Below are 123,413 nucleotides of genomic sequence, written 5' to 3' on the forward strand. Positions count from 1 at the left end.
GCTAAAAGAAAGAGACTGTGCCTAAGAGGAAGGAGAAAAGTCTGGAAAGGACTTTAGAGAAATATTTATTATATAATTATTTTCATTTCAACTAAAAAGGAAGTTGTGTTTTTTTTTAATAAGCTTCCACAAGAGTCAAACAAGACAAATCTCCACATTGGCCATGTCTGAAAACGTATCTCTTTCTGTATCTTGAGTGCATTATTTCTCTGTCAGGAAGTAGGTAACATGATTCATCAGTCACTGATGTTATTTGTTCTTGGTTCAGGAAGAGGACCATCACATTGAGGTAATGTCATGACTTGCACCGAATTAGATTTAAGTGAGGGAGGGCTGTGCAAGGTCAACAGCCTCACTCTCTCTTTCAGAGCTATTTGGGTCCAGTGCCAAGATACATATCAGGATGACTGGAGATGGCCCTGGATGTTTAAGGCAATTGGGGTTAAGTGTCTTGTTCAGGGTCACACAGCTAGTAAGTGTCTAAGGTGAGATTTGAACTCAGATCCTTCTGACTTCAGGGCCAGTGGTCTTTCCACTGCACCACCTAGTTGCCCAAAGTCACTGATGTAAAAAGAACAGGGCCACCTGCACCCTTCAGGGTTCCATCTGAATATTTCCCTCCAACTGTACCCCCACTCCAGCCACTCCCTATCCCTTTAATTATTATTCAGTGACCAATTATTTGAAAATTATTCCCCACACCCCTCTCATATTCTTTCATTTCTCTCACTCTCGACCTAATGCCATCTTACACAACTGACCCCAACCTATCTTTCTAGGTTCATTGGGTATTATTTTCCCTTCTGCATTCTACAATACAGCCAAACAATCTTTTCATTGTTCCTCAGACTCTATTGCCTATCAACATACATTTTCACTGATTGTATACCATGTCTGAAATACACTCTCTCCTTACTTCTGTTTCTTGAACTCCCTTTCTTCCATTAAGATGCAGTTAAGGAATCTTTTTTATGCACAAAAAAAGTATCTTATCTAAAACCAAAAGTTGTTTGGTTGTTTAGTCCTTTTTCAGTCATGAGTAACTCACTGTGACCCCTTTTGGGGTTTTTTTGGCAAAGACACTTTAGTGGTTTGTCATTTCCTTCTCCAACTAATTTTATAGATGGGAAAACTAAGGCAAACAGGGTTAGATGACTTTCCCAGGGTCACATAGCTAGTAAATATCTGAAGCTGGTTTTGAACTCATGTCTTCCTGACTCCAGGCCTGCATCACCTAGCTGCACCCCAAACAAGCATCATATTCAATGGGGATACACTAGACACTTTTCCAGTAAATACAGGTGTAAAGCAAGGATGCCTACTCTCCCAACTATTATTTGATGTAGTTCTAGAAATGCTAACAATAGCAGTGACAAGAAAAAGAAATCAAAGGCATAAAGAGAGCCAAAAAGAAGATAAAATAATCCCTATTTGTTTTGGTTTGGGGGGGTGGGGCAATTGGGGTTAAGTGACTTGCCCAGGGTCACAGCTAGTAAGTGTCAAGTGTCTGAGGACAGATTTGAATTCAGGTCCTCCTGAATCCAGGGCTGGTGCTTTATCCACTGATCCACTTAGCTTCCCCCTATTTGTTGATGATACATTGGTTTACTTAGAAAAACCTTAGGGAATCAGCAAAGATACTGAGACAATTAAAAGCTTCAGTAAAGTCTCAAACTATAAAAAAATTCTCAAAAATCAAAAACATTTCTATATATAATAATAATAATACAAGAAGAAATAATTCCAAATAAAACTTCAAAATTCATAAAATATCTGGGGATCAAGCTACCCTTAAAGCACACAAAAAACCTGTATAGATTCAATTACAAAGTACTTACTAAGGGAAGATAGGTGGCACAGTGGATAAAGCACCAGCCCTGGATTCAGAAGGACCTGAGTTCAAGTCTGGCCTCAGATACTTGACTCTTACTAGCTGTGTGACCCTGGGCAAGTCACTTAACCCTGATTGCCCTGCAAAAAAATTTTTTAATTAAATTTAAAAACTTTTTAAAAAAATTAAATTCAAAGTACTTACTAAAGAAATAAAAAACAACAAATGGGGAAACTAGGTGGCAAAGTGGATAGAGCACTGCCTCTGGAGTTAGGAGGACCTGAGTTCAGATTCATCAGATTCACCCTCAGACACTTGACACTTACTAGCTGTGTGACCCTGGGCAAGTCAATTAACCCTAATTGCCTTGCCAAAACAAACAAAAAACCCCAAATAACTGAAGGAATATTTGGTGTTCTGGGCTGGGCCACATAAATGTAATAAAAATGACAATAGTGCCAAAGTTTATTTGCATTTTAATGCTATACCGATCAAATTATTAAAGGGATACTTTGAAGAATTTGATTAAATAATAATAAAATTCATTTGGGAAAATAAAAGATCTAAAATATTAAGAGAAATTATGAAGAGAGGTAGGGATAAAGGGAGACTACTGCTTCTAGACCTCAAACTACATTACAAAAATAGCAGTCAAGAAAAATATCTAGATGGGCCTAACATCTAGAAAATTTACCAAGCCCAAATCCTGATGGGGAAATCCTGGAAAAGTCACAATGAGTCCTTTGTTCAGCCCAGCTTGGCATATGGAGACTCCAAAACATCTATGAGCAAAACATAGCTTGGGCACAAACTCAACTATAATTCCTGGAAGAAATGAAGAGTTGTGTTGGGTTTTTTTTTAAAGAGTCTCAAATGTTTTTATAAATTGAATGAGTGCTGGATGGGAAAAAATGAAAAAGAAATAAGAGTTATAGAAGAAATAATTAGATCCAAAGGACCTATTACAATAAATGCTAGTTACCTGAAGAGAGCATTGATGAACTCTGAGTACACATTGAAGCACACTTTGTCACTTTTTTTATGTTTCTTGCTTTTTATTGGCTGTTGTGTTTTTTTAAATAATTGCTATTGTTATATTACTTTTGGTTAAGCATATTATTATTTTATTAATATTATATACCAATAAAGGATTGACCACATGTTTCCCTAACTTCTCACGTTCTCAGGCCACATGGTAGAGGAAGCAGGGAGAGAGCTTCAGCATGCCAATTAGCATCAGTGGGAGAAAAGCCCCAGAAGACCTAGAGACCAGAGAGATCTCCAAGAGCATACCAAGAGAAAGAGCTTGTGGTCTTTTCCAAGAGTTTTTATCATCTTTTGATAAAGGCGGGTCATTATACATTGATCAAAACTAATTGGTCAGCATCATTCAATTTCATTGGTTGACATGACTTGAGGGTGGTCTACATTAAAATGAACTTTACAGATGACATAAGGGAGAAAAATGTAAAAGACCCTCACTGAAGGGTAAAGGCAAAGTACAACATCTAGGTGTGTTTTGACCCCATTAGTCCTTTACTGAGCTAGACAAAAGAGTCTATCTCCATTTCAAGCAATTCAATATGCTATATATGTGTAGTCATGCAAAACATTTCTACATTAGTAAGGTTGTAAAAGAAAACAGACAAGGGACAGCTAGGTGGCACAGTGGATAGAGCACCAGCCCTAGATTCAGGAGGACCTGAGTTCAAATCCCACCTCAGACTCTTGACACTTACTAGCTGTGTGACCCTGGACAAGTCACTTAACCTTCATTGCCCCCAAAAAACAAAAAACAAAAAAAAAAGAAAGAAAGCAGACAAAAAAAAGTTTAGAAAAAAGGAACTAACAAAAAAATTATGCTTCAGTCTGTATTCAGATGCCATCAGTTCTTTCTCTGTAGATGGACTGCACTTTTCATAAGTCCTTCAGAGTTGTCTTGGATCATTGTATTGCTGAAAATAACTAAGTCATTCACAGAAGAACATTTTACAATATTGCTGTTATTTTTTATATAGTACATTTCATTTTGCATCAGCTCATGTAAGTCTTTCCAGGTTTTTCTGAGAGCATCCTGCTCATCATTTCTTTTTTTTTTCAATTAATAAAGTATTTTATTTTTTCCATTACATGTAAAGATAGTTCTCAACTTTTGTTTATACAAGCTTTACAATTTCAGATTTTTCTCCCTCCCTCCCCTCCCTCCCCCCTCCCCTAGACAGCAGGTAATCTGATATAGGTTATATATATATATATATATATATATATATATATATATATATATATATATACACACACACATATAATAACATTAAACATATTTCTGCATTAGTCATGTTATAAGAGAAAAAATCAGAGCAATGATAAAAAACCTCAAAATAGAAAAAAATAACAGCACCAAAAACAAAAGAAATAGTATGGTTCATTCAGCATCTATACTCCGCAGTTCTTTTTTTTTTCCTTGGATTTGGAGATCCTCTTCCATCACAAGTTCCCTGGAACTCTTCTGTGCCATTGCATTGGTGAGAAGAATATAGTCCATCACAGTAGATCAACACTCATTGTTGGTGATACTGTGTACAATGTTCTTCTGGTTCTGCTCATCTCACTCATCATCAGCTCATGCAAGACCCTCCAGGTTTCTCTGAACTCCTCCTGCTCATCATTTCTTATAGCACAATAGTGTTCCATCATAATCTCATCCCATAATTTGTTCGGCCATTCCTCAATTGATGGGCATCTCCCCAATTTCGAATTCAACTTTTAAAAAAAATCTCTTTTAGGATACCAACCTAGTAATGGTATTACTAGGTCAAAGAGTATACATGGTTTTATAGTCCTTTGTCCATAGTTCCAAATCGCTCTACAGAATGGTTGAATCAGTTTACAACTTTACCAAGAATGTATTAATGTCTCATTTTCACCATATCCCCTACAACATTTGTCATTTTCCTCTGCGGTCCTATTATTCAGTCTAGTAGGTATGAAATAATACCCAGAATTGTTTTGACCTGAAACTCTCCAACCGATAGTGAGTTAGAGCATTTTTTCATATGGCTATAGGTGGTTTTGATTATTTCATTTGAAAACTTCATGTCTTTTGATCACCTATCTATTGGAGAATGGCTCTTATTTTAACAAATTTGACTCAGTTCTCTATGATAACACTGCTATTTTAACCAGAGATATCATGGCCTATTCTTGATGAATCTGAATTCTGTATTTCACCAACTATCCCTTTGATAATTTATTCTATGATTTTGCTGATTTCTAAGATGTAAATGCTAACTCTGAAAATTTACCAATTGACTTGTGAAAGCCAATTTGAACTGACTTCAGCACACCCCTGTCCCTATCCCACAAAAGAGGGCAGACACTGGTTTTGACAAATTAAGCAAATGAAAGGAGGAAGAAAGAGGCATAGAAAACTTTAAGAGATTTTCATGTTCCTTTCTCAGAGCAGGACAAATCTAAAAGAAAGATAAACTAAATGGGAAAAAGTAAGCTAAAGAAAGTATTAGAGAATTTAGACATGTCATCTCTCCAGAGAAAACATTTAAGAATATGCATATTTTTCAGCACCATCTGGCACTTTTACAAAAATGGACCATGTGATAGAGTACAAAGAAATTGTGCATTGTTTTTAGTAATACTAGACATCCTTTATAGATCATAATACAATGAAATAACAATATGGGAAACTTTAGTAAAGCATATAGATCTAAATGGAGATGTGATAATGACATCTTAAATAACAAATGACTCAGGTAACAAATAGCAAAAACAATTTTAAATTATGAGAAAGAAAATAACAATGAAATAATGTATCCAAAGCTCTGGGAAGTAGCTAAAGCAACCTTAGATGAGGCAACATTTTCAGAGGAAAAAATTTATCTTGGAAAACATATGTTAATAAAATTGAAAAAAAAATTAATGAACTAAGTATATAACTTTTACAACTAGAAAATTAACAATAAACAAACCTAAAATAAGCACAATAGATGACATCTTGAAAATCAAATAAATAAAATCAAGAATAATAAGAGAGGGGGCAGCTAGATGGCGCAGTGGTAAAGCAGGGGCCCTGGATTCAGGAGTACCTGAGTTCAAATCTGGCTTCAGACACTTGATACTTACTAGCTGTGTGACCCTGGGCAAGTCATTTAACCCTCATTGCCCTGCAAAAAAAAAAGAAGAAGAAGAAGAAGAAGAATAGGAGAAACAAAACTAAAATCTAATTATTTTAGGAGACTAAAAAAAATGAACAAATCTTTAGCTAATTTAATCAAGAAGAAGGGAAAGGAAAATCACATTACCAAGCAATAAAGGGAAAGGAGAAGAGATTATGTATTTATATAATGCTTACTATGTGCCAGGCACTCTTTTAAGCATTTTACAATTATTATCTCATTTGATCCTCACAATAACCTTGGAAGTTAGTGCTCTTATTATCACCATTTTATAGATAAAGAAACTGAGGAAAACAGAGGTTCAGTGACTTGCCTAGGGTCACACAGCTAGTAAGTGTCTGAGGTAGGATATGAACTCCATTCTTCCTGACTCCTGGCCCAGCACTCCATCCATAGCAACATCTAGCTTCCCCCAACAAAGAAGGATAAAGACAAAGCTAAAATCTAGCATTATCTCAATGGAGAAACACTAGTGGCTTTCCCAATAAATACATGAATAAGGCAATTAACCAACCAGCAAGCATTTATTATGGACTTAAAGATTAACTATGTGTCAACCATTGCCTGAAGTGGACTACAAAGAAGAAAGTGAAACAATCTTTGTCTTCATGGAGCTTCTGTGCTTTTTGGTTTTTCTTTCTTTTTTTCTTGTGGGGCAATGAGGGTTAAGTGACTTGCCCAGGGTCACACAGCTAGTATGTGTCAAGTGTCTGAGGCCAGATTTGAAATCAGGTCCTCCTGAATTCAGGGCCGGTGCTTTATCCACTGTGCCATCTAGCTGCCCCCCTGTCATCTTCTTTTTAAATTTTCTACAGTTTGGCTTCTGACCTCAGCATTCAACTGAAAATGTTCTCTCCAAAGTTACCAATGCTCTTTCTCCTTCTTTAAACTTTTATCGACTTGTTTTGGTTTTGCATAACCAACATTTCAAGACCAAGTCCACTTTTGAGAGGTCTCATAACAAAACAGTTAAGTATGATAATAATATTTACTTCACTATCAGTTTAAATGTCTTTACTTTTTTCAATAAAGACTGCTTTGACTGCCTTCTCAAAATTTTGAAATGTTGTTTCATTGTTGTCATTATGTTTAATGTCTCTCAGACCAGAGGAAGGCATCCTCAGATTTCACTGAGGATTTTTAAAAATTCAATTTATTTTCAGATCAACATTCCTACCACTTCCCCCTCTACCTTCTTCTCCATTGAGAAAGGAAGAAAAAATAAAACAAAACCATTACAAACATGCATAGTCAAGCAAAAAAAATTCTCACATTGACCATGTCTAAAAAAATATGCTTCAATCTGCCCTCTGATTTTATCACATGTCTATCTGGAAATGAGTAGCATGTTTCACGACTAGTTCTCTGAACTGTGGTTTGTTTTTCTCCAATTATTTTAAATCTATCTTTATTCGTGTAAACAGTGTTTTGTAATCGTGTTCATAGAGTTCCTGTGTATGTATCTTGGCAGGCAAACTCCTATCTGTTGTTATTTTATTTTATTTTCGGGGGGCAGGGCAATGAGGGTTAAGTACTTGCCCGGAGTCACACAGCTAGTAAGTGATATAGTTGGGTGGGTTTTTGTTGTTTTTGTTGTTGTTGTTTTCGGTTTTTGCGGGGCAATGGGGGCTAAGTGATTTGCCCAGAGTCACACAACTAGTACATGTCAAGTGTCTAAAGACGAATTTGAACTCAGGTCCTCCTGAATCCAGGGCCAGTGCTTTATCCACTGTGCCACCTAGCTGCCCCCATGATGTAGTTATTTTAAATGGCATTTCTCTTTCTAGCTTTTCCTGCTGGATGTTGATGGTAATATACCATGATAATGATTTGTGTAGGTTTGTTTTACATCCTACAACTTTGCTGAAGTTGTTCATTGTTTCTATTAATTTTTTAGTTGACTCTTTTGGGTTCTCTAAGTACACCATCATATCATCTACAAAGGTAATAATTTTGTTTCTTCTTTGCCTATGATTATTCTTTCAATTTTTTCTTGTCTTATTGCTATAGCTAATATTTCTGGTACCCCATGGAATAGTAATGATGATAATGGACATCCTTGCTTTCCCCTTGACCTTAGTGAAAAGCACTCTAGCTTATCCCCATTACAGGTAATGCTGACTCTTGGTTTTTGATAGATTCTATTTATTAAGGAAAGTTCCATTTATTGGTATACTTTCTAGTGTTTAAAACAGGAATGAATATTGTTATCTTGTTGAAAGCTTTTTCTGAATCAATTGACAATCATACAATATTGCTGTTACTGGGTACAATGTCCTTCTGGTTCTGCTCACTTCATTCTGTATCAGTTCTTGTAAATCTTTCCAGGTTTTTCTGAGAGCATCTTGCTCATCATTTCTTATAGCACAATGATATTCCATCACAATAATATACCACGACTTGTTCAGCCATTCCTTAATCAATGGGCATCCAGAATTTCATTCTTGAGAACCTTCTGTCCTTCTTGGGATAACTTTTGCTGTATGAGTTTTTGCATGTTTGCCCTGGGATGGGTCTTAGAATACAGAATCCCTAGAATGTTTATTCTTCCAGGGACCTTAAAGGATAGAATGTCAGATCTAGGAGGAGCCTCAGAACATATGACCTCTGAGTTGAGAAGAGACATCAAAATATAAAATATCAGGATTGGGTTGGGCCTTAGTAGACAGAACTAGAAGACAGTCCAACTTCCTCATCTTGCAGAAGAGAAAACAGGCCCAAAGAAGCAAACTTGACCAAGGTCCATAAGTTTAGCAGAGTAGTAATTGTTGGACTAGAGTCATTCCCTTAGGGCTGGACATGTACTTTGCCTCTTCTGGCAAGACATGTGAACTGGCCCCTTGCTAAAGGTCATGTATGACCAGCGACTCCTGGTTGGTCTCCTGCTCCCTGTGCCTGGGGGGTTGTGTTCTCTCTCATGATCAAGAGAGAACACTCAGCCTTCCTCTGGGGACCTAGCCAATGCCAATAAGTGAAATTCCTCCTTGTATATATTCCTACTGTATAGAATTCTAGATTTAGAGTTAGGAGGGATCTCAGCCATCTCCACCATGGTAGAGCCAAACTCAGATAGAAAGGGGGCTCCCTAAACCATACATCAGGATCCCTGTGAGGGCACATATTAGTTTTTAAATGTAATATTATATGTAATAACTTAAAATGTAATATTATTTCTGTTTTATTGTTTTTAAATTTATTTCATTAAATACTTTTCAAATATGTTTTAATCTGGTTCAGGTATACTTCTGGAATGTTGTGGTTCCACGTGCCCACCTCCCACACAGATGTGTTATTTGACACTTCTGATATAATCCAAACCTATCATTTTATTCTGACAGAGGTGACACCCAAGGAAAGAAACTGACATGCCTAAGAAAATTGACTTCCTCAAGGTCTTGAGCAGCTAGGTAGGTCAGGGGGATAGAATGCTCAGGCCTGGAATCAGGAAGACCCAAATTCAAATTGATCCTCAGACACTAGCTGTAGAACCCTGGGTAAGTCACGTCATCCTGTTTGCCTCAGTTTCCTCATCTATAACATGAGCCAGAGAAGAAAATGGTAAACCACACTAGGATCTTTGCCAAGAAAACCCCAAATGGGGTCACGAAGAAGAACTGGACAGAACTGAAAATTACTAAGTAACAACAAGGCTTCATAAATTGAAAGTAACAAAGTTGGGTTGTTGGTCCAGGGAAGCTCTAAGTAAGCTTTTAAAACATTACACAGGGGGCAGCTAGATGGCACAGTGGATAGAGCACCGGCCCTGGAGTCAGGAGTACCTGAGTTCAAATCCAGCCTCAGACACTTAACACTTACTAGCTGTGTGACCCTGGGCAAGTCACTTAGCCCCAATTGCCTCACTAAAAAAAAAAAAAACATTACACAGATATGATCTGCTATTATTAGTCCGACGACTTATCTCCAAGGCAGGCACAGAACAAAACTGCTACTTGTAACCAGCTTCCTGCCACCTTCCCCAGATCCTCTATCAAGGAAGGAGCTGACTCAGAATTGAGGAGGGAGGATTGGGCCCTTGAATTCCAAACAGTTTATTCTTTCATGTTATCTCCAGCCTTTGGCTTTGAGATGCTTCCGAACATTGTCCATGCCTTTGTTGCTCTCAAATCTAGCTCATCCGACTTCTGAAAGAGGAAATAGCAAAAATCTTCCCCTAGGTCTCTGGAACCACAGATTCCTTTTTTTGTTTGTTTGTTTTTTAGTGAGGCAATTGGGGTTAATTGACTTGCCCAGGGTCACACAGCTAGTAAGTGTTAAGTGTCTGAGGCCGGATTTGAACTCAGGTCCTCCTGACTCCAGGGCCGGTGCTCTATCCACTGCTCCACCTAGCTGCCCCTGGAACCACTGATTCCTAATGAGTTTAAAATGGGGAAAGGGGAATAGTAATAAAACTCACATTTCTATAACAATTTATGTTTCTGTAAAGCATTTTGAAGCATGATTGTATCTGATGCTCATAACCTCCCTGAGGGTTAGATTCTCATGTTATCCCCAGTTACAGATGGGGAAATTGAGGCACAGAGAGGCTCATGGGATTACAAATTTAAAACTGGAGGAGAGTGTAGAGATCAAGGGGTCCAACCCTCTCGTTTTATCCCTTCAGATGAGGAAACTGAAAACAAGATCACATAGCTACTTGAACCTAGGTCTTCCTCACTTCTAGTCCCACACACTTACAACCTTGAAGTTCTATGATTTGAATCATGAATCTCTCTGTTTCTGTTGCTCAGAATTTCTTCTTGAAAAGTTTAGGAGCAGAGAAAAGGACACTTCAAAACTAATTCCTTTTTTAAAAAAAATATACTATTTATTTTTCCCCAATTACATGTTTAACAATTTTTAACATTTTAAAAAAAGTTTTGAGTTCCAAATTCTACCCCTTCCTTCCCTCACCCCCTTCCTGGGACAGTAAGTAATTCTCTATAATTTATAGATGATGCAGAGCTAATTTCTTAATCTTTTCTCTGAGTTGTCTGAGAGATTTAGTGTAGACTTTTCAGCCTTGGTCCTTCCTCAAATTTACATAGATATTTGTTTTTGTGTAATGCCTTATCCAGTAACCATCAAGTTATTCGCACTCTGCAGAGGTAGAATCAGTGGACCAGTGACAATGGGTAGAAGGCATTCTTTGTTAGAGGGCACTAGAGCCAGTTTCTTGGAGTCACACCCAGATGTTATTATTGGGAGCCTTACCTAGCAATATGCCTGGAACTCGATCAATCAGATTTTATCTTTCAGCACTACGTGGGACCAAATGGCTGATTGCGTCTAAAGCTGCTTTAGTCTCCAGCTGATGCCATACAAGACAATAGGGCTCAGAGCTGGAAATCAAGCCAACAGGATTTATTAAATGCCTACTGTGCAGCAAATGAGGCAGCTAGGTGGTGTTATAGTACACAGAGCACTGGATTTGGAATCGGGAAGACTCATCTTCCTGAGTTCAAATCCAGCCTCTGATACTTATTAGTGGTATCCCTGGTCAAGTCACTTAACCCTGTTTGCTTCAGTTTCCTCATTTGTAAGATGAGCTGGAGAAGGAAATAGCAAACCACTCCAGTATCTTTGCCAAGAAAATGCCAAATGGGATCAAGGAGAGTCAGATATGACCGAAACAACTGAGCAACAACAGACAATGCCGTCAATATTGTACTGAGCTGGAGATGCAGAAATAGGCAAAACCAGTCCCTGTCCTCAAAGAGATTCCACTTTAATGGGGGAGACAACATCATTGGAGGTAATTTCAGGGGAAAGGCATTAGCAGCTTAAGGGACATAGAGTCAATCAGCCAATAAGCATTTTATCGAGTGCCCTCTATGTACCAGGCTGTGTGCTGAGTCAGTAGAAGCCATCTAGTCCAACCCCTCATTTGATAAGGAAAATGAGGATAAACATACCCAGCCTTCAGATAACACTTTAAGATTTGCAAATCTCTTTACATGTTATCTCATATGGTCTTTCCGTCAACGTTTGTGAGGTAGATGCTATTATTATTCCCTATTTTACAAATAAGAAAATGAGGCTAAGGTCAAACAATTTGATCATTGTGATGTAGCTAGCAAATACCTTTGGAAGAATTTGAACTCTGGTCTTCCTGACTCCAAATCTAACACTATCTACCATGCCATCCAGCTGCCTTGGTGTGGCTACAATGACTTACCCAAAATCATATAGGTAAGTAATTATGATGTTGAGTCTTTTCAGTCCTATCTGACTCTTCACGACCCCATTTGGGGTTTTTGGGGCAAAGATACTGGAGTGGTTTGCCATCTACTTCTCCAGATCATTTACAGATGACAAAACTGAGGCAAACAGGGTCTAATGATTTTTCCAGGGTCACACAGCTATTAAGTGTCTGAGGCCAAATTTTTTGTTTTGTTTTGTTTTGTTTTTAATCCTACCTAAGATTCTGTTTATTCATCTTTTTATACTTCTCTTGAGTCTTGTATTTGAAGATCAAATTTTCTGTTCAGTTCTGGTCTTTTCTTGAGGAAACCTTGGAAGTCCCCAATTTCATTGAATATCCATCTTTTCCCTTAAAGATAATGATCAGTTTTGCTGGGTAGTTGATTCTTGGCTGTAATCCAAGCTCCTTTACCTTCTGGAAAATCATATTCCAAGCCTTGTGATCCTTTATTGTTGAAGCTGCCAGATCCTGTGTAAGTCTGACCGTGGCTCCATGATATTTAAATTGTTTCTTTCTGGCTGCTTGTAGTATTTTCTCCTTCACCCGATAATTTTGGAATTTGGCTACAATATTCCTTGGAGGTTTCCTTTTGGGGTCTCTTTCAGGAGGTGATCTATGGAGTCTTTCAATGATGATTTTATCTTTTAATTCTACAATATCAGGGCAGTTCTCCTTGATAGGAATATGGTGTCTAGACTCTTTTTTTGATCATGGCTTTCAGGTAGTCCAACAATTCTTAAATTATCTCTCCTGGATCTATTTTCCAGGTAAGTTGTCTTTCCAATGAGGCATTTCACATTTTCTTCTATTTTTTCAGTCTTTTGATTCTGCTTGACAGATTCTTAGTGTCTCATGGTGTCATTAGTTTCCATCTGCCCAATTTTAATTTTTTTATATGTAATATGCTTTTAATGGCATCATATCTAACACATACATTATTTTCTTCAACTTCATTCTTATATTATGCTGTCTTTTAACAAGTTTATAGTCTAGTTTATATTCCAACTTCTTAGAATCAGCCACTTTTCTGACTGCTTTCATGAAATCTTCCTGTACTACAAAATCATGATCAGCACAAATTGCAAACATACCTGCTTCCATGCAAACATTTCTCAGATCTGCTCCATTAAAGTCATCTGAGAGTTTCACAATTGCTTCATAATCTGTTACAGCATGTTTTGTGATAAGACCTGCATGAACCTGCAATATGTCTAATCTTGCTTGTTCATATGGTAAATCAATATATATTTTTCTATCTAATCTTCCTAGATACAACAAAGCAGGATCCAACATGTCTGGTCTGTTTGTAGCCATAATCATTTTTATTCTGTGTAAAATATCAAATCCTTCCACCTGATTCAGTAACTCCATTAGAGTTCTCTGAATTTCTCTATCAGCTGAATTACCCTCAGAAAAATGATGGCCACCAACAGCATCTATATCATCCATGAAAATGATACATGGTTGGTTATCCCTGGCATAATTGAACATTTCTCTGATCAAACGAGCACTTTCACCAACGTACTTGTCTACAATAGAACTGGATACAACCTTTAAAAAATTGTAATCCAGATGGCTAGCAACAGCTCTTGCCAAGTGTTTTTCCTATTCCTGGTGATCCATATAGCAAACAACCTTTTGGAGATGTTATTCCTACATGCTGGATTAACTCAAGGTTTGTAAGGGTTAATTCTATTACCTCTCTTAATTCTCTGATTTGTTCAGAGAGCCCTCCAATCTCAGAATAAGAAACATTCCCAGGGGCCTCATGAGACATGTTGTAAACCAGTGGATCAACTTCTCTCAGCAAGTATCTCATGATAGTGTAGTCATATCCAGAGCAATTCTTGTCCCTGGCTTCCACTTACTTTTGTCGAGCTGACACCGACAACCCACAACATATCTTGGTCCATTGGTTGCTTTAACAATGAAATTTTCTTCTGTTAATTGTTTTAGCACTTCACAATCTGGCCAACACTTCACAAAGCCTTCAGATAATTTTCAGACTTTTCATACTGCTTGGTAAGCTCTTTCAACTGTTCTCTTAACTCTTTGAGGCATCCATTGTGCTCCAGCAGCTTCTTACAGTAGTCCTGAAGAGCTTTATCTCTCGGGTCTGCCATGATGAAAAGATACCTTTCATAGGGGATGCTGAGAATGTCCATGGCCGCCAGGGTCGGGGTAGAAGGGTGGGGACCCCAATTTTAATTTTTAAGGCATTATTTTCCTCAGTAAGCTTTTGTGCCTCCTTTTCATTTGGCCAATTGAATTTTGGGGGGGTGGGGCAATGAGGGTTACATGACTTGCCCAGGGTCACACAGCTAGTGTCAAGTGTCTGAGGCTGGATTTGAACTCAGGTCTTCCTGAATCCAAGGCTGGTGCTTTATTTACTACACCACCAACTGCCCCTGCCAATTGTATTTTTCAAGGAATTTTGTTTTCTTCAGTCAATTTTTGTGTTTCTTTTTTCAATTTAACTCTCATTTCTTTTCCCATGTTTTCTTCTACCTCTCTCATTTGATTTTTTTCCATAAAAGTATTTTATTATTTTCCAGTTACATGTAGAGATAGTTTGCAACATTTGTTTTTATAAGATTTCTAGTTTCAATTTTTTCTCCCTCCCTCCCCAAGACAGCAAGCAATCCGATATAGGTTATATATGTACAATCACAGCATTAGTCATGCTGTGCAAGAAGAATCAGAGCAAAAAGGAAAAACCTCAAAAAAGAAAAACAAAACAAAAAATAGAGACAGTATGGTTCGATTTGCATCTATATTCCATAGTTCTTTTATTTCTGGATTGGAGAGCATTTTCCATCATGAATCCTTTGGAACTATCTTGGACCATTGTATTACTGAGAAGAGTCAAGTCTATCACAGTTGATCAACACACAATGTTGTTGATACTGTGTACAATGTTCTCCTGGTTCTGCTCATCTCACTCAGCATCAGTTCATGTAAGTCCTTCCAGGTTTCTCTGAAATCTGCCTCTCATTTGATTTTTTTTTTGCAGGGCAATGAGGGTTAAGTGACTTGCCCAGGGTCACACAGCTAGTTAAGTGTCAAGTGTCTGAGGCTGGATTTGAACTCAGGTCCTCCTGAATTCAAGGCCAGTGCTTTATCCACTGCACCACCTAGCTGCCCCCTCATTTGATTTTTAAAGGCCTTTTTGAGCTCTTCCAAGAAGACTTTTTGGTCTTGACACCAGATTATTTTCCCACTTGAGGCTTAACATGTGGACATTTTGACAGTATTGTCCTCATCTGAGTTTGTGTTTTGGTCTTCCCTTCCACCATAGAAGCTATCTATGGTAAGGGTCCTTTTTTGTTTCTTACTCATATTGTAGCCTATTTTTAAAATTAGAAAGTTGAGGTCTGCTTCTGGGGAACAGGGGATACTGTTGCAAGCTTCTTGTGCTGAGGGATAGGGATTTGGAGAGCATTTTCTATAATGAGTCCTTTGGAACTATCTTGGACCATTGTATTGCTGAGAAGAGTCAAGTCTATCACAGTTGATCAACAGACAATGTTGTTGATACTGTGTACAATATTCTCCTGGTTCTGCTCATCTCACTCATCATCAGTTCATGCACGTCCTTCCAGGTTTCTCTGGAATCCTCCTGCTCATTGTTTCTTACAGCACAATAGTATTCCATTACATTCATATGCCACAGCTTGTTCAGCCATTCCCCAGTTGATGGGCAACTCCTCAATTTCCAATTCCTTGCCACCACAAAAAGAGCAGCTATAAATATTTTTGTACATGTGGGTCCTTTTCCCTTTTTTATGATGTCTTTGGGGAAAAGACCTAATAGTGGTATTTATGGGTCAAAGGGTATGCAAAGCTTTATAGCCCTTTGGGCATAGTTCCAAACTGCTCTCCAGAATAGTTGGATTAGTTCACAGCTCCACCAACAATGCATTAGTGTTCCAATTTTTCCACAGCTTCTCCAACATTTATTATTTTCCTTTTTTGTCATATTGGCCAATCTGATAGGTGTCAGGTGGTACCTCAGAGTTGTTTTAATTTGCATTTCTCTAATCAATAGTGATTTAGAGCATTTTTTCATAAAGCAATAGATAGCTTTCATTTCTTCATCAGAAAACTGCCTGTTGGGGCAGCTAGATGGCGCAGTGGATAAAGCACCAGCCCTGGATTCAGGAGTACCTGAGTTCAGATCCGGCCTCAGACACTTGACACTTACTAGCTGTGTGACCCTGGGCAAGTCACTTAACCCTCATTGCCCCACAAAAAAACCAAAACAAAACAAAACAAAAAAACCAAAAAAAAAAAAAAAAAGAAAGAAAACTGCCTGTTCATATCCTTTGACCATTTCTCAATTGGGGAATGACTTGGGTTCTTATAAATTTGATTTAGTTCTTGATATATTTTAGAAATTAGGCCATTATCAGAAGTACTGGCTATAAAAATTGTTTCCCAATTTTCTGTCTTCCTTCTAATTTTGGATGCATTGTTTCTGTTTGTACAAAAACTTTTTAATTTAATGTAATCAAAATCATCCATTTTGCATTTCATAATATTCTCTATCTCTTGTTTGGTCATAAACTGTTCTCCTTTCCAAAGATCTGAGAGGTAAACTATTCCTTCCTCTCTTAATTTACCTATGGTATCACCTTTTATGTCTAAATCATGTACCCATTTTGACCTTATTTTAGTATAAGGTGTAAGATGTTGGTCTATGCCTAATTTCTGTCATACTCTCTTCCAGTTTTCAAAGCTTTTGTCAAATACTGAGTTCCTATACCAGAAGCTGGAGTCTTTAGGTTTATCAAACAGTTACATTACTAAAGTCATTTACTACTGTGTCCCCTGTGCCTAACCTATTCCTTTGATCCTCCACTCTATATCTTAGCCAGTACCAGATAGTTTTGATGACTGCTGCTTTATAGTAAAGTTTCAGATTTGGTACAGCTGGCCCACCTTCCTGTGCATTTTTTTTTCATTATTTCCCTTGATATTCATGACCTTTTTTTCCAGATGAATTTTGTTATTATTTTTTCTAGCTTTATAAAATAATTTTTAGGTAGTCTGATTGGTATGGCACTGAATAAGTAAATTAATTTAGGCAGAATTATCATTTTTATTATATTAGCTCGCCCTATCCAAGAGCAATTGATATTTTTCCAATTATTTAGATCTGATTTGATTTGCGTGAAGTGTTTTGTAATTGTGTTTATAGCCAATGATGTTTTAATACCTAAATCCAATAGCCTTTTCTCAATTCTCATCTTTCCTGATCTCTCTGCAGCCTTTTTCTCTTGTCAACCACAATCTTTTCCTTGATACTCTACTCTCTAAATTGTCATGACACTGTCCCTCCTGGGTCTCCTATCTCAATCCCCTTGATAGATTTTCATCCAGGTTAGGCTCAATAAGTGATAAACATATCTCCCTCCACTGTCCCCTCACCTCTCCATGGCTCTGTTCTTGGGTCTTCTTCTCTTCTCCTTCTATACTATTTCACTTGGTGAATTCATCATCTCCCATGGATTCAATTATCCCCTCAATATATCACCGGGTGGTAGGTACCATTGTGGCACCATTTTACAGTTGAATAAACTGAGGCAGACTGAGGTTAAGTGACTTGGCCAGGGTCACACAGCTAGTAAGTATGAGGCTGGATTTTGGACTCTTATTGAATCATAGGATCCTGGATCTAGGCAGGCAGCTAGGTAGCACAGTGGATAGAGCACTAGGCCTGGAGTCAGGAAGACCTGAGTTCAAATTTGGCCTCAGACACTCACTAGCTGTGTGACCCTGGGTAAGTCACTTAACCTCAGTGGGCTTCAGGTTCCCCATCTATAAAATGAGCTAGAGGGGGCAACTAGGTGGTGCAGTGGATAAAGCACTGGCCCTGGATTCAGGAGGACCTGAGTTCAAATCTGGCCTCAGACACTTGACACTTGGTAGCTTTGTGACCCTGGGCAAGTCACTTAACCCTCACTGCCTCACCAAAAAAAACCCCAAAAAAACAAAAAGACAAAATGAGCTGGAGAAGGAAATGGCAAACCACTCCTGTATCTTTGCTAAGAAAACCCCAAATGGGGTCACGGGGAGTTAGACACAACCAAAATGACTGAACAACAAGGGCTTAGATAGTGGTTGGCATCTGTCATGAGAGTAGCTACCAGCTTTCACCTGGGGTTTGGCTTCATTAATCTTTGACACCCAAGAGATAGATGGCCCAGGTACCCCTTTGAAGTTACATGCACCCAGGCCAGAGGGCTATAAGTCAGTGATGGGCTTTATGAATTGGGAAGAGGTGGGGGGGGGGGAGTTTCTCCCTTTCTGCTCAAGGTGTGATGGCTTCCACAAAGAAGTAGGTCTTCTCTGCTTACTTACCCAGGTCCCCAAGGTTCCACCTCACCATGAAGGTCTCAGTTTACCACATCACTCTGGAAGATATATACCATATTTGACTTTTAGGCAGGTCTGGGTTTCCAAAAAGTGGGCTAATGGAAATGCTTTCTTATTCTACCCAGAGGTGAATAATCTTCTCATCATTTCAACCGAATATTGTCTTTTCTTTCCTCTAAAAGTGTGGTAGAGTAAATAGGGCCTGGAGTCAGGAGTAGGTTCAAACTCTGCCTCTAGGCAAGTCACATACATTTTTTTTTAGCTTCAGTTTCCTTATCTATAAAATGGGGAGAACAGCATCTGTCTCATAGAGTAGTGAGAATCAAATAAGAAAAGGCACTTTGCAAATGCTTTGCAAATCATGTAAAGCACTTGGCAAATGTTAGTTTATATAGCTCATCTCTAAGTGCCTCAGTTTCCTAATCTGTTAAACAAGAATGATATCTGACTAAATGATATCAATGATATCTGACTAAAGCTTCCTCCAGCCCTAAATCATGATTCTGGGATCTGCTAAGTTCTCAATGGGATGAGATCTTTGTTGGTGAAGGAAGTTACCACGTGGGAAGTTCCCACATTGATGAACTTACAGGAGTCTTTTGTATAGTCAGGTTAACAAGTTCAAAGCAAGCAAAGCAGAGAAGGAGGTGGCTGTGGAGTTCCAGGGAGCGCTGAATAGTAGAACAATTGCTATTAGCTCAGTTTTACAAAAGAGGAAACTGAGGCTCAGAGAAATGAAGAGACTCAACCTGGATCACACAACTGGCAATACTAAGATTTTTTTTTGTGGGGCAATGAGGATTAAGTGACTTGCCCGGGGTCACACATCTACCAAGTGTCAAGTGTCTGGGGCCAGATTTGAACTCAGGTCCTCCTGAATCCACGGCCGGTGCTTTATCTACTGCCCCACCTAGCTGCCCCAAATTATTAACAATTTTCCTTTGGGACCATCTTTCTTTTTTTTTTGTGAGGCAGGTGGGGTTAAGTGACTTGCCCAGAGTCACACAGCTAGTAACTGTCAAGCATCTGAGGCCAGATTTGAACTCAGGTACTCCTGACTCCAGGGCCAGTGCTCTACCTAGCTGCCCCCAATACTAAGATTTGAACCTAGGTCTGCTGGCTCCAATCCCGGTGTTCTTTTCTCCTCTACCATTCGACCCCTCATGTGCCAAAAACAATGATTTCTATGATGGCATTCATCACGAACATTGGGATAGCTGGGTGGCACAAGGAATAGAGCATTGGGCCTAGAGTCAGGAAAACCTGAGTTCAAATCCAGCCTCATACACTTCCTAGCTGTGTGACCCTGGGCAAGCCACTTCACCCTGTTTGCTTCAGTTTCCTCAACTGTAAAATGTGAATAAAAACCCCTGTGGTAGCCACCCCCCAGGGTTATTGGGAAGATCAGATAGGCATGTTTTCCCAGTGACTTGTTGAGGATACAAATCAGAAAGTAAGAAAGTCTCTGCTGGCCGAAGAAAGAGAGTATGGAGGTGAGGGAGAATGTTGGCCATGCAAGAGTCTTTTGGTCTGGGGCAGTCCTTGGACCGGCCTTTTCCAGACAGCAGTGATGGGACTGGATAGAAGTTCTCAGAGCAGGAGGTAGAAGGGGGAGGAGGATTGAGATGAAGGTGCAAGGTTCAAAGGATTGCAGGGTTGGGGAGCAGGGCTTCTGGAGGTCTGGTTGGGGGTGGGGCAATGGAAAGGGCCAGGACCCTGGACAAGTCTCATGTCAAGGGAGGTAAGCAGGCCTGGAGATGAGGGAGACACTACTGCTGACAAAATTAAAATGCTTTATTCTGAAGGTCTTTCAGTTCAAAGATGTGCCCCAAGGCCAAGTGATTCACTTATTTCCTTATTTTTGTAAATCCCCATTCCATTTTTTCTCTAGGCCACACAATTTGGCCTCCCCACAAGAGCCCCTGAAAGGGCTAAGGGACGGTCTCAGGCCACGTTTTAGTTTCCCTCCAGAGCTCCAGTGTCCTTGGACATTCTGCCCCTTCCCCTTGGGCTTAGCCATTCTCTTAGCACGCACTGCAGAAGAGGACACCATGGAGCCAAGGAAGGCACCGGTCTGGCTTGCTGGCCTTATCGGCCTGTCCTTGGTTACATTTTCAGGGCTTTGACGTCCCAGCTCGGCTGGATTCCCAGGCAGGCCCGCAAAGGCCCAAGGCCAGCTTTGGGGCCCCTGCGGGAAGCGAGCGGGGGAGGCCCCAGGCCACAGCCCTGGCCTTCCATGCATTATCAGACCCTGTATTTTTCACAAGGAGTTCTGTAGCCAATCAAAGATCCCAGGGATTGTTCCCAGGCTTGAACACAATGAAAGAGGGGCCCCTCTGAGTCACAGTGGCCATGTTGAATTGTATCCTTCTGAATCCCCAAGCTCCCTAATTCCTCCCACTGTGGCAGGCAGCAGTAGGGCTGCTGCTGCCGCCGCCACTGCCCCAACCTAGCGCTTTAGCTCCATCTTGGCCACTGTGGTCCTATGAACCTCGTCAGGTCCGTCTGCAAGCCGAAGTGCTCTCGCCCAGGAAAAAAACTGGGCCAGGGGAGAATCGTTGTTGAGTCCTGCAGCTCCAAAGGCCTGAAACACAAAGGGAGGGTCCCCTCCAATAAAGCATCTGACAGAGCTCCCCAAGGGGCTCACTGCCATCCAACCTGGGGCTGTCGGGACCTGCCAACATCCTCGTGTGACACAGGAGCAAACTGAGGCCTACACACAGGGGCCAAACGGGGTCAGCAACGGGCAGAGCAGCAGCTGGACCTGAGGTCCTTTGCCTGAAGCCCAGGACACCAAAGACAGTGTCTCTGGTGAATCCCAGTGATAAAAGTCTGGGATGGAGACTGGGAGGGGCCCCAACAGCTTTGTCATTATCTGGTACTTCCTTCACTGAGCAGCCCCGCAGGATAAAATGTCCCCAAGGAAAACGCTCTTTCCCAGGCTGGGGCTGGGAGTGGGGAGCCTTAGATTTGGGAAAGAATTCTACCGTTCACCAGCCTGGACACGTGTGAAGGGGATACGTGCTCTTGGGTAGGAAGCCTTTTAGCTCTCAGTCTGTGACCTAGAATTATGCCCCAATGATCTGGGGCACAGCGAAGGGGAAAGAATCAAAGACTTCCCTTCCCTTGTGCTTTTAAAGCCTGACTATCACAGGTCTAGGCCCATGAGCCAGTCCTCTACGTGCCACACTCACCTGGATAGCGCGGTCAATCACGCGCTGGGCCATGGTCGGAGCCACCATTTTGATCATGGCAATGTCTAACGCGGCTGCCTGGACAAGGCAAGGAAAACCAAGGATGGAGCGGTGAGTGCCCAGGAGGCAGAATCCTGGAAACCACAGCAGCTGAGCTAGAAAGATCAGACTGACTCAGGGAGAGGCGGGATCGGCCTTTCAGTAGCTCCCTCACACCACGGTGCCCAGAATGGAGCACAGTGCCACAGCTGAGGCGTGACAAGGCAGAGGACAGTGGGGCTCTCATTTCTCTTCTGGTCCTAGAAGCTGGGCCCCTTGGAAGGCAGCCTCATATTGAGCTTGTGATCCACTGAAACCCCCAGAGCTTTTTTGGAACTACTGCTAACTAACCACGCCTCACCATTCTTATATGGGTGGACTTGATTCTTTTGTGCCCAAGTATATGACTGTATTTGTATCCCCATTAAATTCTATCTTGGATTCAGTCCAAAGCCCTGGCCCATCAGAATCACTCCATTAGATTAGATATTGACTTCTACATGAGCTGATTTTGTTTTTTTTTTGCAGGGCAATTGGGGTTAAGTGACTTGCCCAGGGTCACACCGCTAGTAAGTGTCAAGTGTCTGAGGCCGGATTTGAACTCAGGTCCTCCTGAATCCAGGGCTGGTGCTTTATCCTCTGTGCCACCTAGCCGCCCCTTAGATATTAACTTTTAGAGAAGAAACCCACCTGTCCTTTCCCAGAGACCCCACTCTGGTCTAAAGGAACCTGCTCTTGGCAATGTAAACTGCATCTTGTCCCCACAGTCTGGAGGCACGCACCTTGTTTCCTGCTACATCCATGAGATGGGCAGCCTTCAGCACGAGGAGTCTAGCCTGATCAATATCAGCCCGGGACCGGGCAATGTCAGCCAAAATTGTGCCCTGCTCTGCCAGAGGCTTCCCAAATGCCACTCGAGACTTCACCTGTGACACAGGGACCCAAGGCCTTGATGAATGTTCATCCAGGGACATATTCTAACCTCTCATGGACCAAGGGAGATGGCAAGACTGGAGATGGGGCATGCACTGAGCAAGCAGGGCAGGGACACCAAAAGAGGGAGGCACACTAGGCCCACAAGCAGGAGAGCCACGCCCGTTTTCAATTCTGCCATGGATGCTGGCCTAAGGCACTCTGGGAGGGGCCGGTGACTTATGGGGCACAGCACTGTCCCCCGCTTTTGGCCCTGCCACCTGAAGGCAAGAACACAGCAGCGGTCTCCTAACACACAGGCGGCCAAACTAGGTTGGGAACAGAGAAGAGCAATGTGTCTGCTCACACTGAGGGGAGGGAGAGCCTTGGCCCCACCTCCACATTAGCTCAGCTCTTTTTAAAAATGATGCTGAGAGGGGAAGTAGGGAAGAGCTCAGGGGCCTGGGTCTGAGCTTGGATGGGAGCAGAGTGACACCAAACATGCTCTGTATGGGGGGGGGGGGAGGGGGGAAGTGGTGTGCGTGTGTGTGCGTGTGTGTGCGCGCGCGCGCGTGTGTGTGTGTGTGTGTGTGTGTGTGTGTGTGTGTGTGTGTGTGTGAGAGATGTACAACCTACTAATGCCCAATGCCGCACTCAGAGGCCCGACCTCCAGGCTGATTGGTCAGTCGAGGCTGTCACTCGAGTGGCAGCTTCATCCTAAAAAAACCGTTTAGAGATCCTGGGAGCTGTGAAGAAAGGCCTCATGGGCCTGTGGAAGGAACCCTGGACCAGAAACATGGCATCCTCAATAGATTCAGAGCTAGAAGGGACCGCGGAGGCCCCCATTTCACAGAGGAGGGGCCTGAGGCCCAAGTGTGCCCTGCTCAAGGGCACAGAAGAGTAAGTGGCAGACCCAGGATTTCATTCATTCCAGCCCTCTGATGCCAAGCCGGAATCCTTTTTATCAGCCCCCTCAGCCTCCTTGCCAGACACTGGCACTGCTGCTGGGTAGTTATATAACCCTGGGCAAGCTCCTTCCTGATCTGGGCTCTGGTTTCTTCAGCTGGCGGAGGGGTGGACAGGCCTCCATGCCCGCCCAAGTCCCTTCCAGCTCTGACAGTCTAGAATCCTCTCTTGTTCTGTGTTCTGAGCACGGGGAGGGGGTGTGGGGGCTGGGAACACAAAAACGTGCACCTGGTCGGGGGGTACACAGAGTTAGGGAGTTAGGGATTTCCTGTATGTTGGGAAAAACTTGAGCAGTTGGGTCAATCTGAGCTAGTCATGGTGAAGATCCGGAAACGACATGGGGAGGTGGTGGTAGAGACATGAGTGGCACCGGTGACACCCGCAGATGAATCCTTCCACCCTTCCCTGTACGGGCTCACTGGTAAGAGGCTCACTGGGTCTCCGGAGCTGGCTTCCTCTGAGAGAGTGATGCCAATGATCTGAACTCTTGTTCCTGGCAAGGGGGCTCACCCAACAGCTCACCCTTCAGCTTCAGGCTTCCAGCTGGCACCAGAGGGATTCCTAGTCCTGGGCTCCAGGCCCAGCAGGGGTAGGAGGAAATCAGGGAGGGCTGCACAGCCCAGGCACTGGGAGCAGGAGCAGCATGGGCTTGTTGGGGCGGGGGGGGGGGGGTCAAGGGGCTAATCTGGCTGCGGCTCCAGGAATAAGGTGGGGGAGCCCCTGGCCCCCTCGGCCTCATCAGAGCCAGGGCCTGTCCTGTGGGGCACAAAGGAAAGGGAAGGAGGCACAGTCTCTCTGTCCCAGGTGTCCAGCTGAGGCCTGGTATCCAACGTGGGGCCAAGCCCCAGACATCTCTCTGGTGCCTCCTCCGCTGATTCTCAAGGAATCCGTGGAGCAGAAGGGGTTCCACTCACCCGCTCCTTCATCAGAGTCAGCGTCCTCTCTGAGTACCCAATCAGCCGCATGCAGTGGTGGATCCTCCCGGGGCCCAGCCTGCCCTGGGCGATTTCAAAGCCTCGGCCTGGACCCAGCACCATGTGATCCTTGGGCACCTGCACATTCTCAAACAGGACCTCCCCATGACCGCCTGCAGAGACAGAAAGGGAACCTAACAGGCCCACAGCTTCTTAGACGAAGGTGATGGGGGACAGGGATCATTCTAGCTGGTTTTATGGCCTTTCTAATTTCTTTCGCTGCTTTGGCCACCTCGTGGGGATGGTTAATTCTGCTTTTACTGAAGCCGAAAACTAAGAGAACAACTAAAGGGGGCGGGCAGATGTCTCCAAGTAAAAACCCAGTAACTCAAGATCAGAGAATCAATTAGACCAAAGGACTCTGGTGCCTTTTATCCCTAAGACCTTCATTTTACAAATGAGGAAAGTGAGGCCTAGAGAGGTGAACTGACCACAATTACCCAGGTAGTAAGTGACCAGGTGGATTCAAATGGTCACTTTGCTGAAGCATCTGGACCGCAAAGCAGGGTCAACCCACGAAGGCAATAAAAGTATGACATCTTTAGCTAAGAAAAACAGCATCACATGACAAGCCCCAATACAGCATCCAACCCACTAAGGCAAGGTTCTCCACACTGAGATTTGGAGGCAATGGGTGGTACCCCACAGCCTTCCTCGAGCCCATGGAAGCTCCTCTCTGCACCAGACACTTCTCTTGTGGGGAAAGTATGTGGTGGAGAAGAGGAGGAGCCCAGAAGTGACCCTGGGAAATCTTCCTGAGATTAGACTGAGTGGTGGGGGTCTGCATGTGTGAATTCTATACATAAGTGCACAGTGGTGAAGGAGAAGAATGATAATGATGGCGATGGTACTAGTGATAATAATAATGGTGAAGATGATGGTAATAATGATAACAACAACAATAATGGTGATGATACTAATGATAACAATGTCTAAAAATCTAGTATTCAGTCACATACAAATCTTTGTGACCCTATTTGGGGTTTTCTTGGAAAAGATCCTGGAGTGGTTTATCATTTCCTTCTCCAGATCATTTTACAGATGAGGAAACGGAGGTAAATAGAGGTGAAGTGACTTGCCCAGGGTCACACAGCTAGCAAGTGTCTGAGGTTGGATTTGAACTCAGGAAAAAAATCATAGTGCTCTGTGCACTATGCCGCCACCTAGTGGCCAGAATGAAACCACCACCACCACCACCACCACCACCACCACCACCACCACAACAACAACACTTGAGGGCTCGTAAAGTGGCATCTGTGTATCCCCATATCTGATCCTCACAACAACTGCCATCCTTCTCCCCTTGTCGCAGCTGAGGTCTCAGGGATGAGGGCCCCCCCCCTATCCTGGGTCACAGAGCTCCAAGTGTTAGTCAGGACTGTGCTACTGAGCAAAGCAGCCCTGGGGAGATCCCAGGCGAGAGCCCCGCATGAAGGGCCAAAGCCGGTGTCTGTGGCTGAGACCCCAGGGAGGTGCCCATGCTTTCACCTGGAGGATCTTCCAGCCCATAGAGGCTCAGTGGTCTGATGACTTTGATCCCCGGGGTATCCATGGGAACCAAGAGCACAGACTGTTGCTGGTGGCGAGGGGCGTGTGGGTCTGTTTTTCCCATAAACACACAGAGCTGGCAACGGGGATCCAGGATTCCTGCCAGGAAAAGAGAGAGAGAGAAGCCGACCGACTGACGCCAAGCCCATCAGGCCTTGCTGCAGCCTCGTTCCTACAGGAACGAGCTAAGAATGAGGGAGCAGATGGAGCCCGTGCAGACTCGCCCATCATCAGAAGCAGGCTCGGCTTCCTCTCTGTCCCCGTGAGGAATGAATCCCGAGTCATACAAGTGTTTTACCCAGAATGTCACGGGGGGCTCCGACAGTCACCACGGCAGGGAGGGCCCAAGGGGCAGAGCCGGCTGAGCTGTGATGGGGAGGGCTGGGGGGCATGATGCCCAAGAGCAGATGTGAGAGGGAAAATGAGTGGCAGGGGTGGCTGGACTTTCTGGTCTTCAGGTGAGAGAAGGTCATGTGCAAGTCCAGTGAATCTCATTACTATCCTAGGGAAATGGCACCTGCCTTCAGCTTGCCGAGAGCTGGTCATCCTTTTGTTCTGTAGCTCAAGCGCCCCTTCGGTGACTGGAAGGAGACAGTGCCCTGGTGTTCCCTGCAAGGGTCAGACTGAGCCCAAGGCTCGGGGAGGGATGAGGGGCCTGCTACAAAGACAGTCGCACCGGCACACTTTGAGAAGGGCTGTGAAGCCAGGTACCTGATATCCACCACTTGTGACCGTTTAGGATGTAGACCCCCTGCTCCTCTCTAATCGAAGACTCAATGTTGGTGGCATCCGATGAAGCAACCTAAAGAAGAGCGGGTTTGGGCTCGGATCTGCCCCAGAGGAGGTAAGATCCAGGCCAGAAATGGTGCCTGGAATGGGGGGGCAGGGGAGGCGCCCACCCCAGGCTCTACCTGGGGCTCCGTCATGGCAAAGCATGAGCGGATCTTGCCCTCCAGCAAAGGAAGCAGCCAGCGGGTCTTCTGCTCTTCAGTCCCATACCTCACCAGCAGCTCCATGTTCCCCGTGTCGGGGGCAGAGCAGTTAAAGATCTGCAAAGAGGGAAAGGACACGCACCACACTTCTACCTGCTACTCACAGCATCACAGAGCGATGTTTTCTGCCCCTTTGGCCTAGAAGATAGGGACAAGAGACCAGTGGAAAGCAAGCCTCTGCCGGGCCCAACTCTGCTCCTTGTCTCCACCATCTCTCTCTCTCATTAGCCCCACCTGTGCCCCGATCCAGCCATGCCAGACACTGTGCTCTGGCCAGTGGGAGCATCCTGCTTTCCACCCAGCACTAGGCACCGGGGTTAAAGGGAAGAATCCCTACTCTTATGGGCTTATATTCTAAAAGCCAATCATCAGGACTCATCAAGATGGAGCCGTGTAGGCAGCCGAGTCTGATAGAAAGCCCTGGGACACAGGTGCCAGGTCCTCCTCAGACACAGGCTGGCCCTGCCCCCTGGACCAGATGCCCAACCTCTCGGTGTCCCCGGCCATCGCCAAGACAACAAGTGGTTGGTTCTCTACATCAGTGCAAGCACCCATCTGGACCAATTTAAGGACAAAGCTTCTGTGTTGTATGAAAGGAGAGAAGGTTAGCACTCCCCTTGATAAGGATGGAAGAGGTCCTAGTGGCCTTTACAACACATGGACGGTTAAGACAAACCTTCTGTCTCTCAGGCTACTGAAGAGGAAGAAGCACAGAGGCTCTATTGTTTTGGGGCAGGATCCCCTCAGATCCTCTGACTGGGGGCGGGGGTGGCGAGTCATCTCCACCTGCCTTTCAGATATCAGGGCCTGTGTGTCCGGTAGACATCAAACTCACCATGTCCAAGACAGAATTCATTCTCTTCCCACTAACTGCCCTCTCCTTCCCAACACCATCCCCCCCAGGCCCTCAGGCTTCTAACCCAGGGTCATCCGGACGCCTCCCTATCTCTCACCCCTACATCCAAGCCGTTGCCAAGGCTCGTCCTTATCACTTCTGCAACATCTCCTATTGTGCCCCCTCCTCTCCTCTGACACTCCCTCCACCCTGGTGTAGGCCCCTTATTCTTCACTCCTGGACCATGGCAGCAGCTGCTGGTGGGTCTGCCAGCCCGAAGTATCTTCCCAGCCCAGTCCATCGTTCATTCAGTCACTAAAGGGATTCTGCTAAAGCACAAGTCTGACCATGTCACTCCCCTGCTCAGTAAACCTCAGTGGCTCCCTACTGCCTCAGGATCAAATACAAAATGCTCTGCACAGTCTTCAAAGCCTCCGTGACCTGCCCCCTCCCACCTTTCCTGTCTTCCTACATCTTAATCCCCCATTTACTCTCTGATCCAACAATACTGGCCCCTGGCCTGGTCCAAACAAGGCCCTCCATCTCTGGGTTCCGGCATTTTCTCTGACTGTCCCCCAAGCCTGGAATGGTCTCGCTGCTCCCTGCTACTGGCTTCCCTGGCCTCCTCATCTCCAGGAAGCCTTCCCCAAGCCTCTTACTGCCAGTGCTTTTTTTTGGTGGGCAATTGGGGTTAAGTGACTTGCCCAGGGTCACACAGCTAGTAAGTGTCAAGTGTCTGAGGCCAGATTTGAACTCAGGTCCTCCTGAATCCAGGGTCGGTGCTCTATCCACTGTGCCACCTAGCTGCCACGCCCCGTCCTCCCCCCCCCCCCCCGCTTTCCCGGGGACTGGCTTTTGCCTCTTTTTGTATCCCCTGAGCTTACTACAGTGCCTGGTACCTAGCAGGAGCTTAACAAATGTTTATGGATCGATTGATTGATTGCAGACTGAGAGTAGGTACCTCTGGGGCATATAGGGACTTGCCCATGAGCTCACACAAATGGGCGTATTCCAGGTTGGTCAGGCCTGCGCCGTACTTCTTCTCAGGGTCAGTCTCGACTGGCAAGAAGAGGTTCCACAGCCCTTCAGACTTGGCTTTTTCCTGCCCAGAAATGGCACAAGGGAACAACGATGATCAACTCAGCCCAGATCCATGAAAGCCCCAACTCAAAGGCCCAGGAAGGAAAAGAGGGCAGAGGCCAACTGCAACCACTACCCATGCCATCGCACTGGCCACCTAATGCTAGCCCTCCAGTCGGTGTCCCCAAAAAAGCAAAAGCAGAATCTGATGATTGAGGTGCTCCCAGCAGGACCCAAGACTGGCCCCAGATCTTGGGAAAGAGAAGGCGGCCTTTATCCAACTCACACCCAGGCGCTCCTTCCCAATGAGATCCTCCCTTTGACGCATGGGCTGCCCCGGGGCTGCCCCTCAGAGTGTGGACCACGGCTGATGCTTTGACAATACCCAGTGGGAGTGGAGATCTGGGCCAGCCAGCAGAAGTGGGCAGGGTGGCACGTAAGGGGTTGGAGAGAGAGGGGCAGATGGCAAGTTTTTAGTGCTAGTGACAGGAGAACTTGCCCTATTTTACGTTTGCCAGGGCACTGACCAAAGGCACCTTCGGAGGGAACAACAAATAAAAACGCTGGACCATTGTCCACTTGGAAGATTCCAAAGCCCTGTACAAACTAAGGCAGGGCCTGCCTTTCTTTCCTGTTTGTTAAGTCTAGCACGGGGCGTGGTGCTTTACAGAGTAAACACTAGCAAATGCTTTTTCTTCATTCGACCCACCAAAAATCCTCCTCTCATATCTTAATGTGGCTTGAAGTTTTCTCTGTGTGTGTGTGTGTGTGTGTGTGTGTGTGTGTGTGTGTGTATGTGTGTGTGTGTGTCCCAGCTGAGGCCCTTCAGAGAGACACCCCGCCCCGTGCCAGCCACAGCACTTCATCCCCCAGGCTGGAGCAGGGCTGCGACCTGTGCTGGTGGAAGGAGGACAATGGACAAACAAGCAACTTTATCTTGCTACCCACAGTCCAGGCTACTGCAACAGGATTAGTAAGGCAAAAAGCCGGGGCCTTGGGCTTCTGTCTCTCAAGTATCTGATGAGAGAGAGAGATAGAAACAGAGACAGACAAATAGAAAAGAGAGGAAGAACAAAAGGGAGGAAGGGAGAGAGGGGAAAGCAAGCGGGAAGGAAAAAGACAGAGAAGGAGAGAAAAAGAGGAGAGAGGGAGAAAGATGGAAGAAAGGAGGGGGATGGGAGGAGGGAGAGCCAGAGACAGAGAAGAGAGAAAAAGAGGATGGAGAAACAGAGAGAAAGAGGGAAGAAAGGAGGCAGATGGGAAGAGGGAGAGCAAGAGGGAAGGAGAGACAGAGAGGCAAAAAGAGATAGAGGAGGAGAGAAAAAAGAGGGAAGGAGAGAGAGAAAAAGAAGAGAGAGAGAGCCAGAGACAAAGATTCAAGTTAAGTTCAACGTCTCTAACACCACTTGGAGACCACTTCTGTTGGTGTTTAACATTAGGCACAGCCAAAAGTTCAGAAGTGCCAGAGACACTGAACATGTGGGCTCAGTGGAAAGTTAGGATGTTCATGCTGGAAAACAATCTGAAATTATGCCAGAAATTTTTTTTAAATGACTAACATGACCCCACGATTCAGCTACTTGGAGTATACCCACTGAGGAGATTAAAGAGGGAGTGAAAAGTCCCACAGACCCTGAACTTTTACTGGGGCATTTTTTTTGTGGTCGCCACATAGATGCACAGGGACTGGGGATGGCCAGGCCAGCCGGGGCACATGAGGTATGGAGCAGTACTCCACCATAGGGAAGGATGTGCCAAGAATTCAGAGAAGTACAAGAAAACTCCTATACACAGATGCAGTCAAGTGAACAGGACTGGGGCAACAAGAGACACAAGAACTAGAACAAAGTTGAGAGCAAGATCACAAGAGTGAACCCTAGGTAATTAGAGTGAGCACAGAAGAGAAGTTAGTTTTAACTACTTTAATGTTCTGAGGGATGGCTCCCTAGGAAGGGGTTGGGGAGGATTATATTTGTAAACTAAAATGACAGAAAAGCAAAAGATAATAATAATTCAATTTTCTTAAACACAATGGCAATGGTTTTACTATTTATTTTTCTTTTCTTTTTTTGCCAGGCAATGAGGGTTAAGTGACTTGCCCAGGGTCACACAGCTAGTAGGTGTCAAATGTCTGAGGCCAAATTTGAACTCAGGTCCTCCTGAATCCAGGGCCGGTGCTTTATCCACTGCGCCACCTAGCTGCCTTGGTTTTACTATTTATTAATTAAGACCCACTTACCTTGAGCTCTTCAATTTGTGGAGGTGGCGTCCATCTGGCCTCTGACATCTGGTAATTTCTCAGTTCTTGCTCAATGGGATACACGTGGGTTTCCATGAATCTCTCCAGCCTGTGATGGAGATCCCTGACTGGTTCTGAGAGGGCCTCTGGAGAGATAATTAGGACCCCTTTGGAGGTGGCAGCCTGAGATGCCTTGGAAAATGTGGCCCAACTTCTTGCTCCACTTGGGATGAGCAGCGGCCTCCGATGGGCCCAATGACAGTAGGACCTCGTCGACAGTCTTGTAGTCGGTATCCTTTTGAAAATCCGAAACCCTTCCTTGACGGCAAAGTCCCACGCCAGGTTAGACATGAATTCAGCCAATTTCCCACTTTGTTCTGCAGTGGCTGAGCTCGACTGACCTAACCAAAATCAAGACAAGAAGGGTTAGAGACCCAAAACCATCGTCACACTCTGACAACACATCCCATTGACTCCAATGGGATCAGGAAGGTGATCACTGCATTCTTGAATTATTTTCTAATCCAGGGTCTCTTTCCCTCTCTTCTCCAGTTGGTCATTACTATTTGGGGTCTTCTTGGTAGAGATACTGGAGTGATTTGGGGCAGCTAGGTGGTGTAGTGGATTGAGAATTGGCCTTGGAGTCATGAGGACTCAAGTTCAAATCTCACCTCAGACACTTAATAGCTGTATGACCCTGGGCAAGTTACTTAAGCCCAATTGCCTTAAACATCTGGGGCCATCTCTAGTAATCCTGATACTATCTTGCCACTGGACCCAGATGGCTCTGGAGGAGAGAGTCAGGCTGGTGACCTTGCACAGCCCCATTCCCTGCAAGCCATGACATCATCCAGAAGTCACGGTCCTCTTCGATAACAAAGGACAAACAATAACTGGAGTGGTTTGCCATTTCCTTCTCCAGCTCATTTTATAGATGAGAAAACTGAGGCAGAGAGAGGGGTAAGTGACTTGCCCAGGGTCCCACAGCTAGTAAGTGCCTGAGGCCAGATTTGAACTCATTCTGACTCCAGGCCCCCCACGCGGTGCACTATGGCGCCACCTAGCGGCACCTTGTCAGTTTCTCCGTTAAGGATCCTAAAGAGACCTTGTTTCCCTTACTAAGTCTGTTTCAGCAAATGTATCTTCTCAGAGCTTAACACTCTTCCAAGTTCCTATCATTGTCAGCGGCGAATTCCTCAGAGCTCACATCACTTTGTACAATTCCCAGGATGCAGTAATATTAGTTTGTGCCGCTCTCTGTGAGTCGTGAGCCAAATCCTGCAGCCCCTCAGCAGGAAGCCTCACTGTCTGATAACCGTTTAAACCTTCCTGCACTTCCTGGATTCGTTTCCTTCCTAGATCATTACCAGGATGCACTTGACACCTCTAAGGAAAAGATATGCTTGAATTCTGTTTTATTAGGAGCAATTTTCCCCTTCTTGGAGTGGGCAGGAAGGAGCCTCTTAATGTTGTTCTCTATAATTAGACCCCTCCCCTCTTCAGAGCTCTCAGTCTCTTGTTTTTTAATAAGTCACTCGCTCTGGCTCACCGCTCCTACTTCCATCAGTTCTGATCCCGGCGCGGCCAAAGCTGGGACTGCAGAAGGGTCTGATGGATTACTATGGCAGCTGCTGTCTTAGAGGGGAAAAGGGGCACCTGTACTTCAGACCTCACAGCTCTGCAAAGAGGTAAAGCTTGATGTCACCTAAGACCACCCAGCAACGTCGGATGAGTGGGATCTGCAGCTGAGTCTGGGGTCTAAGGGGCCAGGTGTGCACATGTGCACACACACACACACATACACACACACTTGTCTGTGCAGACATGGTGTCTGGTGGCCAACAACACTAGCATAAAGCGAGGTCTAGAGAGCCTAGTAAACAGGCTGAATGACTTCCTGTTAGGCAAGACTTGGGACAAGTCAGTGGAATTTGCCCTTGCAGAGGTTCCAGGATGAACACTGGCTACTCTGTTGGGCTCTTTTATCGGGCAAAGATCAAAGAGCCTCGGAATGGCAAAAGGCTGTTTAACAATAGTTAGGAAGAAGGCATCCTGGGTCTGGAGCGGGTCGGGACTTCACAGCCTGTCTAGTCCAACCCCCTCCTTTAAAAGGAGGCTCAGGGAGGCTGTGATTGATCGCAGTAATAATGACAAAGTGATAGAATCAGAGCATCCCTGGCCAGAGGTCTAAGTCGTCCAATCATGGGAGTCTAGAGAGGCTGGATGAGAGGATGACGGATCACAGCTCAGCTCTAGAGCTGGAAGGGACCCTAAACACCTACTCCAATCTCCTCATTCAAGGGAGGAGGACCCTGAGGCCACAGGGGCACATTAGAAGGGCACTGGAACAGAACACAGTATCCTAGGGGTACATCTGACTGTTTCCCTCCCTCCTCTTGAGGGGTTCAACAGCCATTTTGTTGAATTATAAGCCTAATATTTTACATTGACTATAGAGAATCAAGAAAAAAGGGAAATGATATTTCCATGAATAGGAAGGACCTAGTTTTTGGCGAATCTTCGCCGTCACCGATGAGCCACAAAACCTCTCTGAGCATCAGTTTCTTCAATAGTGAGACTAAGACCTGTGTGGCCTCCTTCACCCAGTTATTGGGAAAGAGTGAGGCAAATGAGGGCAAAGCAGCACAGGCTCCAAAGTGCCCGACCTCGAAAACTCTGAGTCATCACCACCCAGAAAGGAAGTGGGCATTCCCAGGAACTTTTTACTGCTGTGGATTCTATTCCTCTGGTGGGCTTATTCCTTTCCATGTTTGCCTCCCACTCAGAACGTTCTGGCAAAAGCCTCCCTGCCCTGACTGTTCGCACTGGTCCGTCCCCAAACGACGCTAACAAGCTCAGGCTTCTGTTTGCCTGATGCCCAAGAAGGCCCAAGGGCCTTTACCGAATTGTGTCTACCTGTGGACCTGCCCAATAATAAGCCGTGATCCCTCCTCACCTTCTGAGAGGAGACAAGACCCGGTCTCCATCTCTCCTTCCTCCCATAGCCCAGTCCAATCCTGACGCTTGCCATTTCTCCTCCCCCGTGCCCTCCCAGCCCCTTGAAGCCAGGCCCCCTCCCCAGCTTGTCTGCTGGTACTACAGCAGAGCCAGGATCCTCTCCTGCTCCCCCACCCACTCCTTCTGTAGCCCCTCCCCGCCCCCCAGCAGCCCTGGGCCTGCCACCAGCTCCTCCCTTGGCTTCACAGATACCTTGGTCCTCCTCCTGCCTTTCCTTTTGTCCCCATGAGCTTCTCATACTATTCCCAGGCCCTTAAGGTGGGAGTCCCAATGTCCTGGGCCATTTTCTCTTCTCTCTCTCTCTGTTCTCTCCTTTGGCCATGTTCCTCCCAAGACTTCACCTGTCACCCCTCTGAAGATGATGGTTGTTTTGAGGCTTGGACACCCATCTCCAACCGTCTTGAGAACACCTCCAGCTGACTTTCCCATCGGTATCCCAGACTCAGCATTTCCAAGCCTGAGTTTCTTTTCTTTTCCTCTGAACCTCCTCCTTCTACACTGAAAATGGCCCCCACCCCCCAGGGTTGTTTCAACGACTGGATGAAACAACATGTGTAAGTACTCTGCAAACACCATAACCCTATCAGCTAAATGTTAGTATTGTCCTCAGTTTACACATGAGGAAACCGAGGCTGGGATTAATTGACTGGCCCAGGATCAAAGCACAGGATTTTTTGTCCACTGATACTGCACAAAAATACATACATACATGCATGTGAACATGCCAGAGGGATGAATACAAACACAGACACATGTGCACTGACCAATGTGGGCAAGAACGCTAATGCTTAGAGGAAGGAAAGTGGTTAATCAGGGATGGAATCCCAGCAAATTTCCTTTTCCCATTAGGCTAAAGCGGAGGCAATGAACTCTCAGCAAACACTTCCTTCCCTCCCCACACCTCCTTAGGAGGCCCTAGCTTGTTTGTAGAGCTCAGGCTGGGAAAGGCACAGGAATTCTCTCAGAAAGCATCGCCCAGCCTGTGTTTCCCCAGGCCGCCCGGGGCTCCGGTATGGGCACAGGGCCTGTCCCTGGATGGTCTGGTCAGTCTGCAGGGCAGAGGGACTTCTCTAAGATCACCTCCTGTGTTCCTGTTGTACACCCTTAAGGCAGCTCAGTAGCTCTGTGACCCCGTTACCTCTGGTTTTGTTTTTGTTTTTTGGTGAGGCAATTGGGGTTAAGTGACTTGCCCAGGGTCACACAGCTAGTAAGTGTCAAGTGTCTGAGGCCAGATTTGAACTCAGGTCCTCCTGAATCCAGGGCCGGTGCTCTATCCACTGCACCACCTAGCTGCTCCCGACCCCCTTACCTCTGAGTGAACGTTTGTACACCCCCTGCAGGATGGCAGCCACTCGGAAGAAGGAGAAGGCCATGTAGAAGTTCCAGTTGTCAGCTTCAGGGATCTCCATGTGACGGCAATACATTCTGAAATACTCTTCGGCAGTAGGAATTCCTAGCTGGGTAATATCCAAATCACTCAGACCTAAGAAACAAGAAAAACTGTCATTTGTGACTCCACAGCCAATGAGATTCCCATGAGCCATCATGGAATAATGGAGAGAAGTCGGGCGGGCCTCGGCTCATATCCAACCCGCATTATCTTGGTCAAGTCTCTGAACCTCTCTCTGCCTCAGTTTCCTCAGCTGTAGAATGAGAGGCTTGGACTCGATGGTACCCAAGGTCTTTTCCGGATCTAAATCTAGCATCCCATCACCCCATGATTCTCTGAATTGGCTCGATCACCAAAAACCTGCTTTGAAGTTCTGGAAAGTCACTCAGGAACTATTACTCCGGGGGCAGCTAGGGGGCACTGCAGTGGATAAAGCACCAGCCCTGGATTCAGGAGGACCTGAGTTCAAATCCAGCCTCAGACACTTAACACTTACTAGCTGTGTGACCCTGGGCAAGTCACTTAACCCCTATTGCCTCACTAAAAAAACAAACAAACCAAATGAATCAATTGTCAATCAATTAGTATCTATTAAGTGGTTACCACATGCCATGCACTGTGCTAAGTGTTAAAGGTTGTGTTTTCTTAAAATTAAGCTAAAACTGTGTTTTATAAATAATTTCTATTGCACCAGTTTTGGCAGTAAGCATATTATTATTTTATTAATATAATATATCAGCAAAGGATTGACCATGTGTCTCCCTAACTTCTCATGGTCTCAGGCCATGCTGTCCTAAGAGGGAGGGCTAAGCCAAGAACGTGTGCCGAGAGAGAGAGAGAGAGAGAGAGAGAGAGAGAGAGAGAGAGAGAGAGCAAGCGAGCGAGTAAGCTCAGGCCTCTTCCGATTTTTATCCTTTTTTGATAGAGGCGGGTCATTATACATTGATAAAAGCTAACTGGTTGGTATCATTCAACTCTATTGACTCGAGGGTGGTCTGCATTAAAATGAACTCTGGGAAGACATCAGGGAAAGACCTTCACTCAAGTTCCTTAAGATAAAGTCCATTATCTGGGTGTGATTTGATCCCATCAGTCCTTCACTGAGCTGGACAAAAGAATCTCTATTTCTTTTGTTCCCTTGGGTTTATCCCAGGTAAAATCTGACCTTTCTGGAGTTGGGGGGACAAAGGACTGAGGAACTGATCTCTGTGTCCCCCCCTAAAAATCCATTATTAATGATTATTTTCTCACAACATATGGAAGCAGAAGTGAAACAATCCATGTCCACCAAGAGCTTAGACAGAAATGAAAATTTTCACTATCTTCCCCCAGGACTATCAGCGGCTGAAAACGGACCTGGATTTTTTGATGCTATTTTGCAGATTCCACATTTGCCCAGCAAATGCCACCTTCTTCCCTCCCAGCTGTGTTAAGATGCCTTCCTGTAGCCCTTACGGCCATTCCCCACCATTTCCCAACCAGAAACAGATGAATCTCAATGAGGCACCTTCCTTCCCACAGTTGTTTGGAGGGGAGGGGAGGTGCTCTGATCCCCTTCCACAGCAGCTCATACCTTTGATGATAGGAAAATCAGATGGCAAATAGTGAGCCAGGCAGCTGTAGGCAACATCTGAGAGAGGATCTCCTAAGGTGGACAGCTCCCAGTCAAGGATGGCGAGGACCTCAGCCTTTTCTGGATTAAAGATCAGGTTGTCTAGCCTAAAGAAGTAACAGAAATAGCGAAGAAACAACCTTGTGCAAATGCAGCACAAATATGGCAAATATGCATGAGGCACCGGCTATGCACAGAGCCAATATCCAAAGGCCTATCCTGTCCTGGACATTTCTGATAAGCTATAAGGATTCTCAGAAATCATGGGATGCTACAGAGCTCCAGAATTTTAGAGCCCAGAGGGGCCAGCTCTAAATTATTTGGATTATTTAAATTATTTACAAATTACTTAGTTCAACTACTTCATTTTACAGATGGGGAAGTGAAGGTGCGGAGAGGGATGGCTTGTCCTGGACCTACCTAGTGAATGGTAAGGTCATGTTCTCCCAGCCTGAGAGCTACAAGGGACCATCACCATGACCATCATTAAGCCCAAGCCCTAGTTCAGCACCAGCTGCTGTGATGACCAGTCCAGTGCTTTCTCCACTAAATTTTGTTTAGAAACTGCTACTAGAAGACAGCCCGGTACCACGAGAAAAGCACTGGCTCTAGAGTCCAGCCTCCATCCTGCTACCCGAGTGACCTTGGGTAGGTCATTGGATCTCCTTGGGCCTCAGTTTCCTCATTTGTAAGAGGAAGGAGGTGGCCTTGGTGACCCCTGAAGTCCCTTCCAGGTCAAGGACTATGATCTTATGGCCTATGAAATGGCTACGTCGCTCTAGGAAAGGAAATGACTGGGAAAGGCTGGCAGTTTCCAAGGAAGTTTTGAGTTTAATAACATGTATTGGTCCTCTGTGTTACTGAATGACAGATGAAGCTTATCCAGCCCAGCAGGTATGAGAAAACAAAGGCCAAGGTCATGCATTTCCTGCTCAATAGCCTGGTGAAGTAGGTTTCAAACGCACTGTAATGATGGTCTCTTAGTCAAGAGGCTTTGAGGCAAAGGGCAAAAGGACAAAGAGGAGGGATCCAACCCCAGACCCCCGCCCAGGAGGACCAGACAAACCAAGCCCAGGCTTGTCTTTCCAGCCAGCGCTAACAGAGAACATTGTTAGACACCCAAGCACAGAGGCCTCAACGCTGCAGCAGAGGACAATGGTGCCCATGTGCCCACCGGAGCCAAAGAAGCCCAAAGCCTTGACTTCTCCAAGAAAGCTGGGCCTATGACACTTGGAACAAATCATTTCAGGAGGCCATGAGCCAAAGCCCTCACAATAAAGATGGAGGGAAGGCATTTCACTTGTTAAAGAAGGGACGAGAAGACTGACTTCAAATGCCCGCAAATTCTATCCTCGAAATACTATTCTTGGGGGAGCTAGGTGGCGCAGCGGATAGAGTACTGGCCCTGGATTCAGGAGGACCTGAGTTCAAATCTGGCACTTAACACTTACTAGCTGTGTGACCCTGGGCAAGTCACTTAACCCCAATTGCCTCACCAAAAAATTTTTTTAATTAAAAAAAAAACTATTCTTAAAAAATAAAACTCACACAATACAATGCTTTTTCTCAGTTCTTTAGGACAGAGAAGGGTTAAAATCATTAAAGAGATCCCAATTTGGCCACGATACAGCTCACGCTGTATCTAAGAGGCTTCCTAAGTGCTTGCCTGAAGTGGAAAAACATTACAAACCAATCAAAGGTGCAATTAGTTGATTCTAAAGCAAGACAGGATCAAGCCAGAAGCATGGGTGAGATGTCAGGCCCTCCTGGCTCTGCCACAGCCTTGATCACACATCAAAGGCCTGAGCAGGTCACTTGGGTTCTATTTCACTGGTCTCAATAATGCAAAATGAGGGCCTTTCGGTCAAGGAGTTTGGAGGTCCACTTCTCCTTCCTGTTTGGAGAGACTGGCAAGGGGGGCGCACCTGATCCCATGAAGACAAACACTTTCTAACTACAAACTGGATCCAAGCCAGGGGTGAAAGCTGCCCAAGGGCACACCCATGGCTTTCTGCTAATCAGGAGGCTTCCCCACTGTCAATTCTCTTTCTGCCTTGTCAACAGTTTCTACCTGAAATCTCCATGCACCACTGTGGTCTTCTGTGCCTTGGGCAGGTGCTGGGGGAGCCACTCGATGAGCCGCTCCATGGCTGGGATCGTGCCAGTCTCAGTGGTTCGGTACTGTTTGGTCCAGGTTTGAACCTGGCGTTGAATATAGTCCCCTAGAACAGAAGTTTAGAATACAGGTGAGCTACACCAAAGACTTCAAAACTAATCCCTGAAGGGGCTTGTAAATCCTATTGGAGATTGATCAGATGGACAGAAATAAAGTTTTTCATCGGAGCTATAAAGGTCAGCCCTGCCCAAGACCCTGCCCTGGGAGGAAAAGGGTCCTGGAGGATGGAACGATCATCTGGTGAAGAAGCCAAGCCCTAAATAACACCAACATCTTCCATTTACACACTTGCTTTGTACCTTTTCAAAGAACTTTCACATATTTTGTCTCTCTCAATTCTCATGATATTCCTAGAATCATTAATGATAAAATTCTAGGTCTGCGAGGCCAACTACTCCCCTTGTTTTACCTTATTGAGGAGGAAAATGACTGTGAGGCCTTCTAAGGATGGGGACGCCCCTAGGGCCTTCCCAATCAGGCCAGAAAACATTGTTTTGCTGTCCAGTGGAGGAACCAAATATATAAAATAGGACTGATGATCAAGATGTGTCCTTGACACTGCCTTTCGCTCCCTCTTCTATTCTTTGTGAACAAAGGGGGTGAGGTCTTCAAGCAGTTTGCACGATCATTTGTTTCAGGGGCTGTGGAGGGTATTCTTTTTTTTTTTAAGGATTTTTTTTTTTGCAGGGCAATGAGGTTTAAGTGACTTGCCCAGGGTCACACAGCTAGTAAGTGTCAATTGTCTGAGGCCAGATTTGAACTCAGGTCTGGTGCTTTTATCCACTGTGCCACCTAGCTGCGCCCCTGTTGTGGGTATTCTTAGTGATTGTATTCTAGAACTACTGAGATGCCACCTCTGAAATTCTGTAATTATGTGAGCTCCGTGGAGAGCCATGAAACAGATGAAATGTTTGCTGAGCTGAGCACTGGTCTGGGGCTGTTCTCAAGAGCTGGGAGAACAACTGTGGTCTCTGGGAGCTCTCCAATGTACCAGTCAAGCTCTGTGGAGTGCTCTCTTACCTGGGGGACCAGACTGGCCTCTGCCTCTATGCCTGACCTTCCGCCTCTTCTGTCACAAATGCCGCCCTCCTGACTATGACAACAGTCACTGGGGCCCACTGTCCAGCTCTACCCCTGCCCAGCCCACACCTTAATTAACAACAACCCCAGCCCTCTCCCCAGACCCATGACTACCCAGACTGATTCATGCTTCTGTCCACCACCCACCTCCACCATAGTCCTCAGAGGCAGGTTCCTAGGCCGGAGCCCTGACATAATTAGACAAAATTTCTCAGAAAGAATTAAGGATTCCCAATTCAATTTGTTTGTTACAAATGAAATATCAGTCAACTTTTTTATGTTCATCAATTTAAAAACTGCCTCTAGGAATGAATGGCTGTGAGTCAGTAGAAATCTTTTCTCTGTACTCCTATTATAGGGTATGTTTGATGCTCAGACTTCACTGGGGCTTCTGAAACCATCAAGGTGAATGGCTTCAGGGCATTCAGCTACTATCACTCACAAGACACTGAATCCCACAGCTAAATAATAACATCTTCCATTTACATACTTGTTTTGTACTTTTTCAAAGCCTTTTCACATATTTTATCTCATTTAATTCTCATTATATTCCTAGAATCATTAAATGACAAAATCGTGGAGCCGGGAAGTCAACCACTCCAGCCCTGTGACTGGTACCTTATTGATGAAGAAAATGAGGGCAAGAAAGGGGAAGTGATTTGCCCAAGGTCACATAGCCAGCCAGTGGCCATGTTAGCCATGGGCTGTTGAACTTCTGAGAAGAAGGCAGGGTAGACAGCATGATCTATATTTAGCATGTGAGCCATAGCTAAGTAGTTTTTCCCAGGTCCAACAGTAAGTAGATTGATTCCTTGGCTTGTGTTTTTCTTATGATCTCCCACACTAATGCAATAAAAACAAGAAGGAGCCTCAGCTCTACCCTACAAGGACTGAGCTCACTGGGTTCAGGGGCTTTTGGGGAGCATATCCACAGGGAGCACTTGCCTTCACCCTTAGCTCTGGCCTAGGTCTCCAATGATGTGAATGAAGCATCCCCAGTTTCTGTCCAAACGCTCAAAGTAACAAAGCACATCAGATACAGGGCAGCCTGGGTTTCCCTCATGAAGGGTTTGCAGTAGATTGAACCATACTATTTCTCCTTTTTTTGTTTTTCTTTTTTGAGGTTTTTCCCTTTTGTTCTAAGTCTTCTTTCACAGCATGACTAATGCAGAAATAGGTTTAATGTGATTGTACATATATAACCTGTATCAGACTGCTTGCTGTCTTGGGGAGAGGGGACAAAAGGGAGGGAGAAAAAAGGTGGAACTTGAAATCTTATAAAAACAAACGTTGAAAATTATCTCTACATGTAACTAGAAAATAATAAAATACTTTTATGATTCTAAAAAAAGGGTTTGCAGTAGCCCATTCATCTCCTCTTAGCAGTGGGTGCTGCCTGTGCCCAGGGACCTGAAACAATGGACCAAATTGGAAAGTATTTTCCCACATTAGAAGCAGCAGGAAGTAATTGCTAGGGTTTGCGTCAGGAAGACCTGAGATCAAAGCCCACCCCCCATACTTGCTTACTGTGTGCACCTGCACAAATCCTTTAACTGTCCTGGGTCTCAGGCAATTTCCATTAGATCAGAGGGAACCGTCCTGTAGACAAAATCAAAGACCCTTCCCCCTACCCTTCTTTGGCCTTCACTGTTGAGGACATAAAAGAACAATAAGGATGAAGGGGAAAGGGATGGAATGTGGGTGTCTATGAAGAGAATAAGGAGAGATAAAAGCAGTCCAGGGTGAAGGCCTCAACCTGAGAAGGGCAACAGCCAAACACAGCTATAAAGGTCAGCCCTGCCCAAGACCCTACCCTGGGAGGGAAAGGGTCCTGGAGGATGGAACGATCATCTGGTGAAGAGGTCTGGCTTGGAAACCTCCAGTGACAGAGAGCTCACTACCTCCTAGGCAGTCTCACCCACTTTGGGACCCTGCCCTGACATCAAGTCAAAAGCTGCCTCTAGGTACTCAGACCCAGGGCTTCCAGTTCTTTCTTCTAAAGAGGTCCTCACCTCTTTTAGAGGATGGTCCTTTAAATACCTGAAGAAGAGATGACTACCTTTTCTTCCCTAAATCTTCTCTCCTTCAGCTAAACTAGTCTTCGTCAGGTCCCCGGTGGCTCATTGCGTGGCCCTGCACCAACCTCATCGTTGTCATCACTGTCATCACCATCTTCTGGACACACTCTACATTGTCACTGCGGCCCCTGATATGGCGCCCAGAGCTGGACCCACTATCCCAGAGGCGTCTGACTAGGGCAAGGACAGACATCTTTCCCGCAGGACAATGTTCTTTTCTTAATGCAAACCAAGACAACCTCAGCTTCTCAGTACTAGGAGGCTCCTTTAAAATAGAACTGAGAGGGGCAGCTAGGTGGCCCAGTGGATAGAGCACCGGCCCTGGATTCAGGAGGACCTGAGTTCAAATCTGGCCTCAGACACTTAACACTAGCTGTGTGACCCTGGGCAAGTCACTTAACCTCACACACACACAAAAAAATAGGACTGAGAAGCAAAATGTGGTCCCTCCACTAACACAGAAACTTTTGCTAGCGACAGCACTGACAGAGGGGCTCTAACTTCTTCCTTACCGTGCTTCCCATAGTCTTCCAGACCCGCTGCCTTGATGTCCACACTGTGAAGCTGACCCAGCACTCGGTTCATGGCAGTGTAGATGGCCTTCCTCTGGCTGGGCTCCATGCCAGGAAGCGAGGCTTCCTTGTAGATCTGCCCCAGGCAGTACTCCATCAAGTAGAATGGTGTGCCAATGATGCTGCGGGCACACGGACACCACGATTCTGGGTCAGCTGACCATTCTCACTTTCTCATGTTAACAAATGACTTCAGTGTTAAGAAAGGGGGTCAGGGGCAGCTAGGTAGCGCAGTGGATAGAGCACCGGCCCTGGAGTCAGGAGTACCTGAGTTCAAATCTGGCCTCAGACACTTAACACTTACTAGCTGTGTGACCCTGGGCAAGTCACTTAACCCCAATTGCCTCACTTTAAAAAAAAAAGAAAAGAAAAAAGAAAGGGGGTCAGACCCATACAGCTGACTGCTTTTGTCCCTCCACTGGACACAAGAATACAGTGACAGAAGCTTTTCCTCAAACCTACCCTTTTTCCACATGAAGAAACCACCAGAATGGGTCCCAAAGATGATGTTTTGTGGTATGAATTACACTCCTCTTCCCCGGCACCCTCATGACAGACCCCCAAGCTGTCAGTGGACCTGCTCACCACCTAGCATGCTCAGGGTGTCCTCAAGGGAGCCTTTAACATGGTCCAGTCAATTAGTAGAATGAGTCATGTGGAAAATTGGTTCAGAAATTGCCATAAAAATGACTAAACTTAAGAAAAGACAATGGCACGCTCTGGCTGTTTTCTGCTCATCGAAAACAAAAGGTTTTCCTCCTGTCTTATTATGCGATTCAAACATTTTTGAGTTTCTGGGAAGGGACTGCACGGCCTCCATCCGTTCCTCCTTCTCATCTAAGCTTTCCTTATCCTTAATTCAGCAAACTGTGTGTCCAGGCCATCCCGCAGCCCTGATCTGTCCTGGAAGCCTTGCTCTGAGTGGGACAATCCCCAAATTACCTTGGATCTTCACACAGGTCAAGGACTTTGGGGACAGGAACTCCAGCATCCTGGAGGGCTTTCATTATCCTAGAGGCACAAAAGAGGCAGGATGACTGGCCAGCCAGACTGGGAGCCCAGAACAGACGTTCTTACAATTTGTTGTAAACTTAGCTACCCTTCCACCCAACCACCCAACCACCTGCCTGTCCACAAAAAGGACCATCATATAAACCTGCAGAGTAAGAATAAAGTCATCTGGGGGCGGCTAGGTGGTGCAGTGGATAAAGCACCGGCCCTGGATTCAGGAGTACCCGAGTTCAAACCCGGCCTCAGACACTTGACACTTACTAGCTGTGTGACCCTGGGCAAGTCACTTAACCCCCATTGCCCCGCAAAAAAAAAAAAAAAAAGAATAAAGTCATCTAAAAAAACAAAAACAAAACCCAAAAAAGAAACAAAAAAAAGAATAAAGTCAGTTCTGAATCCTTTAATGTGTGCTGTCCATCTTAACATGGTAGAAGCAAAAACATCAACAACGAACCAACAACTGATGTGTGTGCTCGGTGCCCACTTCTGAGTACACGTGTGGCTCTGCCGCTGGGTTTCCTCGAGTGCTGTTCATCTCTCTGTGCCTCTTTCTCTTTCTCTGTCTCTCCCTTTTTCTCACTCTCTCCTCTTTCTCACTCTTGTTCCTCTCTTTCTCATACTTTCTCCCTCTTTCCTCTCTTTCTCTCTCTCCTCTCTTTCTCACTCTCTCTTTGTCTGTCTTTCTTTCCCTCTCTCTTCCCCTTCTCCTCCCTATCTATATGTATCACACACATGCACACACATCATACTCAATAATAAAATGGATCTGTGATCTCCCAGATGTGAGTATTCCCTCCAATCCAGCCGGGTCTGCTCATCCTGGGTGATTCTTGCCTGGCTTATCCCCTAAATTTACCACAGCTTCATTTCACATTTGGGGGTCTTTCCTGGGTTCTCCTAACATCCTGAGGATACCAGAGGAGCACATAGGCTATCTCACTATGTAGATAGTCTATCTTCTCTTCTGATTATATATAAATATATATATTTATATCCATATCTACATCTACATCTACACCTTCACCTATACCTATACCTACACCTACACCTACATCTATGAAAACATTATTTTTCTTCCTAATTCCTTATTTGTAAGGTGGGGCATTACCACTGGGGCAGCTAGGTGGCACAGTGGATACAGGGCTGGGCCTGGAGTCAGGAAGATCTGAGTTCAAATCTGGCCTCAGACGCTTACTAGTTGTGTGACCTTGGGCAAGTCAGTCAACTCTGTTTGCCTTAGTTCCTCATCTGTCAAATGAGTTGGAGAAGGAAATGGCAAACCACTCTACTATCTTTTGCTAAGAAAACCCCAAATGAGGTCATGAAGACTCGTATACAACCAAAATGACTAAAAAAAAAATGCAGTGCAACCTGATTGGGGTGTGTGTGTGTGTGTGTGTGTGTGTGTGTGTGTGTGTGTGTGTGTGTATGTATAGGTACATATGTAGGTATATATGTCTATATATATATATATGTCTACAGACATACAAATACATGGACTTATCCTCTGTGTCCTACTCTGATGATGCTCCATCATAGCAAAGAGCTCACTATCCCTGTGAGTTCAAAGGGCACACCAGGGGAGCCCACACTTAGGCAGGTTTGGGGTATAGAGCCTGTACAGATGACCTTTACAGCTGGTATCCAAGGTACAGAATCAACAGGCTTGGGCAGGCTGACTGCAGACACATAAATGCAGATGGATGGATTACACCAATATAATAAAAATTAAAATGCTTCCTAAATTTACATTAAAATTTAGTACTAGACCAATCAAAATATCAAAGGGCACTTTATAGATCTAGAATTTTTTTTAAAGTTATTTATTTAGAGAAAGAAAAGGTCTAGATTCTCAAGAGGAATAATTTTTATAAAATAAGAAAGAGGGATTAGCCAGTCAACAGCATCCATTAAACACCATCTGCCAGGCACTGTGCAAAGCTCTAGAGAGACAAAGAAAGGCAAAAACCCAGTCCCTGGACATGGAGAGCTCCCCTCCTAATGTGGGAGGCAACAGGCAAATAACCAGATTCCTACACGATCTACCAGATGAAAACGGAAGGAAATCTCAGAGGGAAGGCCCAGTGACTGGGAGGGCTATGAGCAAGGAGACAGTGACTAGAGTGATCAGGTGAATGGACCCTCCCCGGTAATAAGACCAGTGGGATCAGCATGAGTGATAGGGCTTGGAGGGAGAAAATGAGAACCTCCAAGGAAGTCAAAAGCAAGAGAAAAATCCATCAGTACCAAACTTTTGTAGGAACAAAGAAATGGAAACAAAGAGAGTGTCCATCAATTAGGGGAAAATGAAAAACAAAACAAAACAAAACACAGTGATTTGAATGTAAGGTGATATTAATGCACAGCAAGAAATAACAAATATGATAAGTGGGGCAGCTAGGTGGCGAAGTGGGTAGAGCACCGGCCCTGGATTCAGGAGAACCTGAGTTCAAATCTGGCCTCAGATACTTGACACTTACTAGCCATGTGACCCTAGGCAAGTCATTTAACCCTCATTGCCCTGCCCAAAAAGAGAGAGAGAGAGAGAGAGAGAGAGAGAAAGCCAAGAATGAGGGTGAAAGAGCTGTTCTCACAATGGTACTTCTTGCTCTAGGTATCCTTCCTACTTAACGGAAGAAGACAAGGCCCTGCCAGAGAAGGTGGGGGTAGAGGAAGGCTCCTGGATGCACAGGTACCATCTTGGAGACATTCCCAGCCACGATGCTCCCTCCCTGAGAGACCCAGGAGAAGGCCCTACCCTCTCTCTCTTTCCCTAAATGTTTTCTTCTCCTCATTTCTCACTGGCTGCACTCATGCCAGGCTTCTCTGAAGTTCCCACCATGCCCCTCTGCAGGAGTCTGCAAGCCTATCCCCTCCTTTTCAGCTTTCTTCTCGGTGTCCTCTTCCCAAATAGACTGGAAGCTCATTGAAGTCAGGGATTGACTTTCTTTTTGTTTCTGTATCTCCAGTGCTTAGCACATGCTTGGTACATAGGACATGCTTGATAAATGTTTGTGGACTATTTGGAGGAGACGACAGTATTCTGACTGTCCGAGGTGGGTTGAAGTAAAGGATGGCAGGAATTAAATAGGAGGTAAACAGATGATCACGAACAGTATGTACGTAATGGGACACTTTCTCCTCCTACCTCTGCTGGAGATGTCCAGCAGTCCACAGATGTCTGTGTCCTCAGACTAATGCTAACAGATGAGACAGAACAGATGAGATGCATAATAATAGTAATGGTACCTCAAGTCACTGGAAATATCTCTAACAGGTACCCTATTATTCTGTTCAGTTTCTTTTCTTTTCTTTTCTTTTCTTTCTTTTTTTTGAAGGTTAAGTGACTTTCCCAGGGTCACACAGCTAGTAAGTGTCAAGTGTCTGAGGCCGGATTTGAACTCAGGTTCTCCTGAATCCAGGGCCGGTGCTTTATCCCCTGTGCCATCTAGCTGCCCCTATTCTGTTCAGTTTCGGAAGCATTTCTAGGATTCTGACTGGTCAGCTGGTGCCCCATTCAACAGGGTTGCTCCTTCCTCTGTGAGCTGACAGAGGGAAGGGTGAGTTACCCCAAGGAGGTACCTGAATTCCCTCTCCACGGCATGGGCAGAGGGAAGAAGTTTTCCCGGTGGCTTCTTCCTCAGGACCAAGTGGTGACTGGCCAACCTGATGGAGTAGGTCGGATTGGACTGCCCGTGGCTGAACTGTAGAACTTCCACAGGCCCTGAAACCATGAAAGACAAAGGCTTAAGTCCAAAAGGCCATTATGGAAGAGACAAGCATCCTTTCTTTCCAATTTTGCCCCAGAAGAGACCATTTTCCTTAGAAGGCATTTCTAAGTCACACACTAGAATGTGGCCCCCAATTAGACTTGGGTAGGTAACAGAAGTGGGGTGTGGTGTCCACCCAGACCCCCTGAGATGGAGCCTCTCCAAGTGTAGAGGCTAGAAGCTGTTTCTGGGAAACGGAAGGACGTGGACATTCTGTGTTGGCCAACCACGTGGCTGGAAGCAACCAGAACTGTTGGTGTGTGGAAAGCCACCTGACTCAGGCTTTTGCTGCATTGGCATCTGAGGAAAGAGATGACTCCTTCATTCACACTTGGGTTTAAGGGGGAAGGGCTTTAGAGCTCCTTCCCCTCCCCACAATGTGCCTCAGTCTTTGGCCTTTCCTCGGTGCTTTTCCATTCCAGGTGTAGGAAGTGGAGTCTCTGATCTCGGCCAGGTGGTTGAGCAATGGATATCTGGGAGTCCAAGAAGCCAGGCCAGGTGCTGCAGCCAGTCCCGCAGAAGCTGGCAGAAAATCGGGGCTTTGGATATGATGTTGGTGGGATTAATGATAACCTGAGGAACTGGGCTAAACAGTGAGCCTGATTCTTCTCCTTCCTTGCTCCCCATCAGACCCAGAGGTTGGGGGAGGGGGGTTGTGGCCCAGCAGTGATTGGGCAAATGTTGAATGAATCTTTGAAGAAAAAAATCCCTTTATAAGAGCTATTATGATGATAGGTGGTTAAATGGAACCGCTTGGTTCCCTAAAATGGGAGGGACAAAGCCAGTGACAGAGAAGAAGAGACCCCAGCCTCCCAGCCTCTTCCTGGTACATAGGGGAATCAAGTGTAAGAGGACTGGCTCTGAGAGACCAGGTCCAGAGTCAAAATGGGTTAGTGACCAGAGCCATAACTAGAAAATCAGGCATCTGGGGCAGCAGCATGAAAGATGCCCCCAAATCACCTTTTAATAGAAACTGAAGGAGACAGACAATGGGTGGCAGAACACAATGGCCCTGGGGTGAGTGTGACAGAGATCCAGGATCCAGTCTCTCTGGACAAGAGTCCCTGGACACTGAGGCTCAAAGGACCTAGTTGGGTAGCAGTTTCTCTGTTGGAGACAGGGTGCAGAGAGGACACCATCTGGTGGCTTCTGATTTTCACAATTCTTGCTAACTAGGTGCTAAAGTCATTTGCTCAGGCAGTTTTCAGACAAAGAAATCAAAGCTCTCGATAGTCATGTGAAAAAATGCTCTAAATCACTATTGATTAAAGAAATGCAAATTAAAACAACTCTGAGGTACTACCTCACACCTATGAGAGTGGCTGATATGACAAATGATAAATGCTGGAGGGGATGTAGGAAAACTGGGACACTAATGCATTTGTTGGTGGAGTTGTGAACTGATCCAACCATTCTGAAGAGCAATCTGGAACTATGGCCAAATAGCAATAAAACTGTGCATACCCTTTGATCCAGTAAAACTACTCCTAGTTCTGTTTCCCAAAGAGATCAAAAAAATGGAAAAGGACCTATTTGTACAAAAATATTTATAGCAGCTCTTTTTGTGATGGCTAAGAATTGGAAACCAAAGTAATGCCCATCAATTGGAGAATGGCTAAACAAGCTATGGCATATGATAGTGATGGAATACTATTGTGCTATAAGAAATGACAAGCAGGATAATTTCAGAAAGGCCTGGACTTATACAAACTGATGTATAGTGCAGTGAGCAGAACCGAGAGAACATTGTGCACAGTGACAGCAATATTGTTTGATGAAGAACTGTGAATGACTTAACTATTCTCAGCAATAAAATGATCTAAAACAATCCCAAAGGACTAATGATAAAACATACTGTCCACCTCCAAAGAAAGAACTGACATTGTTTGAACACAGACTGAAGCATGCTATTTTTCATTTTATTTCTGCCTTTCATTTTTTAATTCTAATCTTCTTGTACAAAATGACTAATATGGTAATGTTTTCCATGCACAATTGCACATGTATAAAGCTATATCAGGGAGGGGAAAGGGAAGGAAAGAAAAGAGGGATAGAATATGAAACTCAAAACTTTAAAAAAATATTTTTAAAAATTGTTTCAACATGTAATTGGGGAAAAATAAAATGTTTTAAAAAATAAAGAATGGGTTGGCCAAAAGAAAAAAAAATACAGAAAATAAATTCAGGTGCTGCTTCTTGCTGAAGAACTACAAGTATTATCAATTCTTTCCAAGTTTCAGTACCCTGGATAAATCTGCAGTTGCCCCACCCTAGTTATGGCCATGGTGAAGGGCAATGGATTGGCACTTCCATGATTTCTTTTTTTTTTTTCCTGAGGCAATGGGGGTTAAGTGACTTGCCCAGGGTCACACAGCTAGTAAGTGTCAAATGTCTGAGGCCGGATTTGAACTCAGGTACTCTTGACTCTAGGGCCAGTGCTCTATCCACTGCGCCACCTAGCTGCCCCACTCCATGATTTCTTTGATGGGTATTATGTTACATCTCTCCTTGCAGCCCTTTTCCAAAGAAGGCAAGCTCATAGTTCTAGATGAAAGTGTTTTTTACTACATAACCTACCAAACTACTTCTGATGATTAAGGGAGAGCTGAAAGGGGCAATTAAATGACTTTGCTAGTACAGAAAATGCCATTTCCCCAGTGAGTTACCCCAATGACATTCTCATGCAGATATCTTGGTCCTAACTGGCTTACATACTCCAGAACTAGCCTTTCCAGACTGAAATCTGGACATTGGACAGAAAGGCAGAAAATTACACAAAAGTCCAGTAGTAAAGACACATAAAAAATGACTTTGCAAGGAACAAAGTGGGAAGGAGGGTGATACACATGTTTCTTTACCAATGGTCCTCAAAACTTCTTCAGATTTTTATATTCTTCTAGAAAAGGAAAATGAAAACTGAAAAGGAAGGTCCTTAGAATGCATCAAGAACTCTCTATAATTTGTAATCCTTCAAGGTTCAATTCTCCTTCACAAAACAGACCATTATTCTCTACATTAAAAATTCTTCACAATTTCCATTGAAAATAATTTCAGACAATATAAAATACTTAGATGTCTAACTGCTAAGACGTACCTATAAACTATGTGAACACAATTACAAAACATTTTCACACAAATAAAAACAGAGCTAAGCAACTGGGGAAATATTAATTATTCATGGATGGGTTGAACTTAATATAATTTAAAAGACAACACTGCCTAGATTCATTTACTAATTCAATGCCAAATCAATCAAACCATCAAATAATTATTTTGAGCTAGAAAAAGTAATAACAAAATTAATCTGGAGGAAAAAAGTCAGGAATATCAAGGGAATCGATGGGAAAAAAGCGAAGGAAGGCAGTCTAACAGTACCAGATATCAAACTATTCTGTAAAGTGATAATCATCAAAAGAAACTGGTATTAAAAAATAGAATGGCTGATTAGTGGAATAGATTATACACACAATATATAGAAACAAATGAGCACAGTAACTTAGTGCTTGATAAACTCAAAGATCCCATCTACTGGTATAAGAATTCATTGTTTGATAAAAACTCCTGGGAAAACTGGAAAAGCAATCTGGAATAAACCAGGCATAGACCAACATCTCACAACATATACCAAGATAAGCTCAAAATGGGTACATAAACAAATTAAGGGAGCATAGAAAAAAATTACCTGTCAGATCTATGGCTAAGGGAAGAGTTCATGAATAAATAAAAGATAGAGATGATCATGAGACATAAAATAAATAATTTTGATTACATTAAATTTAAAAGGTTTTGCATAAACAAAAGCAATGCAGCCAAAATTAGAAGGAAAGTAATAAACTGGGAGAAAAAAATTTATAGCAAAGCTCTCTGATAAAGGTTTTATTTATCAAATATAGAGGGAAGTGAGAAAAATTTGTAAAAGAACCATTCCCCAATTGATAAATAGTCAAAGGATATGAACAGGCAGTTTTCAGAAGAAGAAATCAAAGAAATCAAAATCAAAATAGTCAAATGAAATTGATTAGAGAAATACAAATTAAAATAACTCTGAAGTACCACCTCACACCCATCAGATTGTCTAACATAACAGAAAAGGAAAATGACAAATGTTGAAGGGCTATGAAAAAATAAGAACAATGACACACTGCTGGTGGAATTTTGAACTGATCCAACCATTCTGGAGAAAACTGGGCAAAGGGCTATAAAACTACACATATCCTTTGACCAAGACACCACTATTAGGTCTGTATCCCAAAGAGATTTTTAAAAAAGAAAAGGCCAGAGAGAGAAGTGATGAACTCTGGGTACAAACTGAAGTACAATTTTCTCACTTTATGTTTTTCATGATTTTACACGTATAATCGATGTCATATTGCTCTGCTTTTCAGTGGATGAGGGAGGGGTGGGAGGAAGGGAGAGAATTTGGAACTCAAAATTTAAAAAGAAAAGAATGCTAGAAAATAATAAATTTTAATGATAAAAAGGACCCATATGTACAAAAATATTTATAGCATCTCTTTCTGCGATGTTAAAGAATTGGAAATTTAAAGGACTCCTATCAATTAGGGAATGGCTGGATAAGTTGTGGTATATGATTACAATGGAATACTATTGTGCTATAAGAAATAACAAGCAGGATGGCTTCAAAAAAACCTGAGAAGACATATGAATTGATACAAAGTGAAGTGAACAGAACCAGGAGAACACTGTACATAGTAACAGCAATGTTGTAATGATGATCAACTGGAGGTAGAGCCAAGATGGCAGAGAAAAGGCAGGATGTTGCCCAAGCTTTTCCAAATTCACCTACAAAAAAATTTAAATGCCTCAAAATTAATTCTGGACCAGCAGAACCAACAAAAGGATGGTGTAAAACAATTTTCCAGCCTAAGACAACTTAGAAAGTTCACAGAAACAATCTGTTACAGGGGGATGAGAGTGGAGTACAGTCTAGTGCAGGGCATACCTCAGGAAGATAGCAGCAGGCCTTGGGGGCAAATGAATCAGCAGCAGTGGCTTTGGGAGCTCTTAGCCCATAGACAGTAAGAGGGTCAGACAACCAGTCAGAAGGAAGTTACAGGGGTCCCTTCACTGGCACTGAGTGCAGGACGCTGTTACTTTGACCATACATGCATCTGAGTCACAGTCCTGGGTCACAGTCCCAGGGTAAGAAGGAGCACTAGCACACAAGAGCTTGCAGCCACAGGGAAGCAGGGACCCTGGTCATAGTTCCAGGGTAGAAAAAAAGTACCTGTAGTTGTTCACAGACCAGAATACAAGCCAGGAGAGCAGTAACCGCACCTCTCCTTTGATCAGATCACCTTTGAAAAGCTGAAAACTTACAAGTCCACAGAATTAGCTCTGAAAACAACAGAACAAAAAACCTAAATCTTGGAGATAGTGCCCCTTCCACCCCTGGAGCAGAGACCAACATTAACACAAAGTTAAAAGTCAAGAAATAGGCTGGAAAAGAAGCAAACAACAACAACAACAAAAGAACCTGACCATAGGAAGTTATTAGGAAAGATCAAAACACAAACTCGGAAGAGGGCAATAATGTCAAAATGTCTACAAGCAAAGCCTCAAAGAAAATTGTGAATTGAAGTCAGGCCCAAAAAGAATTCCTGAAAGAACACCGAAAAAATCAGGGCAGCTAGATGGTGCAATGGATAAAGCACTGGCCCTGGATTCAGGAGGACCTGAGTTCAAATCTGGCCTCAGACACTTGACACTTACTAGCTGTGTGACCCTGGGCAAGTCACTTAACCCCAATTGCCTTACTTAAAAAAAAAAAAAAGAACAATGGGTCAGGGCAGCTAGGTGGCACAGTGGATAGAGCACCAGCCCTGGATTCAGGAGGACCTGAGTTCAAATCCGGCCTCAGACACTTGACACTTACTAGCTGTGTGACCCCGGGCAAGTCACTTAACCCCAATTGCCTCACTGAAAAAAGAAAGAACAATGGGTCTTCAAACATGACACCAGACTGGAGCATACCTGCTGCTTGGCTTCCCAGGAGGTTTCTGAGGTATTTCTCCAGGGAATCTCTGGGAATTTCCATTGTCTTTCTCACAGAGCGAGTGTTTGGAATAATCTTCCTCAAAGGAAAGCCCAGAAAGGTTTCTAGCTCCTTTAAGGCATTTTCTGCATCATTAACCTGGTTAAAAAAAAAAAAAGATTTTAGCCTTTCCCCACCTTCAGCCCTGATCCCAGCCATCCATCCCGTAGGTGCCAGATGACAGTTTTTTGGAAGGTGAAAGGCACAAACAGTCAACTGAGGCAAAGGCTGAAAAGACTTGCCATTTCCATCAAGCCTTGAATCATCATGCACATTCTGCCCAGGAAGGACTGCTGCCTTGTGCTAAGAGGTCACCATGGAGATTGTTCCTCATTTCTGTTTGGAGCATCCCCTGCTGTGGCGGTTAGATGACAGAGCTAGGACTAAGGGGTTTCATCTCAGCATTTCAGAGCAAAAAGGGCAGGGTGAGGGCCATCTGGGACAACCCACACCAGACAAGGGACTGTGTCCAACAGTAAGCCAACAGGGAATGAGCCAGCCTCTGTGTGAAGACCTCCACTGAAGGGGACCCACGATGCAGGCTGGGACAGCCAAATCCCTGTCTCAAAGGTGATGTTGTTAAGAAGTGTTAAGGAGGGGGCAGCTAGGTGGTGCAGTGAATAAAGCACCAGTCCTGGATTCAGGAGGACCTGAGTTCAAATCCGGCCTCAGATACTTGACACTAGCTGTGTGACCCTAGGCAAGTCACTTAACCCTCATTGCCCCACAAAAGAAAAAAAAAAGTGTTAAGGAACCTCAAGACTAAATTAGGCTCTTGGTGATTTCTCCTCCTCATTCCTTATTCTGCCCTCTGATGAGTCGGCAGTGTGATGTGCGACTCCCATCTGGGGTCCAGCTAAACACATCTGATTCTTCTTCATGAAGGACTAGAGATACAAGAGTTACCACACCCCCCTGAGTTCTCTCTCCCCCAGAATAAGCATCCCAAGTGCCTTCAAACAAGCCTCATGAGTCATGGCCTCAAGGCCTTTCCAGATTCTAGGCCCTGTAGCTGCTCAATGTCTGTCCTAGAACATGGTGCCCAGAACTTCACACGGTGTACCCCAAAGTGGTCTGAGCAGGGCAGAGGACAGTGGGAGGCCTCAATGGCATTCTCCTTTGTGACTGCATATCACACTGCCCACCCACTAACCACCAGAATTTGTCCTGCTTTCCTGTGCCTCTCCTGCCAGTCCTTGAGAAACCCGAATGTGAGATTTGACAGTCCCCCCTATTATGATATTCTTTTTTTCCTTTTTTTTTTTTTGCGGGGGCAATGAGGGTTAAGTGACTTGCCCAAGGTCACACAGCTCGTAAGTCTCAAGTGTCTGAGACTGGATTTGAACTCAGGTCCTCCTGAATCCAGGGCCGGTGCTCTACCCACTGTTCCACCTAGCTGCCCCCCCTCCGATATTCTCAAAGTGCTCTCCAAGGGGGAATGGGATTTGGAGCCGGCAAGACTAGAGTTCAAATCCTACCTCAGACACACCTGTTTGCTGTTGTAACCCTAAGCGCCTCAGTTTATAAAATGGGGGTAATACTAATTACCTCACAAGGTTGTTGTACAGCTCAAATGAGATATTTCTATAGCACTCAGCATATAGATAAGCCTGGCATACAGTAGGTGATTCATAAATGCTTGTTTCCTTCTCTTCTCCCTTTCCCTAGTAGCCTCTGAGCAGTTCAGTTAACCTCTCATGCTCTGTGGTATAGGGATAACAACAGCACTTACCTTACAGGGTGGTTGTGGGGATCCAGTGAGATAACACACCCAAAGTGCTTTGCAAACCTTTCAAAGCTCCATGAATGCTAGGACGTCTCCCCAGCACCTGCAAGCAGTGGGTGTTTAATAAATGCTCACTGGCTGGTCGAATCTATACCTTTATAGTGTGAATGCCAAGCTGGGCAGCTGCTTTTAAATTATGTCCAAGGTCATCGAGAAAGATGGCTTCGGTGGGCTCCACCTGCAGCCGCTGCAGGCACATCTTATAAATGCGAGGGTCTGGCTTGCACATACCTTCCAGGCAGGATTCGACAACCTAAAGGGGGCAGGGAAGACACAGATAAACTTGCAGAAAACCAGCCTTGGGACTTTCCCATGGGAAAGTGAGCATGTTTGCTGAAATGGAGACCGTAACAGTGGGACACGGCCGGTGTGCGTTAGAACAAGCACACCCCTTTTTGCACAACGTGACAAGGCCAAATTAGGCTGAAGGACTTGGGAATACTCTAGGCTACAATCCTGCGAAGCCTCCGGAGCTGAGCAGTGTTTCTTCCTAGCTAACAGCTTTCAACAGCACCTGCTATTAGGAGAAGTTAGCAGAAAGAAGATGCCAGACCGCCCAGGGGCCCACTTTTGTCTCAGGAGGCCCTCAGTGTTCCTGTTCCACTGTGTTGCTTGCTAAGTGCTCCTAGAATTGTAGGATTATGGTAGCAAGGAGGACACCTGGGGCCCAGGGGTACAGCCTGGGAGACAAGGTTAGAAACCTTAATTATGATTTCCCCCGAAATGGTGGGGGAGGAATAACAAGCCTCTTAACTCTCCCTCTCCGCCCACCGCAGAGAGGAGCAATGACTTCCCCTGAAATGCCTGCCGGGAGTTGGGTTTGTCTGAATGTGGCAAAATGAAGTGGCTCCATCGCCCTGTAAGTCCCCAAGTCATGAGCTCAGATCCCTGAGCCCACACAAGTTCTAACAAAGTTGGGTTTAGGTTTTGTGGTACAAGACAAAATACTTCCTGATGAATTCACAACCAAATGATTGGCAGGAGGTTCTAAAAGGGTCTTATCCTAAGGCAGTACCAGTTTTGGTGTTGGGTTTTTTAATGGAACCGTGGTGACAAACAGTAGTGTCCCCCTAATATCTCCAAAATAAAATACAAAGGCCTTTGCTCAGCCTCTAAGTCTGGACCAGACCTCTCTTCCCTTTCCAGCGTCATTCTTCCTCTGGTATGCATTCTAGGGTTCAGCCACACTGACCTACCTACGACTTCTCGCACTCACCTCCATGTTGGCATAGGCCTGCAGTGTACTCCTTCCTCACTGCTGCCCCTTGGAAGCCCGGCTTTCCTGACAAATTCAAACACTGGCTTCTACCTGAAGCCCTTCCCAGCTGTCCTACCCCCACCAATGCTAGTGCCCTCTCGCCCCAAGCTCTCTGCTATCACTATCCGTGGATCCTGTACAGTCTAACAGTATGAAATATACAGCGGGTGCGATGAATGCATGTTAACCACGTGGCAAGGCCGTTTCACTTTTGTCTGTGTAAGTCCATCACCCGGCATGGTACCTGGCACATAGCAGGCATTCAGCAGACGCTTCTCAAGTAATTGAGGGAGCCTGAAACCCTGAATCCCCCATCCTGAGAGGGAAATGCACTGGCCCATGCACCACCACCCATTCAGATGTGATGAGACCCACAGCTGCAAGCAGGGCTCCAGATGAAACAAGATACGGCCTTGATCTCAGTGTTTCTCAGTATAATCTTCTGGTGTCTGATATCTGGGAACCCAATATGTGATTTCTGTGGTATAGGAGCCTCCAGATGAGGAACCTCCCTTTGCCCAGGCAACTCTGCTCCTGCTCTGCACCCTAAAGCCTCAGGGGACTCCCCACTGAGAACAATGACTCACCCAGGGTCACACAGGGGGTATGGGTAAAAAGTGGGACCTGAGGCTGGCTCTCTAACCACTCTCCTATACTGCCTCTAGGAAGACACAGAAAGCTTAATTACTTTATAAACTAAATATATCCCCTTAGATGAGAAGTAGAACAGTGAAGGGAATGCGGGAAGGATTTTTTGTTCTGAGATTTAATTCATCCCTTCCCCATGCCCTTCCTATCGTCATCTAGGTTCTGATACAGACTTGAGAATTCAAGTGTGGACAGAAACTTTGGTAAACATTGCTCCATTTATCATGGCCCTGGGAAACTGAGCTTCTTCTGGTCCTTGTGGGGAGGGAGGGAAGGAGGGAGGGAGAGAATACAAGGAGCATCTACTAAAAAAAATTGGCCTTCTGCGGCTACAGGAACCCCTAAAATCAAAACTTTGTGGCTGCCCTAGGATACAAAAAACTCCCCGGATGAGTTGTTGAATGACCCCAGTGCAGGTTCTAAGGCTGAGACTAGCCTTTGCAGATGGAATTGGAGTCAGGAAGTCATGAGTTCAAACTTGGCCTCGGATGCTTATTAGCTGTGTGACCCCTAATTCACTGAACATGTTTGCCTAAGTTTTCATCTATGAAATGAGAATGATAATGGCAGCTACCTCCCAGGGCTGTTGTGGGGCCTAAGCGAGATCATCTTTGTAAAGCACTTTGTAAAGCCTTAAAGCCTTCTTTGAATGGTAGATATTATTAGTAGTATAACATTGTTGTTACTGTACAGTGCCACGCTGGAAGGGCACCACAACTGAACTAGCCTCAAGGCGCAGTCCATTAGGTGACCAGGTGCTCACCTCTCTCCGTAACCATCTCAGACTCTGAAGGAGCCACATAAGGGAGAGCAGCCCCTTGTCGATATCACCTCTACCAAGTGCTAAGACCCCTTGTCTGGAATCTCCACTTGCCTGGTAGCCCTCTGGCCCAGGACGCCCTGCAAAAACCTTAAACTCAACAGCTACAACACTGAACCCATGATCTTTCTCCTTAAACCCTCCCCCCCCCACCCGTTCCCTATAGATGGCAGCGCCAACCTTCCTGGTGCCTCAGGCTCCCAACCCAGGAGCCATCCTGGGCTTCTCACTCTCTCTCACCCCACCCCACCCCCATCCAAGCACTTGCCAAGGCCTGTCGACTCCACCTTTGCAGCACGTCCCAAATCTGCCCCCTGCCTCAACTGGGACCTGCCCCCACCCTGGTGCAGACCCTCATCACCTTGCTGCACGATCACAGTAGCTGTTGGTGGGTCTGCCTGGCTTTGGTCTCTCCCTCTTACCCTATCCATCCAATCCTACTCGAACCCATCCTCCAATATGACTGCCAAAATAATCTTAAAGCACAGGTCTGACTATGCTTCTCCCCTATTATCTCCCTATTACCTCTAGGCTAGAACACAAACTGCCCAGCTTGGCATTCGAAGCCCTTCGTTGTCCAGCTCCAGCCACCCTTCCCAGAGAGATCCCACCACAGCACTGCCCTTGGGGCACCCACCATTTTGGATGGACCGGTCTATTTGCTACTCCTGGGCCTGCATCACGATTGCTTCCTTTGTGCCTGGAAGGTGGAATCCTTAGCTTCCCTAAGGCTCAGCTCAGGGGTCAACTCCTAACAGAAGCCTGTTCAAAGAGCCCAGGTTGGGGGCAGCTAGATGGCACAGTGGTTAAAGCGCTAGCCCTGGATTCAAGAGTACCTGAATTCAAATCCGGCCTCAGACACTTGAAACTTACTAGCTGTGTGACCCTGGGCAAGTCAGTTAGCCCCCATTGCCCCGCCAAAAAAAAAAAAAACCCAAAAAACAAAGTGCCCAGCTTGCTCCTGCTTTCAGCATGTAAACTTCCTGTCTTCCATCTCTATTGGCCATCTATCATCACTGGTACCTCTTCTCCCCTCCCCTCCCCCACTTAGGCTCCTGTTCCCTCCACACTGCTCAAGGATAGACACATAGGAGAAGCCTTTCCCTGCCCCTTGCAGGCCTCCCCAATTTACTTAGGATTCATGCAGCAGATATTGTAGCTCGTCTCCCTTGAGAGGATGCTAGCTCCCTGAAGACAGCAGCACCTGGCCCAAGGAGTGAGTGCTCACAGGAGGCTGATTGGCTGGAAATGAACTGATCTCTTCAGGATGCTTAGCCTGCAATACCCAGAGAAGGGGCTCACAGATACCTGTGCAAATGAATTCTATTCCTGGCCCATTTTTCCAAAGATTATTCCAGAAAGAATAATCTGGTAACGAAGATGGACACTCATATGGACAGCATTGTAACACTGGGCCTGAGCACTCTAGAGAGTAGTATCACAAATGGCAGAGAATAGGGTTGGCCTTATGAAAGAGACCGGGGGCACCTAGGTGGTTCAGTGGATTCAGGAGGACCTGAGTTCAAATCTGGCCTCAGACACTTGACACAGTGACCCTGGGCAAGTCACTTAACCCCAATTGCCTCACCAAAAAAAAAAAAGAAAGAAAGAGACCGGGACCCTGGTTCTTATGGGAGATGGGGACTGACGTGACCGGGCTCCTGCATGAGGTGGGGGCTAATGGGACACAGGCTCCTGAGGAAGGGTGATGATCCAAAGGCCAGAGTAGAAGCACTCATGACAGTGAGTTTCCAGAGCTGAGGCCTCTCCAGCCACTCCCTGAGGCCAATGTTCAGTTCCCAAACCCTCTAGCGTCTGACCTTGGGAAGAGTACAATGTCTTTGTGAAGGCTCCCCCTTGGCCCTGCAGCTCCATTAGGAATCACGGACTCCATGCAAGGCTGGCCAGAAGGCACACAGCTTCTCAGTTACGGCTCCCCAGGGAAGGGGGCGGGGGCACCTTCCACACTATTTTTGATCCCTGAAGTCTTACCACATCAAACTGTTTCCGGTCCAGGGGCAAGAAGCTCTCCCCATTGGGGAGATAGAAGTTATTACTAAGAACTGCAGTCTTCAGGCCTTCTGCCCGGATTCGATTTATTGCTTCTGTCATCACTGAAAACTGCTGCGCGACTTGTCTACTGGTCAGCAGAGAAAAAAACGAGTCGACCGGCACCGGAGACTTTATCTAAGAATTAGAGAGGGGGAAAAAAGACCCAGCAATCAGCAGCAGCAGACCACGACAACAAAAAATCTCCCCATTCCGAAAAAGGCCCTCTTGGCTCCTGACCGCTATTACCTGGCGGCCTCGGCCCAGGCCAATTAGAGCTCACCAAGGGAACCGTCCCACTTAGGCCTTTGCCTGAATTTTGCAGCACAGTAACTGTAAACCCCTAGTCATTCTGAGTGGCTGGGAACGAGGGATTCACTTTGACCAAATGGGCTGGGCCTTATTTTCCTCATACAGACACGACCAGGTTTCAAAGACAACACAGCAGATTCCAGTGCAGATTTCAGCTCTGCTGTGTGGCCCTGGGCCTAGTGCCCTGGGGGACTCTTTAAGGCCCTAAATTTAGAGAGGGTGAGGACTGAATGGGGGAGGGGGGGGGCCTTCCCAACTGAGTGTTCCTCACTTTCATAAAATCATGGGTCTCATCCGAAACAAAAAATGCACTCAATTCAAAAACTATGAGGCGAACAGCTACAGTTTAATTTTTCTGCTGTTTCAGAAAATTCATCAGGAGGTGGGAGAGAGCTCTAGGGCCTCCTTCCTGATTATCATCATGGCCCAGCTGCAGGTGGAGGAGTGCGGGAGCCTGGGCTAAGTCTGGGCTGGCACAATCTGGAAGGAGCTTTATTTTTAAAACCCCTGCTGTCAGCAGCTTTCCTTTGCGCATCTCTCCTTTGCATAAAAATCGTGTGAGGGATATAGGAAAGAAGAATCTGCTGGCCGGGCTCTCCTGTTGTTTGAATTCTGGATAGATGGGAAATTCATGGCATCTGAGCAGAAAGGAACACTGCATGCAGGCTCTGATGTTAGGAGGGAAGGGGCTCCTGGGCAGTGGGGGAAAAGCGGACTGACTGTGGCTCTGGGAGGCGGAGGAGACCCTAGTACGAATCTTGTCTCTCACATGTACTAGCTATGTGACCTGGGGCAAGTCAAGCACTCTCCCAAGCTGAAGTATCTTCATCTGTAAAATGGGATTAAAAAGGGTTCTTAATAAGGTTCTTATGATATGTGTAGGGATATAGGGAGAGAGAGAGGGAGGGAGGGAGGGAGAGGGAGAGAGAGAGAAAGGTGATATATAGATATATAGACATATAGATGCCTGTCCAATACTGATACTATTTATTGATTAATTAATTAATTTTTTTAAAGTTTTCAAAATTTGTTTATATAAGATTTCCAATTTCAAATTTTTCTCCCTCCCTCCCCTCCCTCCCCTCTCCCCTAGACAGCAGGTAATCTGATATAGGTTAGATAGATAGATAGATAGATAGATAGATAGATAGATAGATAGATAGATAGATAGATAGATAGATAGATAAATACTATTTATAAGCATATAGTTACACCTATCTCTACTTCTCTGATGTTGACACTATACTGTCCAACTCTTAGCAACGTTTGCAGGGACTACATGTGTATCCACTCTTAGAAGCTGGAGCACACAGAGCATTGTTGGTATAGTGCTATTCCCTTCTGTGTTGACACGTTACCTGCCTAGACCAAGGGAAGAGGCAGGAGACAGAGCCAAAGGAGTCCAAAATGGAGCCCTTTCTACAAGAGTCCTGGGACAGCCAAAGGGCCTGCTCGTACACACTTGGATGCCATCACCGGTTCTCCTCCCAGAAGCCTCAGCTCTGGTAGCCTTTCGCACCCGTGCCATGCCCTGTGCCTATGAGCGTCCCCAGGTGCCATCCCGGGCCCTCTTCTCCCTCCCTCTTTCTCAGTCATCTCATCAGCTCCCATGGGTTTAAGGACCACCTCTGTGCAGATGGCTCCCAAAGCTTCTTATCCCCAGCTCCACACACATTCAAGCTGGATGTCCCAGCACCTACAATGGAGCCTCTCCAGAAATGAACTCATTATCTTGGCCCCTCAGCTCGCTCCCTCCTGTGCCTAAGGCAGCAGCAACCCCCAGCCTCCCAGGCTGGGCCCCTCACCCTCCCTCACCTCGAGCCTCCCATCTGCCTCCTTGTCTCTCTCTATCTCCACAATCTGCCTCTCTCATCTGGTCCTTTCTCTCCCCTCCAACAGCTCACACTTGAGCTTCCTGAAACAGCCTCTGACTCAGCCTCCCTGCCTCAAGTCTCTCCCCTCCCCAGCCCATCCTCTGGGCCGCTGCCAGGCACACAGCTGACCTTGCGGCTGCCTGACTCTATCCACTCTAGGATCAAACAGCAACTCCTGTTTAGCTTTGAAAATCCTTTGCGTCTTAGCCGCAACCCATCTTTCCAGCCTCACTGGGTACTTACTCCCCTCCTGCCATCTTTGATCCAGCCAAACGGATCACCCATGACAGCCTCTCTCGTCTCCAGGTCTTTGCACTAGCCACCCCTCATGCCTTGGAGGGAGTGCCCTCCCTCCCCAGCCTTGGAGTCCCTCTCTTCAAGATGCAAGATGCAGTACAAACACCACCTTCGGCAAAAAGTGTATCCACATCCCTAACTTTAGGGTCCAAAGACCTTGGGTGTGACTATTCTGTGTGTGTGTGTGTGTGTGTATACAGAAAGAGAGGGAAAAAAGAGAGGGAGGGAGAGGAGAGAGACGAGGGAAAAGGAGAGCAAGAAAAAGAGGATGGGGCAGCTAGGTGGTGCAGTGGATAGAGCACTGGCCCTGGAGTCAGGAGGACCTGAGTTCAAATCCGGCCTCAGACACTTAACACTTACTAGCTGTGTGACCCTGGGCAAGTCACTTAACCCCCATTGACTCACCCTCCCCCCCAAAAAAAGAGAGGATAGGAAAGGAGGGAGAGAAAGAAGAGGGAGAGACAGACAGAGAGAGGCAGAGAGACAGAGAGGGAGGGAGGGAATAAAGAAGGGAGGGAAGGCTTCACTTTATCTTCCATTGTACTTATATGTGCTTGGGCCCATCAGACTGTTAGCTCACTGTGAGGATGGATTGTTCTGTTCTTTGAACTCATATCCCTGCTGCCTTAACAACTTCGTGTTGGCTGACTCGTTGATTTTAGCACATCTTGGTTAAACTGGCCATACAGATAGGCCACTGGCTGAAGGCCAACAACTGCTAATAGATCATTAGTAAAGAATAGTTATTTTGATTTGCTTTTCTGTGAAAGGTGACAGGCTCACGTGATTAAAGATGTCCTTTAGTTGAATCCCTCATTTTCCAGGCAAGCGCAGTCCAGAGAGGGAGTGACTTGCCCAAAGTCACACAAGTAGCAAAAGGCAAAGCCAGGATTTCTGGCCTCTCTCTGTCTCTGTCCCTCCCTCCTCTGACTTTAAATCCAGCACAACACAAAACGGGGCAACAGGCAATCTCCTGAAACGAGGTTTTTGGTAGATCCTAGGTTTTAGAGCTGGCAGAGACCTCAGAGACCACCTGGTCCAGTAGACGATGCAGTTGGAGGCACAGGTGGTTAGAGCGCTGGGCCTGCAGTCAGGAAGACCCAAGTTCAAATCCAGCTTCCAACATTTTCCAGACCTGTGACCCTGGGCAAGTCACTTCACCTGTTTGCCTCAGTTGCTTTAACTGAAAAAAATGGGGATAATGATAGCACCTACCTCCCAAGGTTGTTGCAGGGATCAAATGAGGTAATGTTTATAACAGTGCCTGCCACATAATAGATACCATATAAATGTTTATTCCCTCTTCCTTTTTCAAAATGTGGTCCGGGGGCTGTTAGAGAGACATCTGAGACTCTTTCAGGGGGTCCATGAAGTCAAAACTATTTTCATAATAATATTAAAATGTAATAATAATACTGACTGTGTTTTAATTTCAAATAAGTAAATATTGATAGATATAACTCTCATAAACTCGCTCTTTGGGTGGGTGAGTGGGGTCTTCAATCATTTTTAAGAGTATAAAGGGATCCTGAGACCATAAAGTCTGAGAACCACTGATGTAGCCTGATATCCTCAAGTTAGAGATGAGGAAACAGGCCCAGAAAAGGTTAAGTTGTCACACTGGGAGTTAAAAACTTCAGAATTTGAACCCAGGTCCCCTAATTCCAAGTCTAACCCTCTCCCAGACTACATTGTTTGCAGAGTTGGGTTTAACCCAGCACAGTGAGTGATCGAGCTCAGTGGCCACCTAAGAAAACAAGTGACATAGGAGAAATCTGCTCCTTTCACTCACCATCTCAGAGCACTGCATGCCAAACGCCTGTAGAAATTCCTCCACCATCATCTCTCCTCTCATGAATTTCAGCCAGGGCCCCTTGTCCCCACCAGCGACTAGGGCCTTGATGATTGTTCCAGAAGGGATGCGATTCTGTACCTCCCACTCTAAAGAAAGGGAAAGAGCCTCATTGGGCAAACGTGGCCCACAAATGCCAGGGACGCCCAGTTCTCTTGTTCCACCTGATGCAGCAGCAGAGCAGCCGTGCCCATGAATCCCAGGGAGGCCTGGGCCAAAGCCCATTCCTGGTCCCATTCCTGCCTGCTACCTGCTTCCTGTGGGTGTGGAGGGAGATGGCACAGGGACCGTCATAGAGACAATCAGGGACAAGGCTGCTAAGTTCTGCTACATCAAAAACACTGGTGACACCTTCTAGAAGTGAGGAGGCTGCAGACATGGACAGGGACCAGCCTAGAGGCCTCTCTTCTAGAAAGTCAGTGGTCAAGTCCTAAGAAGGCCCCAAGGTGGGCAGCTAGGTGGCGTAGTGGATAAAGCACCGGCCCTGGATTCAGGAGGACCTGAGTTCAAATCTGACCTCAGACACTTGACACTTACTAGCTGTGTGACCCTGGGCAAGTCACTTAACCCTCACTGCCCGGGGAGGGGGGGTGAAGAACAGAACATTCCCCTGGGCCCTCTTACACACTCCCTTTAGCCTCCATCCCAAGGAGGCTACAGGAAAAAGACTGACTAAAACCTCCTCATTTATTGGATAAGTAAAGAGAAGCCCAGGCAGGAAAAGGGTCTAAGGTTTGGACATGGCAGGTGACAGAATCCCCAGACCCTGCTCTCTCTTTCCACTGTACTCCACTGACCACCACCACTGTCCCAAGAGAATAGGTTTGGCAGCTGCCTTCCAATGTCCAGAACACCCCCTGTGTCCCCAGGGTCCTGGAAAGAAACGTAGCCTCGAAGAGCTCACCTGCAGCCACTGTGGAGGGAGAAGGAATGAGAACCCCACCCATGTCAAAAATCACGGCTTTGTAGGGGCCTCCTTCAGAGTGTTTCCAGCGCAGCAGTTGCTGGGCCCAGGTCTGGGCTGGCTTCAGTCGGACAGTCCTCCAGGCCCACAGGATGGGAGGGTATCGGAAGAGCCAGACGAAGCCCATGATGAGACTAGAACTGTTCGAGAGGGAGAAGGGAGAGGAGCAGAGCTCATCACCAGTGGCTGCCGTATTTGTGAGGAAATGCAGGCCGCATGCAGGGCCTTCTCCCAGCGTCTCAGACCCTCCTCCCAAGTCCCAAGTGGGCAGAGGGTCATCCATCTGGAGCTAACGGTGCTCTCCCTCCTGGTCCCCAACCCCAGGCTTTCTTCAAGATTCAGCTGGAATCCCATCTTCTGCCCTTCCCAGCTGCTCATGTCTTGTTTTTTTTGTTTTGTTTTGTTTTGTTTTTTGCAGACAATGGGGGTTAAGTGATTTGCCCAGGGTCACACAGCTAGTGTCAATGTTCTGAGGCCGGATTTGAACTCAGGTACTCCTGAATCCAGGACCGGTGCTTTAACCACTGTGCTATCTAGCTGCCCCTTGCTCATGTCTTATATGTATCCTCTGTGAACCCCATTAGAATGGAAGGCCCGTGGGGTGGCTAGGTAGTGCAATGGATAAATCACCAGCTCTGAATTCAGGAGGACCTGAATTCAAATCTGGCCTCAGACACTTGATACTTACTAGCTGTGTGACCCTGGGCAAGTCACTTAACTCTCGTTGCCCAGCCCAAAAACAAAAACAAAAAAACCAAAACTGCTACTCAGAATGGAAGGACCATAAGGGCAGGAACTGTTCTTTCCTCTCTTTCCATACCCAGACCTGACAGCACCTTGCACAGGCTTAATAAATATTTGTGGACTGACTTAACTGACTCAGTGTGGAATCACCACAGGTCTGTGCCTCAGTTTACTTCTTGTGAAATGGGGATAACAAGAGCTCTTACCTGTTTGGTTTACTTTATATAGAGTTTCTGTTCCATCTATATTCTCCCAGTAGAATGCAACCTTTTTGAGGGCAGGCGCTGGCTCATTTTTGTCTTGAAATACAGAAGAGATAGAAAGGGAGGATGAATGAAGAGCAATGTATTATTGGACCAATCAATAAAAATTGATAATCATAGCTAATATCATATGATATATAATATATAACCATTACTGTACAATAGCTGACATTTATATAGCGCCTACTATGTGCCAAGCACTGGACTAAGTGCTAGGGGTGCAGAAACAGCTCTTATATTCTATCCCAGGTGGGGCAGCTAGATGGCACAGTGGTAAAGCACTGGCCCTGAATTCAGGAGTACCTGAGTTCAAATCCAGCCTCAGACACTTGACACTTACTAGCTGTGTGACCCTGGGCAAGTCACTTAACCCTCATTGCCCTGCAAAAAACAAAAAAACAAACAAACAAAAACAAAACAACAACAACAAAACTAAAATTAAAAAAAATGAATCTATATTCTATCCCAGGTGACATAACCATGTAAGTATGTACAACACCCATTCCACCTGTCCCCATGCCTTGCATGCGCTCACCCTGTTCTTTATTCTCACCCTGCACCCCTTAGTTCTTTCCTAGTCCATCTTCCCCCATCCTAGCTATACTTTCTCCCTTCCTAATCTTGACCCCTTGGAATGAACCAGGCCAACTGGACATCATCCCCTTCTCTTGAGTTCCTTGACCCCTTATTGAAGGGGTGGTCTTGTCCTGCCAAGTCTCAGCCTGGCATCCACACTAGCTCCTACTCATATGCTACCAAAGGAAATTGGAGAAAATCCTGACACCATCTTGATGGAGTCTGCTTCAAATTAATGTTCCAAAAAAAAAAAAAAAAGAATGTTCCATAATCTCACCTGGACCCTCACTCCATCAACACTCCCTCACCAATTCATTATCCCGCTCACCGTGGCAACTTTTCAAAACCTGCTCATCCCTTCTCCAGCCTCCCCTGGCTCCTCTTCCTCGTCCCCTCTCTATTGAGAACTTTCCCTCTCAATGGAAAAGACCATCCACAGAGAGCCCCTGCTGCTCTCCTCCACCTCCTCATCCCATGTCCTTCAGACACCCCCCCACTGTCTCCTCCTTCACTCCTGTCTCTCAGGAAGCTGGGTCCTTCTGGTGGCCCGGACAAGCCCCCCTGCCTGCACAAGCAATCCCGCTCCATCTTCTCCAGGAGGCTGCCCCCTATTATCCCCACTCACTCACTAATCTTTGGTCTCTCCCTGTCTCCTGGTCACTTCTCCCCCGCTTACAGACATACCCGTGTCTCTTCTATCCTCAAAAACACTTCCTTGGCCTACCCATCCCTGCCAGCTATCATCATATATCTCTCTGCCTTTTGGCATCTTAGGCCCTGGAGAAAACTGCCTATAACTAGTGCTTCCCTCTCTCTCTTCTCTTCAAAATCTCTGCAGACAGGCTTCCGACCTCATCACCCAAGGGAAATCGCTCTTTTCAATCTCTTAATGGCCTTTTCTGGAGCCTCATTCTTCTTGACCTCTCTTCAGCCTTTGACACTCTCTCCTGGTTTCTCTCCCACTTCCCTGACCACCCCTTCTCCACCACCTTTACTAGCTCTTCATCAAAGTTACATCCCTCACCATGGATGTCAGAAGAGCGTCCATCCTAGACCCTCTTCTCTTCTCCCTCTATATTATCTTGGTTGATGACCTCATCCGCTCCCATATTTAATGCATGTGACTCTGACATCTATTTATCCAGCCCTAACCTCTCTCTTAACTTCCAGACTCGATTCTCCAACTGCCTATTGGACATCTTGAACCAAATGTCCCAGACACCTTAAAACTAGACATGTCTAAAACTGAACTTACTATCTTTTCCCAAAATCCCTCTCCTCTTCCCAACTTCCCTGTTACTGTCAAGGGTCAACCAAACTGGTAACCCAGGTGTCACTCTCTCACCCCCATATCCCACATGTTGCCAAATCCTGTTCATTTTGCCTTTCTTAACATTTTCCATATACCCCTGACTCCTCTCTGACACTGCCATTACCCTGGCACATGCCCTCATCACCCCCTTCCACAGGGACTATTACAATAGCTGCTGGTTGATTTCCTCACCTCAAGCCTCTCCCCACTAATGTTCATCTTCCACTGTGCTGACCACATCAGCCCTTTCCTCAGTAAATTCCAGTGGCTCCCTATTACCTCTGGGATCAAAAGAAGGAAAATCCTGCTTGGTGTTCAAAGGTCTTCATAACCTGCCCTCTAGTCTCCTTACACCTAAGTGACCCCAGTATCCTCTGGCCATCCAATATGGTGGCTGGTGAGTGATGAGAAGGGGACATCCACAAGGGAAAATGACAAGATGTGGCAAAGGCCTGGACGTGCAGGGTGAGGGTGAGCAGTCGAGGATGGCTCTGAGCCTGGGTGGCTGGAAGGAAGCTGTTATCCTTGATAGTATCAGCAAAATGGGGCAGCTAGGTGGCACAGTGGATAGAGCACTGGCCCTGGATTCAGGAGGACCTGAGTTCAAATCCGGCCTCAGACACTTGACACTTACTAGCTGTGTGACCCTGGGCAAGTCACTTCACCCCAATTGCCTCATCAAAAAAAAAAAAAAAAGAATGGGTTTGAGGGGAGAGATAGAGAACTGTTTGGGGCACAAGGAGTTTGAGAGGCCTGTGAAACACCCAGCTCAGAGGGCAGCGATTAATGAAGGTTTGTTGACTATGTCAAGGTTGGATCCATTAAGGGTGGGCTGCACTGGACTGACTTATTTTTATACACGAAGGGAACTCTCTCCACCCAACACAGCCTATAATTCCTTCCCATTTTAGTGAGGGAGAATAAAAAAATAAAGGCAATCCCACTCATTATCCCTGTTTGACAGAAAAGGAAACTGAGGCTAGGAGAAGGGATATGTCTGGTGTCACATAAGGACTGATCTGCCTCTCTATCTCTGGCTAGGCTGGGTCCCAGGCGGTCCATACCTAGTCTCCCAGGTTAGTAGAACCACCAGGACCTTGCCTAGCCTTCAAAAACTTAGAATTACCCTGTGCCCAGATGTGGTGACACAGGAAGACTCTGCTATCCTGGCTTATCTTATTGGACAGACATTTCAACAAGACACTGGTAGAGTTCCTCTTGCACAAAACATGTCATGGCATTCGATGCTCAGTGGGATGGGAAGGTAGGAGTACCTGACCCTGGCTCCGGCACCAATCTGCCGTGGGAACTCAGGCAGGTCATTGCTCTCTGAGTCACAGATCCACCAACTGCAAAATGAGATGGTGACTCAGTGGCTCCAAGGTCTAGCTCGGATGTTCTATATTTATACCCTGGGCTTGTCAAGGCAGATATCAAGAAGTTGTGGGCCAAGTCCTGGACTGGGGAGCAGTAAGAGCTGACTCCCCTTTGAGAGCACCTGAGGTACCTAAGGCAGCCCACTGAGTCCAGCTCTCCTTATTCTACAGAGGAAGAAACTGAGTCAGAGAGAAATTAAGTGACTTGCCCAAGGTCACACAGCTAGGAGATATGTGAGGCAGGATTGGAACTACCCCAAAGCTGACACTTGCAAGCTGTTTGACCCACGTCCCTGACACTCTCTGGGCCTTAGCAGAGTTTCCAGCCCATAGGAGGCACTTCACGTTTATTGACTGACCAACTGACTGGCTTTATGGCCCCAGGCTAGTGATTGGACTCCCAGGGCCTCATTTTCTCAGCAGTCAGATGGGCAGAATCACCTCCTGGAAATGTCAAAGGAGATTGAAAGGATGTCGAGCGCTTCGCAAACATTTCCATCAGCAGAACATCCTGGGGACAATTCTCCTGCCGTTCTTGGTATATGCCAGGGCACACAGTAGGCACTTAATAAGTGCCTGCTGCCTTGACTTGACTTAGGCACCTCCTCCCCTCCAGGCCACATGGGGAGAATAATCTTGTTGGAAAACTAGGACACTGAGGCTTGGAACACTAGGGTCTGAGGCAGGATTTGAACCCAAGCCCAAGGCGCTTGGAGACCTCCAGGGTCAGGGCTCTAAGGCCCATAAGGTACAACTTCCTCATTTTAAGGATGAGGAAACTGAGGACCAGGAAGGAGACAGTGGAGCTTAGGGTCACATGGGAAGCAAGGGGCTGAAGCAAGATTTGAATGCAAGTCCTCTGACTCAGAAGTCAGTGTTCTTTCTACGGTGCCATCCTCTCACCTCACAGAGAGGGAAACTGAGATCTAGAAAACAGGAGGCTAAAAACAGTGCTCGGAGCTCCCGGGCCCACTTGGCCCCGCCCCAAGTCCGGCTGTGGGCCCGCCCCTTTTGCCCCGGTCCCGCCCCTGCTCTGCACTGGCCACGCCTCTCTAGTGCTCTAGCCCCGCCCCTGCCAGTCGCGTCCCCCAACGCCTCTAACGACTGCCGCATGACCCCCCCCCCCCCCAGCCCCCATCTCCAAGCTCGCGAGAGAGAGGGAGGGGGGAAGAGGGAGACTCTCAGGAGTTGGGGACAGAGGAGGGAGGGAGGAAGGAGTGTAGGATAGAGCAGAGCGTGCTCACCTTTTCCGAGCGTTCTGCTCATGTGACCGCCCCTCCCCTCCCTCCGCCCCGCCTCCGATCCAGGCCCCGCCCCGCTCACGTCACGTGTTCCTCGTCACGCCAGTGACAAGCGGACGGCGGCCGGGAGGCGGAAGTGGCGGGCGTTCTCGGCTGTTCGCTTCCCGTCGGGCTTCTAAGGTGAAGCGAGTGCCCGGGGAAGCGCGGGGCCGTCAGTGGCAGCAGCGGCAGCTGGAGCCCCGGCAGCCCGCCAGCCAGCCCGCCCGCCCGCCCGTGCGGCGGTGGCGGCGGCCTCCCTGGGCCAGTCCGGCGGCGTGCGTCTCTGCCCTTCCCCAACCGTCCGGGAAGGGGCCCGCATCGTCGCCCCCGGCCCGGCCCATCCCGTCCCCGCCTGGGCCCGTCGGGGCCCGCGCCGGGCTGCGCCTGCCCGCCCTATGAGTGTGTCACTGGTTGTGATCCGACTGGAGCTCGCGGACCACTCGCCCCTGCCCGCCGGCTTCGGCTTCAGCGCGGCCGCCGGTGGGTGTCCCCGGCCCGGCCCGGGGGCGGCTCGGTGGGGCTGGGGGGTGGGGCTGCCGGTCTGATGGAGATGGGGGAGGGGAAGGGCTGCCGGAGGGGGCCCCTGTCGTTCTGACGGGGATGGGGGGGGGGGTGCTGATCTAAGCGGGGCCCTGTCGGTCTGAGGGGGCGGTCCTGACCAGGGGAGGGCTGGGGGAGGCGTGAGTGGGGCGCGCGGCGAGGACCCCGACCCCCCCCCTTCCCCTGCTCAGGTCCTGGGTCTGGCCTCGCCTTCCTTCCCCTCCCCCGGCTCTCGCCCACCCTCGGTCCCGGTTAGCGCGTCCTCCAGGCTCCTCCCACAAACATCTGAGGGCCTTCTCCTCCTCCCCGCTCCCTCTCCCAGAGAGGCCTGGGGCTGCCTGGAGGGTTAGACCCCCTCCCTCCTCCGGGGCTCAGCCGCCGCGGCCCCCGCGCCCCCCGGGATCTGCGCCGACGACGCCCCCGCCGCCGACTCCTCGGCTTATGGGGAGGAAGGCTCTGGAACGGTAGGGAGCTCATTGTGGCCGAGGCGTGCGAGGCAGGGGACCGGCCGCTGGTCTAGGGATTGCCGCGGTCGGGCAAGGCAGCCCCTGCCCTCCGGGAGCGCGCAGTCTAACGGAGGAGACAGCGTGCCAGGCAGCCCAGGCAGCGAGCTACATACGGGCAGTGGCAATGACGGGCAGGGCAGGGCAGGCGCTGGGCATTGGACATTCCCTTGGCGATCTCATGTCGAGTCAAGACAGATTTCCTAGGGGAGGGTAAGGTGATCTGGGTACTTATATTCCTGGGTGACATTGTGCTGCCAAGCCCCAGAACATCCTAGAACCTCCTGAATGAGACCCGTCATCTCAGCAGTTCGGCGGAGAAAAACTGAGGGGGGGTGAAGGATGCTCGCTCTCTTACCTGACTACCCCTAGGTGGGCAGCCTACAGTGCTTCTTGATCGGTTTATGTACCTTGGACAGACTTTGCACACATATATTGAGTTAAGTCCAAATTTTAGCAGGAAAGGAGCAAGATGGAATGCATTTGGGAAATGCCATGGTGGTTCTACTGAACCCAAATTTTCCCCTGAAACAAAGACACATATTTCTAATACCAATCTTGTGCTGGCATTATGGCCAAGAATTATGAATGATATGGTCTCTGAAGGTTGAAAAATGAACATTACTAAGAGGGAAGGGGAGAGAGCTTGTAGTATTTGTGAGCAGATTGCCACACTCAACAAAGAAGGGATTAGGAAGAAGAACTGGAGTAATTTTTAAAAAGAAGGGTTATACGGATGGATAGTGCATGCTCCACAGGTATTTTTGAGATGTCAGGAGAACTCAAGGAAGGCCTCCAGCACATTGGGAGACCTCTTGCACCATACTTAGAGAAGGCTATGAATAGGAGTTACACTGTGCTTCTAGGCATGGGCATGTTGTAATTACCATCATTGAAGGAACTACCCATATCGTGGAGATCATCAGCCATTTCTAGTGTTATACAGTTCAGTGTCTCCATTTCTATACCAAGGCAGTGTAAAATAGCAGGAGGAACTTTGGCTAGGAGTCAGCAGCCTTAGGCTCTGGTTCAGTTCTTTGATTTCCCAGCTGAATGGCATGTGGGTAAGATACTTAATCTCTCTGAGCCTCAGTTTCTTCGTGTAAAATAAGATTGTGCTACATGATATCTAAGGTCTCTTCCAACTCTTTAATTCTGTAATTGAGAATGGTAAAACATCTTTTACAGGATTATTTTGAGGGATCAAATGAGCTAATGTATATGAAAGTGCTTTGAAAACTAACCACATATTATTTTAGGACAGAATTTTTTTTACAGTGCTTTATATCACAAATTCAAACCTTGGCCTTAGTAATTAAAAAAACTTTTAACAATTATTATCAGCTGACAGATGTTTACTTAGGGCTCAGCATAACCTCCTTTAGGACTCTTTTTTTATGGCTGTTTTCTTCTAGAAGTTCATGTTATTAAAACAGACCTACAAATGTTTATAGGTAATTAAATTCTCATCCCTTCCTCTTCTCCCTCTCCCTCTTTGTCCCAGGCTGGTAAAGAAAGTGAAAAGGTGATTTGCTGACTTCTCTAATAATATAGAAGCTGCACAGTAACTGTGCTATTCCTCAGATCTGCTTGTTTTTTTATTGGCGTGAGGAGGAGTTTGTTTTGCCATCTGGACAGTCACTATGAGATGCTAATTAGTTGTTTTACTTAGTTAGGGAAATGTCTGATGAAGAAATCAAAGAAAAGACACTAGCTTCAGCTAAGGCCCATTTAGAAGGAAAGGCACCAGTGGAGAAGGCAGCAATCATACATCAACATCTCGGCCGGCGAGAAATGACAGATATGATCATTGAAACCATAAAATCTAACCCAGGTAAGATTTTCAAATTAGATTGTTTTGTGCATCTGGCTGATTTTTTATATGTGTTCAGTAAGCCTATTATTTCAGTCTCTTATAAACTTTTACCATAATTTCCCGTGTGTAATATGACATGAGGTAGGTAAATCCTAATTTAATCTTACTTATCCAAGTACTTTTTAAATGAATCCTAACAAATTAGGTTTGCCTTTATTGAAAGTAGTAGAGGAACTACCTCGTAGCTGAATGACAAATTACTAGTCAGCCCAAATAAATCTCTCGTCCATTCCCGTTGTTTTGCTGACCTGCTCCATTCATAGGATCAGTACTGAAACTCAAGTGGCCAAAACTGATAGGTCTACTTTTCAAACGTATTAGCCTTGAAGCATATATGTATGAAATACCTGTAAACCAGCATACCCTGAAAAGTGTAAAGTCCTTAGAAGTTAAAAAGATTTCATTTTTTAACAGGCAAATAGAAATTACAGTTGGAAGTTAGGATTCATTTCTAGAATACATATATTTGATTATTTGGGGAGTTCAAATTGTAGTATATTGAATTTTCTCTGCTAGATATGATCGTTGAAACCCTAAAATCTAACTAAGGCATGTTTCCCAAAAGGCTGAAAAATCTTTTAGGAAGACATATGTGATTGGCCTCATATGAAATTGGAATCCTTGAGCATAATTAGCCTCCTAATGCAGTGTATAACCTTATAAAGTTGATCAAAACTTCTGATTTTTGAAAGATGAGATGAAAGCTACAATGGAAGAAAGAAAGTCTTCAGAGGCATCATCCTCTCCTGAGAAAAGTAGAACTGGAGATCACAGCAAAGAAATTGCTCCAGATTCTCCCTCTAAGCAACTTCCAGACCAGATTTCATTCTTCAGTGGAAACCCATCAGTTGAAATAGTTCATGGCATAATGCACCTGTACAAAACAAAGTAAGGGAAGATTTCTTCCTTCTGAATTGGATGAGTGAGAGTGTGTAGCAGGTGTTCTTTTCTTCCCCTTGAGGCAGGCTTGGCTGATGTGGGGGGCTGATGTGGGGCTGGTGGCCCTGGTGACCAGAGATGGGACTTCAGGGTGATGACACTTCCTTAGTGCTGCCTCTGGGATGATTCTTTGATTTATGCCACGAGGCTTGGTTGCATGGATAGACCAGCTGTTTTTCTTTCTTAACAGAGTTGCCAGTAGTAGTATTAATCTGCCCATAAAGTAACAGTGGGGGTAGATACTTTGAAAGGGAGATGTTTGGGAAGAGTATTATTAACATCAATAATAGAATTCCACAGAGAATCCCTAATGTCATTTGAAGCAGTTTCAGCTTCTTCCCTCATCAGACTTTTTGCCAGAGCTGCTCCAACAAGTTAATTAACTGATAAATATTTCATATACTTTTCCAACTCCCTCTTCTGGTGGAGTTGTAACTCATGAGCAGTGACGTGAAGTGACCCAAAGACAGGTTGCTTGAGAAAAAAGGGATAGATAGGTAAGGTATTTAGAGCATCCACAAAGTGGATTATCAGCTCTTAATAACTAACAGTTGGGGCCAGCTAGGTGGTGCCGTGGATAGAGCACCAGCCCTGGAGTCAGGAGGACCTGAGTTCAAATCCAATCTCAGACACTTGACACTAGCTGTGTGACCCTGGGCAAGTCACTTAACCCTAGTTGCCCCACCAAATAAATAAATAACAGTTGGCTCTGTGTTAAATAAAACCTCCTGGCTAAATAGCCTATTGAATGACATCTTGATGTTCTGGTGCCAGTCAGGACCCTAGTGAGAGAAGCATGAAACTCAGCCAACTCTTCAGTCATAACTGTTTTGGTAAATAGTTTTGAGAAATTGATTCATGGCAGCTAAAGTGAATTTGTGCCATTTCACAGGTTAACTAAAATGTGAGATGGTTTGTTCTCTCCTGCATTTGTTGTAAGTGGGGTAATAGTTTCTATGATCTTCAAAACTGCAAAGGCATTAGATGCATATTCCCATGGTTTTGAATCTCTTCTCACATTCAAAGCTCTGCTTTCATCCTTCTCCTCCTCTTCCCCTCACTCCACAGCTGGGCTTCTGGATGAATCAGTGGTAGATGATTTTTTTTTTTTAAGTTATGACTATTTGCCCAGTACAAATATATAACTTGTCTTTCAACTAAAGAGGTTAAAATATTCTTGTGGGCAAATGATATGAAAACTGTAAAACTTTACTTGTTAAACTGTGCAAATAATTTGATCATTTATAATGATCAAATAAAATGATTATTTACCCTTTAGGTGTGTGTGTTCTCAATAAAGTAATCAATTAGTGAGACATCCCTTTTTTCCCATCTGTTATCTTGACCTTAAAATAGCATTGTGTCATTAGCATTGTCCAGACTCACCATGGCTCCTCTATTCAAGACAGTTTCGTTGTTGTCTCTTTAGTAAGATGACCTCTTTAAAAGAAGACGTGCGTCGCAGTGCTATGCTGTGTGTCCTCACGGTCCCAGCTACTATGACCAGCCATGACCTCATGAAGTTTGTGGCTCCTTTTAATGAAGTTATTGAGCACATGAAAATAATCAGAGACTCTACTCCAAACCAGTATATGGTGCTGATAAAGTTCAGCGCACAGGTATGAGTTAAGATATTCAAGACCTCTTTGTTGCACAAACTGTATTTGGAACTGTGTGACTCTTGGTTCTAGAAGTATGGGATCAGAAACTTTTCACATAAATATTTAAAATACCTATTTTTCTGGCTATAACCTAGGATGTTGTAGTGAACTGTACTCCATTTACATGGTCAATAATGTGAACACTATTGCAATGACTAATTTGTTTTTACCATGTGGTGACTTATCGTCTAGTAATTTTCATTTGGTAATAATTTCATTAGAACAGGAATCTCTAATCTTTTTTATCGCCACACTTCTTTGCCTTCCCTAAAAAAGTGCAGTGATGCACATCATTTTAAAATTAGTTGGTTTTTGTTGTTGTTGTTTTTTTTAGTGAGGCAGTTGGGGTTAAGTGACTTGCCCAGGGTCACACAGCTAGTAAGTGTTAAGTGTCTGAGGCTGGATTTGAACTCAGGTATTCCTGACTCCAGGGCCGGTGCTCTATCCACTGCGCCACCTAGCCGCCCCTTAAAATTAGTTTTAAAATGTGAGAGATTAGGTGTTATGATACCTCTTGAGATTACTAAACTGTTAGAAAATTCAGGTTAGGAATCACTACTATAGGTAAATACTGAGAAGCTTGATAAAATGATGGCTCATTTCCACCCCCCTTAAAAGGCTGATGCTATTAGGCGAAATAAAAAGCTCCAAAACTTCAGTTCACTGCTAACAGTATATCACATTATTAGTTTGAAGAGAGAACTTATAAAAATAGATAAAACTCCAGATAATTTGAAAATTATAATACCCTTAATTTTTCTTTGATGTTTTTCTTTTGCCTGTCATTTTGTTTAAAATAGGCCAAAGCGGGTGCAGCTAGGTGGCTCAGTGGATAGAGCACCGGCCCTTGAGTCAGGAGGACTTGAGTTCAAATCCAGATTCAGACACTTGACACTTACTAGCTGTGTGACCTTGGGCAAGTCACTTAACCCTCATTGCCCAACCAAAAATTTTTTTAAAAGATTTTAAATAGGCCAAAGAGTTTGAAATGCAGTTTCGTCACAATGACTCCTTCACCTAGCCAGTAAAAATTCTCCCTAGATTTGCCCTAATTAAATGGAGTCCAGACCAGCTGGATGGCAAAAGGTGTGTCCTCAGTGCTTAGCCTTGGGTGAGGGCATAAATGCCACCACTGGTATGCAGGCTTACCACCACCCTCCTTCCTCTCTAAAGGAATGCAAGATTGATAACAATGGCTACAAGGGAGCAACTTAGAGAGGAAAAGGCTGTATTTTCTACATGCTCTGCAACAATGGTGTCAAATTGAAATAGAAACAGATCTTTGCTGGTCACACACATATTGACTTAGAAAACCATAAATTGACTTTATGTTGTATTTTTATTCATTTTATTAAATATTTCCCAGTTACGGTTTAACCAGTGCAGGCTGAAATTCAAATCTGACACCTCTGTTCTTACAACACCCGAAAGAGGAAGCATCACTGTGAGGCATGTGAGTGTACACATCCTTAGCATCCTGTCCACATTAGACATCCTTCACAAGTGAAAAATTCAAAAAACATGGTCTCAGCTATCAGGGCCTGAAAGTTTAGAAGCTGCAAAGCTGAGAGTCCAAGAGTACTTACACCAACCGTTTTCACTCCATATCCGAAGCCCTTTAAAAATGTGGGGGGGAGGGTTGGAACAGAATATAGTATGCTTCAGCTGAAGTAAAAATCAGCGGGGAAGGGGGCAGCTAGATGGCACAGTGGATAAAGCATCAGCCCTGGAGTCAGGAGGACCTTAGTTCAAATTTGGCCTCAGACACTTGACACTTAATAGCTGTGTGACCCTGGGCAAGTCACTTAATGCTCATTGCCCCACCAAAAAAAAAATTTAGTGGGGAACTTTGCAAATGGAGCACATGGTGTCCTAAAAACTTGTTAGCAGCTGCTGTGCACTTTCTAGGAGTGGGATGGAGATGTGGGGAAAGGAAAGCTACTGTTTATAGAAGATTTAGCTCAAACTCTTTTTATATCTTAATGACTGTGGCTTCAGCAATCACAATGGCCACTTTTAACTATCAAGTTATTTGACCTGGGGCCAACAGCACAGAAAGCCAATTCTTTGCTCTTCAGTTAATAAGAGCAGTGTTGGGCAAATGGAGAAAAGGTGTGAATGGGCTCAAAACCCATCATGTCTTGTCTTCAAAATTACTAAAATCACCAAGCTTATTCTCTTGTTAAATTAATCTAGTCATTTTGCTATCATTTTTGCAAACTTTTCCATGTAATTTATACATGAAAATGATTATTGCTCCACCATGACTGTGCTTTGATAATGGATTTATTATTATATAGCAGTCCATCTATCTAGTCCTCCTGCAACAAAGTACTGATATTTGTTGGCTAAGTTTAGAGACGAAATCCAAGGTCAGGGAAAATTGTGAAGCTTAATATGGTCCATGTGGAGATTATTTCATGACCTTGATATCATTAGTTTTGTTTTTTCACCAACTGATATCATCTGACATTGCTAAAATGAGCATTATACATTGCTCTAACCCCCAGTTTGTGTAATAGGCCTTTTGTAGAAAAAAGTGTCAGCAATCCTGTTCTGAGCACCTGGTAACCCACTAACAACACAAAGGTCAAGATTGTCTCATTTGTAGGATTCCTTAAAAAGTAGCATAGATGGACTTTTATTTCCTTCCTCGGGCCCCCTTTTCAATTCTTAATTTTTTTTCCTTTAATCTTTATAGCTGGTTGCTGCTCTGTACCTTTTCCAACCTCATGTGAAATTTTGTTTTCCTTGGCTTTATTCTGTAGGCCATGTGGACAGGTGTGTTTACTAACATTTGCCATGACCTTTGGGGAAGCGAGTTTATAGGTGAAGAACTTAGGAATTCATCAGAGCATGTGAAGGGAATTCTAAATTTGTTCACATTGTTGACAGAGGAAACTGTACAATAAGGCAGAATTTGGCAGCTTTTTTCCGCCTCAGAATGCTTAGAGCTCTCTTGAAGGCCTTTCTATTGGGAAGTGTATAGTAGGTCAACCTGGGCCTGCTGCACTCTAGACCAAAAGGAGTTTCTTGGTAGTGTTCCCCAATCTAAACAACATCATATATCCTGGTGACGGAGTCATGTTACAGAAAGCTTCCCATTGCTAACTCAGGAGTGATAAGCTGTAGGGTTATTAGTAAGAGATCCATTGAGAGGACAACTGTCTAAAAGATGTCCAAGATTTATGAACAGTCTCCTTTGGGGTGGAAAAGTTTTTTAAAAGGGCATAATGTTTCTGGTTGTTGAATTAAGCAGAGAAATACTCATCTTGATTATTTCCTTATTTCATGGAAAGTTTTTTACACTTTTCCTCAGATGAGGAATTCTACACCTGAATGGTGTTGAAAGACATGAGAAGGAATGATGTGAGGGGCATTTTTTGCCTTGTCCCAGCAGCAGTTTGTGCCAATTTGGCCAAGTGTGGTGGTTCAGAGAAACTGGCATGTGTCTGGGTACCTAGCCTGCTGGCCCTAGTTTCTCCAGACAAGAATTATTTATCTTAATGTGCCTCTTTATGACTATACATTCCAAGAAAAAGGTGTGACTTAGTAAATGAAGTGTTTTCTCCTATGTAGTATTAGTGTAATAGAAAATTTTGCTATTAACATCTTGCAGCATTGGTGATTAAAAAGTACTTTGCCGGGGGCAGCTAGGTGATGCAGTGGATAAAGCACCGGCCCCGGATTCAGGAGTACCTGAGTTCAAATCTGGCCTCAGACACTTGACACTTACTAGCTGTGTGACCCTGGGCAAGTCACTTAACCCCCATTGCCCTGCAAAAAAAAAAGTACTTTGCCCATGGAGCCACTTTTTTCTGGGGAGGAACACCACCACCTTAAAATGTAAAGCTGGTAGTTGACAATTCTCCATCAGAAGCATGACTCACTTGATTACATTTAATAAACACCAATCAAGATATTAAAGTTGAATCTCCATCCTTCTTGGGGTATCAAAAGCACTCTGAAAACTTTCTGGTGCTGTAAGATAAAGGAGTCCTGAGAGTTTTGGGATGAAGAGCATTTCTTTGTTTCCCAAAGATCTTGGGAATCTTTCTCTGAGTCTCTGTAGGTTCTCTGTAGTGATAAATTTTGTGATGTTCCTTTTTTCTACTAAGTGCTATAACAAAACAGATTATATAAATTGGTAGAGCTGATGCAGACCTACTTCTCGTCTTTAGGTTTGTACCTCTGTCCAGATTTTGCTGACCCTACAGTATGGAAGGTGATGAGACATCTAAATGAGTTCAGCTCTCCCAAATGCTTCTAAAAGGCGAATTTTTTTAGCCGAGTCATCTATTCTCTTGTCTCCTAAGACCAGAGCAAAAGGCAATGTCTTATCTACACGAATTTATTCCATATTGCCATTTTATAGATGTGTATTTAGGAAAGAAGACAGATTCTTAATCATTGAGGAAGCTTTACTTTTCGGGAGCCAAAAGATCTGTGACTTATTTTACAAGTAGTCTAAACTTGGGGCCCTTTAAGCATCATATTTAATATTGGGCACTCAGTTCTTGAAAGCCTCATGATGAGATCTTTATGTGTCAGCATTTTGAGGGATATATTTTGCTTACTCAAAAGAAGGTGAATTTTTTCTTTATTTTGTTCTACTTGCACTGATGCCTTTTTTCTCTGACATGACTGTTAACATTGGGGGGGGGGAGGGCAATGAGGGTTAAGTGACTTGCCCAGGGTCACACAGCTAGAAAGTGTCAAGTGTCTGAGGCCAGATTTGAACGCAGGTCCTCCTGAATCCAGGGCCGGTGCTTTATCCACTGCGCCACCTAGCTGCGCCCCCAACATTTTTAATAGAGCTCATTTTCAGCATCCATTAGTTCTGATTTGGCTCCAGGTTTTGCAAAAAGAAACTTACTTTTCAGCTTCAATGAAAATGTTGACAGGGAAGGGGCAGCTAGGTGGCGCAGTGGATAAAGCACTGGCTCTGGTTTCCGGAGTACCTGAGTTCAAATCCCGCCTCAGACACTTGACACTTAACTAGCTATGTGACCCTGGGCAAGTCACTTAACCCCCATTACCTCACTTAAAAAGAAAAAAGAAAAGAAAATGTTGACAGGGGCTCAGGGTAAGGGGGAATTGACTTGTCAGTTGAATATTAAAAACCAAATAGCTTTCAGTTTTCTGCACTTAAATTCTTCTGCCACTTCAAAAAAAAAATAACTGTGGGCCAGAGAACATTGTGGATAGATGGGATATCGACCTGAGAAGGTATGGATGTGCCTCTAGATTGTTTTTAGTGGGTTGATTTTTCTAAATAAAAGTATTGAAAATGTCTCCTTGGAGGTTCATGTACCTTGAATGAAGAAGAAATGTCGCTTCCTCTGAGTAATCTATTTCTTTCTTCCCTTCCTTACATTCATAGGCTGATGCAGATAGTTTTTATATGGCATGCAATGGTCGACAATTTAATTCAATAGAAGAAGATGTTTGCCAGTTGGTGTATGTAGAGAGGGCTGAAGTGGTGAAATCGGAAGATGTAAGTTTGAAGGATTTTCCTGTTTTAAGATTACTAGAAATGCTCATGAGAAACATCAGGATGTGATGAAAAGAACATTTGTGACACTTGGGTCTGAAAACTTGGATACCAGTTGTCATGATACATAAAATGGGGCTAATACATTAACATGGGTATTGTAAGGAAAGAAATTATATCAATATTAAATTGTTCTAAATAAAAGTTTATAATAGTAAAATAGTTTGGTCCACAAAAAAAAATCAGCTATAACAAAGAATAATTATGTTAAGTCACTCTCAGTATTGATCAAGTGAAGCTCTGACAGTTGAATTTGGAGTGGTTTTGGAATCAGCTCTGAATCCTCTTTTGTGAAAAAATAATGAGTTTTGGGATGCCCAGAGGCCTGTTCCCTCGAGGGGATAACATTAAGATTGATTGGATTGACTTTGCTGATTAACTCACTTAAAGTTAACTTAATTAAAACCATACCTACCTGAAAACCTGGCCCTCAGAGGGTGTGTTCTCTGAACTCTGACCTCAGCACATTCTGCTCATGGACTACCCTCAAGTCCAATAAACCAGTAGATTTGAGATGCTAGCCAATTAGCTTGAAGCAGTGTGTAAGGGCTACCTCTCCTCTGGAGGACTGGACCACAGGAAGCTTCTGCTCACACAGGCACAGACACTTCCTCTTGGTCTGAGACTCGGAGGAGGTGGTGCCTTGCTCTCAGGATTGTACGTAAAGCTTCTGAACTTTCTGAGCCATGTGCTCTCTCTCTTTACCAATATTTAATATACTTTAATAAATGCTTAGTGACCCCCAACTGGGGCTAAAGCCTCTAATTTATAAGTAGCAATGTATTAGAAACCCCAGCTAATTTTCCCTAAACTTGGGACAGAAATAAGGTGGCCACATATAATTTTAAATGCCACAGTTTCCATATCTACATTCCTAGTATTTTACAGTTTGGAAAAAGCGTCTTTAATCTCCCTGAACCGCTTGCCATCTGGCAAAGTTCTTGGCCTCAGTTGATTGTCACTTGAGTATTTGTCAGCTTAGTTGCATTATGTTTTAGATTTACGTTATTCCAGAGTTATTCCTCTTGCATTAGGCTTGATTGAAGTAAAATCATTTAAACTTCTATATTGAGAATAAATTCTGGACCTCACATTTGAAAAGTTGCCCTCTGAGCAAAACAGACTTACTAGCTAGCCAGCTGTGAAAAAATTGAATATTGAATTTTGAGGGACTTTCCAAAATGCTTGAAATGTAAAGTGATTTTCATCATGTACTATATTTGTTAGAAGTCTACGTAGTCGGGGCAGCTAGATGGCACAGTGGATAGAGCACCGGCCCTGGAGTCAGGAGTACCTGAGTTCAAATCCGGCCTCAGACACTTAACACTTACTAGTCATGTGACCCTGGGCAAGTCACTTAACCCCAAATGCCTCACTTAAAAAAAAAAAAGAATTAAAAAAAAAAAAGTCTACGTAGTTGATGATTTTGTCGGATTGTTACCAGTTAAATAATAGATAAGATTATTCCTAGGGCTAATCAAGCTTGCTAACTATTACTGTAGCATAGGGATTGTTGGGGAAATGAATGTGTAGTTTTAAAAGGTCAGTTTGCCTATGAACTTGCATCTGATGATGCAACTTTTGATGGCTGCTTTTTCTAAATAAATCAAGGTGTTGAATATTTTGTTGTTTTTCCCAGACCTATGTCTTCATAGACTTTAAAGTTGGAAGGCTGGTAAGCTTTTGACCAGAGAAGCTCTTGTAATGAATTTAAACTTCTTAGTTAGTAGCAGTGTGTTCATTCTACTTGGATAGTTTACGAACTCCTAACTTGTTGAAATGAAAGGTAGTGGTTACATTTATATCCAGGGTGCCAGCCTCCCAGTGATGGACCTTACAGAGCTCCCCAAATGCACAGTGTGCTTGGAGAGGATGGATGAGTCTGTGAATGGGATACTTACCACGTTGTGCAACCATAGTTTTCATAGCCAATGTCTACAACGCTGGGATGATACTACGTAAGTATGGTGACTTTAAAAAAAAATTTAAGCTCTAAATATATGATAAGCCTCTTTGGAATAAAGATCTTGTTCTTCTGTTCAGTTTCACAAATCGAGGGTAGTACTAAGCAGATTTCATTGTCTTCTTCCCTTCTGTCACCATTCCTGAGAATGATCAGCATTCTTGGATCAGACTCTGTTTAAGCAGCATCGAGTTTGGCTTCTTTGTCCCTAGGCAGAATCTGTTCAGTGTACCATGAGTTATTCTTTTCTCTCATTCACCAGAACTTGAAACAAAATTTGAAGCTCTCATTTACATGATCCATGCCCTGGCCGAGTCTCATTCCAGAATCATGCTTGCCATCTAATACTGTTGGCTTGTTATTCCAGATTTGTCATCAATGAAGCAGCAGCTGCCTGGTTGTCATTTTAGTCTGTTGTGAATGCCGGTATCACTGGCCAGAAGGCATGGTCATTACAAAGCAAGAGACATATTTAAGGTTTCTGACTTGTGATGCCTCGGGAAACTTTGGACCTGGGATTGTCCTGAAGGACAGTCTAGCGACTGGCCAGTCACCTGTGCAAACTACCAAGGAGCCTATTATCATAATAGAGCAGCCTGACTATACTTTATACTCGGGGCCTTCTGTATCATGGTCAGAGTTCTGGGGCAACATCAGCTAGGCAGTGTCACTGAGGATTTAGAACTAGTAAGGATTATCTAGTCTTAATCCCATTTTTTTACAGAGACAAGTAATTTAAAGACCGCTAGGGGGCACCCTAGTGTACAGAGCACCAGGCCCAGAGTTGTGAAGATTTGATGAGTCCATATGCTGCCTCAAACATTTACTAGCTTGGTGATCCTGTAAAAGTCAGTTAACCTGTGCTTGCCTCAGTTTCCTAATCTGTAAAATGGGGAAAATAATAGCATCTCCCTCCCAGATTTGTTCTGAGGAAAAAAGGAGTTTTTTGTAACTCACTCTGCTGAGCAGTAGGGACACAAAAGCAAGCCTGCCCTCAACGAATTTACTTTCCAATGGAGGAAAACAACACGGAGGAAGGGGGAAGAAGATAAGGAGGAGGGCAGGTTCAGAGAGAGCATTGAGGCTTCCTTTTTGCCAGTAACCTATAAAAGATTGTGGATCCTCAGTAGAAGAAATAGAAAATATACAATCCCCTTACCTGTGTTAAATATGTAACATGCTTCCTGGTTATGACCATTTCATAATAGTTTTATTTATCCTCTTCCATAACAGAATAAACAGAAGGCTTTGTTTTGGATTCTTTTTCTTTTTTTTTTTTTTTTTTTGTGAGGCAATTGGGGTTAAGTGACTTGCCCAGGGTCACACAGCTAGTAAATTCTTTTTCTTCTTAACTTAGTGATATCATCCATAGGCTTGTATAATTCAGGTAGTTCTGACATTTTCACCATAAATTCACTTTGCGTTGCTGTGAAGCTTAAATGACAAAATGTTTGTAGCCAAGAGTTTACATGAAAATTTTAGTTCTTAAAAAACATTTAGATTTTTGGTTGACCCTTCAAAAAAGTTGCAATTCTCAGATATTAATGATCGAAAACTACATTGAAAGCTGGCTCTGTCTTTTTTATGTACACATACCATGAACTGTAACTAAGTCCACCATATAGATCTTTTATCCTTGTACAATACTTACCAGGTATTTATAATGGGACAAACATAACCTACTTAATGATTTTCACCTAGGTGGGGGAAGGGAAAGACAAATATTAGTTAAGTGCCTATTCTGTGCCAGCCTTTGTGCTAAATTCTTTACAAAAATCTCATTAGCTCCTCACTAAAACCCTTGGAAGTAGGTTCTTTTATCTCCATTATGTAGTTGAAGAAACTGAGGCAAATAGATGTTAAGTCACCTGCCCCAGATCACACAGTCAATAAGTGTCTGAGGCTAGGTTGGTCTCAAGAACTCTTCTTAACCCCTAGACCGCTGGTCTGTCCGCTGTTCTACCTCGCTGCCTCAGACTATCTCTGTACAGTGGCATGCCTTATGGATATCAGACACACATTTATTGGGGGGGCTGTTATTTGGTAAAAGCTATAACAGGATGTTTCAGCTAACTAAGGATAACCTTGGAAGTGGAGATTAAATCTGATTTTATAGCTTTGGCTTTCACATCATCTTGATTTCCAAAATTATGCTTCCTCTTCCCTTTGCAGAGAGTCATCCCTTGTAACTAAAAATTTTTTATAAACAGTCCTGCAAAACATAAGCACATAGTCCTCCACCTCTGCTAAAAAGAACAGGAAGTATAACCCTGGGAAAAGGTTGGATATAAAATTGTAGGCCCTGCAATGATCCGCACGCATGCAGTATAAGGGTCAGCATAGGTATGTTTGGAGAAGTTTATTAGGTTGGTCACCAGATAGTGATTTTTTTTTCGCCCCAGCTACGCATGAAGTAATATCTGGTAAGTCACCAAGAAGCTGCAGTCTATGTTATTGGAGGGGGATTCCCACCTGGGTGAAATCGCAGATCTTTTGAGGTCTTGAAGTAAAGGTTGTAGGAAGGAGATGGCTAATAATACCCAGAGAATTAGTAACCTCACATATTAAACAAATTTGATAAGTTATCTTAGGTCCCTAATTCTGACTTGTAGACTCCTGACTCTTGGTCTTGAATTCTAGACAGAAAAACAGAAAGGAGTATATAGTATGATATAGATATCTCCCTCATTACTTTTCCCATTGTCCTTTCCCTTTTTATCTTTTTATTCATAAAGTGATCGTATCAAGAAAATGACATGTTGGAGGGGATAGAGGAAAAAATGGGGGGGGGTGTTGTGGGAAAATTGAGACACTAATACACAAATTGGTGGAGTTGTGAACTGATTCAATCATTATGTGGAGCAACTTGGAACTATGCTCCAAAGGCTATAAAACCATGTATACTTTTTGACCTAGCAATACTAGGCTTGTGTCCCAAAAGAGATAAACAAAAAGGAAAAGGACCTATTTGTACAAAAATATTTATAGCAGCTCTTTTCTGGTGGCCAAAAATTGAAAATTATGGGGATGCTCATCAATTGGGAAATAGTTGAACATAAAACTATGATGGAATTGATGGAATACTATTGTGCTATAAGAAATGATCAGTAGGATCCTCTTAGAAAAACCTGAAAAGACTTTTATGAACTGATGCAAAGTAAAATGAGTAGAACCAGGAGAACACTGTACACAGTAACAGCAATATTGTAAGATGATCAGCCATGAATGACTTAACTATTCTCAGTAATACAGTGATAGAAGACAACTCTCAAGGACTTATGATTAAAAATGCTATTGATCGGGGCAGCTAGGTGGCGCAGTGGACAAAGCACCGGCCTTGGATTCAGGAGTACCTGAGTTCAAATCCGGCCTCAGACACTTGACTTACTAGCTGTGTGACCCTGGGCAAGTCACTTAACCCCCATTGCCCAGCAAAAAAAAAAAAAAAATGCTATTGATCCCCAGAGAAAGAACTGATGGATACAGATCAAAGCATGCCTTTTTAAACTTTTAAACTTTTTCTTGTTTGTTTATTTTTTTGATCTATGTTTTGTTTTACAACATGACTAATATGGAAATATGTTTTGTATTATTACATATACATAACCTATATTAAATTGCTTGCCTTCTTAATGGGGGGGTGAGAAGGGAGGGAGAGAATTTGGAATTCAAAATTTTAAAAAGAAAAGGAAGAGAGGTTATCAGCAATGTGCTCTCTCTGATCATAGTCAGTTTTTACTCTAGAAAAAGGTCTTTAACAAGTCTCTAATCTGAAATGTGTTTCTTTATCTTCCTCTGTCTTCTGGTGATCACTTGGCTAGGTGTCCTGTTTGCAGATACTGTCAAACGCCAGAACCTGTAGAAGAAAATAAATGTTTTGAGTGTGGAGTTCAGGAAGTAAGTAATGGGCTTTAAAGGAGTGATGAACTCATCTTGACTGAGCTGGGAGTGTTCTCTTCTGGGTGCAATTAAATTCCTGTTTTGATCCTCTGGAGATCCACATTAAAGTCTTTTTTAGGGATCAGACAGGAAGTATAACTGCACATCTCATTTTTAATCTGCCTCTAATATTCTCCTGTGACTTGATGCTTTTATCTGTTCTGTTTTTAATCAATAAGTACTTAATTCAATCCTGAAACTTCACTCTTGCTATTAGTGCACTCAAAAAAACAAGATGGGAAGTGATTTGCCATTAAAACTTAGTTCGTGGGTCTCAAAATGCATTTGTTCATAACTCCTGAAGGTACAAACCAAAGTATCCCTCTATCTCAGACACTGGATCTGCCTCAGTGTACCAGTTTTCCCAGTCACATCGCCTAATGGTTGACTTGCTGATTTGTTGACAGAACCTCTGGATTTGTTTGATATGCGGCCATATAGGATGTGGGCGTTATGTAAGTCGGCATGCTTACAAGCACTTTGAAGAAACGCAGCACACATATGCAATGCAACTAACCAATCACCGAGTCTGGGATTATGCTGGAGGTATGAGCATACTGCTGTCACTTATATTATCAATCTGCCTACACATTTTATTAGGAGCAGGCATCTTCTCAACTCTTCGGTTTCCCTTTATTGCTAACAGTAAATATTTGTCATATTTCCTTCTAGAAGAGTTTTCTTTTTGTGATTTAAAAGCTTATAGAGGCCTATTTCTGTTGAAGAAAACTATTTTGATTCTTTTTTTCCTCTAGATAATTATGTTCATCGATTGGTCGCGAGTAAAACAGATGGAAAGATAGTACAATATGAGTGTGAGGGTGATACTTGTCAAGAAGAGAAAATCGATGCCTTACAGTTAGAGGTAAAGTATTATAGTTCTTGAATCAGGGCTTATTTTTGTTGTTTAGTACTTGAAACACTATTTGTTTGGACTTGAAATTTGGCTCTTTTACTTAGAATTTTATCAGCCATCGACCTTACAAATATCTCCACCTGAGCAAAATTTGTGTTGTTGTTTTTTTAATGGCTGATAAAGTGCTTGTAATGTGTTCTAAAACTATACATAGAATACTATACAAATGTGCACTATTGGGGGTGTTTTTCCCCCAAAGAGAAATTTATTACCATTAGGTAAAGGTAAAAACTAATCATAGTATTTTCTTGGTTCAAAAGCAATTGAAGAAATATTCTCCATGTTGTGGAAAATACTTCTGTGGATCCATGATTCCATCAGAATGTGTCTGTCCACTCCGTACCCCTGGCAAGCCCTCTACACCCTTTCATCCTTCACAGCTCTTGTTTGTGGTATCCTCTAGTCCTCCCTGCTTCTGGTGCTTTGAATGCTAGTATGTTGTGGTAGAACCTGGAGAGTAGAGGAGTTTCCACCTTCTTCCTGCTCTGACTCCTCACCAGGGTGTGGAAGTCACACTGACTTCCTGAATTTTGGCCATCCTGGTGCAACTCGGGCTATGAGAACTCCAAGTATGGATCTATTGACATGCTATATCTTCATGTCAGTGGATGAGACTCACCTTTACTTTGGTTACAAAGTAACATTTTGGGGGTTTTTGCAATAGCAATTGGAGGGAGACCATTTGTTAAGTTTTATAGGTTGCTGTCTGTGTCAGTGGGGAGAATAACTTCCCATATCAAATGATAGGTCCTAAAATTATCAGTGTCCCTCACATGATACCCAGGTGTTAACCCTCAATTCACATCCCACCACCTCTAAATGGCTATAGATCAGTAATCTACTTTACATGACTTCTCATGTGAAAAGCACTTGATTTTATGCTCTAGCCTACTTTAATTTCACAGGCATTTATTAAGAACCTACTTAGTATGCGCTAGGTGCTGGATACAGTGGTAACCGTGCAGTCGTCCCTGTCCTCAGAGACTCTATTGGAGGTACCATTTATCCACAGAGAAGTTGCTATAAAATAGAGGAAACCACTAAGAGGGGGGAGGAATCAAGAAAAGCTGTGTGTGAGAAGTGTCACTTGCTTGGAATCTTGAAGGGAGCTAAGGATTCCAAGAGGAGGGCGAGCATTAGGTATGGGAACAGCTTGTACAAAGGTGTGGAGATGGAAAGTGGAATGTTGTGGACAGAGAATAGCAGATAGGCCAGTGTGGTTGGAACATAGCATGGGTGAGGGAATGTTGTGTAATCAGCCTGCAAAGATAAGTTTGAGCCAAGTTGTGAAGGGCTTCAAAGGCCAGAGAGGACTTTGCATTGTATCCTAGAGGCAATGAGGAACTGCGAAAGCTTCTTAACCTATGGAGTGATGTCGTCAGCCTTATGCTTTAGGAATATCAATGGGGCGATGGTGTTGGAGATAGCTTGGAGAGGGGAGAGCTGGGGGGAGGGAGACCAGTTGGGAGCTGACTATGGTAGTCTGAGCACAAGAGATGATGATGGCCTGCAGAAGAGTGGCATCTGTGTCAGTCAGCAAATCAGCACACATTTATTAAGCACCTCATGTGTGCCTGATGAAGTTCTAAGCACTGGGGAAACAAAAAAAGCAGAAACATGGTCCCTGCCCCCCAGGAGCTCATACTCCATTGGAAGACACAGCATGTAAGTGACATTGTGCACGCAGTATCGATTCAGAAGAGATGAAAGGTAGCCTGAGAAGGAAGGTCTTAGCAGCCAGGGAGACTAGGAAAGGCCTCTTGCAAAAGGTGGGATTTAAGCTTTAGTCTTGAAGGAAGCCCCAGAAACTGAAAGGCAGAAGGGAGAGGGCAGAGTGTCCCAGGCATGGGGGTGCCGGGTTGGGAGATGGGTTGACATGCTGCAGGAACAGCAGATAGATCAGGGTGGCTGCTTCATGGAGTAGGTGGAAGAAGACTGGAAAGGTAGCAAGAGGCTCTATTGTGCCCTGAGGAGACTTTATATCTGATCTTGGAAGTGATAAGATGAGTTGGGGGAGGGGGGGCGGTGTTATGATCAGCCCAGGAACAGTAACTGTGTCTGTTAAGGGGAGGATAGGTAGGAAAGGGGGGAGAGTTGAGGCAGGCTGACCAATCAAAGCCATGTTGGGCATGTTGGCACACACCTGAGCAACAATGGCTACAACAGTTGTTATTTGAAAAAACAACTACAAAGAATCTTTAAAAATTACAAAAACCAAGGTTGCCCCAAAAGAAGAGAAAAGGAAGACACCTTTTTTAGAAGTAGAGATCCACAAGTGCATACCATTATGTAAAATGGCACATATTTTCAGCTTGTTGTCCGGTTTTATTAAATTATTTCCTGTTTTTTTTAAATCTTATTTCACAAGGAATAGGACCCGTCCTAGAAGGGGGACCTGTCCTACGCAGTGTAAAAACAAAATACATCAATAAATTACATTTTTTTTTTTAAACTTCACAATTGGGATGCACCTTATCTTTCTGTTTGTTTTGGGGGGGTTTGTGTTTTGGTTTTTTTGCAGGACAGTGAATGTTAAGTGACTTGCCCAAGGTCACACAGCTGGTAAGTATCAAGTGTCTGAGCTCACATTTGAATTCAGGTCCTTCTGAATCCAGGGCCAGTGCTTTATCCACTGCGCCACCTAGCTGTCCCCAAGGGATGCACCTTATCTTTCTAGAGTTATTATGCTGACTCTGATCCCGCTAAACTGGCCTTGTCATTTCCTCATCCTTGACAATTCATGTCCTGTCTCTGTACCTTTGCACTGGTTGTGCTCTAAACTTAGAATCCACTCCCTCCTTATTTCAACCTCTCAAAATCCCTACTTATCTTAAAATCTCAATTTAAGAACCCTATTATACATAAAGCCTTTCCTTTAAAACCCTCCACACACACCCCTTGTCAATTCCCTCCTACCCCTAATTAGACTGAGTGTAAGAAAATCAGACCCCAAAATGCTTGGGATTTTATACGACTTGAGGTATTGAGGAAAAAAGCCAGAAAAGAATTAATGTAATCAGCTGTTTTTCTCATAATAATAATCACTAACACATAGACTAGCTTCCAAATGTCATTAGTTTGGTAGGGAGGGAAGTGGGATTGCTGGAGTGGAAACTCCTTCTAATGGAGCTCAGCATTTCATTTATATCTCATAAAGAGAGATGTCTTTAAAAGAGGAGACTGAAAACTTGTCATTTGCCCATTGAGGTCACATAGTAATTGTGTGTCACCAACAGGGCTTCGAACCTAATAACAAAGCTGACGGTCATACCACTGCCATGCTGCCTTTTACCACTTTTACATTATGACTGTAAATGTATGTTGATGGCCTATGAGATATGGCTGACATAAGTAATACATGCCAAAAATAGAAATATACACACACGTGTATGGATGTATATTTATGCCATTAAGAAAAATATGGTGGGGGCAGCTAGGTGACTCAGTGGATAGAGCACCGGCCCTGGAGTCAGGAGTACCTGAGTTCAAATCCGGCCTCAGATGCTTAACACTTACTAGCTATGTGACCCTGGGCAAGTCACTTAACCCCAATTGCCTCACCAAAAAGAAAGAAAAATATGGTGTCATGTCCAGCTTACTTAAAAGAGCAGACTCTCAACCAAGATAAAATATCATAACTTTTATTCTTAGGTTTCTGTATAATTATTTTTGGCTCAGCTTTTTCAATAGGTTTCAGCAACTTGCCAACAATTGTTTCATTTCTGTTATTTATTCTTTCTCGTTCTAGTACTCTTATTTACTAACAAGCCAACTAGAATCTCAGCGAATCTACTGGGAAAACAAGATAGTCCGGATAGAAAAAGATACCGCTGAGGAAGTGAGTCTCCTTTTTGGTAACTGGGGAAATACTATTTCAGTCTCCAACACTGTGGGGGTGAGGGGGTGAGGGGTGGAAGGGAAAATCTGGGAGGAGGTTTAATTCTCAAATCCTTTCCTTCCCATTATGCTACCTGAAGAAAAAAGATGTTTTTCTCGTTAGGTGGAAATATTTAAGCCACATCTTAATTTTGAAGATTTAACCTTTTTTAATCTTAATCAAGTTCTCTAGTACTGTGCATAGGCCTTTTTTTTCTTTTTAAGAGTATGAGGACTTGTCATTTGAATCAGTCAGATGATTCAGCAACTTAGAAGTAGCTGATGCACAAACTGAACATGATTCCTGGGAACATACAATGGTGCTGTGTATGCACCATTGTAATTTGAAGGAAGCAAGGTTTGACAGGCATATGGTGTGTGCACCACATACCAAGAAATGGTCAAAATTGAGACATAAAGGGTAATACCATAAGCAGATTAGGGGAGCATGGAATAGTGTGCCTATCAGATATATGGAGAAGGGAACATCATCAAGAGACAGAGCATTATGAAATGTGAAATGGATAATTTTGATGGTTTTCTATTAAAAAGTTTTTGCACAAACAAAACCGATGCAACCAAGATTAGAAGGAAAGCAGGAAAACTGAGGAGAAATTTACAGCAAGTATTTCTGATAAAAGGCCTCGTTTTTCAGATACATAAAGAACTGAGTCAAATTTATAATACAAGTCATTCCCCAATTGATAAATGGTCAAAGGATATGAACAGTCAGTTTTCAGATAAAGAAATCAAAGCTATCTATAGTCTTATGGAAAAATCTTCTAAATAACTATTGATTAGAGAAATGCAAATTAAAACAACTCTAAGGTACCACCTCACACCTGTCAGATTGGCTAATATGACAGAAAAAGAAAATGGTCAGAGGGGATATGGGAAAACTATAACACTAATGCACTGTTGGTAGAGTTGTGAACTGATCCAACCATTTTGGAGAGCTATCTGAAACTATGCCCAAAGTGCTATAAAACTACATACCCTTTGATCCAGCAATACCATTACTAGATCTCTATCCCAAAGAGATCCAAAAAGGGAGGGGAGGGGACCTATTTATATACAAATATTTATAGCAACTTTTTTTTGTGGTGGGAAAGATTTTGAAATTGAGGGGATGCCCATCAATTGGGGAGTGGCTAATCAAGTTGTGGTATATGATTTTGATGAAACACCATTGTGCTATAAGAAATGACAATCAGGATGGTTTCAGAAAAACCTGGTAAGACTTATATGAATTGATGTAGAGTGAAGTGAGCAGAACCAGGAGAACACTGCATTTTTTTCCAAAAAATAAATTCACCACGTGTCTTACTGGTGCAGACACTATTTCCCTGTGGGTTGCAGTTCAGTAAACATTTATTAGGCACCTGCTGTTTGTGAGGCACTCTGAAAGAAGGGTGAAAGGAGGTGATCAGGTTCCAGGAAAGTGTTTAGTATAGTGATTCTTATGATGTCCACATTCTTCATAAAGTGGACTGGGTGACATATTATTTTAAAGTGAATTAAAATAATTGTCATTACAGAATTTTGTGACCTTGCTTGTGATAAGTGGATTCACCCTGAATATTGCAAAACTGGAACTGGGAATCACTTTTCAGTTGGGTTAGGCCTTCCCCAGACCTCAGGATCCAAGGCACAGTCTCTCTCTGGGCTAGTTCCCAGTTGTCATGTGATCTTTGGATTATCTGCTATTTAACCTGTGAAAAAGGAAGAACCAGATCTGTTGAGCTCCTGATAGATTCAAGCTCAAATTATACTGCCATAGTCACATCTTTAATAAGAGGTAAAACACCCAAGATATTAATCTTCTCAGCAAGAGAAACGTTTAATGCTAAGGACTTATAACTTGTAAAATATTTCATATTCTTTGGGAATTGTGTTAGATGGGAAAGGGTGTTCTCTTCAAGGGCCTTTGGTTGTTGGTATTCCCTCTTCTAGTTGCTAGTGTTTTCTCTCACTTCAGGTGACCTTATATTATACTTGTTTGTGTATCTTCACTATAATTCATCACTGAGCCCATACCTGAAGCCTCTCTGGCTTGGTAAAACTAGGCAGAGCTTGTGTTCATCTGAAATGGTGTGGGAAGAGCCCAGGATCAACCCCTTCTCCATACTAAGTAAGGCATTAAAGTACCACTTTAATGGTCATACTTTCCTTACCCTTTCAATAGTCCCTAAAAATTAGCTGATTCCGTTCCAACTGCCATGGAAAATGGCAGACCCAAAGATTAACCTACTACTTAGTGACTAAGGAGAGAAGATGTATAACGGAGACTACTCTACAACCTTGGTTACAGTTTTTGTGGTGACAGACACTGGTGTTGCAACCTAGGACGCTTTATGCAAACAACTTACAAAGGTCATCTCATGGTATTGTACCCTTTAGGGTTCTTTTAGATTACTTGCTTCATAGCAATGATGCAACAAATAAAGGAGCCAATATGGACAAAAATTTTTAAATGAGATCTTCTTACCACAGGGCCCTATTAGAAAACTTTGGCTTTCAGGTACTTTCTAGTAAAAGTACCTGACTGGAGAAAGCCAAATTTAACTGAATTTAAATTCAATTCAATTAATACAATAGCAACAATGTCATAAAAACAAAACAACTTTGAAAGTCATGAGAACTCTCATCAGCACAAGCAGCAACCACAATTCCAGCCAATTTACGATGAGATATCATTCTGACATAAGTGCTTTTCATTGTAGCATTCTTTTTTTTTTTTACTGAAACTTTTTACCTTGTATAGTTGTCACACTGTAGTAATAAGAGACCATAGTAATATTGACATGTTCAGGAGAAAATATCCATAGGTTGGCTGCTACAGGTCTCCTCACTAAATCTGTCTCCATCTTAATGTCCCTTTTGGACTCCAAACATGGATCTCTTAAAGGACGTCTCATTGTGGAGACCTCAAGCTCAGCATGTCCACAACCAAGCTCATTATCTTCCCGTTAAATCTTCTCCTCTTTCTAACTTTATTATTTCTGTCTGTAGCATCTTCATTTACTCCTAATCTTCCTTGTTCATAGTTATCTATGACTCTTCTCTCATAACTAGTCAGTGTAACCACGGGCTGCACAATGCACTGGGAATACAGAGACAACAGTCCCTGTTCTCAAGGAGCTTTCATTCTCATTGGAGAGACACGTAAATAACTAGATACATAGAAGATATATGCATAGTACATGGAAGATGCCTGGGAAACAGGATTTTAGATGTCCGAGGGGCAGTTGGAGATGTACGTGTGACTAGCTCAGGAGAAAGACTATAGCCAGATATAGAGATCTGAGAATCATTTGCGTAAAAGTGATCATTGAGCATTGATGAAATCAATGAGCAAAGGAAGAGATAAGAAAAGATGATATCTAATGTGAGAGGAGAAAGCAGGGAGAAGAGGAAGTCTTAGAGAATGGCCTCAATATTTTTGGTATCACAGGAGGTCAGGTCTCCTCAGCTGAGAGGGTAGAGAGGGGAAGGCTCATATAAGACTTGAGGAGAGAAGACAACGTTTGGAACAGCTAGCTTTGGTGGGTGGGATAGCAAATTGATTAGGGAAGTCTGAAAGGATTGCTTCGCTATAGTTTTGCGGCTCTTTTCAGTAGTACAAAGAAGCAAAGGGGGAAGATAGTGGGAGCAATCCAAATTTGGGATTTGGCAAGGTGTGGTTGGTGATAGGCCAAGAGGGTGAAGTCTCAAGGGTTACCCTGCAATGTCTCCTGCATTTGCCTCATCCTCTCTTCTTGCCCTCGTTGGCATGGGCATTTTTCTTCAAAAGTTTACGTAAAATTGTATTTTCTCATTGTTTTTCTTGAAGCAATTTCCGAGGAGCATGGGGCGGGGGGATACATTGGATTGTTGAGAAGCATTTGATAACAATAAGTTAAACCCTAAAGAGATCAAAGAAAGAGGAAATGGTCCTATATACAAAAAAACTTAACAGCTCTTTTTGTCCTGACGAAGAACTGGAAACAGGATGCCCATCATCTGTGGAATGGTTGAATGAAATGGAATGCACAAGAAAAGATGAAAGTTGATTTTAGAGAAACCTGGCAACAACTTAAGTGAATTGATGCAAAGTGAAGGGAGCAAAACCAGGAGAACCATTTATACCCTAACATCAAAAGTATAAAAATGAACGGTTTTGAAAAAACTTAAGAATTCTGATCATAGTGCTCAACCATGAGTCCAGACAACCAATGATGAAGAATGCTGTCTGCCTTCTGGCAGAGGGGTGACAGATTAATATGTAAAATGAGATGTGGTTTTTGACATGGCAATTGTAGATGGGAATTTGTATTGCAATACTTAATTGTTACAAAGGGTTTTGATTTTGGTTTTGTTTCGGAAAGTGGTAAATGGAACAGAAAAAAAATGCTTGGCCATTGGAAAAAATGTAAAACAGGTGAAGATATTGACCATCTCTTTTGTAATTTAGTTGTTCAAAGTCTAGAAGCTGCCACCGAAAGTAATAACTGTTAATGGCAAGTGTACAGGACTTTGTCCTGCCTGAAGTGTAGATATGCTATCTGCTTGTGCTTTCAGATTAACAACATGAAGACTAAATTTAAAGAAACCATTGAGAAATGTGATACTCTGGAGCATAGACTCAATGATCTCCTAAAAGAAAAGCAATCTGTGGAAAGAAAGTATGTATTGGGGTCTGTATTCTCTAGGGGATTTTTAAATAAAGCCCTCAAGTAATGGAATAATTTCTATAACTGTTACAGGAACATTCTAAATAGTATGAAGTCCTGTTAATGCTTAGAAGAATGTTTCCATCATCAGTCTTTCATGGCCCAGCATATTCTTTCCCCCTTTATACAGTCTTTTGGACTTCATGTTGGGTGAAAAATGGGGTATTTATCTTTAATGGTCAGAATAATTTAAAGGCTGTTATGAAGTGTGGTTCCCTCATCTCTTAATATCATGATGATGAAGATGTGTTAACATAGCCTTCCTTATTTGCCTCCAGGAGCAATTTTTCTGTTTCTATAGTTAGCTATTAAGAACATATGGAGGGGGGGCAGCTAGGTGGCGCAGTGGATAGAGCACTGGCCCTGGAGTCAGGAGTACCTGAGTTCAAATCCGGCTTCAGACACTTAATACTTACTAGCTGTGTGACCCTGGGCAAGTCACTTAACCCCAATTGCCTCACTAAAAAAAAAAAAAAAGAACATATGGGGGGGGCAGCTAGGTGGTGCAGTGGATAAAGCACTGGCCTTGGATTCAGGAGGACCTGAGTTCAAATCCAGTCTCAGACACTTGACAGTTACTAGCTGTGTGTGACCCTGGGCAAGTCACTTAACCCTCATTGCCCCACCAAAAAAAAAAAAAGAACATATGAATAACTAGATGGAGTCACCCTGGTATATGTAGTAAAGAGGGCTCTTCCAGACCAGAGATACCATATACTTTTTTTTTTTGGTTTGTTTTTTTGTGTGTGTGTGAAACAATGGGCATTAAGTGACTTGCCCAGGGTCACACAGCTAGTAAGTGTCAAGAGTCTGAGGCCAGATTTGAACTCAGGTACTCCTGAGTCCAGGGCCGGTGCTCTACCACTGCACCACCCTGCTGCCCCCGATACCATATACTTTTATGGAAGAAAGCGGGGGGGGGGGAGGTGATCATGCTAAGCAAAAGGTTAACCAGCTAGAGGTCAGAACCTATCCTGTTGGAGCAGCTAAGAAACAGTATGTCCTATTGCAAGTATTTAGGAAGAAAGGCACAAGTGTTACTGAGTTAAAATCATTTCCCTGGATTTTGTGGGTGCCCTCCTGAGGCAGTTTGTTTCTTCTGTGCCCTAAGAATGAAAGGCAGGTTCATAGGCTACTTAGTCTTGAAATTAATTTTATGAGCATAATCTTCCTACCTGTGCAGTATATCCATTGAGGTCAGAGCATCTGACTTTCCCAGAAGGCTATGTTTCCTCACAGCTTCCTTTCCAACACTGCATCTTTCAAGCACCCACCCAACTGCTGACAGACAGAACTATTGGAAAGGATTAGTCGTTGTTGCTGAGCTATGACATGCTCTTGAATTTTCAGATTCAGATACTTTTTTTTTAATGTTCGAAATAATCCCTGTGTTACTGTTATACTTTAAATGTATTAACTAAAGAGAGTACTGCTCAGAAATTCTTGTTCCTAATGGTAGTAAAATGTCCCACCTCACTGAGGTGGGCAGGGGCTCACCTGCTAAAGAGACCCTGGAGCCTTGGCTCTTCATTGCTCTGAAAAATAGAGAGGGTAATATGTCAGCCAGTGGAAAATGTGCTTTTGTGTTGCTTTGTTTTTTGAAAGGTGTACGCAACTGAACACAAAACTAGCCAAACTCTCCACTGAGCTCAAAGAAGAGCAAGAAATGAATAAATGTTTGCGAGCCAATCAAGTTCTCCTGCAAAACAAGCTTAAGGAAGAGGAGAAAGTTCTGAAGGAAACTTGTGATCAGAAGGACATGCAGATCACAGAGATTCAGGAGCAGCTGCGTGATGTCATGTTCTACCTAGAAGCCCAGCAGAAAATTAATCACCTGCCAGCCGAGACCCGGCAAGAAATCCAGGAGGGACAGATCAACATTGCCATGGCATCCGCGGCAAGCTCCCCTTCAGTTGGAGGTACAGGGAAGCTGCCCTCCAGGAAGGGCCGAGGCAAGAGGGGCAAGTGAGCCTCTTCTAAGCAAGCATTTGTGGCTAAGACAGTAGCCCCTGTCACCAGGAGGTTATCAGGGGCTGCCAGCTCAATGTGAGGTTGGTTATGGAATAAGTAAGTACACCAAGTGAGGATCAACACAAAATTGTTTGGATCGTTTTTTTTCCTAGTGTGTTGTTTAATGAGTTATAGGGGTTTATGACCAGGACAGCTAATGGGAATTGGCAGTATTTAAAAGGGTTTTTCTTTTAACTGTTACATTTAGCTAACCTCTGACATGTTTTAATTACCATTTTGCCTTCCAAATTTACCCAAAACTAACTATATTTTTCAGCTGTACTTGAGTTGGCATAATTCACACTTAAGTCCTGAGGTCAATTTTTTTAGAAAAAGTTTGAAACCTCAGAGGAGATTTCCTAGGCACACGAGCACCAAAGGACCCTTGGAGCAGTAGCAGCTGCAAAGGTCAAGAAAACAGGCACATTTAAGGCTAGAAAAAGCATTCGGTCATTCCAGAAACATCTGTCAGAAGGCCCATCAATGATGAGGGGGATGGGAAGGTCATCCTCTTTAAGGACATTTGTGAACCAGCCATAGATGCGTATTACTATGGCATCTACTCCAGTTCCAGGCATAGCCTGGAAAAAACCAATCAAACACAATTAGGCAGAACACTCACTATGCATGTGACAACAGTATTTCCACTTTGTTTTGGGTTCACCTAATTTTATTATGACTGAAGTCTGAAGGTTTGGTGATTATTGCCCAGAGTCTTACTGACAGCCCCCCCCACACACACACACACCCCTTCCCTTCCCCCAACAAGTGCTCTTGCTCCAGCAGATTGGACATTGAGCCAAATAAACTGACCAAGCAAATGAAACAGCCAAGTTAGACGTTTACATTAGGTGGGGGTATATGGTGTACCTGTCCTGCCAGCTGTGCTTTCTGCTGAGGTCAGTGCTGATTAAATATTCATATAGTTTACATTCCATGTTGAGCTAGAGGCTAAAATAAACTTTGGAAGGAAAAAAAAATCTCCAAAGACTAAATTGTAGCTCAGTTACAGAATAGGGAATTTGACATAGCCTTTTCAAATGGTCATTTCTTTTGACCCCCATTGGTGGATCAGCTACTTAATCTAGAACCTCAAACCAAAGCATAACTTGCGGATAAGCAGAACAGAATTAAAGTGAGAAGAGTCTTGGCTGTTGGCCTTTAGCCTTGAGTAAAATGAGCAGAGTAAATTATACAGCAAATACTGTTAGGTCCTGGATTTTTTAATGCAACAGTTAATCAGTTTGTCTCCAAATTATCACATTTCAGAATTATTTTTTGATGGTGATTGGGCTACTCCAAAATCTCATCTAAAGCTTGTTAGTGCACCGGCGCCATCTTTCCCCTTTGTTCTTCTGACTTGCTGCTGCAGCATCTCTGAGGAACTTTCTCATGTAAATGTTCTTAGATATTCTCGGTCCTTTCCTAGTATAGACCTACTAGACAGGTTGACTTGGCCTTAGGTACAGATCTATTGTAAAACCTTAGTGGGCGTGTAAAAGAGTCAGATTCTCTCTCCTATAGAAATTCTATTTTATTTAAAATATATTTTTACACTAGCTAGAATCCTGCTTTTTGGCCAAGAGATTGTGTTGCATGTTTGACCTTTCAGAAGCTGGAATAGTGACCTAATGACAAGAATTAGAATTAGTTTAGAAGTGTGCAGTATCTTTTCTACAGGCTCCCCACACCATAAAATAAGAAAATAACCAGGTAGAAAAGCAGTGATTTTTTGGAAGGAGTAGAACTAAGTAATAATATGAAAGGCTATACCAGAGAAATAAACAAAAGGTAAAGGTAATAATTGGAGGGAAAGATGTTTTATCAAGGTAGATATCATAAAGTCTTAACTAGACAAAGTATATTTTTAAAAATTGTTTGTTTTGAAATTCATGTATTTTTAATTTAACTGAGTTTCACAAGGGGGTGGGACTCGGGAGGGAGTTTGAGGGAGGGAAGCTGCTACTGCATTTTCCAAGATGGAAATGGGCCACTTACCATCCCCACACTACCTTGGATGGGGAAATTGCATTAAAATTGCTCAACTTTGGAATGACTCTTGTCTGGGTGTGATTTTTATGTCTTGAACTGAAAACCGATTAGGGACAGGTCATTCATTTGTTAATATTCTGGAGAGTTTTGGTGGCCTGGATTCAGGAGCAACCATCAGCCCCCGATTCCTGAACTTAGGATAGGGAAGCAGAGAGGTGACTTCTCTATACCCTTAGTTATTCTGTTACTTAGACAGCAAATACTCTGGCTGAAAGACAGTTACTCTTGGGACAGGACGCTCCCCTCTTTGTTGCCAAAGAGCTCATTCACTGACAGATATACAGTATGTTGGGCCCTTGGAGGAGCCTTTCCCTTGCAGAGCACCCTGGGTCATCTGCAAGACACCTAGTACATCCAGTCCAACAAACTTTTATTAAGCACCTGCTGTTCGTTGGGGCTGCAGTCACAAGGACCATAAAACAGGAGCATGCATTCTAGTGGGGGGGATATATCCTGTAAGCTGCTAAATAAATACATGATAGTTTGAGGAGAAAGAAGCAAGAGCTAACAGCCAAGCATATTAGAAAAGGCTTCCCAGAGCATGTGAACCCTACCATCACCACAGCGATCGCCTCCTTCACTGGGGAGTTCCAGACACACTAGGAGACACAAGTCAAAGGTGGTTGGACCTGTCAGTCCCCAGAGGTATTTTTGCATAGGCTGCAAAAGTATGTGCTGCAAGTGTCATCAGAGAGGATCCAGTCACTGCCTAACACAATGGGGCCTTCTCAGTCTTCACTGTCCCTGCTCACTGGGGTCCAGTGAGTCGTGTGTTATGGACCCAGGCAGGATAAGGTTGTGATGATCTGAAAGTGTGGTATTGTGTCATGGATAATTCGAACTTATTTCTGGTCTCAGACATTTGTGAACCTGTGCCCCTGTTTAAGGCACTTAAGCTTTGGTGTTAACAATGTGCATAGTACTCTGCCCCAGAGTTGTGAGGTTCAAATGGGAACATGTATGAAAGATGCTATGCAAACCTTAAGAGGCGTTATAAATGCCATCCATTATGATGATTATTATGATTACATTGTTCTTTCGGTCCTGGAGTAGCCCCTATCCCCAACCTTCTCAATTTTGAAAGAAATATTTCCAAAAAATAATATTTGTATAGAGGTCCTGGCTTGTAATGTTTACTAGGCTCCAACTCTATGTATGCTCAAAGTTATTAATTTCAGTGATTCAGCAAACACTATTTGCAGAATATTGTAATGGATGAGGATTTAGACCCTATGACAGATACTGGAAATGATCTACTCTAAACCCCCATTTCACAGATGAGGAAACGGGTCTAGAAGATTTGAGTGATTGGCCCAGGTAAAGATTTGGAAATAACCAATAAGCAATGATTAAATGCCTCCTACATTCCAGGAACTAGGGTTAAGCACTAGATGTGCAAAGATCAAAATGAAACAGGAGAAGGGTATTTATTGTCTGTCCCCTTTTAGAGGATGTGTGTGTGCACGTGCGTGTGTGTGTTTACAGAAAAGCTTCTATGCAATAAAATTATTTGAGAATGGACAACTAGAACCAGTATCCCTTCTCCCCCAAAGATACATACCTGTTGGAATCACCATTGAGAGAGTGGAGTGAGGTATTTGGAAGGGATCCTAGCTTCTGTTTCCCCATCTTTAAGCTCAGAGTCCTTGGTCTTTGGGGAGAGGACGGCTTGGAGACCAGGACCAGAAGGAATCATGGTCTGCGGTACCAGAGCAAGGTAGGAGACTCAAGACTCAAGCTCATCTGATATCTAGTGGAGAACCAGCTTGTTTCCAATAACAGGAGTCCTCGGACCTCAAGTGTTAGGACCAGATAGGGAAAGGGACCATACCCGTGATTCCATTGATATTAGGAAGCCTGAGGGCAAGTACCACATCTTACCTGGTGTGGAGGCCAATTATCCATTGACTGCCATGCTCTCCAGGGTGCATAAAGCATAAAAAGATGGCAACTGTGTGAAGGTTGATTTGGAGAAGGGACAGAATGGAGGTGATCAAAGAGTCCTTGACGAGGAGTCCAGAAATCCTGCCTCAGGCACTGAGCTGTATAGCCAAGTCACTTAACCCCTATCTGCCAAATAGAGATAAAAGTAGCACCTGTCTCACTGTGCGTAGTGAGAACCAAAGAAGGCCTATAAAGTGCTTGGCAAACTTTAGTGCTATGTAAATGCTAGTCATTGTGGTCCAGTCAGTTTTCAGTTGTATCCAACTCCTCTTGACCCCATTTGGGGTTTTCTTGGCAAAGATGTGGAAATGGTTTGCCATTTCTTTCTCCAGCTCATTTTACAGGTGAGGAAACTGAGGCAAACAGGGTGAAGTGATTTGCCCCAGGGATCACCAAGCTTTTAAGTGTCTAAGGCTGAATTTGAACTCTGGAAGATGAGTCTTCCAATAACATTTGTATTAAAATATTGATACCAGATTATCAATATTCTGTTATCAAACTAAATATCTTATTTGGTGCTCTTATATTTTGTACATTTAGGTGTTTGATGTACTTACTTTTTTCATGCATTTAAAAACATTATCCTGAGAATTACCTGCCTGCCAAAGGGGTTCATGACTCAAAAAGGTTAAAAAAAAAACAAGCAACCTGGGAGGCAGCTCTGTGGCACAGTGGATAAACTACCAGCCCAGGATTCAGGGGAACCTGAGTTCAAATCTGGCTTAAATCATTTAAATATAGAAATACAGTTACAAAACAAGTTTAGTTGGTTGTAATGATGTTCAATGTTAAGTTTTTAATAACTTCTAAAAAAGAAGCTAGAAGAGGGGAATGGGGAAAAGAACAAGCATTTATTTTGTTGTTGAGTCATTTCAGCCATGTCTGACTCTTTATGATCCCATTTGGGGTTTTCTTTTTCTTTTTTTTTTTTAGTGAGGCAATTGGGGTTAAGTGACTTGCCCAGGGTCACACAGCTAGTAAGTGTTAAGTGTCTGAGGCCGGATTTGAACTCAGGTACTCCTGACTCCAGGGCCACTGCTCTATCCACTGCACCATCTAGCTGCCCCAGGGGTTTTCTTGACAAAGATACTGGAATGGCTTGCCATTTCCTTCTCCAGCTTATTTAACAGATGAGGAAACTGAGGCAGACAGGGTTCAGTCTGTGGCCATATTTGAACTTATGAAGAAGAGTCTGACTAGACCCGGCACTCTATCCACTGTACCATCTAGCTGCCCAAAGCATTAAGCACCTATCAAGTGCCGTGCAACATGCTAAACATCTGTGTAGGTGATTAACATGGGTTTCCTACCACGTCATTGAGAATAGGGAGGAAGAGAAGGGATGTGAGAAATGTTGGTCAGAGCAGTCCTGTTTTACATCACGTTGACTTTGTGATCTGTCAAGCCTAAATGTTGAACTGGTTAGTGTAAAATTTTTCCCAGGGCCTCCCTCCAAAAGTTTTTATGGTCTTTGAAGACAAAATGTATCATTTGCTAATACAGATTGCAGCTCAGTGTTAGGCAGAATCAGGAGCAAGACTTCTACACTAACTTGTTTTAATTACAAAAGTCAGCCTGCTCCTAATGGTAGCTGACATTTAGATACATGGCATTAAAATCGCCAAATGCTTTGCAGCACAGTGCCTGAGCATGTGTAGCAAGCCCTTAATGTTTATTCTCTACTCCCGTGCCCCCCAAAGGACTAAACTGTGCATACCCTTTGACCTAGCCTATACTCCAAAGAAATAATAATAATAATAGTATTTATATAGCACTTTGAAGGTTTGCAAAGCATTATCTTATCCTCACAATAGCTCTGGGAAGTTGGTGTTTGTCCTTTGTTTTGAAGAGGATCAGTGACATTACAGGGTGAGGTCTTGACTCACACTGAATTGGATTTAAGTAAGGCAGAGTTGTAGAGTCTTCAGCCTCACTCTCATTGAGGGAGGTCCAGTAGTGAGACAAAAGTCAAGATGACTGGCAGCAGCCCGGAATGCAGTGGATAACCATGGCATCTTCATGTCTGACCAGGCTCTGAGTGCTCCATAGCACCTGCTTCGGCCACCTTGGTGGCTCTTGGAACAAATCGTTCTTATCCACCCATTCCACCAGGGGAAGTCTTCATATGCTTGGGACAGACATCCTCCTAACTCACTGTCAAGGAGGCAGTTAGGTGGCGCAATGAATAAAGCACTGGCCCTGGATTCAGGAGTACCTGAGTTCAAATCTGGCCTCAGACACTTGACACTTACTAGCTGTGTGACCCTGGGCAAGTCACTTAACCCCCATTGCCCCACAAAAAAAAAAAAAAAAGATGCGGACCCTATATACAGCTAACTCACTGTCGAGTTTGAGGTCTGACAGTTAACCTCAACCTGGTTTAGCCCATCTGCCATAATGGTTTTACCAGGTGTGACCACTGCGCATGCCACAGCTTCTTGGAGCCACAGGGGAGAGTTGGGTAAAGGTGGTCACCAAGGTGGATAAGCAGCCCTGAGAAGGGCTCGACAAGCCCTCACAGCAGAGGTGTTAGTCCTCCTGAACACCCCACATACCCCTTTACTATCCTCATTTTTACAGATACAGAAACTGAGACCAGTTAGTGACTTGCCCAGGAACATATAGCTAGTAATTGACTTAGGCTGGATTTGAACTCAGGTTTCCTAACTCTGGGTATAACCTGCCATATAGTCTACCTCTCAAAGAAAGGAAAAGGATCCATAGGTACAAAAATATAGCACCTCTTCTTTGTGGCAAGGAACTGGAAAATTAAAGGGGTCCCATCATTTGAGAATTGTCTGAACAAGGTATGGCATCTGAATGTGATGGAATTCTGTGGTGCTCTAAGAAAATGAAGAAAGACATGGTTTCAGAACACCCGGAAAGCCCTATGGGAAACGAGCAGAAGCAGGAACAGAACAATGTAAATAAGAACAATATTACAAAGAACTTTGAAAGACTTTAGAAATCTGGATAAACACAATGGTTCCAGAGGACCCAGGATGAAACATGCTGCCCACCTAGGAAGAACTGCGAGACAAAAATATGACGGATGAGAGACATTTGAAGAGACAGGAAATACGGACATAGGCTTTGCTTGACTGGGCATATTCGTTACAGAGGTTTGGTGCTTGTTTTTTATTTATTTATTTTTTTTAAAGTGAGGCAATTGGGGTTAAGTGACTTGCCCAGGGTCACACAGCTAGTAAGTGTTAAGTGTCTGAGGCCGGATTTGAACTCAGGTACTCCTGACTCCAGGGCCGCTGCTCTATCCACTGCGCTGTCTAGCTGCCCCATGGTGCTTGTTTTTAATGGGAGGCAGAGAAAGAAAAAATGCTTTTTTTTTTTTAAATTAATAAAGTATTTTTTTTCCCGTTACATGTAAAGATAGTTCTCAACCTTTGTTTATACAAGCTTTACAATTTCAGATTTTTCTCCCTCCCTCCCTTCCCTCCCCCCTCCCCTAGACAGCAGGTAATCTGATATAGGATATATATATATATATATACACACACACACACACATAATAACATTAATCCTATTTCTGCATTAGTCATGGAAAAAATGCTTCTTAATTGGAAAAATATCAAATTGTTAAAGTGCTTATATATATATATATATATACACAAAACCCTTATGATGTAAATATTACAGGCATTATCCCCTTTTTCTATTTTTGGTCTGCCTCTGGATTTTTTTTTTTTATTGTGGAAACTAGTTGGCAACCAGAATTTAGTTCCATCTTCGAGAGTTGCATGAGGCCCAGGGTCAGAAAACCAAAATGTGTCAAAGGCAAAGTCTTCTTGACCCTAAGGCCTAGCCCTCCTTCCACTATTTTGTTGTTGTCGGGTCTTTTCAGCCGTGTCCGAGTCTCCGTGACCCCATTTGAGGTTTTCTTGGCAAAGATACTGAAGTAGTTTGCCATTTCCTTCTCCAGCCTTTCCACTATACAACTCTAAGAAAACAAGAGGCTGAGAGAGGGCTAAATCATTTGCACATGATCTCATAACTAGGAAATGTCAGAGGCAGGATTTGAACCTGTTTTTCATGCTGAAACTTCACTCCAGCCCTGGGATTCCCATACTGGAAGTACCCTCTCCCTCTGATTGGATAGCGCCTCCCAGAGCTTCAGTTTTAGGAGAACACCCAGGCCTAGCCACGTCTCATTCCTCTTCAGGCTGTATTCCTCTGACTTCAGACTTGCAAGTCCCCACCTAGTACCTTTATCTCCTTTCTCCACCAGTTTTTCAGCTTCCTTTCATGTGTTATCTTTCTCCATTAGAATGTAAGCTCCTTGGGAGCAAGGACTATCTAATTGTACTTGTATTTCCATTCCCGTTAGCATAGTGCTTGACAGAGTAGTAAGTGCTTAATAAATAATAGTTGACTGACATCACCATATGCAGTGTGTCTCTTTTTTTTTCCACAGTCAACTATAATGATACATACTTGGGTATTATCCCCTGGCTATAAATTATCTCATTTTAGGACCCTATTTTGAGCCATCACTGCTTCTAGACAGATGTTGTCCTAAGGGAGGATTTAGTGGGGGAAAAAAAAAAAACAGAGAGAGAGAGAGACAGCAAATCCTTCAGGACCGCCTGGATTATTTGGGGGTGTTTTTTGGTTTTGTTTTTTGCAGGGCAATGAGGGTTAAGTGACTTGCCCAGGGTCACACAGCTAGTAAGTGTGTCAAGTGTCTAAAGCCAGATTTGAAATGGAGTCCTCCTGAATCCAAGGCCGGTACTTTATCCACTGTGCCACCTAGCTGCCCCTGCCTGGATTATTTTTATAGAGCATTCATGAAGTGTTTACTAAGTGCCAGATATACAAATACAAGTAAGCACCCTCCCCTAATACCTTACATTCTTTTGTTTTGTTTTGTTTTGTTTTAGGGGGGCAATGAGGGTTAAGTGACTTGCCCAGGGTCACACAGCTAGTAAGTGTCAAGTGTCTGAAGCCAGATTTGAACTCGGGTCCTCCTGAATCCAGGGCCGGTGTTTTATCTATTGTGCCACCTAGCTGCCCCTGCCTGGATTATTTTTATAGAGCATTCATGAAGGGTTTACTAAGTGCCAGATATACAAATACAAGTAAGCACCCTCCCCAATACCTTACATTCTAATAGGGAAAGATAATGTGAAGGGGAGCAGGAGTTGTAAGGTGGAGGCAGCAGGGAGTAAAGGTGAAAGGCTAACATGGAAATGGTAGCATGGTGGACCTCAGAAGGGAAAAGACAAGGTGAAAGCTTCCTAGTAACAACACAGTGAATTGTCTGAGTACCAGAGGAAGGAGACTGGAACACAGGCTATCCACGCATGTTTGGGAAGGTACACAAAGTGAAACAGGTTTGAGATGATGAATCTAGGCATGGTCTTTGAACTAGGAGCAAAACAATACTAGGCAGCATGCAGGACAAGGAACCAAACTAAAATCCCATCTCTTACAGGAAGCCTTCCCCAGTGCCTCACCATTCTCATGCCTTCCCTCCTAATTTATTTTCTGTTTACCCCATCTATAGCTTGCTTTGTATATATTTGTTTGTGTGTTGTTTTCTGTTAGAAGCCACTTGAGGCTGTTAAGTGGTGCAGTGGATAAAGCACCAGCCCTGGATTCAGGAGGACTTGAGTTCAAATCCGACCTCAGACACTTAACACTTACTAGCTGTGTGGCCCTGGGCAAGTCACTTAACCCTCACTGCCCTGCAAAAAAGAAAACATGTGACCTCTCTTTTGGGCAGCTAGGTGGTGCAGTTGATTCAGGAGAACTTGAGTTCAAATTCGGTCTCAGACATTTGACCCTAGCTGTGTGACTCTGGGCAAGTCACTTAACCCTCATTGCCTTGCCCAAAAGAAGCCACTTGAGAGCAGGGACTGTCTTTTGCCCCTTTTTGTACCTGCAGTGAGTCAATAAACATTAAGTATCTACTATGTGTCAGGCACTCTACTAAACACTGGGTATAATATAAAAAAGGGGGGGGGCAAAGGCCCTACCTTTATGGAGCTCACAGTCTAATGGGGGAGACAACATGCTAATGAATATATACAAGCTCCGGACAGGATAAATAGGCAGTAATTAATAGTGGGAAGACCCTGGAATTAAGAGGGGCTGGAAGATTCCTATAGAAAGTGGGATTTTACTTGAGACGTAAGAGAAAAGCTAGCAAGGTCCCTAAAGTGGAGGGGGGAGAGCATTCCAGGCACGGGGGAACAGCCAAATATTTACTGATTGATTGGAAGAGGGGTGAAGAAGTGTGCTGGAGAGGCTGGACTCTAGATGGACAGAGTGTACCACAGAAGAAGCGTACCCCTGCTCTAGTCCCAGTTGCACCTTAACCTTGAACAAGGTTAAAGCTTCATCTCTAGAGATGCTTCCAACCTCTGGGATTGTAGGATTCTCAGTTGCCTCACACAGCTCACCTCTTTCTTCCTTACAACACAAAAGGCCTACTGACAAAAGCTTCCTCTAAGGGACCCCTGGAAAGTTTGTAGTACACTTGTTTCAAAATGTCCAGCTCTTCATGACCCCGTTTGGGGTTTTCTTGGCAGAGATAGTGGAGTGGTTTGCCACTTCCTTCTCCAGCTCATTTGACAGATGAGGAAACTGAGGCAAACAGGGTAATGACTTGCCCAGGGTCACAGTATCTGAGGCTGGATTTGAACTGAGCAAGACAAGTCTTCCTGACTTCAGGCCTGGCATTCTATCCGCCAAACCACCTCGCTGCCCCTAGGTTTTTAGTTTGCCCCATTAAGAGGATGAAGAGCATCCAACAACTTGAGAAACCTCCTGTGAATATCAATTTACAGCGTTTCCATACCACTTACCGTTAAGAGACTCCAGTTCTCACTAAAGGGAATGAACAACTGTTTTCTGGGCCAGAGGGATGGATGCCATGAAATAACCTCATTAAAAAAAATATTAATACTAATAATTGGCACTTCTAAGAAGGAAATGAAGATGTAACCATACTGGCACATTCCCAAGGGGGAAAAAAGTTAGTTTTAGATATTTCCAATTGTAACTTTTTGCATCCAGATGGTTGGAAAGCATTTTCCATGAATATTCTTTTGCTAGAGATCGGAACCATGTTCCCAACCGTTCAAACAGGCTAACCACAGTAACTTGGAACTTGAGAGTCTTTAAAAACTCTTTGTCTTATAATAACCAAAAGACCACATGAGAACCTTCTGAGACACCTCATTTGCCCCTAAAACAAGAAAGAGAATCTCTCAGGCTACAGACCTACACTTAATAAAAAAAAAGTCACATTTATTTCCATCCTTCAGAAAGTCAGCACTAACTGGCTTCTGTCCCAACCTGGCTATCTGAGGGATGCACATGATTCTGCAGCCGAATAATCTTCCTTCACTCTTTCCCCCTTCCCTTAAATCCCTTCCTTCCCTACCCCCAGCTTCAGCCCAGCACATTCACCTTTAATTATGTGGGAACATGCTGTGGCTTGGGGCCACTGCCAGCAGTCTCTCCAACTGGACTGTGGAGGGCACTGTGCTGTATGGGCTGGACTCTATAAAGATATACAGAGTGTACCACAGAGCTCCTGCCAACCCTGCACTTTTCTCCTTGGCTGGGCTCCTGGATTTTCAGGCAATCAGTCAGCAATAGTAACTGCAAAAAGCATTTTGGCTTTTCTTTCTTTCTCTTCGCAATGTTCCTCTTCCCAACGGCTGCTTGGGTCCTATAACAGTTGTAAACAAGAATGAATCACTGCCTTACCATAACAAAACAACCCCAAAGACGGATCATATCCAACCCCCACCCCCTTTATATCTGCTCTTTCCACTGTATCTGCTCTTTCCACAGTATCTTCCTTTTATGGCTCCCAAGAGAAAGCTGCTTTTTTGGGTGAACTCTTAAAAACTCATCTTCTTTTCACCTTCTGATATGACAATCCTTGAGGATTTTTTTTTCTCCCACGTGGGAATAGAGGTTACTGATTCTAAATATATTCTCTAAAGCCCTACTATTATTGTTCAGTTATTGGTAGACTAGTGGAACTGGGAGATCCCAGGCCCCAGCTGTTTAATCTTAATGAAGCAATGGGGTGAAACTGATGACTTTTGGTCTCGGTTGTATTCGGGCAGAGCTGAGGAACTGCTGCTGTTTTTGCCTGAACCAAACAATAATGGCAATACTAACAAACTGGCACTGTATAGTATTTTAAAGTTTGCAAAGCACTTTGAAAACATTATTTGATTTTTTTGTTATTACCCTCATTATTATTTGATTTGATTCTGGTATAAAGACATTTAGTAAGACTGAAGGTCAGAAGGGGGTAAAATAAAGATATTGCAATGTGAAAGTGAAGTAGCTCCAGATGGAAAGGAAGCACCGCTAACCTCAGAAAGGGTCTGAAGCTTAGATCGCTCAGCTGCATATGAATGGGCCAACAGAGACAATGAACCTGTTCCTAGGGCACAGACTGCTTTTTTGTCCCCAGCTACTCGTCTGCCAGAGACCCCCAGGAGGAAATAGGGAATTGTAACCAGCTGATCACCATAAGTAAAAATAGACTCCCTCCCTGCGGAAATTTGCTCAGAACCAAGAATTGTTGACCAGACCTCTCCAGCTTTCTACTTGGAGGTGACTAACCTCAGAACAAAGGGAATCAGAGAGAATCAGTCCAGCCCAACTGGGGAACTACTCATTGATGCCTCATCCAACAGTGAACTTCTTGAGAATTCTCTAGAGAAAGGTTTTCAGGGCCCAGTGCAGGTTGGGGGAGTGAGCTTGGAGTGGGTGCTACAATAGATTTTTTTTTTTTTTGCGGGACAATGAGGGTTAAGTGACTTGCCCAGGGTCACACAGCTAGTAAGTGTCAAGTGTCTCAGGCTGGATTTGAACTCAAGTCCTCCTGAATCCAGGGCCAATTCCTTATCCACTGCGCCATCTAGCTGCCTCCTACAATAGATTTATACCTTGGGTAAAGATTCACCTATAGGAAAATCTATTAGAATCTGTTTAACACCCAGCTACTGCTGCCCTTATGCAGCACTAAGATTTGCAAATTGTTTTACAAATATTTTATTTTATCCTCACAAGAACCTTGGAAGATAAGTGCTATTTTACAGGTGAGGAAACTAAAGCCAACTGGGTCAAATGATTTGACTTGGCCAGCATCATAACAGCTAAGTGTTTTAACTTGCCTCTGGGTCCAACACTCTATCCATTGTTCTTACTGCTTCAAACTAGCTGTAGGATCCTAGGCAAGCTGTTTAACCTCGATCTGCCTCTATTTGCTCATGTGTAAAATAGGAATAATAATAACCACAGGGTTCTTGTGAAGATCAAATGAGAGAATACATATAATATAAATACAGCACTTTTATTACCTCAGTAATCTTCATAACGAAATTACAGGGGTTCATGAAACCCAAATTAAAAAGCTCAATTTGGGGTAATTTTAACTTCTTTTTAAAATTTATTTTATGGTTAGATTTATCTAGTTCTGAGAGGGAGAGGAGGTCCCCCACAAATATAGTTTTGCTGTCTATTTCATCCTGTAACACAATTTCTTCTCTAAAAATCTGGATGCTGTACCATGTGGTGCATATATGTTTGGTATTGATATTACTGCATTGTGTATGATACCTTTTAGAAAGATGTAGTTTCCTTCCTTATCTCTTTTAATTGGGTCAATTTTTGCTTTTGTTTTGTCTGAGTTAAAGGATGGCTACCCCTGCTTTTTTTTTTTTTTACTACAGCCGAAGCATAATATTCTCCAGTCTTTTACCTTTGCTCTGTGTATATCTCTCTGCTTCAAATGTGTTTCTTGTAAACAACATATTGTAGGATTCTGGTTTTTAATCCACTCTTCTATCTACTCCCATTTTATGAGAGAGTTCATCCCATTCACATTCAGTTATGATTACTAACCGTGTATTTCCTTGCATCCTATTTTTCCCCTTGTTTGTACTTTTCTCTTTCCTTCTCCCATGTCCCTTCTCAGCAGTGGTTTGTTTCTGGCCACCACCTCTCTCAGTCTACCCTCCCTTCTATCAGCCCCACCTCCCTTTTGCTCTTTCCCCTTTCACCTCCTAGTTTTGCCCTCCCTTCTATCAGCACCTCCTCCTTTTTGCCCTTTTCCCCTTTCCCCTCCTAGTTTTACCCTCCCTTCTGTTAGCACCCCACCCTTTTCTTTCCCCTTTCCCTTTTTACTTCCCTATAGGGTAAGATAAAATTCTATGCCCAACTGAGTGTGTATGTTATTCTCTCTTTGAACCAAATCACATGAGAGTAAGGTCTAAACAATGCTCACCCCTCCCTTTTTTCCCTCTATTGTAATAGGTCTTTTGTGCCTCTTCATGTGATGTGATTTACCCCATTCTGCCTTTTCTTTCCTGTTCTCCCAGCATAATCCTTTTTGTTACCCCTTAAGGTTTTTTAAAATATCATTGCATCATAATCAACTTATACCTACACCTTCTTTCTACTCCTCCTATCAGGGCAGCTGTGTGGCGCAGTAGATAGAGCATCAGCCCTGGACTCAGGAGGACCTGAGTTCAAATTTGGCCTCAGACATTTGACACTTACTAGCTGTGTGACCCTGGGCAAGTCACTTAACCCCAATTGCCTCACAGAAAGAAAAAAAAAGTTACAAGTATCTTCTTCCTCTGTAAGGATGTAAAAATTTTAACCTTATCGAATAATATGGTTTTTTTCCCCTGTCTTACCTTTTCATGCATCTCTTGAGTCTTGCATTTGTAGATTGAATTTTCTGTTCAGTTCTGGGCTTTTCATTAGGAACATTTTAAAGTCCCCTATTTCATTGAATTCTCATCTTTTCCCCTGAAAGATTGTGCTTAATTTTTTTGGGTAGTACATTCTTGGTTGTAATCCCAGTTCCTTTGCTCTCCAGAATATCATATTCCAAACCCTTCGATCCTTTATTATTGAAACTGCCAGGTCCTGTGTAATTCTGATTTTTGTTCCTTGATATTTAAATTGTTTCTTTCTATCTGCTTGCAATATTTTCTCCTTTACTTGATAATTCTGGGATTTGGCCACAATATTCCTTGGAGTTTCCCATTTGGGGTCTCTTTAAGGTGGTGATTGGTGGATTCTTTCAATGACAATTTTTTTCCTCTGTTTCTAAGACATTGGGGCAGTGCTCCTTAATAATGTCATGAAATGGGGCAGCTAGGTGGCTCAGTGGATAGAGCACTGGCCCTGGATTCAGGAGGACCTGAGTTCAAATCCAGCCTCAGACACTTGACACTTACTAGCTGTGTGACCCTGGGCAAGTCACTTAACCCCCATTGCCCTGCAAAAAAATATATATATATATAATGTCATGAAATATACTGTTTAAGACCTTCTTTTGATCATGGTTCTCTGGTAGTCCAATTATTCTTAGGTTGTTCCTCCTGGATCTATTTTCCAGGTTTGTTGTTAGGGTCATTTTCTTTTCAAAAAAATTTATTTATTTTAATCAGGCAAGATCCTCCTAACCCTCCCACACCAACATTCCCATCTTGAATTCTCACTGAGAACTCCATAACTCCATAAAATTTTTGCTAGCTGTCACCACACAAGATATTTGCTGAAAGGCCAATGTAATTAGGTTTTATAAGACCCCACTAAATTATACTAAGTCTTATTACTAATAGGTTTAAGAAAAAAATTTTATCTACTGGAACAAATAACTCTGTAAAATCTGCAGAAATAATGTGGAAGGCCCCATTCATTCTAGGTCCTATTAGCAACTGACACTCAGTTAAAGACACCAAAATGTTGATTCAGGGAGGCATTCCTTTGAGTCTGAGTAGGCCAAGCTGGACAATTTGTGGACAGTGGTCTAGGACAGACCCCTTTAACACAGAATTTCCAAGTGAAAACACTTCCTTCTCAGAAGCAGATGACTTCATGTAGTATACAACAAAGCCCAAGACAATGGATCAAGAAGCTTATTGTTAAAATGGACATTGAGACGTATTCCTATTCCCTGTTCCTTTGTTTGTTTGTTTCTGCTTGTAGTTATATTTATTGTCCATTGTTTGTTAGAATACCCTAACCTTGATGGAATAGTACCTGGATGTCAGATTGAAAACACAACTGGATGTTTAAATTCAGGTCTTTTATGTGAATTCCTTGTGAAATTGGGAACATTTTAGGTCTCCATAAGAACCTATTTTTGAAGTCTGCCTTCCCCACCTTGAGTGTGGATAATTTTGCCAAAAAGAACTGTTTAAATCAGTAGCTCTAGAATTGGTGCAGGTGCGGTTGAGTTTTGGAAATAATTATGAACCTCCAAACTTGTTAAAGGGTTTTGTTTAGACTGCTTTTAATATATTTTTAAACTCCTTGTCAAATTTATTATGGTCTGTGCAAATAACTGTCTTGCAGTACTATGAATCTTCAATTGGCCCAGTGATTTTTTTTTCCATTTTTTAATCCAGGGCCAAAGGGAGAATTATAGAAAGTGGATTTTTTCAGAGAACATATCTGACTATTTCATTGTGTATCATATCTACTATTGTTATAAATATATACTGAGTCTCTTTCAGTACCTCCCTTCCCCCAACCTCTTTACTGTTGGACTTTTAATGGTTCTAGGAACTTGCCCACTTTTCTTTATTCTATCTAATAAGATGCATAGGAGAAGTATCATAAATGCTGACAAAGAAAATACTGTTTTCTTTGGTCTGGCACAAATGGCAATGCTAAAGGCCTTTGTATAATCTAAGCATCCTTTTGGGATACAAATGGACCTCTTGGTGTCTGCAGGCCCTACTTGAGCTTACCAAGAAAACCCCAAAGTGGGTAACAGAATCAGACACAACTAAAAAACAACTGAACCATAACAACAAAGTACCCATGCCTAACTACAGATGACTGAGGGAGGAGTTAAAGATATGATCAAATCAACCCTCAAATACTTCCTTTACCCCACTTTCTCCCTCCCCCCACCCCCGACCTGGGTACAATATGGCTGTTCCAATGCCCAGTTCACCAGAAGGGAAGAAAGTGCAGCAGAAAAAGCAACAGAGAGCCAAAAATAATCTTTCTGAGATCTCTGAAGGAGGAAAAAAGACCTAGCTATATTACCCAAACTCGAGGTCATGTAGCTCAGGAGGAAAGACTCTAGGAGTCATCTGTAAAATTATGAGACATTCATGTCTATCACCTTACTGAAAGGCAGGGTGATTTATCCACCCTTGAACAGATAAATAAACTGCAGCATGGAGGTACTCACTTATTGGTGAGGGGCTAGCAAAAAAAGGACCCAGAAAATTCTCTCAACTGGCAGAGACTTTTTACATTCTCACCTTTCTATGTTTCTAAGGCAACATAACTTGAAGAGCTTAGCTTGAGAAAACAATATGTAATGCCAAGTATCTCATAAAACACCACATTGCAGGAAACCTTCTTTTTCTGTTTGTTTCATTCATTAAAATGCTTTCTCAATGTCTTTTGTTTCCATCTATACCCTTCTCTTTCCCCTCTCCTTAGGAATCCATCCCATCTAACAAAGAATTTCCTTCTGAATCATTATGGTTGAATATCAAGGCTTTATCAGCACCCCTTCACTTTGGAAGCTGTTTGTCTACATCTGTCCTTCCCTTACTATCGTTTGGCATCTCTCCAAGGCCTACTAAGCAAAGTTTCATCCCTGAAAACCTGGAACTAGTAGCTGGTTAGTTATTAAAACCAACACTGTCTTTTTATTGGACACTTTCCTTGGGACTCTACTGAGATTTACAAGGACTTTTCTTGCTTCTGCAACCAACAAAAGCTCCCACAATGAGGGAGTTAAAGACTGTTATCTTCCCTAAAAAAGATGGTCCTCCTGCTACAGTTGGCAGTGAGACTCTTGCCCTAATAATGATACATTAGCAACTGACCTCCAGCCTGAATATTTCTTTTTTCCTCCTTCAGAGATCTCAGAAAGATTATTTTTGGCTCTCTGTTGCTTTTTCTGTTGCACTTTCTTCCCTTCTGGTAAACTGGGCATTGGAACAGCCATATTGTACCCAGGTCAGGGGTGGGGGGAGGGAGAAAGTGGGGTAAAGGAAGTATTTGAGGGTTGATTTGATCATATCTTTAACTCCTCCCTCAGTCATCTGTAGTTAGGCATGGGTACTTTGTTGTTATGGTTCAGTCGTTTTTTAGTTGTGTCTGATTCTGTTACCCACTTTGGGGTTTTCTTGGCAAAGATACTGGAGTGGTTTGCCATTTCCTTCTCCAGCTCGTTTTATAGCTGAGAAACTGAAACAAAGAGGGTGAAGTGACTTGCCTAGGGTCACACAGCTAGTACGTGTCTGAGGCTGGATTTGAACTCAGTTCTTCTTGACTTCAGGCCCAGGGATCTAGCCAATGTACCACCTACTTGCCCTCATGGGATACTTTAGAATGGGGCAAGTGAGGGAAGTAGAAACATTCTTTAAATGCCTGATCTCAAGCAGAGGTTCTTAACCTTTCTTGTGTCATGTACCCCTTCAACAGTCTGATAAAAACCTATGGATCCCTTTTTAGAATAATGTTTTTAAATATATAAAATAAAATGCATAGTATTAAAAAAGAATATTGAAATACAGTTCTCAAAATTAAAAAAAAAAAAAGGAACCCCATCCGGTTAATCCCTGATCTAATGGGATCAAGGCATCACATGACCCAAAGTGGTCATCTAGTACAGTTCCCTCATTTTACAGATGAAGACAATGAGCCTCATGGAGGTTAAAGGTTGTTGCTGCAGCTCAATCAGTTATTGAGGGACAGGAGGAGGTTTTCAATCCCTTCACCCTGACTCCAGAGTCTATGTTCTTTCTTCCATCTCTTTCCACCGTCCCAGGGGCTTGTGCTCCAAGTTCAACAAACAGTAATTGGAGAGGCTAAGCAATAGTGCTCAGTTACCCAGAACCCACAACCAATCTTGGCTAGTCACTAAATGCTCCTATTTCCCAAAACACACACACACACACACACACACACACACAGGGAAACTCAGCTTTTATGGTTCCAAAATACTTCTCAGGAATATTAGTTAACATTCTGTCTTCTGCCTTATTCCTCTGTTCAACCCTTTATTTTCCTGACAATCAGGAAAGGGTGAGAAAGCTTAATTCTCCCTATTGAAGGAGCTTCCTTCTGGCCCAGCAGAAAATCACATCCCACAGTCCAGCAGTTGCACAGGAAAGGCAGAAGATAATCCTAAATTACACTTGCCACATCAAGGTGGACTGCATCGGAATTAGAACCACTGGGTATTTATTGGTTCAGCTGCATTTTGGCTGACTCTTTTGTTTGCATGTGTTCTTTGGGAGTTCAGGGAAGACAGAGGAGCAGACTGTCTCCCCTAGAAATTCAGCCCAGAATGTGGCGTGATGTGGATCTGTTTACTTTCTTTCTTTTTTTTTTTTTTTAGTGAGGCAATTGGGGTTAAGTGACTTGCCCAGGGTCACACAGCTAGTAAGTGTTAAGTGTCTGAGGCTGGATTTGAACTCAGGTACTCCTGACTCCAGGGCCGGTGCTCTATCCACTGCGCCATCTAACTGCCCCATCTGTTTACTTTCTGAAGGTCATCCCACCCTGGTAGAGGGTTGAGGCCTTATGTGGGTCACTCCTTAGATCACAGAGAAAAACCTTTTTGTCTATGACAACACGACAGTAAATGTCTTCCTCCTTTGGCTTTATGGCCAACTCAGTATTCTGAAGGTAATAATTTAATATTTTGCTATATCAGCTCAATCACTCTCCTCTCTCCTGCTCTCCAGACTTTGGATGCTACACAGCTCATTAGCTCCTCCACCAGGGACATAAAAAAGGGCCAGAGGAAAGGAAAATCATATCAGCTGATTTATTAGCTGTTTGGCCAGAAATTTGAGGGTCCAGTCAGTCAGGGAGTTTGACATCACTGGGCTTCCACTGTGAGTAAAACACTGGAGAGACAATGGAATAGGTTGAAACCCTTAACAACAATGGAATTGTTATACAAATAGGCAGTTTTCATTGATACTTATTAACCCTCACTCAAAAGTCATTAAAGCTTGAACATGAGCCAAACAGAGGAAGAGAGTAGGGTGAATGGTTTTCCCTTTATTATCAGGGAGTCCATTATTTTCAACTTCTCTATCCTGAAAACTTGTTAAGTGACATTTGGTCTAGAGAAGATGAATAACCTTCAAAACAAAACAAAACAATGAGCCCTTTATGAGGCCTTTGACAATATTTCATAATAAAATTCAATGTGTTCTGATAACTGAAAGAGTATTCTATAAAGATGAAGTGTGTAGATTTTGAAAAGTGTCCAAAGCAAATTAGATAGGGTGCACCAGCAGGCCCAGAGGCTCGAGATTCATTCTAAATGGTCCAATGATGGAAAAGTGGAGGATTCCTCATCTGAAACCAGTCATTCTAAGGAGGCCCTGGGGGGTTAGAAATGTTCTCAACTGTTTAATTTCACGAAAAGGTGCTATACAAAGTTGCTATAAAGGAAATTAAATGGAATCTCTTCCTTAATTCAGTTAGATTGGAAGGTTAGAAACAAAATGCAGGGTAGAAATGTTAAATATTAATAAATGATAATAACTAGCATTTTATATGGGGCAGTTAGGTAGCATAGTGGATAGAGTGCCTGGCCTGGAGTCAGGAAGACCAGAGTTCAAATCCAGCCTCAGACAATTACTAGGTGTGTGACCCTGGACAAGTCACTTAACCCTGTTTGCCTCAGTTACTCATTTGTAAAATGAACTGGAGAAAGAAATGGCAAATCACTCCAGTATCTTTGCCAAGAAAATCCCCAAGGGGATCACAGAGAATTGAACATGACTGAAATGACTCCACAAAAACAACAAAAGCATTTATATAGTACTTTAAGCTTTACAAAAAGCCTTAGAAATGTTCTATCCTCACAACAACTATGGGACATAGGCATTATTATTTCCATTTTCCAAATGAACTGAGGTTAAGTTACTTTTCCAGGGTCCCACAGTGAAGAAGATCTGATGCCAAATTTGAATTCAGGCCTTCCTGACTCCCATGCCTGTGGGTCTATCTACTGTGCAGCCAAGCTGCCTAATGCATTCATTTAAAAATATATTTATTGGGGCAGCTAGGTGGCATAGTAGATAAAGCACCGGCCCTGGATTCAGGAGAACCTGAGTTCAAAACCGGCCTCAGACACTTGACACTTACTAGCTGTGTGACCCTGGGCAAGTCACTTAACCCTCATTGCCCAGTTAAAAAAAAAAAATATATATATATATATATATATATTTATTGGGGGTAGCTAGGTGGCGCAGTGGATAGAGCACCGGCCCTGGAGTCAGGAGTACCTGAGTTCAAATTTGGCCTCAGACACTTAACATTTACTAGCTGTGTGACCCTGGGCAAGTCACTTAACCCCAATTGCCTCACTAAAAAATATATATACACACACATATATTTATTTATTCAACTTGAAGCCTAGACAGAAATAGACCTTTGATAAAAATGAACCTGAAAAGAGATTCCTTAATGTTGCCATTTTATTTTCTCCTCCTTGTGCCCACTAAAAATATTATCCATTTAAAAGAATGAGATATTGCCTGATTGAAATCCTGAACAATCACACACAAATTATGATTCACTGAACAAAAGCCTAGTTGAGTGAATGGCGATGTCATGGAACTGCACCATGTAGCATTTGGATCATGACCCAAAGTAAAGTTAGACTTTTAAAGGTCAGTAACTTTCCTTTGGTTTTGGAGATGTTCAACTATTACCTAACCCACTTAGCTATTTCTTAAAGAATCTGCAGGAGAAATTACATTGTTGAACATTCTTAACCATATCTACTTGAATACAGGTACAAAAATATATAAGGCAAAGGGGAAAATATACAATGGAAGCCAAGCACAGAGTTCTATAACACAATGAACCATTCACTGAAAGAACACAATATGTGAAGTTACATAACCCTTAAGTCAGCCTACCCACTTTTGTTTGTTTTGTTTTGTGGGCTAATGAGGGTTAAGTGACTTGCCCAGGGTCACACAGCTAGTAAGTGTCAAGTGTCTGAGGCCGCATTTGAACTGAGGTCCTCCTGATCCAGGGCCGGTGCTCTATCCGCTGTGCCACTTAGCTGCCCCAGCCTACCCTAACAAAAAGGGGCTGATTCTCATATGATAGTATATGGAGAAAAGTAGGTTTTATTGTAGAGAAGTAATCAGCATAGAATCTTGGGAATCTGGACCTGGGTACCATCTTTGGGAATTTGGATTCCATTTCTTCAGGCTTACAAATGCTTCAAGCTGACATGGGTGTGAGCACAATGGCAAGGACCAGGGACTTCACCTGCCTCTCTCCTGGACAAACTCTTAAGGGGCCAGGCAAAGAAATGCAGGGTGTTTTATTTTTTGGTGGGTGATAGACCATGTTAGCAAAGTTATATCCTGGAGTGAGTGCATAGTGGCGTAGAGATGTTGCAAGGTCCAGGGGATAAGTTAAATTGATTTCTCAGAGGGTTTATTAAAGAGGATCTAAGATGACTGTCTCCAAATGTAACCCTAAAACAAGGCAAAGTATAAAGCAGTCCAAATCTGACGAGCTGAGGCAATATTGTTAAACCTAGGGGATGAGATCTGTTTTAGGCCCAGATGATTATTTACACAGTCCTATTAAGTAGGGAGCTAACAATGAATCCCTTTCAGAGGGTTGGGGATGGAAAGAATATTGAGGCCAGTTTGGAAAATGCTGCATTTATTCAGTATCCTAATATTTCCAAATCAAAGTGTTTAACAGATTCTTTAGTCGAGTTTTAGAACAGCAAGAAAACATAGTTTTGGACACACATGTATAAATATGCAAATATGTGTCTATATATTTATATGTGTGTCTATATACACATATGCATATATACATATACATTTATGTAAACACTGTATATAGACACATGTCTATACATACATATATGTCTAAACCTTTAACTTGTGATGTATAAAATTTTGAGAGACATCATTTCTGGGTAAGTAATAATTTTATTAATTATTGCTAGTGGATAATTAATAAAAGGTATCAATGGCATCACTAAATGCCAAAAGCCAATCATGTTGGCTTCTAATATGCCTTGGAAGAATGGGTACTCCCAACAGAGGGTAATCAGCTCTGATTGGTTAATAATATATAAGAAGAATGAATATTATGAGAGGTGGGTCTGTTCTAATGAGGGGCATGACTAATTATGTCATTCTTATCCCAGACCACCCTTGGGCAGTCTAGACAAAGGATCTACCCCAACCCCCAAGCCTAGTAGAACACAATGGGCTGGAATTCACCCAGATTAAATTGTTTGTAAAGTTTTTCTAGGTGGGAAGCAACAACTCCGCCTGGATAAGGTGGTCTAGGTGGGGTAAAATGTTGGGCAGGGTCAGACATCTTC

General features: G+C 43.7%; 2 protein-coding genes and 2 pseudogenes across 5 annotated transcripts; 2 read left to right on the plus strand and 2 right to left on the minus strand.

Annotated features, from left to right (window-relative positions):
- Nucleotides 1–13,114: 13,114 nt before the first annotated feature.
- On the minus strand, nt 13,115–14,388 carry LOC122744537 (annotated as a pseudogene).
- A 5,986-nt stretch (nt 14,389–20,374) lies between these two features.
- ACAD10 (acyl-CoA dehydrogenase family member 10) lies at nt 20,375–71,561 on the minus strand. Of its 2 annotated transcripts, none has more exons than XM_043978134.1 (22): nt 71,518–71,561; nt 66,953–67,045; nt 65,943–66,142; nt 64,979–65,127; nt 60,647–60,841; nt 56,023–56,181; nt 54,082–54,241; nt 47,900–48,041; nt 44,249–44,317; nt 43,247–43,428; nt 39,472–39,622; nt 37,362–37,507; nt 35,708–35,881; nt 31,381–31,781; nt 29,023–29,163; nt 27,146–27,283; nt 26,946–27,036; nt 26,175–26,333; nt 24,627–24,799; nt 22,617–22,760; nt 21,796–21,873; nt 20,375–21,185 (listed from the first exon to the last, which is right to left on the minus strand). In XM_043978134.1, the coding sequence occupies exons 3-22, from the start codon at nt 66,127–66,129 to the stop codon at nt 21,051–21,053; spliced, it is 3,174 nt and encodes a 1,057-aa protein (XP_043834069.1). In that variant the 5' UTR covers nt 66,130–66,142; nt 66,953–67,045; nt 71,518–71,561; the 3' UTR covers nt 20,375–21,050. The 2 variants fall into 2 exon arrangements, with proteins under 2 accessions (XP_043834069.1, XP_043834068.1); XM_043978133.1 differs by having other exon boundaries at nt 24,627–24,820.
- Nucleotides 27,809–27,913, plus strand: LOC122737829 (annotated as a pseudogene).
- Nucleotides 71,562–71,794: 233 nt separating the features above from the next.
- On the plus strand, nt 71,795–102,161 carry LOC122731344 (BRCA1 associated protein). 3 transcript variants are annotated; one of them, XM_043971381.1, is made up of 12 exons: nt 71,795–72,033; nt 74,269–74,430; nt 75,165–75,360; nt 76,841–77,030; nt 82,456–82,569; nt 84,436–84,584; nt 88,411–88,486; nt 88,936–89,074; nt 89,284–89,393; nt 93,193–93,282; nt 97,881–97,984; nt 99,638–102,161. In XM_043971381.1, exons 1-12 carry the CDS (start codon nt 71,949–71,951, stop codon nt 99,999–100,001), a joined length of 1,779 nt encoding a protein of 592 aa, XP_043827316.1. In that variant the 5' UTR covers nt 71,795–71,948; the 3' UTR covers nt 100,002–102,161. The 3 variants fall into 3 exon arrangements, with proteins under 3 accessions (XP_043827316.1, XP_043827332.1, XP_043827324.1); XM_043971397.1 differs by having other exon boundaries at nt 71,934–72,037; nt 74,273–74,430; nt 99,638–102,160; XM_043971389.1 differs by lacking the exon at nt 71,795–72,033 and adding an exon at nt 72,377–72,557 and having other exon boundaries at nt 99,638–102,160.
- The last annotated feature ends 21,252 nt before the right edge of the window (nt 102,162–123,413 follow it).

Source organism: Dromiciops gliroides, chromosome 1 (genome assembly GCF_019393635.1).
Source record: "Dromiciops gliroides isolate mDroGli1 chromosome 1, mDroGli1.pri, whole genome shotgun sequence".
NCBI classification, from domain to species: domain Eukaryota; kingdom Metazoa; phylum Chordata; class Mammalia; order Microbiotheria; family Microbiotheriidae; genus Dromiciops; species Dromiciops gliroides.

Coding starts and splice junctions, on each gene's coding strand:
- LOC122731344 (XM_043971381.1), top strand. CDS start 71,949: ATGAGTGTGTCACTGGTTGTGATCCGACTGGAGCTCGCGGACCACTCG. Junction 74,431..75,164: donor AACCATAAAATCTAACCCAG/GTAAGATTTTCA, acceptor GATTTTTGAAAG/ATGAGATGAAAGCTACAATG. Junction 89,394..93,192: donor TCGATGCCTTACAGTTAGAG/GTAAAGTATTAT, acceptor TTCTCGTTCTAG/TACTCTTATTTACTAACAAG.
- ACAD10 (XM_043978133.1), bottom strand. CDS start 66,129: ATGGGCTTCGTCTGGCTCTTCCGATACCCTCCCATCCTGTGGGCCTGG. Junction 39,623..43,246: donor GGAAGACTATGGGAAGCACG/GTAAGGAAGAAG, acceptor CTTCTGTTCTAG/GGGACTATATTCAACGCCAG. Junction 21,186..21,795: donor TGATTGACCGCGCTATCCAG/GTGAGTGTGGCA, acceptor TTTGTGTTTCAG/GCCTTTGGAGCTGCAGGACT.